Source organism: Microcaecilia unicolor, chromosome 5 (genome assembly GCF_901765095.1).
Source record: "Microcaecilia unicolor chromosome 5, aMicUni1.1, whole genome shotgun sequence".
Classification (NCBI taxonomy): domain Eukaryota; kingdom Metazoa; phylum Chordata; class Amphibia; order Gymnophiona; family Siphonopidae; genus Microcaecilia; species Microcaecilia unicolor.
The window spans coordinates 151,687,830-151,809,725 of record NC_044035.1 but is presented as its reverse complement, the minus strand read 5'-3'; the positions used below and the strand labels follow the sequence as shown (position 1 = coordinate 151,809,725).

The following is a 121,896-nucleotide window of genomic DNA, read 5'->3' as shown; positions in this document are numbered from 1 at the left end:
AGGATATGGACCTATAGGATTCAAATCATGCAAGGTCAAAAGTTCATTCACAAGATCCAGAAAGCATTAATAAAGGCCTGGGAATTGTTTGGTTCATGTTCATTTTCTTTCTTCAGAAAAAAATATTCTAGATTCCAAAAAGTACAAAATATGTATTTTGGACAATATCAATTGTTGAGCTGGTAAAATTATGCATTAACCATTATGAAGTAAATTATATAATTTTAGCTTAAGTATTTAGTACATGCCACTGGTAACAAGAAAATGCTTAATAAACGCAAAACATTTCTTTCAAAACTACATTTAAGAAATCCAATACTGGTACAAGTATGAGAAGGATGATAATAAAACAGAAGGAAAAAGGATACAGAAGAAAAGATAAGAAATAAAAGAGAAAGAGGACAAAGAAAAAGAGAGGCAGGTAAAGAGAACCACTGCTATACCTACTAGCAATTGCATTATTGTAAACAGACATGTCCCCAGCAGAAGACCATTAGTAATGATTCAGGGAACACAGCACAGGTGAGAGCCCTGTCACAGACTTCTAGAAAAGCTTTTTCAGTTTGAGGCAGATTGTGGAGTGGTTGTTGAGTTCGGTTTCTCTGGTTTTTCATTCTCAGTGGCATGGATCTGGAGCACCTCTGCTGTGCCAATGTGCTCTGAAAAACAACACAAAGCATTGTGAAAACAATGAAGTGGGGACAGTAGGAGTGTACCAAGTACTTAAGAACATTCATTCAGTACAGACAATATTAATGAACATTTTACTAAATAATAAAACAATAAAGAACAAAATCTGTCAGATTAGTGGACACCTATTGAAAATTCCATGGAGATGCTCAATACACTGTCTCACTAGAATGACCCAGTATACTCAAGCTCCCTCCCTACACCAACCTCAGAACTCTGCTCCATACAGCATGTTAATCTGGTCGTGAGCCCTTGAGCCCAGGCCAAGGCCTAGTATAGGGTTTTGGCCAAGGCCTAGGGTGGACCAAAAAGGCACTACACATCACCCCAGCCACCAAGCCCCGCACACACACAACAACCAACTAGCACCACCAGAAAAGGGAGATAGAGCATTCATGCGGGCCTCACGGCCTATCGGGAACCCACTCGCACAGAGTCCAAGCGTGCGGGCCTCACGGCCGAACAGCAACCGAGTCATACACAGGGAAGGGAGAAAGAACAATGAGGGGTCCCCAAAGGGACAGGAGTACCAGCAACGCACACAGCGCTAGCAAAGAATGCAAGGGAAAAGGAACTGACAGACATTCCTATAAGAAACACAAGGCTGTGCTACAGGCAGTCAAGGATAAAGGAAGCCACACAAGAGAACACTCTAGGCTGTACCATATAGCACACAAGGGAAAGGGAAAGCCACCTAAGAATACACAACGCTAACCTCACAACAACTAGGGATAAAGGGAGCTGCTATACAGCAATATACAAGGCTGTACCACACATCTCTCAAAGGTAAAGGGAATCCACACACAAGAATGCACAATGCTGGCCTCACAACATACAGGGATAAAGGGAACTGCTATATAGGAATACACAAAGCTGTGCCACACAGCACTCAAGGTAAAGGGAATCCACACACAAGAATGAACAAGGCTGGACTCACAACATAAAGGGATAAAGGGAACTGCTATATAGGAATACACAAGGCTGTGCCACACAGCACTCAAAGGGAAAGGGAAAGGTAAGCAAACAGAGAACGTTGCCTTAACACACACAGATCAGATAAGGAGCAGTGCTTACCAGAAACAGGAGACAGACACATCAAAGAAGGAATAAAAGCAGGCTAAAGGAAAAGACAGCTTCAAAACACAACCTGCCAGAAGCAGGGCTTACACTGCAGACAAAGGGTTAACACAGAGGAAAGGGTAACTTAAACAAACCAACAAACTGGAACGATACAAGGGACAAGCTTACCACAAACAATACAACACAAGCCAAGCAGAGAATAGACCCAGGTGCAGTGTAGTGAGGCAATCAAGCACACACTGGGAACACCCAGCACTCACACAGAATCTACAAGCTGCAAGCAGAGAAAGCAAATATCCAACGTGAACACAGTGTGTACTAGCACAAACAGAGAGAGAGGACAGCTGGCTTCAGCTGACAGCAATCAACGCTAAAGCAAGAGAGGTAAGGAGAAGTAGGCTTAAGTAGATTAGGCTTCTGGTCAGCTCAGCCCATGACAAGCCAATCAGAAGCGAATTCCAAACATTCCCCTGCCTATCTAGCAGAATCATAACAGCACCTTCCCCTTGTCCCCCTCCACTGCCTTAGGCTTCTTTCCTTCAGCCGTGTGGCTGTGCCCATGTTAGGCTCTGAATGATCCACCATCTCTGTTCAAGTGCACAAGCTTTTCTCCACTGAATACCACCAGTGGATAGGGATTCCCAAAGAAAGATATCAGTTTCCAAAACAGGGCTCTGTCAGACCTCTCTGCTTACAGTCGTTGCGCAGCTTTGATTGAGATATGTTCTTTTGATTTATACTGATATGATGATGTGGAAGCAATTTACACTGGACTGAGCTTTGATTTACTTTATAAAACTTTTTTGAGACCAGTACAGCCTTTACCACACTGCTATCTTTTGATATTTTCTTGATTTTCCCACTGATTCCTTAAAATCCAAATCTTGTACCCTTACAGTCCTGTTTATCTTCACTGTCCACTTGGCTTACCACTCATAAAATGGTTCTGAACCCTGGAAAAACTACTGCCATTATCTCCCCTACCACACAAAGAGTTTGATTTCACTATTACTCTTGTTCAATCTTTCCGCTGCCTTGGTGTGATTATTGATTCTACACTCTCCTTTAATTCTCAAGTCTCTGCTATTATTAAAAAGAGATTCTATTGGTTGTGTCGTCTCCGACACAACCAATTATCTATTAGATAATTTCTAGATCTTGCTTCTCTTCACACCCTTATTCACACTTTTGTTATTTCACGTCTAGACTACTGTAATTCAGTTTTCTGTGGAATTTCATCTTATCTTCTCTGTAGGTTACAAACTTTACATAACTCTGCAGCTCATTTTTTGTGTAAGGCTTGAAAATAGAACCACATCACTCTCTTCTTTCTCCAGTTACACTGGCTCCCAGTACAGTTCAGATGTATGTTTAAGGTTTTATGTCTGACTCACAAAGCACAAAGTCAAAAAACAGCCAGGCAGGCAGTGCGCCAAATCCAATATGGAAGATAAAACAAAAAGGCAGACCTTATAAGAAACAGTCTTTATTAATAGATTAAAAGCTCCCAGAATTTCAACATAAAATGCCTGACATGGCCACATTTCGCCAGTACAAATGGCTCTGTCAGGGGCAGTAGGTCACCAACTGATGTAAAATTCCAAAATCAACCTGGCTGGTGCAGTGGTTAAAACAAAGCAAGCGAGATTCTGGGATCAGTCTCTCATGAAAATGCGTATCCCTGTTATTCTATAATAATGTATATATATTTTAGAAACACCCTTGTTCCATCCATGACCCGCCCATTTCTGCGCTCACTTTTTCAAAATTGCATGTAATCTTTCAGACCGAGGGCTACATATCGCAGTCTTAGAACTGAGGGCTTCCACATTCACTTACGTATTTGATTTGATTCATTATTATGACTTTTGTTCATTTACTATTTTTCTGTGTATAGTGATATTTATACAAACTAGCTTTTTCTTGAGTATCTGGCTTTGGCCTGGCACCAAATATACAGGTAGAGATTTAAATGTTGTGCTCACCATTTCAATTCAGCACCGACTGCAGTGTTTAAATATTGGGGGGATAGATTATAAAATCCTGAAAGCCTCATTCTTTGCTTCAAGAAAGATACTAATGTTCTTTCTTAGGTGTTACATTAACAACTAGGTTGATTTGGACACTGCTTTTTCTGAGGATGCATATTCCTGCATTACTACAACGTGCTTGCAGACTGCTTTAAGAATCCTGATGCCAGAACCAGTGACAATCTAGTTATTATCAACACAGATGTATGAGACTGCTTCTGTTGAGGATGGGTATACTGGGGGACAAATACTTGTATCTATCAGTGAATGAAGTGGCCTAAATAGACACTGCACATTCAGCTAACCTTTGATTGTGGGCTCCTGAAACCTCCTCTTTGTCTCATCTATGCTTCATGATAACACTGTAAAGAGATTGTCTTTAGAAGGATCTATACAGCGCTGTATTCATCTTTTAGCTTATAAAAATGAAAACTAGTAGTGATGGCTTGAAATGATAAGTAGATAGTAGATAGATCACTACAATTATGAACAGCTGTCATTGCTTTCATTTACTTCATTTCCAGACTGCTCCCTGGTCACTTATTCCCAACTTTTCGGGAGAAATTGTGACCTAATAGTTGCAAAACAAAACCTGTGAATTAGTAGAATTTGGGCCTTGACTCTCTGTAACCATGGATAAGTCATCCTACCTCACAGTGTTATCTAAATGCAGTTGTGTAATATTAACATTCAGGTCAATTCATTCTAGTGATATTGGCTTCCAGGAGGAAAGTAACAGACAAATATTAGGTTTTCTCCAAATATCTGTTTCACAAACGGAGATATTTGTCCACTTATTCAGGCTATTTTTAAACTCTACAATACCACATTCAAAGCAAACATGAAGAAGATCCTGTCTGTACACTCCATTGTCAAGACTTTCCTACCCACAGTGTCCAATTCACATGGCACCCCATCAACCCTAGATATATGGATTTTATTCACCTCCTAAATTATTTGTATTTTAGCTGTCACAGGAGTAAGTTAAGTTCAAGAGTGTCCTGAACAGGAATCGCATCTTTTTGACACGACTCCTAGCATCCCTGGCCACCCACTGCACTGTGGCCACCACAGGGGAGATGAATAGGGAACGATTGTTGCATGACCATCTCCCTTTGCACCCTGTGAGATTGCTGCCCGCACAGCCCTGAGGACACCCTTGGTTATAGTTAATAACTTCCATCATTTGTTCAGAACAAGGTGATCCAGTCCTGGCCTTGTTGCAGAAAAGGCCCAGGAGACCTTTGTTGCTCAACTGCCTTACAGGAAAAGCTTTGATCAAATTAACAATGTAGAGACATAGGTGGTTGGTGACTCAACTGGGGAGGCTAAGGTGGGGTGGGGCAAGTTAAATCCTTAGGGTGGGGGAATAATATCTATGCCAGCAGTAAAGGGACAGCCCATCTGTTAGGCATGCCCCAGTCCCGCCTTCGCTACGCCTCCAACATGCCCCCGTGAACTTTGGTCGTCCCTGCGACGGGAAGCAGTTAGGGACACCCAAAATCGGCTTTCAATTATGCCGATTTGGGCAACCATGATAGAAGGACGCCCATCTCCCGATTTGTGTCGAAAGATGGGCGCCCTTCTCTTTCGAAAATAAGTCTGAAAGTCAACATGGATTTAGTGAAGGGAAATCTTGCCTCACCAATCTATTACATTTCTTTGAAGGGGTGAACAAACATGTGGATAAAGGTGAGCCAGTTGATATTGTGTATCTGGATTTTCGAAAGGCGTTTGACAAAGTACCTCATGAAAGACTCCAGAGGAAATTGGAGAGTCATGGGATAGGAGGTAGTGTTCTATTGTGGATTAAAAACTGGTTAAAAGATAGAAAACAGAGAGTAGGGTTAAATGATCAGTATTCTCAATGGAGAAGGGTAGTTAGTGGGGTTCCCCAGGGGTCTGTGCTGGGACCGCTGCTTTTTAACATATTTATAAATTACCTAGAGATGGGAGTAACTAGTGAGGTAATTAAATATGCTAACGATACAAAGTTATTCAAAGTCGTTAAATCACAGGAGGATTGTGAAAAATTACAAGAGGACCTTACGAGACTGGGAGACTGGGCGTCTAAATGGCAGATGATGTTTAATGTGAGCAAGTGCAAAGTGATGCACTTGGGAAAGAGGAACCCGAATTATAGCTATGTCGTGCAAGGTTCCACATTAGAAGTCACAGACCAAGAAAGGGATCTAGGTGTCGTCGTTGATGATATGGTGAAACCTTCTGCTCAGTGTGCAGCTGCGACTAAGAAAGCAAATAGAATGTTAGGTATTATTAGGAAAGGTATGGAAAACAAAAATGAGGACATTATAAGGCCTTTGTATCACTCCATGGTGTGACCGCACCTTGAATATTGTGTTCAATTCTGGTCGCCGCATCTCAAAAAAGATAAAGTGGAATTAGAAAAGGTGCAGAGAAGAGCGATGAAAATGATAAAGGGGATGGGACAACTTCCCTATGAGGAAAGGCTAAAGTGGCTAGGGCTCTTCAGCCTGGAGAAAAGGTGGCTGAGGTGAGATATGATAGAGGTCTATAAAATAATGAGTGGAGTTGAATGGATAGACGTGAAGCGTCTCTTTACGCTTTCCAAAAATACTAGGACTAGGGGGCATGCGATGAAGCTACAAAGTAGTAAATTTAATACGAATCAAAGAAAATATTTCTTCACTCAACATGTAATTAAACTCTGGAATTCATTGCCAGAGAATATGGTAAAGGCAGTTAGCTTAGCAGAGTTTAAAAAAGGTTTGGGCGGCTTTCTAAAGGAAAAGTCCATAGATCATTATTAAATTGGACTTGGGGAAAATTCAATATTTCTGGGATAAGCAGTATAAAATGTTTTGTACTTTTTTGGGATCTTGCCAGGTATTTGTGACCTGGATTGGCCACTGTTGGAAACAGGATGCTGGGCTTGATGGACCTTTGGTCTGTCCCAGTATGGCAATACTTATGTACTTATGACTGCACATTGCAGTCAGTGCATAGTAATTAATGCAAACCAACATTTTTAAAAAGTATTTTTTGGTTCAAACGGTAAATATAAATAAAATTCTAGATTAGTAGAAACAACATTCAGTTCCAGAGCTCCAAGTCTTCCAGATAGCAGCTAGGGTACACGTAATCACATTCTATAGAACTTGTTGGCATTTTCATGCCAGTGATGTCATTCAGTAGGGCTGTCCATGAGGCAAAATATCTTTGCATAGTGTTAACACCATGACAATGTGAAATAAAATTCAATACTTCATCTGCAACAAAACCATGTGATTTCCTCCAGTTCTGGGGTGGGATGGTTCCCTAAATAAAATTAATATAATTTGTCATTTATAGGTGTCCTCTGTTCAAGACATTATGGTTTCAACCCAAACAACCTAACCTATAAACTATAATCAACCAGCCTTACATAATTAAAGCAAAATGCCCCAAGTGCTCAGCATATAAACTTTGTCATCTGGCAGCAACTGTGTGCATCTAACATTGATTAGGACACTTATTTTAATGAGTAACGCAAGGCTGCAGAGCTGGACGTTGGACCTCTTGCTCTGTTGATTTTAAGATTTGAAAAATTTCTTAACATTCATTTCTTCCAGAGAGAGAGAGAAATAATTTTTAACCTTGGATTATTAGCCAATGACTATAGTTTGTGTGTATAATGTGTACACTGTCATCTGCTCTGTGCATTCAGATCATCTGCAAAACATTTTTATGAATTTCTCAAAATGATGGCATTGCAATTTGAAAATGAAAGTAACACTCCCATCTAGCCAGCTCAAAACTCAACTGCAATAATGAGCTTACAAAACGTCTGGCAACAAATAACACTATCAGGGCAATTCTATAGGCTGGCGCATAAAGATAAGACACCACTTACATCAAACGTGCCATTAATTGAGAGGCACCTATGGGCAATAGGCACATCTATAATGTAGCAGCTAACAGCAAGGGGACTGTACATGTGGGTGGATCATGGGTGGGATATGAGTGTGTTTCTCAGTTATATGGGTGTGCTAATGTTGAGTGGAGGAATGGCTTGAGTGGAGGAGTGGCCTAATGGTTTGTGCAGCAGGCTTTTGATCCTGGCAACCTGGGTCCAATTCCCACTGCAGCTCCTTGTGACCTTGAGCAAGTCGCTTAACCCTCCACTGCCCGAGGTAAAAAAAACTTAGATTGTGAGCCCTCTATGGACAGAGAAAGTACATGCATGTAATGTGTACAGTGCTGCATACATCTAGTAGCGCTATAGAAATGATTATTAGTAGTAATAGTATTCTATAATGGACTCTTGGCACTATGTCATTATAGAATTGTTGCTAAGTACATGGTATTGGGATGTTTAAACGTAGGCACCAATTTATAGAATTACCCCATATATATCTTTAACAAAAGAAAATCAGGTTGATATTGAGACCTGGTGGTTGCTATATTTTTTTAAACACTAGCTGCATCAAGATGCTTAATTGACAGCAGACAGTGGGAGCATGCTTGGCCCATTATCTGGCCTGAAGCCAGGAGGTGGACCTTGCCACCATATTAAGCCATCCAAAACAATAGCAAATGCTTATTAGAAATAAGGACTGCCTATGCGTGGCTTGGCATGGACCAATACAGGGCCATGCCAATACGGTAAGCAGGGTAAGCACCGCAGGGGGGCACCGACCTCTGGAGGGCGCCGCCACGGTGCTTACCCTCGCTGCTTACCTGAGCTCCGCGCCGCCAAGGCCTTTAAACCTTTTACCTCCGAGGCTCCGACGGTCGCAGCAACGTCAGTGAAAGCGCTGCCGACATCTCCCTTCCCTTTGCGCTCGTTGGTTCCCTCAGTGTCCCGCCTTCTTCTGACATCAGAAGAAGGTAGGACAGTGAGGGAACCAACAAGCGCGAAGGGAAGGGAGACGTCGGCAGCGCTTTCACTGACGCTGCTGTGACCGGAGGTAAAAGATTTAAAGGCCCCAGGGCGCGGAGCTGAGGTAAGGGAAGGGCAGAGAGGCATGGATGGGAGGGCAGGGCCCAGGGAGAGGAGAAATTGCTGGAAATGGAGGGGAGGGGAGAGAGAAGAATTGCTGGCTATGGATGGAGGAGGGAAGGGCAGAGAGGGACAAGGATGGACATGGATGGGAGGGCAGGGCCCAGGGAGAGGAGAAATTGCTGGAAATGGAGGGGAGGGGAGAGATGAGAATTGCTGGCTATGGATGGAGGAGGGAAGGGCAGAGAGGGACAAGGATGGACAGGGATGGACATGGATGGGAGGACAGGACCCAGGGAGAGAGGAGAAATTGCTAGAAATGGATATAGAGCAAGAAATGAAAAAGAAAGGAGGAAAGTAAAGAAATAAATAGAAAGGAAGACCTGGAAACGGAGTTAAGAGGACAGATAGCAGCAGAATCAGATACTGGGCCAGCATGATCAGAAAAAGAAAGTCACCAGACAACAAAGGTAGAAAAAAAATCATTTTATTTTCATTTTAGCGTTTGGAATATGTCCACTTTGAGAATTTACATCTGCTATCTTATTTTGCAATGTATAGCAATTTGTTTCTAAGAATATTGCTGACAATTCCTGTCAGTGTGACAAGTGGTGAGCGATCATTTTCACGGTTAAAAATCATAAAAAATTATTTGTGATCTATTTGTTGAGCAATCCCACAAAGATGCACTCCATCTTTCAGCTCCTATTTCCTTTGCATCTTGTGCCACACGGGGTGGGGGGGGGGGGCAACTGATAGTCTGCAGGGGGCGCCAGAGACCCTAGGCACAGCCCTGGACTGTTGCTTTGTTTTGAATGTATCTGGCAGCTACAGTTTCAGCCTTGTCACATGACGCTGTCTCCTGTCACTTAAACCTCCTTGAGCTACTGACGCTGAATACCAGTGATTAGTAATGCCCGAGAGCTACTTGTTTTAGTGTGCACACATCACCAGAGGAAATACAGAAAGAGCATTATTTGTGCTTAGTTGTGATTTAGCGTTTGCTGAGGCTTTCTCCATTGCAATGCGCTATCTGTGTGCACGTACATTCTGACAAGACTCCTGATGCAGGCTTAGAGGGACATAATCGAACGCAAACGCCCATGTGTAAGAACGTCCACCTCCGAGAATGGGTCCGTGAAGGGGTGGGCCGAATCGTATTTTCGAAAAAGATGGACGTTTATCTTTAGTGTCGAAAATACGGTTTGTGCCAGGCAAATGCATGGTATATGGGCGTTTTTGAGATGTGGGCATTTGTTTGAGCTGGGCGTTTTCGTTTTTCAGCGATAATCGAAACTGAAGCGTCCCAGCTCAAAAACGACCAAATCCAAGGCTTTGGGTCATGGGAGGGGCCAGGATTCATAGTGCACTGGTCCCCCTCACATGCCAGGACACCAACCGGGCACCCTAGGGGGCACTTTTAAAAATAGGAAAAAACATTAAATTACCTCCCAGGTGCATAGCTCCTTTACCTTGGGTGCTGAGACCCCCAAATCCCCCCCCCCCAAACCCACTCCCCACAACTCAACACCATTACCATAGCACTTAATGGTGAAGGGGGGCACCTACATGTGGGTACAGTGGGTTTGGGGGGGGGGGGTTAGAGGGCTCCCATTTACCACCACAAGTGGTACAGGTAGGGGGGGATGGGCCTGGGTCCGCCTACCTGAAGTGCACTGTATTACCCACTAAAACTGCTCCAGGGACAGGACTTGTTGCTGCTGCATAACCTTGGCACAGCAGTTCACACCGTAAGACTAATCTCGCTGAAAACGTCCTTTATTTCAATAACCGTGTTTACTCACAGTTAACTGCAGATCAGAGATTGTGGCCCACTGGCAACGAGTCTCTCTGGTACTAAGATTAGCAGTAGGTCAGAGCTGGCAGAATGGTATACAATGCCCTCTTTCAGCAACATTCAAGGTAAGAACTAAGTTCTGTAACGTGGCTAACACACGAAAGGGATCTAAAATGGACTTACAAAAATGGCCACTACCTCGTGGACTACCGGAAACAAAACAGGCACACTCTGACCCAGTAAGCAGCGGGAAAAGCACCATGGGAGAAGAGCCTACCAACTACCAACATCGTGAGACTGTAACACAAGCTAGTGAAATCACGGAGCCCAATACCCTACACCCACCACAATGCAATGCTGATGTGACCCTGCAGTGCACCCGAGAGCCACATCTGACCCAGGGAAAGGCTGTGAGAGGATCAAACACATTCTGCTGTCATGGAGGTGGGTACAGAATATGAGGGTGGCATAGAGGCTGGGAAATAAGGTTTTTGCAAGTGGGTTTTTTTTGGTGGGAGGGGGTTAGTGACCACTGGGGGAGTCAGGGGAGGTGATTCCCGATTCCCTCCGGTGGTCATCTGGTCATTTAGGGCACTTTTTTGGGACCTGTTCGTGAGAAAAAAGGGTCCAAAAAAAGGGTCCTAAATTCTCGCTAAAAACGCCTTTCTTTTTTCCATTATCGGCCGAGCATGCCCATCTCTGCTCGGCCGATAACCACGCCCCAGTCCCGCCTTCACCACGCCTCCAACACGCCCCCGTCAACTTTATTCGTTCCCGTGACGGAGTGCAGTTGAAGACAACCAAAATCGGCTTTCGATTATACCGATTTGGCCGCCCACGGGAAACGGACGCCCATCTCCCGAACATGGACGTTTTTCTCCTTTCGAAAATAAGCCTGTTATTAGCCAAAACACGGCCCATGTCAAGTCTTGGATGTCATTAAAAGATTCTTAACACATAGAGCGTTGTCTTGTGATATTTTTGTCTCCTTCGCTGTGTCTTCCATGTCTTCATGAACCACAGTAACATTAGAAAACTGCAATGACAGACAAAAATTCAGTCCTTGCTCCCCTTAGAAAAAGATGGACTGTGGAAATATAAATGTCTAAAGTCAGTGGGGTCTAAAGCAGGGATTCTCAACCCAGTCCTTGGAACACACTTAGTCAGACAGGATTTCAGGATAACCACACGAGACAATCTGCGTGCACTACTTCCACTGTATGCAAATATATCTCATACATATTCATTGTGGACACCCTGAAAACCTGACTGGCTGGGTGTATTCCAAGCACTGGGTTAAGAATCCCTGCTGTAGACCCCACTGACTTTAGACATTTATATTTGAGAGATTTAGAAAGCTTCTATATATTAGTCATTGAAGACAAGCAGTTCACCATAGTCACATGTTTGGATGTTGTCCTCACCACATAGTACCTTCAGAAGCGTTTACAGAGCTTTCTGGGAAATTCTTCAAAATCTCTCTGGGAATGAGAATCCCTGATCTGAGAATCCCTGATCTACGGTATAGCAACTAAAAAGAACACTAATGCAGACTAGTTGGAATTTCTTGCTGTGTGTTTCAGTTATTAAATGAATTAAATCGGAACAATATTTGACTTCTCAGCTTCTTTCAGACCTGATAAAAGGCAAACAATGCCATTTTGTTGCTTTGAGCTTTTTACCTGGTTTTTCTTCCTCTGGAATGGGTTCTTGTTTCTGTCTTTGGTGTAACTTGCTGTAAATACAAAAGGAAGAAGGTGAGGGGTTTCATTTTCAAAAACAGCTAAATCTAGATGGTTGCCAGTACAAAGGTCTCAATCCAAAGGAAAAGCAGTTGCTACAGATGGAAAATGTAATGCAATCCACTCTAGACCTGGGGCAGAGGGCTGATCTATGGACTCTTGTCACTTACTGCTCCTGGGTCCTATTTACAAATGAGAACCGGGACAATGAATGTTGCTGGGCTGGCTTTGTGGAACGCACTACCAGCTAAGTTACATCTTGAAGTTGATACGGCAAGCTTCCAGAAAAAAGATTAAACCATTTATCTTTCCTGAAGTCTTTCATGTTTAGTTGCCAAGTTGCATATGTCTGCCATTTTCATATATGATTTACTTTTCTGTCTGATTTGTGATGTTTGATCTAGTTGATTTATATATTTCATATGTTGGTTTTGTAATCTGCACAGAATAATGATGATGGGTGGAATATAAATTAGAAGAAATAAGGTAAAATTATGTATAATCATACCTGATAATTTTCTTTCCATTAATCATAGCTGATCAATCCATAGACTGGTGGGTTGTGTCCATCTACCAGCAGGTGGAGATAGAGAGCAAACTTTTGCCTCCCTATATGTGGTCATGTGCTGCCGGAAACTCCTCAGTATGTCGATATCAAAGCTCCATCCGCAGGACTCAGCACTTAGAGAATTACACCCACGAAGGGACACTCTGCCCAGCTCACCACCGCCGAAACGGGGGAGGGGAATTAACCCAGCTCATCCCCACACAAGTGGGGGAGGGGAATCCGTCCAGCTCATCCCCGCGGAGCGGGGGAGGGACACCACACCCGCCGATGCGGGGGGATCTGGCTTATCCTGCAACCGCAACCGCGGGAGGAGCTAACTGACCCTAACACCGCCGAAGCGGGAGGGGTACAAAGCTGCCCTACAGCCGCACGAAGCGGGAGGGAGTGCCGGCAGAATTTAAATCTCAATCCAGTCCCGTAAAACGGAGGGGAGAGGAATGCAGCAGCTCACTGTAACACAAACTCGTCTCAACTCTTGAAGAATCCAAGTGAAGGAAGAACTTGAACACGAAGTCTTTCTGAAGTAACTGAAGACTAAACTTGAACCTGAAATGCAACCAGAATAAAAACAGTACAGATATCTGGGAGGGGCTATGGATTGATCAGCTATGATTAATGGAAAGAAAATTATCAGGTATGATTATACATAATTTTACCTTCCATATCATCAAGCTGATCAATCCATAGACTGGTGGGATGTACCGAAGCAGTACTCACCCAGGGCGGGACATAGAAATCCCTGACCTCAACACTGAAGCTCCAAACCGGGCCTCCGCCCGTGCAGCCACAGTCAACCGGTAATGCTTGGAGAATGTATAAGCCGAAGCCCAAGTTGCCGCCTTGCATATCTCTTCCAAGGAGACGGATCCGGCCTCTGCCATCGAGGCCGCCTGAGCTCTCGTGGAGTGAGCCTTCAGCTGGATAGGCGGCACCTTCCCCGCGGCCACATAAGCCGCTGCAATGGCTTCCTTGACCCATCTTGCCACTGTAGGCTTAGCAGCCTGCAGACCCTTACGAGGACCTGCAAACAGGACAAACAGATGATCCGATTTCCGGAAATCATTGGTCACTTCCAAGTATCTGATGATGACTCGTCTCAAATCCAGATATTTAAGAGCAGAGTACTCCTCTGGGTAGTCCTCCCTACGAAAGGAAGGGAGACAGAGCTGCTGATTCACATGGAAGTGAGAAACAATCTTGGGCAGAAAGGAAGGCACTGTGCGAATAGTCACTCCTGCCTCAGTGAACTGCAGAAAAGGCTCTCGACATGAGAGCGCCTGGAGCTCGGAAACTCTTCTGGCTGAAGTGATAGCCACCAAAAAGACTGCTTTCAACGTCAGGTCTTTCAGAGATGCCCTCGACAAGGGTTCAAAAGGCGGCTTCTGCAATGCTCTTAGCACCAGGTTGAGATTCCACACAGGCACCACTGAGTGCAGAGGAGGGCGCAGGTGATTAACTCCCTTGAGAAAGCGCACCACATCTGGCTGTGAAGCCAGGGAAGCACCCTTCAGGCGGCCCCTGAAGCAAGCCAGAGCCGCTACCTGGACTTTAAGGGAACTGAGCGACAGGCCTTTCTCCAGACCTTCTTGCAGGAACGCCAACACTGAAGAAATTGGAGCAGTGAAGGGAGAAAGAGAGCCTGCTTCACATCACGCTGCAAAGATACGCCAAACCCTGGCGTAAGCAGTAGAAGTAGAGCGCTTCCTCGCTCTCAGCATAGTGGCGATGACCTTGTCTGAGAAGCCCTTCTTCCTCAGACGCTTCCGCTCAATAGCCAGGCCGTAAGACCAAAGGGGGAGGGATCCTCCATCACCACAGGACCCTGATGTAACAGGCCCTGTTCCACTGGCAGTCGCAGAGGATCGTCCACTGAGAGCCTGATCAAGTCCGCATACCAGGGACGCCGGGGCCAATCCGGACCCACCAGGATTACCCTGCCGGGATGCTTTGCCACCCGGTCTAGCACCCTGCCCAACATGGGCCAGGGCGGGAACACATAGAGGAGCTCTTGTGTCGGCCACTGTTGGAGAAGAGCATCTACTCCCAGGGATCGAGGGTCCCGTCCTCTGCTGAAGAAGCGCGGCACTTGGCAATTGGCCGATGACGCCATCAGATCTAGGCTCGGCTTCGTGATGTCCAAGAACGCCTGAGCAGATAGCTGCCACTCTCCGGGCTCCAAGGTATGGCGACTGAGAAAGTCCGCCTTGACATTCATGACTCCAGCAATGTGGGCCGCTGAAAGCTGCTCCAGGTTCGCTTCCGCCCACTGGCAAAGATACATAGCCTCCTTGGCTAGAGGGGCGCTCTTGGTACCTCCCTGGCGGTTGACATAGGCCACAGCCGTGGCATTGTCCGACAGGACCCGTACAGGCTTCCACACCAGTACCGGGATGAACTCCAAAAGTGCCAACCGAATGGCTCTGAGTTCCAGGAGGTTGATAGACCACTTTGCCTCTGCAGGAGACCAGAGCCCCTGCGCTGTCCTTCCCAAGCAGTGGGCTCCCCAGCCCGACAAAGAGGCGTCCGTCGTGACGACAATCCACTCTGGGGTCACCAGAGGCATTCCCGCAGACAATTTGTCTGTCTGCATCCACCAGCTCAGCGCCTTGCGCACTGCTGGGTCCAAGGGAAGTCGCACAGCATAATCCTCCGACATCGGAGTCCAGCGCTGCAGCAAGGAGTGTTGAAGTGGTCTCATATGAGCCCTGGCCCAGGGCACTACTTCCATCGTGGCCGTCATAGAGCCCAACAGCTGCACATAGTCCCAAGCCCGAAGAGGAGAGGCTCCCAGGAACTGGTCCACCTGAGCCTGAAGTTTGACAATCCGATTGTCTGGCAGGAACACTCTGCCCACTTGGGTGTCGAATCGAACTCCCAGGTACTCCAGGGACTGAGTCGGGCGCAGCTGGCTCTTCTCCCAGTTGATGATCCATCCCAGGGAGCTCAAAAGAGCAACTACCCGGTCCACAGCTTTGCCGCACTCTGCATAAGAGGGGGCTCGGATCAACCAGTCGTCCAGATAAGGATGGACTTGTATCCCTTCCTTTCGTAGGAAGGCCGCGATGACCACCATTATTTTGGAAAAGGTCCGCGGAGCAGTAGCCAACCCGAACGGGAGGGCTCTGAACTGGAAGTGTCGTCCCAGGACTGCAAAACGCAGGAAGCGTTGATGAGGAGGCCAGATGGGAATATGCAGGTACGCTTCCTTGATGTCCAAGGAAGCCAAGAACTCTCCTGCCTTCACTGCCGCTATAACAGAGCGGAGAGTCTCCATGCGAAAGTGCCGCACTTTCAAGGCCCGATTGACCCCTTTGAGGTCGAGGATAGGCCGGACAGAACCTCCTTTCTTTGGTACCACAAAGTAAATGGAGTAACGTCCCTTGCCAAGCTGACTTTCTGGCACAGGAACGACCGCGCCCAGGCGGATCAGATTGTCCAAGGTCTGCTGCACTGCCACAGCTTTGACCGGAGACTTGCAGGGAGAGAGTACAAACCCGTCTTTTAAGGGTCGGCAGAACTCTAGCTTGTAGCCGTCTCTGATGACTTCCAGCACCCACGCGTCTGAAGTTATTGTGGTCCACTCGCCCAGAAACGAGGACAGCCGTCCTCCAATCTGCACTGGGGCGTGGACCAAGGCCCCGTCATTGGGTACGAGACCCTGGGGGAGGACCGGAGGAAGCACCTCCGGGACGGCGGTCTCTGCGAAAGGAATGCTGCTTGGGGGAGAAATTCCTCTTGAAGGAAGAGGGGGCACAGGAACCCGACTTGCCCGGGCGGTACCGACGGGCTTCCTGCAACTGTCCTCTGGAGGTACCGGGACGAGTACTAGCCCGAGCCCTGACCTCTGGTAATTTCTTGCCCTTAGACGTGCCGAGATCGGTCACGATTTTGTCCAGCTCGACCCCAAAGAGCAGCTTGCCTTTAAAAGGCAATCTAGCCAGGCGGGATTTAGAGGCGTGGTCAGCAGACCAATGTTTCAGCCAAAGCCACCGCCGCGCAGAGATTGTCTGAGCCATGCCTTTAGCTGAGGCCCTCAAGACATCATACAGCAAGTCTGCCAAATAGGCTAAGCCCGATTCCAGGGCCGGCCAATCAGCCCTCAAGGAATGATCCGAGGGGGAAGCCCGCTGCACCATAGTCAGGCACGCCCTGGCCACATAGGAGCCGCAAACTGAGGCCTGCAAACTTAAAGCAGCCGCCTCAAAGGACGACCTTAAGGCCGCCTCCAATCTTCTGTCTTGGGCGTCCTTTAGGGCCGTGCCACCTTCCACCGGCAACGCCGTTTTCTTAGTCACCGCAGTGATTAAAGAATCCACGGTAGGCCACAGATAGGCCTCACGTTCACTCACAGCCAAAGGATAGAGGCGGGACATAGCCCTAGCCACTTTAAGGCTCGCTTCCGGGACATCCCATTGAGCCGAAATTAAGGTGTGCATGGCATCATGCACGTGGAAGGTTCTAGGCGGGCGCTTCGTCCCCAGCATAATGGCAGAGCCAACAGGGGCTGAGGGAGAGACGTCCTCCGGAGAGGAAATCTTCAAAGTGTCCATGGCCTGTAACAACAGGTTGGGCAAATCCTCTGGGCTAAAAAGCCGCGCTGCAGAGGGGTCATCCGCTCCATCCGAGCGGGGATCCGTCTCCTCCAAGGAATCCGCAAAGGACCGTTGGGAGACCTCAGACACGCTGCCCTCATCTACATCGGAGGAGACAAAGTCCTCCAAGGCCTGGGAATCAACCCGAGGGCGTTTACCTCTGGGAACCTCAACCTCTTTACCAGACGAGGGAGCAGGGGCAGCGTTTTGCATGAGGAAAGCCTGATGCAGCAGCAAAACAAACTCGGGGGAGAAACCCCCCAGACTGTGTACTTCCGCAGCCTGGGCAACAGCCCTAGACGCACCCTCAACCGGCGCTCGCAAGAGCGGGGGAGAGACATGCTGCGCATCCAAAATGGCGTCCGGCGCGACACTCCGCGAAGGAGCCGCGCGGGAAGAACGGCGCTTAACTTTAGCCGCTTTTGTGCCGTCGCCCAAATTAAGGGCGTTCATGGCATTAATGTCTCCAACCTCAAGGGCGGCCCACGAAGAAGCCATCCGAGCCGCGTGGCCGGCCAAGATGGCGGAGGCGAGGAGCGGGGGATGGGCGTTTATGGCGGGAAAAACCGCCACGCCGGAGGAAGGACCGGGACATTCATCGGTCACAAAACTGTCACCCAACAAGGGCGAATCAGGCTGTAAGACCCCCGCATCCCCTCTAGAAGCGCTCAAGCGATCCGGGAAGCGACCCTTTGCGCCCTCGCCCTCCGACGCCATATGCCACGAGGAGAAGAATCGGGGAACCCCCTGCCCGCTATAAAAAGGTAAAAATTACCTGCTGTCCGCTCCGAGCTGTAACGAACTGGTGTCCCAGTGAGTAGCTGCAATGAACGTTTAAATAAACGTCGAAATAAACGCCTTTAAGGACGTTTAAAAATTTTTTTTTTTTTTTTTTTAACGGAGCCAGCGGGAGGGGGGAGAAAAGGAGGGACCTGGCACCACCAGGTTTGCACTTGCTCAAAAGAGCCCTCAACCCCAGGCACTCAACAAAACCTAAAAATTAGGCTTGGAGGCCTAGCCAGAGCTGCTGCTGTGTGTGACCACCACCTGCTGAGATAGAGAACATACTGGGGAGTTTCCGGCAGCACATGACCACATATAGGGAGGCAAAAGTTTGCTCTCTATCTCCACCTGCTGGTAGATGGACACAACCCACCAGTCTATGGATTGATCAGCTTGATGATATGGAAATGCTATTTGGATTTTATTGCTTCATTTGGATATTCAGATTTGTTTTAAAACACCAGCTGTGGCGTTTATTTATTTGTTTATATTTGACTTTCTATGCTGCCTTTAACTGACAAGGCAGGGCAAAGCGGTTTACAATCTAAAATTACATAATGAAAAATAGAAAATGAACTGTAATTCATGAAAGGACAGAAATAATTCGTATTAGGTCAGCCAATAGTTTCCAGAGATAATATTCAAAACAGGATATAATAGACAGGGCTGCCGAGAGACAGAGCCAGGCCTGAGGCAGGGCCGCCGTGTCCCCTACCCCAATCGGGACGCAGCCACTGACTCCCCACTCAGAATGCAGCTGCGCCAATGCCACCCCTCGCTCACTCAGGCCGCCAATGTCCCCTGCTTGCTCAGGCCACCACTGCCCCAGCCCCTTACCTTCCTGAGTCAGTGCATCTGCTCCTCCCTGGCCGCCAAGGGAGGCCTGGCGCCAGGGTCTGGTTCTCTCCTGCTCCTGTGTGCTGGGACAGGATTATCGCATTAGTGCAATCACCCAAGTCCCAACAGGAGCTGGAGAGAGACAGACCCTGGTACTGGACCCCTCCCTCCAGAGGCCAGGCCCAGGGAATTCTGCCCCCTCTGCCTCTCCCACTCTTGGCTGCCCTGATAGTGGAATCCCTGGATACTCCCTTGCCCCAAACATGTTTCATAGGTAGGTTAAAAAGCCAGGTTTTTAAACATTGTCCCTGTATATTCAGCAGTACTATCCACAGAATTGGTGGTGCTTAAGATACATATTGAGTAGTGACCAACATCAGTTCAGCGGCGTAGCTACGGGTGGGCCTGGATGGGCCCAGGCCCACCCAATCACATCTCAGGTCCACCCCAATTTGTCCTGCTCCTCCAATCCGGTGCTGGTCTTCTAGGTGCTGGTTAGGCTGCAGTAAGAGTGCTGCACAGCCTTCTTTCAGTTCAGTGCATGGCGTAGGCGTAGCTAGGAGGGATGGAAAAAACGGCGCCTATGCGCATTCATCGCTAGTTTAGTTCCTGAAGTGCACGCGGTGCCACTTCCAAACACTGGCCGGATCGGATTCGGAGATGGTTGGCGGCGTCGCCTGCTTGCCGCTTGTCAGCCCACTCAGCCACCTGCTGTCCGCGCACTCCCAGTCTCCTGTCTCCCATCCCCTCACTGTGCTGCCTGTGAAGCCAAGAGAAGGCGCAGAACGCCGTCCAGAGAGCTCAGCTGCAGCGGCCTTGTATAGTAGTAAAGTAGCTTACCACACAAGGCCGCTGCAGCCGAGATGAGCTCTCTCAACAACGTTCTGCTCCTTCTCTTGGCAGTGCAGGCACCGGCAGCACAGGGGGGGAGGTCCGGTGTGTGTTGCAGCTGTTCGGCGGCAGCGGCGCTTCACCTTCGTTGGCTGTGCAAAGCTGACTCCTGTGACCTGTTCTTCTTTCTTCTTTGACTGCTGGGCTGGCGCCATGGCTGTAATAGAGGTAAGGTAAGGGACCGTTCCCACGGCACATGTTGTGTGTGCTCTGGCTCGCTGACTTTGTGGGCTGCTGGGTTCCACCTCCGCGGCACTTGCAGGAGCTATCACCCGACCCATCCCCAACACAGCACAGGACAGGACAAGGAGGTTGAAGAAAACAGGAGATGGGGTGTTCCTATCTAGTCCATTATGCGGACTTTAGCAAAAGAATTTTCAAAATAAATGTGTAGTCCATCTGTAAAAAGTCTAAAACAGTTCCAGTTGGATAGGCATTAGGCAGTTCCTTAAAAGGTGGAGGTGGGATTTTTTTTCTTTTTTACTTATTTAACAGCTTTTTAATTTATTTGAAACCTTCCTATTTCTAGATTTAAATATAAAATAAAAATTGAACATCAGTAAAACAGCTTAAAAATTATTATAGCTGGTAGAAATAGCAGTGAAAATCTTTGTATTTTGTGCTCATTTATCTACGCTGTTCTATACAATACAGATGGCAAAGTTTCAGTGAGAATATTCTATTTCTTGATCTTAACTGTTCATCTTAATTGTTTCTGTAATCTGCCTTTGGGAAGCCTGGTGTTATAAAATAACATAGTTAATGACCACAGATAAAGACTGGTAGGGTGACCCTAGTCACTAGAGTCCATCCAGTCTGCACAGCAAGATAAACTCATTTTACATGGTATGTGATACTTAACATGTATACCCGAGTTTGATTTGTCCCTGCCTTTCTCAGCCCAGCCCAGCCCAGCACTGCAGGTAATACAATTGTAAATGCTTTTTTTTAAATATCATAATGATGGGATGAGTAGGGGGTAGGACAGGGCTGACACTAGGCTACAGGGAGGGGTAGGGGGGTAGGGTGGGGCTGATGCCAGGTTATAGGGATAGATGGGGGGTAGTGTAGAGAAAGGAAGGGCTGATGCCAGGCTACGGGGATGGATGGATTGGGGGGGGGGGGGGGTTAGGAAAGGAAGGGTAGGGCTAATGCCAGGTTATAGGGAAGGATGAGGTGAGTAGGGAAGGGTAGGACTGATGTCGGGCTACAGGGAGGAATGGAGGGGTAGGGAAGGACAGAGTTGATGCTGGGCAATTGAGGGTTGGTCTGTGTTCTGCATGTGACCAAAGTGATTCTTCTGGCATGTGGTTTGTGTTGGGATCTATATCAGTCTGAGTAGTCTGACTTTTCCAGTGAGACGCGTATTGCTGTTATTCACTGCTGCCTTTTTAAAGGTACTGTCATTAGTATTTGTGTGTTCAGAATTGGTGTTGTTAAAGTTTGCTACATAGGCTTTGAGTATGTATGTGGTTTATATTGATGCTGGACAGCTGTTGGGCAGACTGTTTATTAGAAATCCTTCATCAAGTGCGCTTTAAGGCATTATTTAGGAGTATCTCAAGAAATGCTACTCTCACTTATATATATATATATATATATATATATATAGTGCCCACCCATATTAGCTCTGGGCCCACCCAAAATGTCAGGTCTGGCTACGCCACTGCATCAGTTACATGGATAGAAACGCAGATAAAATTAGGAGGGCCTTTTTCTTTCCTTACTTTATGTGCATAGCTAGCTGGATAGTGACTGACTATTGCTAACTATCCACAGAGTTAGGTAAAACAGCTGTGCTTTGCCCTTGCTTCACTCCAGCACTATCCAGGTAGTGCCAGAGCTGTCTATAAGAACTTTCAGCAGCACTACCTGGATGGTGCCACTGCGCATTCACAGATAGGACCCAGATACGGCACTTTTCCAAACAGCGGCATGCCTTTGAATATCCAGCCCTTTATTTTTATGTAGCTGTACTCTGTTGTGAGCATATATACTTCGAAACACCACATTATAAATATTTTAAATAAATACCAGCGTTGACCATCATGGCCGGTATGAAGTAGCTCTGGCTACAATTGTGCAACTCAAGATTATTAGATCCTGTTAAAGACAGTAAAGTATTAGAATAGCAATAGGCGACAAGACAGAGTACCTGTTTAGCATATTCTTCCCAAGAGGTTGATCTCTGTAAGACGGACTACATGCATTCTGGGACATCTGGGAGTAAAGCTTTTCCTCTATAGGGCGAGACTCAAATTGCATGTTGGCGACTGCAGTCTGGATCATACCCCTGACATAATCCTTCTCTGCGAACAGAGCCAAATAACGCAGTTATAATTGTAAATTATTCGTAAATATTCATCAATCAGCTCCTTCAGTTAGGTTTGGCTTCTAAACCTGTTTTCTTGTATTTTAGTGTCTCCTTCTCTGCAGTGTTCCATTTCAAAGCTGAAAGAGCAGGATTTATCTCCTGTTTGGGATCTTGCCAGGTACTTGTGACCTGCATTGATCATTGCTGGAAACAAGATGCTGGGCCTGAGGAACCTTTGGTCTGATCTAGTATAGAGCGAAGGTACTTACCTGTAGCAGGTGTTCTCCAAGGACAGCAGGCTTTATATTCTCACAAATGGGTGACACCGACCCACATCGTCCGGTTTGGAATTTACAAAAGTCTAATGAGAGATTTGTGGAGCATGAGACATGCTGCACCATGCATGAGTGGGTGCCTTCCTGCCCAACACGCAAATATGGTCAGTTTTATACTACAGCAAAAATAAAGTAAAAGTAACAAAGGAGCCAACTCCAAGGGGATATGGGAGGGATTGTGAGAATGTAAAGCCTGCTGTCCTCGGAGAACATCTACTACAGGTAAGTAACTTCACTTTCTCCGAGGACAAGCAGGCTTATTAATTCTCACAAGTGGGGAATCTCCAGCATCTAGGCTCACCAAAAACAACAAACATTGTTTAATTGGGCCTCGCAACGATGAAAACATAACACAGATTAATCTGAAACTATATACAATCCGAATGAGAGTGCAGCCTGGAACAGAATAAAACAGGCCTAGGAGGGTGGAGTTGGATTTTAGACTCCAAACAGATTATGCAACACTGTCTGCCCAAACAGACTGTCACGTTGGGTATCCTGCTCAAGGCAGTAGTGTGATGTGAATGTGTGGACTGAAGACCACGTCACAGTCTTGCGTATTTCTTCAATGGAGGCTGACCATAAGTGGGCAACCGACACAGCCATGGCTTTGACATTGTGAGCCTTGAAATGACCTTCCAGAGTCAGCCCAGTCTACGCATAAGTGAAGGAAATGCAATCTGCCAGCCAATTAGAAATGGCACGTTTCGCGATTGCTACCCCCAGCCTATTGGGAACAAAAGAAACAAACAGCTGGGCAGATTGTCTGTGGGGCCTTGTCCGCTCCATGTAGTAGGCCAATGCTCTCTTGGAATCCAAGGTGTGCAAGATGCTTTCGCAGGATGGGCATGAGGTTGTGGAAAGAATGTTGGGAAGACAATCAACTGGTTCAGATGGAACTTCGACACCACTTTCGGCAGGAACTTAGGGTTCGTGTGGAGGACTACTCTGTTGTGATGAAACTTAGTATAAGATGCATCCATTACTAAGGCCTGAAGCTCACTGACCCTACGAGCTGAAGTAATAGCCACCAAGAAAATTCAAACTGTCTTACTCTAAATCTTGTGCACTGCTTTATACTATCTTTAAAAAAAAAAACGTTAAATTTCTGATATTTGTTTACCAGTGGTCTTGGTAGAAAATAGATATTTACCTATGGCATTCCTACTTAACCCCACCCCCTAAAGCAGTTACCTGGTCTAGTAGGCAGGGTTTTGTTACAAAGCAAAGATGTAGTGAGGTGTTAATACAGCACTGGAGATTGGTGTCACAGCTAACACAGTCCACAGATCTTTGGTTGAACTCATTAAGTGACATCATTACCTATTAATAAAGACCAATTTTATCTCTGGGACTCTATTTAGTAAGATTAATCCCTTGAATTATGCCTACAAATGCACTACACTATACATTAGCTACATAAAATACAATTCTAAAGAACTACACCCACAGAGTGAATCTGAACAGGATCTTACATCTCACATTAAAATAACTACCCACTTCTTGTGACTTACAGAACAGGTGAAGGAAAAAACAGGGTTGGGACTTTGGTAGATCCTTTTCTTTCTATTCATATGTACAAAAAAACTCCTACATTTTGAAGTATAGTTAAGAAACATTGTGGCCCCACAGCTGCTGCTCTCAGTACAGCTTCTGCCTCTGTCCAAACTGAATGCTTAATCCAAGGTTAAAGACTGGTTTTGTGTGCTAAATGTTAACACATTGAATCCCTCATGCAAGAAGTATAAGAACTAAGGGAGGAGGTGGCAAGACTACGAAGCATCTATGACAACCAGAAATGCATCTTGAGGCATTGGGGATCTCCAGCAAAGGGAAAGGAGATGTTGTGCAGAAAGAGGACAGCTGGACACAGATCACCAGATCCTGCAAAACCAACCCCCTAATTCCATCTTTGGTTGAACTGAAGAATCGGTTTGCAGCCCTGGCAGTAGAACAGCTGAAAATACCTCAAGAACCAGAGGAAACAAAGCTCAAAGTTCCCAAAGCTGCTGGATCAGGGACCTATAAGAAGGTAGTAGTGGTTGGTGATTCTCTTCTGAGGGGTACAGATACACCCATCTGCTGACCAGAAATGATGTCCAGTGAGGTGTGTTGTGTGCCTGGTGCTAAGATTTGAGATGCAGCAGAAAGTTTGCTGAGACTCATCAAGTCTTCTGACTACTATCCTATGCTACTCCTCCATGTTGGCACAAATGATACTGCTAGGTATTTTACTGAACATATCAATGTGACTTCATGGCTCTGGGACAGAGGGTGAAGCAGTTAGGTGCACAGGCGGTATTCTCTCTGATCCTTCCTGTTGAAAGTAAAGGCCAAATGAGTGAAGCTCGCATCCTGGAGCTGAATGTGTGGCTGCGTGGATGGTGCCAACTTTGGTTTCCTAGACCATGGGATGATATTCCAAGAGCTACTGAGCAGATATGGTGTCCATCTATCGAAGAAGGGAGAAAGTGACTTCCGTAACAGACTGGCTAATGTACTAAAGAGGGCTTTAAACTAAATTCACTGGGGATGGGTGAGAAAAGCTCCAAAGTCATTAAAAACCCTCAGGAGTGTAAGACATCAAATACCTTTATAGAAATGGGGAAAAATAGAAATATCTGGAGAGCTTTGTATACCAATGCCCTTAGATCTAGAGGCTGTAATGATAGAAGCGGACTTGGATTTAGTGGTGGTCTAGGAGATGTGGTTCACAGAGAACCATAACTAGGATATAGTTACACCTGGCTATAATCTATTCAGGAAGGACAGGGTAGGAAAAAAGGGTAGAGAAGTGGCATTATACCTTAAAGAATAATATTAAAGCGACAGAATTGCAGGGCATAAGGGGTAAAGAAGAATGATGGATTAATCTGGAAAGAGGAAATAGAAAATGTATTTACATTGGTGTGATATACAGGCTTTAGTCACAGTCAGAAAAATGGACAGAGATTTAATTGAAGACATCCAGAAGATAGCTAGGAAAGGGGAAGTACTACAGGAAGACTTGTTCCAGCAGTTGATAATAGAACCCACACGAGATGAAGCTGTTCTAGATCTGGTGCTTACAAACAGGGAGAGTGTTTCTGATATTATGGTGGGAGACCATTTGGCATCTAGTGATCACTGAATGGTGCGGTTCAATGATATAACAGAGAAGGGGAGGGCTTATTTGAGACTGATGGTCACAGACTTTAAAAGAATATCTCCAGGAAGGGTTTGTTGGATGGGAACAGCTAAATGAAGTAGGACATCAATGGGCTAAACTGAAAAGAGCTATTTTAAAGGCAACAAACCTTTATGTTAGAAAAATACATAAAAAGGTCAGAGGAAAAGAAGGCCGCTTTGGTTCTCAAATGTAGTAGCTGAAAAGGTAAGGGAAAAAATTAGCCTTCATAAATTACAAGACAGCTCAGAAAGAGGAAGGCAGGCAAAAATACCTTAAAAAGCTAAGAGTAGCTGGAAAAGCTGTCAGGAAAGCAAAGATGCAAATGAAATAAAAGATAGTCAATATGGTAAAATTGGGGGACAAGATGTTTTTTAGATATGTAAGTGATAGGAGGAAGTTCCAAAATAGACTCAAGGGTGAAGGGGGGGAATGTGTAGAAGCTGATAAGGGTAAAGCTGAACTGCTTAACAATTATTTCTGTTCTGTGTTCAAAGATGAAAGGCCATGGGTAGGACTGCAGAAAACAAATGCTAATGGGAATAGATGTGTGGTAGACCAGGACTGATTCTCAGAAGGCTGTTTGGGAGGAGCTAGCTAAACTAAAAATAGACAAATCAATGGGGCTTGATGGGATACACCCAAGGGTACTCAAGGAACTCATAGATGTTCTGGCAGCTCTGTTGTCTAACCTCTTCAATGCTTCTTTAGAGTCTGGAGTGGTCCCAGAGGACTGGAGAAGGGTGGATGTGGTCCCTCTACACAAGAGTGGAAGTAAGGAGGAGGTTGGGAATTAAAGAGCTGTCAGCCTGACCTCAGTGGTAAGTAAACTAATGGAAACGCTTCTAAAGGACAGGATTGTGAGGTTTCTCGAATCAAATGGACTACAGTACCCGAGGCAGCATGGTTTCACTAGAGGCAGTTCTTGTCAGACAAATTCCATCTCCACGAATTACTCACATTACAGGTCATCATATGGATTTAATAGCTTCTACTAAATAAGAGGTGGGTTCAGACATATTTTTCCAGAGGGTGATTGGTTGGAGGTCCCATGTTCTGATCACTTTTTATATCAATTTAATATAGATTGGAAACAGCCAGGAAAGAAAATAAAAACACCTCAGAAATCAACATATTTATCTCACTGCCCACCCATGTCCTCTCCCATCTTGCTCACTACTGCAATACCCTACTCACCCCCGTCCCTCACCACCTCACCATCTCTCCTGTCCCCCTCCTCCTTCCTAGCTCTCAACCTTCAACACTTCCTTCCTGCCATTAACCCATCCCCATTCCTCCTAAGCGCATCCCGTCTTCGTCGCCTTCGTCGCCCTACCTCCCCCACCCTCCTCCGCACTCTCTTGCTCCTCCTCCTGCTATCCGCAGGAGACATCAATCCCAATCCAGGTCCCCACACCTGTCCTTCGTCCTATCCATGCAAACGTTTCCGGATGTCTCCAATCTCATATCTATTCCCCTCCTCCCCCCCTCTTCCCTCCCCTTCTCATGTGCACTGTGGAATGCCCACTCGGTCTGCAACAAACTTCCCTTCATCCACGATCTCTTCATCTCTCATTCCCTTCACCTGCTTGCCCTAACTGAAACCTGGCTCTCCCCTGACGACTCTGCCTCAGTTGCGGCTCTATGCCATGGAGGCTATCTCTTCTCCCATACTCCCCGCCTAGTTGGCCGTGGAGGAGGCGTCGGGTTACTACTCTCGCCCTCCTGTAGCTTCCAACCCCTCCTCCTACCACAGTCTCACTGCTTCTCATCCTTTGAAGTCCACTCCATCCGTCTATTCTACCCGTTGCCACTCAGAGTGGCAGTCATTTACCGCCCCCCTGATAAATCCCTCCCTTCCTTCCTCACCGACTTCGATGCCTGGCTTTCTGTTTTTCTTGAACCCTCATCTCCATCCCTCATTCTCGGAGACTTCAACATACACGTTGATGACCTGTCCAACTCTCACGCTTCTCAGTTCCTCACTCTAACATCCTCCTTCAACCTCCAGCTTTGTTCCACCACCCCTACTCACCGTGATGGCCATTGCCTTGACCTCGTCCTCTCCTCTTCCGGCTCACCCTCCAATTTCCACACCTCAGCTCTTCCTGTCTCTGATCATCACCTGATCACCTTCACACTTCTTCACCCTCCCCCTCAGCCCCGCCCAACATTAACCACTACTTCCAGGAATCTCCAGATTATTGACCCTCCCACCTTATCATCTAGTATTTCTAATCTCCTCCCCTCCATCATGTCCTCCGAGTCTGTTGACGAGGCTGTCTCCGCTTACAATGCCACTCTCTCCTCTGCTCTGGACACCCTTGCACCATCCACCTCCCGTCCCACAAGGCGTACTAATCCCCAGCCCTGGCTGACCCCTTGCATCCGTTACCTTCGCTCCTGCGCCCGATCTGCTGAACGCCTCTGGAGGAAATCTCGCACCCATTCAGATTTCCTTCACTACAAATTCATGCTATCCTCCTTCCAGTCCTCACTATTCCTTGCCAAACAGGACTATTACACCCAATTGACTAATTCTCTCAGCTCTAACCCTCGTCGTCTCTTCGCCACCCTTAACTCCCTCCTCAAAGTGCCCTCCGCTCCCACCCCCCCGTCACTCTCTCCTCAATCACTGGCTGACTACTTCCACGACAAGGTGCAAAAGATCAACCTTGAGTTCACTACCAAGCCACCTCCTCCTCTTCACCCTTCAACCCTCTCCCTCAACCAACCAACCCAGACCTCCTTCTCCTCCTTTCCTGATATCTCCGAGGAGGAAACCGCCCGCCTTCTTTCCTCCTCAAAATGCACCACTTGTTCCTCTGATCCCATCCCCACCAACTTACTTAACACCATCTCTCCTACTATCACCCCCTCCATCTGTCATATCCTCAACCTCTCTCTCTCCACTGCAACTGTCCCCGACACCTTCAAGCATGCTGTAGTCACGCCACTCCTCAAAAAAACCATCACTAGACCCTACCTGTCCCTCCAACTACCGCCCCATCTCCCTCCTACCCTTCCTCTCCAAGACACTTGAGCGCGCAGTCCACAGCCGCTGCCTTGATTTTCTCTCCTCTCATGCCATCCTTGATCCGCTTCAATCCGGTTTTCGCCCTCTTCACTCGACAGAAACAGCACTTTCTAAAGTCTGTAATGACCTGTTCCTTGCCAAATCCAGAGGCCACTACTCCATCCTCATCCTCCTGGATCTATCCGCCGCTTTTGACACTGTCAATCATGACTTACTTCTTGCCACACTGTCCTCATTTGGGTTCCAGGGCTCTGTCCTCTCCTGGTTCTCCTCCTATCTCTCCCACCGCACCTTCAAAGTTCACTCTCATGGATCTTCCTCCACCCCCATCCCCTTATCTGTTGGTGTTCCCCAGGGATCGGTCCTTGGACCCCTTCTCTTCTCAATCTACACCTCTTCCCTGGGCTCCCTGATCTCATCTCATGGTTTCCAGTATCATCTCTATGCTGATGACACCCAACTGTATCTCTCCACACCAGACATCACCGCGGAGACCCAGGCAAAGGTATCGGCCTGCTTATCCGACATTGCTGCCTGGATGTCCAACCGCCACCTGAAACTGAACATGTCCAAGACCGAGCTTATCGTCTTTCCACCAAAACCCACTTCTCCTCTTCCTCCACTTTCTATCTCAGTTGATAACACCCTCATCCTCCCCGTCTCATCTGCCCGCAACCTCGGAGTCATCTTTGACTCCTCTCTTTCCTTCTCTGCGCATATCCAGCAGATAGCCAAGACCTGTCGCTTCTTCCTCTTTAACATCAGCAAAATTCGCCCTTTCCTCTCTGAACACACCACCCGAACTCTCGTCCACGCTCTCATTACCTCTCGCCTGGACTACTGCAACTTACTCCTCACCGGCCTCCCACTTAGCCATCTATCCCCCCTTCAGTCTGTTCAGAACTCTGCTGCACGTCTCATATTCCGCCAGAACCGATATACTCATATCACCCCTCTCCTCAGGTCACTTCACTGGCTTCCGATCAGATACCGCATTCAATTCAAGCTTCTCCTTCTTACCTACAAATGCACTCAGTCTGCTGCCCCTCACTACCTCTCTACCCTCATCTCCCCTTACGTTCCCGCCCGTAACCTCCGTTCACAGGATAAATCCCTCCTCTCAGTACCCTTCTCCACCACCGCCAACTCCAGGCTCCGCTCATTCTGCCTCGCCTCACCCTATGCTTGGAACAACCTTCCTGAACCCTTACGCCAAGCCCCCTCCCTGCCCATCTTCAAGTCTTTGCTTAAAGCCCACCTCTTCAATGCTGCGTTCGGCACCTAACCCTTACCGTTCAGTGAATCCAGACTGCCCCAATTTGACTGCCCCTATCGGACCGACCGTTCACTTGTCTATTAGATTGTAAGCTCTTTGAGCAGGGACTGTCTCTCTTTGTTAAATTGTACAGCGCTGCGTAACCCTAGTAGCGCTCTAGAAATGTTAAGTAGTAGTAGTAGTAGTAGTATCTAGAGGTGCAATAGATCAGGCAGTATTCTGGTCCCAATTTGATGAGAAGAGTGATTCCTTAGAGCCTTTAAACTTTGCAGAAGACTGGTTCCATTTGAGTAAAGAGGTTTTAGATGATTTGGCCCGATAATGGTTGGACTCAGTTAATCAAATTACAACAGAAATGTGGAGTTCTAGAAAGATTATGGCATAAACAACCATCTTCTGAGAATAAAATGAACTGGAGGTCTGTGAATAAGGAATATAAAATACTGCTGAAGACAAAAATGGAGGTTTATTATTCTAAACTAGTAAAAAAGGCCCATTTCTGAAGGCAAGGAAATGGGCCCTAGGCAGGCAATTTCTCCCCCCCCCCCCTTGCACTACGGCCCCCTTGGTCCCCCCCCCCCCCCCCCCCCCGTGCTGGTGAAAACCGCCCCCCGCTGCCGTTGTGGACTACCTGTGCTGACAGGGGACCCAAACCCCCAACAGCTGAAGTGCTGTTGTGCCCTTCACGTTGCTTCCTCAATCATCTTCTCTACAAGTTTTTCTGTGTGCGTGGAATCAGCTGTCATGACGTCAGTGACATTAGTGCGTGTCTGCCTAGCAGACCACCTCCAGGGAGCCACGGTCCCAAGCACAGAACATTGGAGGTGAGAATTATTATACAGGATTAGTCAACAGTAATCCATTAAACTCAAAGTGGCTCTTTTAAAATACTCACTGACCTTACCAATAAAGAACCATGCATTAAAAACATTAAAAGACCTTCTGCTTCTTAAGTGGCTGAAGGGCTCATTTTCAAAGCCCTTCGACTTACAAAGATCTATAGGTTACTATGTAGCTTTGTAAGACTGAGGGGTCCTTTCACTAAGGTGTGCTGAAAATGGTCTGCAGTAATGTAGACGCGTGTTTTGGGCGCACACAGAATTATTTTTCAGCGCACCTACAAAAAATGCCTTTTTTGGCCAAAAGTGGACGTGCGGCAAAATGAAAATTGCCGCGCGTCCATTTTGGGTCTGAGACCTTACCGCAAGCCATTGACCTAGCAGTAAGGTCTCATGCGGTAACCGGGCGGTAATGGTCTACGCGCATCAAATGCCACTTGACGCGCATAGCTGCTGCGCACCAGAAAATAAAAAATATTTTTGGACGCACCAAAATTGAAATTACCGCAAGGGCCACATGATAGCTGGGCAATAACTCCAATTTGGTACATGTAGGCGCCTACGTGGCTTAGTAAAAGGGCTCCTAAGTGCTTTGAAAATACGTCTCTGAATATTTCAGCTCCATTAGGGAATCATTTAACAACAACAATCAAGAGCGGAACCTCCCCGGTGCTACTTTTGATTCTATCCCAGTTGATAAAATATGGAGAGAATTAAGGTACATTTCGGGGTCTACGGTGGAAATTTTATACAGAAAGTATTCAACTTCTTATTGTATTTTGGATACTTGCCCTCTATATGTTATGAAAAATGCTTCATGTCATTTCAAGATCGTATTGTTAAACTGGTTACAATCCATTTTAGATCTAGGGTACTTTCCTTCCAATCTGGGAGAAATTATTGTCATCCCCATCTTGAAGAATAATAGGAAGCCTTACCATCTTACTTCAAATTATAGACTGGTGGCCTCTATACATTTCTTTTGTAAACTCATGGAAGGAGTTGTGGCACTTCAATTGACGGAATACCTTGATATGTATAGTGTTTTGCATCCCATACGATCAGGATTTAGATCAAACTTTAGCACTGTGACAGTAACTGGGTCACTTATTGATAACATCCGCAAACTTCTTTGTAAAAGGAAGAAAGCCCTAGTGCTTCTGTTTGACCTATCTAGTGCTTCTGATTTGGTAGATCATGAGATTCTTCTTATATTGGGAGATCTGGGTGTCAATGGAAAGGTTTATAATTGGTTCTCTGGATTCCTAAAATATCGCACCTATAGAATAAAAATGGATGGTAAATTATCAGAGAGATGAAGTAATTCTACCGGAGTCTCACAAAGTTCACCATTATCTCTACTACTCTTTAATGTTTATATGTATTCAGTAGAACATGTTCTAGAAAAGTTGGGTATTTATTTTTATAGTTATGCAGATGACATAAGAGTATTAGTTCCAATTATTTCTCAAGTTTCATCTCATTCAGTTTTACTTCATAAGATTCTTAATACATTGGAATCACAGATTCTAATGCATAAACAAACTGAATTCAGAGAAAACTTTCTTTTAATTAGCCACTCTGCAGGTGAAGAGGAAAATAGTATAAGGATCAATCAGGTTTCATATCAATTTTCATCCACTATTAGAGTGTTGGGGGGTCTTACTGGATATTAGGTTATCTTTTGAACCTTAGATAAATAACCTCATTCAAATGGCATTTTTTATTATGTACAATCTCCCAAGGGTGTGCAAATACTTTGAGCAAGACTACTTTTGTCTTATAGTTCAATCTCTGTTATTTAGGGGTCCTTTTACTAAGGTGTGCTGAAAAATGGCCTGTGTAGACGCATGTTTTGGGCATGCGCAGAATTATTTTTTAACGCACCTACAAAAAATGCCTTTTTTTCCAAAAACGGATGTGTGGCAAAATTTAAATTGCCACGCATCCATTTTGGGTCTGAGACCTTACCGCAAGCCATTGACCTAGCGGCAAGGTCTCACGCAGTAACCCAGCGGTAATGGTCTATGTGCATCAAATGCCATTTCATGAACGTAGCTGCCGTGGATCAATATGAAAAGTATCCAAAGACAATTCTATATATGAGCTTTACTGATGTCTTGGGCATCTTTGGATACTTTTATGTTGTTCCATTGAAAGATATCACCGTGTTCTCCAACACAGCTAAGCGGGCAGCCCAAAATTATCCTCTAGGACTACAGATGTATTTTTCTTTCTTTTTTCAGTAATCAGTGGTAAGCTCTAGCAAAAGACTATCTGTCCCCTCCATGTTCTCTGTCCCAGGTTTCCTTTACCCCTTTGTCCTGCCAAGAGCAGCCATTTTTGGACCGCTGACAAAGAGTCTGTTTGTAGAATCTGGCACAGAAGTTCCAAAACCTATTGGCAGAAACACAAGAAGAGACAGTGTCAGGGTGACCGGGTCAGCAGGACACTGGCTGCACTTCACATGCATTGCATAAACATATGAGAGGTCGAGAGGTTGTAAACACTGACCACATATGCCCATTCGTCCTCACATTCACATAAGAATATTTTTTCATATACCATGCTTGCTCCCATGCACAAATACTCCCTGAATAATAAGTTGTCGTAAATCAATACCCAATGCTTGGTCATTGCTTACTATGGTAATTTACCATTGCTAATACAACTTTTACCTGAGATGCAGTGAAGGAACACTGCATTAGCACTCATATAAAGCAGTATATAACACTGGAAAAAAGAAGAATGTTAACCCATGGAAAGATGTGCTAATAGGTTTCTCCCATTTTGAGCTAAGGCAAAAACACTTAGTACTTCTGGTTCAAAGTCTACGCTGTTCTGGTAACTGGAAAATGCAGTGATTCGCTATATGACTATATCCTGTCACCAATAATTTACTACCTCTCTGGGATGGCACAGGTCACCAACTCAGGGTACCCTGTAAATGCCAAGTTGTGTTTCAGCAAGTAAAATATGCAATGACACAGGATTTGTGCCATCACCCCTAAAATTCATTAGATCTTTCAAATGCCTATGTTGCTTAACCCACTCCCAGGGTCAATGCAAAGTCTACTGTCGTCAACAAAACAACTGTAAGGAGGCACCAACTTAGTCCTAGTCTTCCTCTTTGACAGCAGCACTTGCTGTCCCCTGCAAGGTTGCCCCAGCTTCTAACTCCTGGGATACAAATAATGGCAAGAACACTGCAGGGCAGACCTAGGGAGGTCATACATTTCCAGAGTCAATACAGAAGCTTTTTTGATGCTTCTTAAATAGCCACCTGTCCCTCACATAAAAGAGAAAGACAGGTAGTCATGACCTTACCTTTAGAAGGCAATCCTATAACAAGATGCCTAGTAGGAATCTACTTTATAAGGGAATGTAGATGTCTAAATTCCTTTATAGAATTCTAGTCTAAGTGGGTATACACACACAACATTTAGGCACAAGTACTTACTTGAGCCTAAGTGTGGCAGATACATGCATAACTTAATTCTATAAACTCCACCCATGTGTACACCCTCTTTGCAAATCCAAGCACACAAGTCATGGGTACACCCTTGACCTACCCAAGCCCCTCTCCAGTCTATTAACAGACTTAAAGATCTCAATATGTATTCTATGGATGAATGATGAGAGAGGGGAGATATGATAGAGACATTTAAATACATATGTAGCATAAATGCACAGGAGGCAAGTCTCTTTCAACTGAAAGGAAGCTCTGGAATGGGGGGGCATAGGATGAAGATGAAAGGAGACAGACACAGAAATAACAACTGAGGTCAGTTGCGTGCATAACTGCTAATCAGTGCCAATTAACACTACTTCTAGTTTACATCAATTATCAGCTCATTATTATGTTAAGTTATACATGTATTTTATTTATTTATTTATTTATTTAATGGGATTTATTAACCACTTTTATGAAGAGATTCACCCAAGGCGGTGTACAGCAGGTACAGTTTAACATAAAACTTACAATTTGTTAACAGCATAACAAAAGTAAAATGACCAAGAATAAACTAAATACAATAAATGAGGTAAACTTGAAAACAGTAAATCGAAACCTAATAATAAAATTTTGTGAAACAGTATAAAAAATATATACATTTAACTGCACTGGAATTCAAATACCAGAGATGTAATACAATGTTAGCATAATACTAATGATACACCTAATATGCATGCATTGGAACATTCAACGAACATAGATATGATGCTATAAATTTTCTGCAATACGACTTACCATATAGCTGAGGGTCCAAAAGCAGATATGTGATGGGAACAAGATGTGTGGTACAGAGTCAGTTGGGATAATTTGATGGTTGGCCAAACTCAAGGCAAATTCTTTGTATAGTTAAGCAAAAGATAGGAACTGATCTAAGTTACAATGTGTGTAGCAAGCTAGTCCAGGTGCAAAATTAGTGTATAGTCAGTCACACTATGTATTAAAGGCTTGGGAGAAGAGCCAGGTTTTCACCTGCTTCCTGAAGTAGAGGTAGTCTTGAGTTACACGTAGCCCCTCTGGGAGTAAATTCCAGAGCATGGGGGCTACTCCTGAGAAGGCTCACTGGTGGGTATCATCGTACAATTTCTTTTGACGAGGATACAAATACTGATGTTCCTTGAGAGGACCTTAGAGGTCTCAAAGGTGTGTAAAGGGCTAGTTTATTCTTGAAGTACTCTGGCCCATTTTGTCTGAGGACATCGAAAATCAAACAGTTGTAACTGACCTTATTTGGCGTGCAAGTTTATAGAATTTTGGGGGGAATGAGAGCATTTTGCAAATGCCATATATTAAGGTAAATAGGCTCCTGGAAAACTGCCTGGACTCTCTGCAGATTTTAATTTGAGTTAATGTGGTGTCAGAGCAGGTTGTCTTGCTTTACTGCAGATGCTCTTTGCCACCCCATGGAAATTGCCATCCTAGGTGACTGCCTGGTGTGCCTGATGGTTAAGTGGACCTGGACACAGGATTGTAGATAGAGTGGGCTATACATTTTCTAAATAAATAAATAAACATGCATATTCTGAAAACAGAAACTCTGTCTTCTATGGCTCTTTCTGTGTCATGGTCCTATGCCTTGCCCTGAGAAGGCTGGCAGGTATCCTATTTCTCATATAGTTGATAATTTTACAAGGAATTTACCCCTTAATGATAGGGAAGTCCATGGGCAGATTTGGGAAGGAGCCACCAGTTATGTGGCCACTGGCCACATTCAGTACCAGTACTTGGATAGCTAAGTGGGCAGGTAGGATCACTCATGAGGCAGTGCTGGCGCAGAATATCAGCCAGTACCCGCATAAATTCTGGGTCGGTGACTGACCTGGATATTCAAAGCTGGAGCCCAGACATAGTCTGGCATTGAATATCAAGGCGACTAGGAAAGCGAATAGAATGTTGGGTGTTATTAAGAAGGGTATGGAGTCCAGGTGTGCGGATGTTATAATGCCGTTGTATCGCTCCATGGTGCGACCGCACCTGGAGTATTGTGTTCAGTACTGGTCTCCGTATCTCAAAAAAGATATAGTAGAATTGGAAAAGGTACAGCGAAGGGCGACGAAAATGATAGTGGGGATGGGACGACTTTCCTATGAAGAGAGGCTGAGAAGGCTAGGGCTTTTCAGCTTGGAGAAGAGACGGCTGAGGGGAGATATGATAGAAGTGTATAAAATAATGAGTGGAATGGATCGGGTGGATGTGAAGCGACTGTTCACGCTATCCAAAAATACTAGGACTAGAGGGCATGAGTTGAAGCTACAGTGTGGTAAATTTAAAACGAATCGGAGAAAATTTTTCTTCACCCAACGTGTAATTAGACTCTGGAATTCATTGCCGGAGAACGTGGTACGGGCGGTTAGCTTGACGGAGTTTAAAAAGGGGTTAGATAGATTCCTAAAGGACAAGTCCATAGACCGCTATTAAATGGACTGGAAAAATTCCTCATTTTTAGGTACAACTTGTCTGGAATGTTTTTACGTTTGGGGAGCGTGCCAGGTGCCCTTGACCTGGATTGGCCACTGTCGGTGACAGGATGCTGGGCTAGATGGACCTTTGGTCTTTCCCAGTATGGCACTACTTATGTACTTATGTACTTATAAGGCTTAATTCCATCAGTGGCTGTGAGCAGCTTAAAAACTGCTGATCACCAGGGGCTGTCTTCTGCTCTGTGTATATCTGACACATTTGAGGGTGAAGGACTTGCCCAAAATCACAGGTACAGTCAGTGGGAGAAGTAGGATCCGAACCCTAAACTTCACTGGTTTGCAGTCCTCTGTGAAGCTTGCAGTGCTTTCAATCAACAGCAGAGCATAGAGAACTTCTCTTTCTCTTGTTACCTACCACTAGCTCCTGGTCCTGGAAGAGTAGGTCAGTATTTTTGTCTTTATTCCTGGCATTGTTTCGGTGTGTCTTGCGGGAAGAGTGACGGGTCAGTGCACGAGAAGGTGGGGGGATGATACGCCCAGTCTCTGCTGAGTACTGAGTTGTTCTGCGGGGTTCCTCCACCTGCACAAATGAGATAGAAAAATGCATACAATCGTGGCATCAGAAAAAATTCCCTGATTGATCTGAGGTTCTTTAAGTAGTCAAGAAGATAGTGTAGTTGACCATAGGTGGAACATTACTCACTGCGAAAGACTACTTGTCTTGTGGCATTTTAAAACTTCTTTGTCAGATTATAAAATAACAGCAGCTCATGCTTCTTATGCTGCTTCTCAACTAATGATTCATTTACAAGGAAAATTTATGTAGAGGTTGCAATTCACAGGAACTAGTTAATCAACAGAGTGCTTAAATTTGTACAGAGCAGTGGACATAGCTGGTTTTAGGTCCAATAGGCCAAGGTCTGAATTTAGGCATGGGCAGCACACAGAGTGGCTTTTGGTGCCAAATTTTGATAGGCATTGGAGCATTGTCACTATCAGGCTCATTTTCGAAAGAGAAGGAGGCCCATCTTTCGACACAAATCGGATGATGGGGGTCCTTCTCCCAGGGTCGCCCAAATCGGTATAATGGAAAGCCGATTTTGGACGTCCCCAACTGCTTTCCGTCGCAGGGACAGCCAAAGTTCAAGGGGGCGTATCAGAGACTTAGCGAAGGCGGGACTTGGGCATGCATAACACATGGACGTCCTCGACCCATAATGGAAAAAAAAAGGGTGCCCCTGACGAGCACTTGGATGACTTTACCTGGTCCTGTTTTTTTTACAACCAAGGCACAAAAAGGTGGCCAAAATGACCAGATGACCACTGAAGAGAATCAGGGATGACCTCCCCTTATTCCCCCAGTGGTCAATAACCCCCTCCCACCCTCAAAAAACATCTTTCAAATATTTTGTGCCAACCTCAGATGTCATACTCAGATTCATCACAGCAGTATGCAGGTACCTGGAGCAGTTTTAGTGGGTGCAGTGCACGTCAGGCAGGTGGACCCAGGCCCATCTCCCTCCCTACCTGTTATGTTTGTGGAGGAAACAGCGAGCCCTCCAAAACCCACCAGAAACCCACTGTACCCACATCTAGGTGCCCTCCCTTCACCCATGAGGGCTATGGTAGTGGTGTACAGTTGTGGGTAGTGGGTTTTAGGGGGGGGTTGTGGGCTTAGCAGACAAGGTAAGGGAGCTAAGTTCCTGGGAGCATTTTATGAAGTCCACTGCAGTGCCCCCTAGGGTGCCCGGTTGGTGTCCTGGCATGTGAGGGGGACCAGTGCACTACAAATGCTGGCTCCTCCCACGAGCAAAGGGCTTGGATTTGGTCGTTTCTGAGATGAGCGTCCTTGGTTTCCATTATTGCCAAAAATCAGAAACGACCAAGTCTAGGGATGACCATCTCTAATGACAACCAAAATTTCAAGATTTGGGCGTCCCCGATCATATTATCGAAACGAAAGATGGACGTCCATCTTCATTCAATAATACGGGTTTCCCCGCCCCTCCATCGGGACGTTTTGCGAGGACGTCCTCAACAAAACTTGGGCATCCCTTTCGATTATGCCCCTCTATGCTTCCATCTGGGTCCACTTTTTGTTCTCCCGTGCCATTGGTCCTGCAGTACTGCCGGTGAGTTCAATGTGAAAATTCAGCCCCATGGCACCTTCCCTCTTGAGTGAGTTTCCACAGTAATGGGTAATCATCAATAGAAATAAAACAAAATTAAACATGGAAAAGAAAATAAGATGATACCTTTTTTATTGGACATAACTTAATACATTTCTTGATTAGCTTTCGAAGGTTGCCCTTCTTCGTCAGATCGGAAATAACCAAATGTTGGTAGATGACAGTATATATAAGTGAAACATCAAAGCATTCCAGTGACCGTCTAACAGGATGGGGGTGGATAGGTGAGAGACAGGAAGAGGGACAGGTGAGATATGCATGGAGACAGGAGGGTGTCAAAGCAGTCCAATTTTCAAAGCAGTCCAATTTTATGGTTTATAATGGGCTAGAAAACCCAGATCTTTGTTAAGTCCTGTCTGGTGGGTGTCAAAATATGTAATCATTCTAACTTCAAAGGTCTTACGTTCCTGTATTGTTTTAAAGTTCCCTTTTAAGATTCTTACCATGAAGTCACTGGTACAGTGTTCTGGTTCTGTAAAGTGCTGCCCCACAGGCGTGACATCTTTATTAGTACTGGCATTTTTCATAAGGTGTCTATGTAAATTAAATGTCTTCTTTAGCATCTGACTGGCTTCTCCAATGTAGCAGCCTTCATTGTATTTTTTACACTGAATGATATATACCACATTGGAAGATGAGCACGTGAAAGATTCCTTAATGTTGAATATTTTTCCTTTGTGAATGACCGTGGGGTCCTGCGAAATGTTTTGGCATAGTTTGCAGCTAGATATATTGCAAGGATGTGTGCCAATCTTTTCTTTTTGAGTCTGTGTTGGGAGCTTACTTCTAATTAGCTTGTGTTTTAAGTTGGGTGGCTGTCGGAAGGCCAGCACTGGTGGGGATGGGAATATCTCTTTCAGTAATTCATCCTCCTGGAGTAGAGGCTGCAGATCTTTTATGATTTTTCTTAATTTTTCCAGGCTTATGGGCTGTGAAGCAGGGGCAATGTTCCAGGTCAGGGCAGGGCTTTATGCATAAAACTTAACCATATGTACAGGGCCAGCTCTGAAAAGGAGGTCAAAAGGGAATATGAATTTTCTATGTATCAGGATATTCTACCTGTCCTAACTCCACCCTAATTACATTTCTTTCTCGACCTCTGATTTCTTCACATCAAACCTTCACATTCAAATAAATTCCACAAATACATCCAGTGCCTTCCTTTTATGTCCCCTCTTCTATTGCACTTTGCTGATAACCAGAGCCCAGGACACACAACTACAGCAGACCCACCTCCTTTTTTTCTGCTTCAACAGAAGGTGTGGCACAGACCTTCACAGCAAGTTCTCGCAGTTCCTCTCGCCAGGCTTCTGACAACATGCTTGCTAAGGAAGAAACAAACAAGGAACAGTAATAAAATGACAACATCAAAACTCCCCACAAACTGCCACTGTTTTAAAATAACAGCACTTCAGGATAACGCATTCCAAAATTGGTTATATTCACATAAATGCTCCCTCTGTACATAAGCAGACAGGACTAACCCCTTGATTTTACTCCAAACATGTTTACAAATATAAATGGACTCTGTGATGACTGTGTGCAGTGTAGTATAATCAAGGCCACAGCTTTACTCATACCATAGTACAAAAAGGGAGGGGCTCCCTGAGCTACCCGAGCCAATAACGTTTAGATTTGGCATCCAATCCACAACAATTGGGTCATTTTATAAAGACTTTTTCACATATATGTTCCTTTATACATGCATAAAAGGGCATCTTATAAAATTACTCTCTATATACAAGTAGAAATGTACTTGCATGGATGTACTTGTATGTGAGCAGGGTATAGGCATATTTGGGGGAGAAGTTTGGGTGGAACATGGGAAGAGTCACAAAGTATGTACATAGATTTTAAAATACGCATCTATGTACTTCAGCCATGTAGATTTACACTTGCTTCCATGCTGGTATAAATCTACACTTAATCCAATGCCTGTCAGTGTTGTAATTTGGAAGACCAGATGTTCTGCCCCTACGATGGCCAAATTTTACTTTCCATTTCAAGAAGTACTATGAGAAGGGTCTGCATTAGGAGTGGGGTAATGGGGCCCAGGGCAATTGTCCTGTTTGTACCCCACTCCTGAGCCGCCTGGACTAGCTAGCTACAGGCGGCTCAGAGACTACCATAAACTGGAAAAGACAAAGAGTCTCTCTTACTAAGCTGTGCTAAGAAGTGTCTGGTGTTATCCCCAGCGTGGGTATTTCCTGCATACTGAGACCACTTTTACCACAGCAGTAAAATGGCCTCATTTTCCCTATTAATGGCCACGTGCTAATTTCTTCATTAGCACGTGGTCATTAGTGCGTGAACACTTACTGACACCTATTTTCTAGGTGGTAAGGGCTCATGCACTAGCCATGCGCTAATCAGTTAGCATGAGGTGATGTAGTTGCGCTTACCAATTAGTAGTCTTTGAGGCCTCCTACCAAAGTTCTGCCCTGGGCCCCAACATGTCAAACACTAGCCCTTAACAGGGGTGCCGAGAGGGAGGGGGGGGGGGGGCGGGGGCAAAATTCCCTGGGCCTGGCCTCCAAGGGGGGGGGGGGGGGGTGGGCCAGGGCTCGGCACTGGCTTGTTCATGATATCTACTTCTGAGTATGTCTTCTCCTGCTCTTCCATGCCACCAAGGATCCGGATTATTGCATTAGCACAATATCACGTTAATATGCAATCAACCGGGTCCTGACTACCGGCACGAACAGGAGCTGGAGAGGACAGATCATGGGAGCAGACACGCAGGAAGCAGCTTGCCGGCACCAGGCCTCCCCCCCCCCCCCCTTGGAGGCAAAGGCAGAAAGATAAAGGGGCGGGCGGGCAGGAGCGGTGGTGCGAGTTGGGGGGCAACGTAGGGGGGCGGCATAAGTGGGGGGCGGCTTGCGGTGGTCCAGTTCTGCCTTGGGCATGGATACAGTGGGGGAAATAAGTATTTGATCCCTTGCTGATTTTGTAAGTTTGCCCACTGACAAAGACATGAGCAGCCCATAATTGAAGGGTAGGTTATTGGTAACAGTGAGAGATAGCACATCACAAATTAAATCCGGAAAATCACATTGTGGAAAGTATATGAATTTATTTGCATTCTGCAGAGGGAAATAAGTATTTGATCCCCCACCAACCAGTAAGAGATCTGGCCCCTACAGACCAGGTAGATGCTCCAAATCAACTCGTTACCTGCATGACAGACAGCTGTCGGCAATGGTCACCTGTATGAAAGACACCTGTCCACAGACTCAGTGAATCAGTCAGACTCTAACCTCTACAAAATGGCCAAGAGCAAGGAGCTGTCTAAGGATGTCAGGGACAAGATCATACACCTGCACAAGGCTGGAATGGGCTACAAAACCATCAGTAAGACGCTGGGCGAGAAGGAGACAACTGTTGGTGCCATAGTAAGAAAATGGAAGAAGTACAAAATGACTGTCAATCGACGAAGATCTGGGGCTCCACGCAAAATCTCACCTCGTGGGGTATCCTTGATCATGAGGAAGGTTAGAAATCAGCCTACAACTACAAGGGGGGAACTTGTCAATGATCTCAAGGCAGCTGGGACCACTGTCACCACGAAAACCATTGGTAACACATTACGACATAACGGATTGCAATCCTGCAGTGCCCGCAAGGTCCCCCTGCTCCGGAAGGCACATGTGACGGCCCGTCTGAAGTTTGCCAGTGAACACCTGGATGATGCCGAGAGTGATTGGGAGAAGGTGCTGTGGTCAGATGAGACAAAAATTGAGCTCTTTGGCATGAACTCAACTCGCCGTGTTTGGAGGAAGAAAAATGCTGCCTATGACCCAAAGAACACCGTCCCCACTGTCAAGCATGGAGGTGGAAATGTTATGTTTTGGGGGTGTTTCTCTGCTAAGGGCACAGGACTACTTCACCGCATCAATGGGAGAATGGATGGGGCCATGTACCGTACAATTCTGAGTGACAACCTCCTTCCCTCCGCCAGGGCCTTAAAAATGGGTCGTGGCTGGGTCTTCCAGCACGACAATGACCCAAAACATACAGCCAAGGCAACAAAGGAGTGGCTCAGGAAGAAGCACATTAGGGTCATGGAGTGGCCTAGCCAGTCACCAGACCTTAATCCCATTGAAAACTTATGGAGGGAGCTGAAGCTGCGAGTTGCCAAGCGACAGCCCAGAACTCTTAATGATTTAGAGATGATCTGCAAAGAGGAGTGGACCAAAATTCCTCCTGACATGTGTGCAAACCTCATCATCAACTACAGAAGACGTCTGACCGCTGTGCTTGCCAACAAGGGTTTTGCCACCAAGTATTAGGTCTTGTTTGCCAGAGGGATCAAATACTTATTTCCCTCTGCAGAATGCAAATAAATTCATATACTTTCCACAATGTGATTTTCCGGATTTAATTTGTGATGTGCTATCTCTCACTGTTACCAATAACCTACCCTTCAATTATGGGCTGCTCATGTCTTTGTCAGTGGGCAAACTTACAAAATCAGCAAGGGATCAAATACTTATTTCCCCCACTGTATCTCTCTCGACGGTCCTGGCCTTTAAGAGATCTGAACCTCCAGTAATGGATCTCCTTTCCTACTCATCAGGCAGGCCACACACTTGATCTCATTCTCTCCTCGCTGGATTCCCCTACACTTGTAGCACACTTGTCAACATTCCAGATGTGCTAAAAGCTAGAAACTATCAATCCTTTGAAGGCTTTATGCTTGTGAGGTTTTATTTTTGCCTTCTTTGAGTTTTCGTGCCATCAGATGCCGGCTTTGTTCACTTATTTTATTGTATTCTAGTATTTTGGGTTTTTAGCATACTAGATATAGGTTTGTTTGTTTTTTTTATATATATATAGCAACTTGTTGCTTTTAGTTTTCACATTGAATGGGAAGACTCACACAGGATTATGCCTTGTAGTGTACCCATATCTGACCTCTGACACAGGCTACTGCCGAAACACGGGCGTTGTCTGGTCCCCCAATAAAGTCAGCTTCCTTCAACTGGTTGGCTCAGTTGTTCCATCTGTGCCCTACAAAAAATCTTCACCTTCTAGGAACCACAATCACTCCGCTCAAGTCCTTCAATTACTAAGGGGTAACTCTTGACTCAGTTGATCTTTGCGTCGCATTATCTCATCACTCCTTAATTCTGTTTTTTTTTTTCGTACACAGTTGCGCTGTGTTCAGCAATATCTTGACCATTATTCGTTCTATGCCCTTATTGTTCTGTTGCTAATTTCAAAGCTTGACTACTGTAACATCATCTTTGCTGGTTTAACTCAAGCTGCTCTGAAAAAGCTATAAACACTTCAAAATAAAGCTATTCATCTTCTCTGCCACACCAAGAATTATGATCATGTTTCACCCCACGTCAAAGACCACCATTGGTTGCCTGTCCCTTTTCATGTATAATATAAGACTCTCTTGCTACCCTTTAAAACCTTTCAACTGGGACTCCCACCATATCTTTTGTCCCTTACTATACCCTATTCCCCCACCCGGTCACTTCGCTCCATTAATGACCAACATATGGTCTTGCCTGACCCTAGATTAGTTTAACATGGGCATACGAGACAGAGTGCTTTTTACTTCATGGTTCCTGCAACTTGGAACAATCTCCCCTTAGAGATTCAATGTGAGCAATCCCTTCCAAGATTTAAGGTAGCCATTAAAACCTGGCTCTTCAAGCAGGCTTTTGGAGCTCAGCAGTGATGGCGGAAATCCGTGTCAACATGTTTCCTCACCTCCCTGCTATCCATCCCTGGCCCATTCTTTTTTCCAACCTTTTCCCCTTTTGTTTGTCCCTCACCCCATTCTCTTTCCTTGTCATATGTATGGCTTTTGTTCTCCCTTTTATCCTAGCAGAAATTGTAATTCCTTTTTGTGTTAAATTCTTAGGGGCTGATATTCAGCTGGCGGGAGGCAGCCTGTATAAGTGTCGCAATCGGCACTGACCACGGATATTCAATGCCGGGCTGTTTCCAAAGACCGGCACTGAATATCCAGTTTCATATTTGGCTGCCGGAACAACAGGTGAAGCCAATATTCAACGCTAACTGGTTAAGTTACTAGCAGTTAAAGATAGGACTGCTATTTAACCCAGTGCTGAATATCGGTGCTAACTGGCTATATTGTGTGATATAGCTGGTTACCCACTATGCTCTAACCACAAATATTCAGTGGAGATAATCAGTTATCTTCCGCTGAATATTCATGGTTTGCCGGTTAAACACTATATAAGCGGTCTGCGGCCATTGCTGACAGGTTAGATAGTGCTGAATATTGGGGGGGGGGGGGGGGGAGGTTAGTCTGTAAACTGCTTACTACTGCTCACCAGTTAAATTGGTATAGAAACATGACGGCAGAAAAAGGCCATATGACCCATCCAGTTTGCCCATCCTCTGTAACCCCTAATTCCTCCTGTTCCTAAGCGATCACGCATGCTTATCCCATGCCTTTTTAAATTCTGGAACAGTCCTCGGCTCCACAACCTCCACCAGGAGGCCATTCCACGCCTCCACCACCCTTTCTGTGAAATAGCACTTCCTTAGATTACTCCTAAGCCTATTCCCTCTTAATTTTGTCATATGCCCCCTCATTCCAGAGCTCTCCTTCATTTGAAAAAGGCTCTCTTCCTGTACATAAATGCCCTTGAGATATTTAAACGTTTCTATCATGTCTTCACTCTCGCTCCTCTCTTCCAGCGTATACATGTAGGTTCATAAGCCTGTCCCTATAATGTTTGCATTCAAGACCACTTACTAATTTTGTAGCCGCACTCTAGACCGACTCCATCCTGTTTATATCTTTCCGTAGGTGCGGTCTCCAGAACTGCATGCAGTACTCCAAATGGGGCCTCACTAGAGACTTACACAACGGCATTATCACCTTCTTTTTCCTGCTGGTCATGCATCTCTTTATGTACCCTAACATCCTTCTGGCTTTGACCGTCGCTTTTTCTACCTGTTTGGAAGCTTTAAGGTCATCAGACACAATCACCCCCAAGTCCCGCTCTTCCTTCGTACACTGAAGCACTTCACCCCCTATACTGTACTGTTCCCTCAGATTCTTGCGACCCAAGTGCATGACCCTGCATTTTTTGGGATTAAACCTTAGTTGCCAAATATCGGTCCATTCCTCCAGCTTCATTAGGTCCTTCCTCATGTCATTCACACCCACCAGGGTGTCTACCCTGTTGCAGAGTTTAGTATCATCCGCAAAGAGACAGACCTTACCAGACAGCCCTTCTGCAATATCGCTCACAAAGACATTAAAAAGAGCCGTCCCTAGGACCGATCCCTGCGGTACTCCACTGACGACATCCTTTTCTTGAGAGCAAGCTCCATTTACCACTACCCTCTGTCTCCTACCATTCAACCAATTTTCAACCCAATCAGTAACTCTAGGCCCATACCGAGGGCACTCAATTTATTTATCAGTCGCCTGTGCGGAACCGTATCAAAGGCTTTGCTGAAATCCAAGTAAACCACATCAAGCGCCCCTCCCACATCCAACTGTTTGGTCACCCAGTCGAAGAAGATGGTCAGATTCATCTGACACGACCTGCCACTAGTGAAGCCATGCTGCCTCGGGTCCCGCATTCCATTTAGTTCAAGAAATCTCACAATCCTCCTCTTTAGAAGCGTTTCCATTAGCTTACTCACTACCGAGGTCAGACTGACAGGTCTGTAATTCCCAACCTCCTCCTTACTTCCACTCTTGTGCAAAGGAACTACATCCGCCCTTCTCCAGTGCACAGGTACCACTCCAATTTCTAAGGAAGCATTGAAGAGGTCCGTCAGCAGAGCAGACAGAACTTTTCCGAGTTCCTTAAGCACCCTCGGGTGTATCCCATCTGGCCCCATCGCTCGGTCTACTTTCAGTTTGGCAAGCTCCTCACGAACACAGTCATCCATAATTGGGTCTTGGTCTACCATACATCCATCCCCTTTAGCCTTTGTTTTCTGCAGCCCTACCCCCGGTCTTTCATTCATGAACACAGAGCTAAAATAATTGTTAAGCAGTTCAGCTTTATCCTTATCTTCCACATATTTCTCTCCCTCAGCTTTCAGCCTCACAATGCTATTATGGCACTTCCTCTTGTCACTTACGTATCTGAAAAAGGTCTTATCCCCCAATTTTACCGTATTAGCTATCTTTTCCTCCATTTGCCGCTTCACATTCCTGATAGCTTTTCCAGCTTCTCTTCGCTAATTCAGGTATTCTCTCCTGTCCATCTTTCTGAATCGTCTTATAACGTGCGAAGGCTAACCTCCCTACCCTTATCTTTTCAGCTACTACATTCGAGTACCAGAGAGGCCTTTTTTACCTCTTACTTTTATGTAATTTTCTAACATAAAGGTTAGTTGCCTTTAATATAGCTCGTTTCAGTCTTGTCCATTGCTGTTCTACATCCTTCAACTGTTCCCATCCCACTAACTGTTCCTTGAGAAATTCCCCCATCTCGGCAAAGTTAGTTCCTTTGAAATCCAGGACTTGCAATCTCGAATGAGTCCTCTCTTCTGTTTTAATATTGAACCATACCATATGATGATCACTAGATGCCAAATGGTCTGCCACCTTGACGTCAGAAACATACTCTCCATTCGTAAGCACAAGGACCAGAATAGCTCCATCCCACGTCAGTTCCGTTACCTACTGCTGGAACAATTCTTCCTGTAGGGAATCTAAGATCTCTTTGCTTCTAGACAACCCCGCAGCCGGGACACCCCAATCAACATCCGGCATATTGAAGTCACCTATCAGTAGTTCTTCCCCTTTCCTAGCTATCTTGCGGATGTCTTCAATTAAGTCCCTGTCCATTTCCTCTATGAGGGTGGTCTGTGTATCACTCAGATGTAGATACATTTTCCTTTCCCTCTTTCCAATTTAACCCACAGTGCTTCTGCCATACCCCACATGTCCTACAGTTCTGTCACTTGGATATCATTCTTAGAATATAATGCCACACCTCCACCCTTTTTTCCTACTCTGTCCTCCCTGAATAGATTATAGCCAGGTATAGCAACATCCCAGTCATGGTTCTCTGTGAACCACGTCTCCATGACCACCACTAAATCCAAGTCTGCTTCCATCATTGTAGCCTCAAGATCTAGAAGTTTGTCTCCCATATTACGGGCATTGGTATACAAGGCTCTCCAGATTTTACTCTTTATATTTTCTTCTATAGAGGCATTAGATGCCCTATCTTCCTTGGGGTTAATTATGGCTTCGTGGCTTTTTATACCCGTCCCCATCAATTTTAGTTTAAAGCCCTCTTTAGTACTTTAGCCAGCCTGTTGCTGAAGACACTCTTTCCCTTTCTTGACAGATGGACACCATCACCGCTCAGTACCTCTTGGAAAATCATCCCACGGTCTACGAAACCAAAGCACTCTCGTCGGCACCAACCACGCAGCCATGCATTAATCTCCAAGATGCGAGCTTCTCTCATTCAACCTTTACCTTCAACAGGGAGGTTCAATGAGAACACTACCTGCGCACCTAGATGCTTCACCCTCTGACCCAAAGCCACGAAGTCTCGTATGATATGTTCAGTAGGATATTTAGCGGTATCATTTGTACCAACATGGATGGTGTGTGGTCCATAGGCTTGATGCGTCTAGGCAATCTTTCCACAATATCGTGAATCTTGGCACCAGGCAGACAACACACCTCTCTGGACAACATATCTGACCGGCAGATGGACGCTTCAGTACCCCTGAGAAGTGAATCTCCAACCACCACTACCTTTCGCTTTCTTTGGGCCAGTTCTCCAGCTGTGATGGTATTTTTGGTCATTGTTTCCTCCTGTTTTTTTAGATGTTTCTAGCTCTTCTACCTCAAGGGCTGTGAACCGATTCTTTAGTTGAATAGAAGGTGGAGTTGGAGGATTGATCTTGTGAGACTTGGAGGGGCATAATCGAACGGGGTGCCCGAGTTTTCATGAGGGCATCCTCGCAGGACGGCCCCGTAAAGGGGCGGGGTAACCCGTATTATTAAAACAAGATGGGCGTCCATCTTTTCTTTCAATAATACGGTTGGGGACGCCCAAATCATGAAATTTAGGTCAACCTTAGAGATAGTTGTCCTTAGGTCATTTTTGAGATGGTCGTCCCCGGTTTTCAGTGATAATGGAAACCGAGGATGCCCATCTCAAAAACCAAATCCAAGCCATTTGGTTGTGGGAGGAACCAACATTCATAGTACACTGGTCCCCCTCACATGCCAGGACACCAACTGGGCACGCTAGGGGGCACTGCAGTGGACTTCAGAAAAAGGTCCCAGGTGCATAGCTCCCTTACCTTGGGTGCTGAGCCCTCCCAACCCCCCCAAAACCCACAACCGTACACCACTACCATAGCCCTTAGGGATGAAGGAGGGCACCTACATGTGGGTACAGTGGGTTTCTGGTGGGTTTTGGAGGGCTCACATTTACCACCACAAGTGTAACAGGTAGGGGGGATGGGCTTGGGTCCGCCTGCCTGAAGTACACTGCACCTACTAAAACTGCTCCAGGTACCTGCATACTGCTGCGATGGACCTGAGTATGGCATTTGAGGCTGGCATAAAGGCTGGCAAAAAAGTATTTTAAAGATTTTTTGAGGGTGGGAGTGGGTTAGTGACCACTGGGGGAGTAAGAGGAGGTTATCCCCGATTACCTCCGGTGGTCATCTGGTCAGTTCGAGCACCTTTTTGATGCTTGGTCGCGAAAAAAAATGGACCAAGTAAAGTCACCCAAGTGTTCGTCAGGGACGCTCTTCTTTTTTCCATTATCAGCCGAAGATGCCCATCTCCTAAGCATGCCCTAGTCGCGCCTTCACTACACTGCCGACACGTCCCCGTGAACTTTGGTCGTCCCATGACGGAAAGCAAGGCGCCCAAATTGGCTTTCGATTATGCCGATTTGGGCGACCTTGCGAGGACGCCTATCTCCCAATTTGTGTCGGAAGATGGGCACCCTTCTCTTTCAAAAATTCACCTGTTGGTGACCTGCTTCCAGCTGTGCTCTGTCTGCCCAAGATATTCTCTCCCTTTGCTGAAAGTCCTCAATGTTTTGACCTGCGTCTCTGAGTCAAATTTCTGGTTCTCCCAGATGTTTCTTAGTCTTGCCGCTTCATCTCTTAGTTCTTGTACTTGTTTCACAAGGGACTCAATGTATGTACATTTATCACATGAAACCAGAATCTTGTCTTCGTCCAAGGGTTTGGTCTTGACAGTGGTAGAAGCAGTGGTAGATGTTTTAGGGACTCTTTGTTTCTTTACCATAGTTCCAAATGTAAGGGGCTGTTGTACTTGTGATAATAAAATATGTAGCCTGTCACACAACTACCTGTTATTTCTCCTACTCCTGTTCTATGGGATATAGGGAGTAGGTAGGTAATGTGTAGTTTTAGGGTAAGAACTGAGAACCTGTTAAGATTTGCTGTGTGGGTGGAATTCAATGTACATATCTATTTGAAATTCAGTGATTGAGCTTTTTCCTTCAGGGTATTTGTTTTCTTTTTTTTTTTCCTTTTTTTCCCTCTCCTTTCCATGATGTACCAGTTGGTTGTAGACCTAATTCAATAGATTAAATTTACAAAGTAAAGACCTAGAATAAATCTGATCCTGATCTATGGGTATAGCTGGTTAACAATGATTTTTTTTTTATTATACTGCCAATAAGGTACTGCCAACAGTGAGAGAAGCCTGATGAACAAGTTTAAGGAAGAGAAGGTAAATTGGTATTCTATGTGATATATAATGAGAATAACAACCAATGGATATGTTAACAGAGGTCCTTTTTATCTAGAGCAGGAAGCCACTGATGCTGAGCAGAAGGCTGGGGATATACTGTGATAATGAACGGTTTATTTTTCAGAAACTGTTTTAATTTGGATGGAGTTAATTTGTGATAAGTATTGTATTTAGGAAAGCTATTTAGGAAGTGTCAGTCTTGGGGTGGGTGGGTTTAAACTTAAAACCTATGGAATGTATTTGCTGTAAAACCTATCTCTAAAGCTGTATTAAGCCACTTATCTACACAGCTGGTTGGGATTAGACAAGGTTAAAGACAAGGTTAAGAAATGAACCAGAAATGCCCCCAAACCACAGCTCTAAGGTAGGGATAACCAGAAATAATGCCAGAACAAGCCTTATCTGTGAGCTTTCAGCACTTCAGGCAGGAGACAAGAGACCTTGTGGTAGCCTTCTGCTCTCTCAAAGCAGAAGTTTTAGCTACACCTAAACTATACAAGCTGTCTACAAGAAACCAGGTGGGGGAGGGGGAGGGCTCAACACACTATAAGAAAAAAGAAAAAAAGATCTAATACAGAGTTATAGCAGTTTTTAAATCTAGTGCTCAGATTAACAGATATCAAATAAAAATAATCAATAAACAAGTTAGAAAACACAGCAAAGCAGAACAAATAAAACAAGGCTTTTTTCTTTTGTATAAATATAAATGCAGTGACAAGGACAGACAAGGATAGGGGGGAGAGATGCCCAAAACCACAGCTCTAAGGTAGGGATAACCAGAAATAATGCCAGAACAAGTCTTATCTGTGAGCTTTCAGCACTTCAGGCAGGAGACAAGAGACATGATAGTAAATGAGAATAAAGAATTATGAGACTGATTTTGTGCTGGTATTTTATGAAGACAGGTGTAGGCACCTATGTAGGCTTAAGGCATTCACCTACTGGCTGTCTGTGAAGAACAGTACAATTAGCATAAAGAATGGTAGATTATTTTCTGTCCATATGTGAAAGTTGTGAGATCCCTAACTTGACAGTGACTCATCTGTGGTCAGCACAAGTTGATACTGTGGCTGTCTGAAAAGCATCCTTTGCACAAAAGTTTAGGTAATCTTCTTTAATATTGACTGTTGATGCTGGTTCCATTCTAAATTTAGTTTCCATTGCAAGGGTCTCAAGTGCAACCTTGTAAATGGGACTGCATGGATTGTGACAGTCATGTGTTCAAGGAACTTTAATATGTGAGCATCTACAGTACAAGCAGTTGAGATGTGTGAACACATTTCTTTTATGGTAGAAATTGTTTCCTCAGGGTGCAATGCTCAGCCTTCCTGAGGGTTCAGGCGTGCACCTATGAAAATTATATTTTAACCTGGGGTCAATGTTGATTTTATTTTAACGATCAAAAAGCCTCTGAGTAGTTTCTGGAGACTGAGCTGTTAATCGTCGAATAATCCTTGTCTTTGAACTTGTGCCCCCCTCAACTGTTAGCCATTTCATGAAGATTCTTGGTGTACAGAAGTGAAAGGAAGCGCCTGGTACTGGTAGTTGACCTTAGAACAGTGAATCTTAGAAACTTTCAGTACTGATGGTGAACTGGTATATGAGCATACACATCCTTGAAATCTAAGGATGCTAGTCAACTGTTGTGACCCTTAGTGGGAGAACAGTTGCCAGGGTATTCATTTTAATTTTTCCTTTTTGATGTATATAGTGAGATTTCTGAGATCCAAATCAGATGAAATCCCCCTGATGTCTTCAGAATGAGGAAATAGTAAGGGGAAGAAAGAAGCAGGGCAGGCTAAGGTGGTGTAAGGTATGGAGCAGGAATAGAGCTACTGAATCTCCTACCCCAAAATATAAAATGTCAAACTATACCCATGCATGAGAGGAGGAATTAAAATGTGTAGAGGGAGTAAAGAATGGGGAAAGTGTGGTGGGGGGGGGGGGAGGGAGAGGATAAGGAGGAGAAAGGAGGAAGATTAAATCAGACAGAATATGAGAAAATAGGGTTTGAAAGAGAATGTCTGGTACAGGTGGGGGTGTGGAGTAAATGGGCAGAGGGGAGAGAGAAACTGACAAGGACTGGCTGAGAGGAAAATGGACGGGCTGGAAGACAGAAAGAGAATAAGATGTGGACAGGCTGCAGAGGATGAAAGAGAGGGCATGACTGGTGGGTATCATATGAGGCTGAAGATAGCTCCTCTATCACACTTGCCTTGTTTTCTCATGATGCAAACCACTCATGCACCCTCTTTTCTTCTTCAGCTATCATAGGATGTCTCTGCTGGACCCTCCATTACTACTGTTTTAGTAGTGCCAGCTGTGGGGGGTGTGGGCAGTACAAGCACATAGGTAAAGACATGGGTCCCAGCTCTGTGGGTGCAGTAGGTGCTGAGCACCTCCTAATACTGAGCAACTTTCTTCATTTTGCCCTGAGAGGGGAACTCCCAATTATTTTAAAAAGTTGGCACCCATGGGTAAGGTTATCACTTTATTCTAGGCCTGCAGAACAGTAGGTCTAAATTAAACAGATAGTCACTGGAAAAGGTGCTCGCTTCCACGTATATTCAGTGGCACTCCTTAAAATCAGGCCCATAGGTTTTAGGGATATACAACCCAATGAGTGTTCTAATAGACACAAACTTACTAGTTCATCCTTCCAGTGAAAAGTGGTCACAGGAAGTCAAAGGGCAAAACCAGAATGCTAAAACTTACATTAGTGACCAACTTGATCCTTATTTTCCAAATTTCTTTATTTTTTTCTAGCCTGCTTCCCTTTCTTATCTATTGTAACATCCTATAAATCAGTAAAGCCAAAGGCAATAAATTAAAGGTTTGCTCAAAGTAGAAATAAAACTCAACTGCCATCAGTGACAGCAAACATACAGCCACAACACTATGTAAATTAATTTTTATTACCTTGATCACTACCTGTTCTCAGAAGATTACAAAACCAACATATGGCATAATAACATTAAGCATAAAATAATCAGCTGTATTCCCCCCTCCCCAATGCTGGGTACGCCTGACACATAGAGCCATTTATATACTAGCCAGCCCTCAATTAAACCCCCTTCATCCAAACCACACAATCAAAATGAAAGGGTTTAATCTTTTTACATATTTTTTAAAACTATTATTGTTTCAAAATACTTTCTGCATCTACAATAATCACTTGTTAATGCATGACAACACAGATGTGCTCTCTGTTCTCTGCCCTGATTCTTTCCAAGTCTTTCAATCTATTTGGCCCCATTTCCTGATTCACAGCCTCCTATTTGCAATTAGGCAACAGCAGAGGCTGATGCAAGAGTAGAGGAGTAGCCTAATGGTTAGTGCAGTAGGATGAGATCCTGGAGACCCAGGTTCAATTCCCAATACAGCTCATTGTGACCCTGGGAATGTTACATAACCCTCCATTGCCCCAGGTGCAAACCTTACCCCCCTGTATACTAAGCCATGCTAGTGGGTGCCGCGCGGCAATGCCGACACAACCTATTCAAAATGAACGGGCTGTGTCAGCATTAGCACACCACCAGCCACTAGCGCGGCTTAGTAAACAGGGAGGTTAGACTGTGAGCCCACTAGGGACAGAGAAAGTACCTGCATATAGGACTAGATTCAGTAAATGGCACCCAAATTTGGGCACTTAAAAAATGAGCTCTATTCTATAAATGGTGATTCGAGTTGGGTGCCATTTATAGAATAGCACATAGCACTGGGATCTGTGCCCAATTTTGGGCATGAGGATTTATACCAACTGAAATCTCATGTAAATCCAATCCCCTGAAATCTATAATAGTGCTTGCATCTTTAGTGAAAGCCCATGCCCCTCCTATAGCCATGCACCCTTTTCAGTTGCATGCTAAAAACATTTACGTCTGCATCTTTATAGAATAGTGCCTACCAAGATGCAGGCCTAAAGCCAAATTGTTGCCAATTATTTGTGCTAATTGGCTCATTACTCAATTAAACTGCATGCACAAATTAGGCACGTGCCCAATTGTGCATGCAACTTTGAACGCCATATACAGAATCTTGGGGTTAATTTATACAGAGCAGCATATCTAGTAGTTCTATAGAAATGATAAGTAGTAGCAAGATCAGCTTTTGACACTGAAGATCAGTTGCCATTGAGTTTCAAAATGTGTTCTAGAAGGAATTTGATCACCTTATCCTCTTCCTAGTCTTTCATCTAATTACCTTTTGAGGTGATCTTCCTACCCGTCTCTCATAATTGCTGTCAGAAGTGATACAAACCTGCTTTGAAGTGTGGGATCAGGTTTCCATGTGGGTCTCCTATTGGTATTTGAGTACTAGGCACACCCAATATGTTAATGGGAAGTTGGCTTCTCATCATTGGATGAGGTGGAAACGTGCTTGAGATGTCCAATCCATCATTGACAATGCAAATAGGGATTCCATTCAATCCTGGATTGAAAATTTTTAAAAAAATGAAGCATCAAAGAGCAAAGCAACATATCAAGATTCTGGGTTTGCAATTTTGTCCTTTACAAGTTTTGAATCTAATATGTAAAAACTGTGGTCAACCAATACTACTCTGAAAAAGTTGTATCCTCTAACATTTAATTTCAGCAGTGAGTGGCAATAGTTGTCTTGGAGAAAGGCTCATTTTGACTTCCATACTATAATATAACCAAAACAGCATGAGGTGAGTTGGGTATAATAATCAACCAAATCATCATAACCTACCCAAAATGCTTATAAGAACACCTGATTTGTAAAATAGGAAAGAAAAAGCCTCAGAAAATGAAAATGACAACTAGAACAAGTGCTCAATATTTTCTATCATAGGCAAAAAAAAAACTTCTTATGGTCTAACTTGTAACTAACTTCAAATGATCCATCAAAAAAACAAAAAAATAGTTCATGAACTTTGATGAACCATGCTTTTTTAGATGGATCATTTGACGTTATTTACATTTTAAAGACTAAAGTTTTGCCTCTGATAGAAAATACTTGATCTAGATGCTGTTCTCACTTTCTCAGCTTTTTTTTTCTTTCCTGTTTTACAAATCAGGCATTGTTCTTACAATAATTTTGAGTTGACTATGTTGATTTGGTTGATTCACACTAATGGCATGTTCAAAACTGACTCTGCTTATTTTCTGATCTTTAAAAATTGGTAAATATGACATATAATCAGAAATGTCTGCAAAACCCAGACTGTAGGTAGTGTGCATGTTAGTAACTTCTGGCTTCCTTACCTCATTCAGTGATTTTATCCAATGACTGGTGTCATCAAGAACGTTTTAGGTACATAGGAGGATGGGGCAATACATGGAAAAACAAAAAAACTATACTGTAATGATGGGCTGCATTTCACTGTGGTAGAAAAAAGAATCCTTGTTGAGAAATTCAGACAATTTGTTTCTAGGCATTTAAACTAGAAAGCGAGGGTGACATATGGAAGCAGGTCACTTCAGATAGTCACCCAGAAAACATGTGACAGTAGTGAAAAAAAAACTATTTAAACAATAATCTTAGCAACACAGTAAAAGGTGAGACTAAAAAAATTATACAGAAGATGAGATTGCCATTGAAATGTAGCTGGAAAGCAATGACCACAAATGCTCGCAGTCTAAGCAACAAAGTTGATGATCTGCAAGCCCTGATGTTAGAGGCAGATTTAGATATTGTTGTTATCATAGAGATATGGTTCAATGAATGGGACACAAATATACCGGGCTATAATCTACTGTATATAGGAAGGATGGTTAAAAAGGTGGAGGAGCAGCTCTGTATATGAGAAACAATATTAAAGCAAAATGCAGAGGGCCTGGGGGAAGGAAGAAGCAATATGGATCACCTTGAAAAGAGAAGAAGGAACCTCTGTGTTGTCTACATACATTCAACACTGTCAGAACAGCATGACAAAGATCTGGTTATAGATATCCGAAAGTTGGGAAAGAAAGGGAGGTGCTGTTGCTGGGAGATTTCAACCTGTTGGACGTGGATTGGAAAGTTCCATCTGCAGAATCAGAAAGAAGTAGAGAGATCGTGGAAGCCTTTCAAAGTGCTCTGCTCAGACAAATGGTGATAGAACCCAAGGGAAGGAGAAACACTGGATCTGGTGCTCACAAATAGGGAAAGTGTGTCTAATGTCTGAGCGGGAGCTCACCCGGGCATTAATGATCATCGAACAGTTTGGTTTGATATAACAGCTAAAGCAGAAGCAGCCATACAAAACTCAAAGTTCTGCATTTCAAACATGCTGAGTTTAGTAAAATGAGGAAATACCTAAAGAAAGAGCTGACGGGATGGGAGGACATACGAGAAGTGGAAAGACAGTGGACCAGTCTGAAAGGAGCTATAAAAATGGCTACTGACCTTTACGCAAGGAGAGTAAATAAAAGCAACAGAAAAAGGAGACCAATATGGTTCTCCAAACAAGTGGCTGAGAAAATAAAGGCAAAAGCGTTGGGTTTCATGAAATACAGAAAAACTCAAGAAGAGGGACACAGAGAGGAATACCGGATGAAACTGAAAGAAGTGAAGAGAGATCTACAGCTAGTGAAGGCACAAACAGAAGAACAAATGGCTAGAAATGTGAGGAAGGGTGACAAGAATTTTTTCAGGTGTATTAGTGAAAGGAGGAAGGCTAAAAATGAAATTGTAAGACTGAAAGATGCTGTGAACTGCTTTGTAGAGAGTGATAAGGAAAAAGTGTACATGCTAAAGAAATACTTCTGTTCTGTGTTCATGGAAGAAAATCCTGGAGGACCATGATCAACTGACAAAGAGGGGCATAATTGAACAAAAACGTCTATCTCCATGGGCGTTTATCTCCGAGAACGAGTCCGTGAAGGGGCGGACCGAACCGTATTTTTGGAAAAAATAGACGTCCATGTTTTATTCGACAATTTGTGAGCTGGGCGTTTGTTTTTCAGTGATAATGGAAAATGAAAGCACCCAGCTCAAAAACGAATAAATCCAAGGCATTTCTTCGTGGGAGGGGCCAGGAGTGTTAGTGCACTGGTCCCCCTCACATGCCAGGACACCCTAGGGGGCACTTTTACAAAAACAAAAAAAAAAGATAAAACAGCTCCCAGGTGCATAGCACCCTTCCCTTGGGTGTTGAGCCCCCCAAATCCCCCTCAAAACCCACCGCCCACAAGTCTACACCATTACTATAGCCCTAAGGGGTGAAGGGGGGCACCTACATGTGGGTAAAGTGGGTTTGGGGGGGGGCGGTTTGGAGGGCTCCCATTTACCAGCAAAAGTGTAACAGGTGGGGGGGATGGGCCTGGGTCCACCTGCCTGAAGTCCACTGCACCCCCTAATAACTGCTCCAGTGACCTGCATATTGCTGCCAGGGAGGTGGGTATGACATTTGAGGGTGAACATAAAAAGTTGTGAAACGGCATATTTTGTGGTGGGAGGGGGTTTGTGACCACTGGGGGAGTCAGGGGAGGTCATCTCCGATTCCCTCCAGTGGTCATTTAGGGCACTTTTCGGGCCTTATTCGTGGAAAAACAGGGTCCAGGAAAAGTGCCCTAAATTCTCGCTAAAAACGCATATTTGTTTTCCATTATCGGCGAAAGGCGCCCGTCTCTGATCGCCCGATAACCACGCCCCAGTTCCGCCTTCGACACGCCCCATCAACTTTGTCCGCATCCGCGACGGACTGCAGTTGAAAACGTCCAAATTCGGCTTTCGATTATACCGCTTTATTCGTTTTTGTGAGATAAACGTCTATCTCCCGATTTGGGTTGCAATATAAGCGTTTTTCTTTTTCAATTATAAGCTGGAAAGCGACCTGCAAAAGTTAGAAGAATGGTCTCAAGTTAAAATTTAATGCAAAGAAGTGTAGAGTGATGCGCATGTGGAGTAGATCACCAAGAGAGCCATATGAGCTAGGAGGTGAGAGGCTGATATGTATAGGCAGGGAGAGGGACCTTGGGGTGAAAGTGTCTGATGATCTGAGAGTGATGAAACAGTGTGGCAAGGCAATGGCTGTAGCCAGGATGCCAGGCTGCACAAATAGAGGCCCAACCAGCAAAAGAAAGGAGGTGTTGATCCTCTGTACAAATACTTGGTGAGGCCCCATTTGAAGTATTGTGTTCAGTTCTGGAGGCCATATCATGCTAAGGATGTAAAAAGACTTCAAGTAGTTCAAAGGAAGGTGACAAAAATGGTATGAAGCTTGCACCAGAAGTTGTATGAAAAGAGACTGTAAGATCTGAATATGCACACCCTAGAGGAAAGGGGGGAAAGGGGAGATATGATACAGATGTTTAAATACGGGAAAGGTATTGATATAGAAACAAATTTTTTCCAGAGAAGAGGAAATGGTAAGAATAGAGGACATGAATTGAGATTGCAAGTTGGTAGACTTAAGAGTAATGTCCAGGAAATTCTTTTTTACGGAGAGGGTGGTTGATGCCTGGAATGCCCTTTCGAGGGAGTTGGTGGAGACAAAAACGGTGATGGAATTCAAAAAGGTGTGGGATGAACACAGAGGATCACTAATTAGAAAATGAATGGTATAAAAAAAACAAAACTTAATGATTGCATGTGTGTTGATGAGTCGAGTGGTGCTTAGATGGCATTTCTGGGTCTGAGGAACTAAAGCCAGCGCTGGGAGGACTTCTACAGTCTATGTCCCAGAAATGGCAAAGATAGTGCAGGATCAAGTATTTTATATCCCCTTCATTGTTGGTTTAATCATGAATTAATACTGAGTGTGATTGTTGGGCAGACTGGATGAACCATTCAGGTCTTTATCTCCTGTCATCTACTATGTTACTGTGGAACTCATTTGCAAAGCAAATAGTTGTCTCAAAATGACCAGAAAAAAATGTCCATCTGCCAAAAACGTCTAAATCATGATTTCTGAAATGCAGAATTGGGACGTTTTTCACTGAGTTAGTCCAAAACAGCAAGGAGGTGTGTTGGAGGCATGCTTTGGGCAGGACTAGGGCAGGCCCGAAATTAGCATGTCTTTCAGCGATAATAGAAGAGGAAGAAACATCCAGGGCACAAAAGAAGTTCATTTCAGTGGCTTAGCCACAGGTGGGCCTGGGTGGGCCGAGGCCCACCTAGTTAGGGCTCAGGCCCACCCAACAGTAGCACATGTTTAGCAGTAGCTCTTCGGGATCCCAAGCTCCGCAAGCTGAAGACTTCCCCGATGGTAACAAAAACGCTGCTCTCCACAACACTGGCACCTGCACATGCTCTGTTTTCAGTGCATGCCTGCTGCAGACTGCTAAGGTGGAGAGAAGCATTTTCCCACCAGCTGAGATATGTTTTTAGTGTGTGTAGGGGAGGGAGAACACTGCCCACCCACTTCTTGCCTAGGCCCACCCAAAATCTGCTGTCTGGCTACGCCCCTGGTTCATTTTTATCTACACCTATTTCAATCTGGTCTAATTTACAAAAATTGTGCTCTTTCTGGCTTGACCCCCCTATAATCTCCCAGTTGATGCTGTCCCCGTCCACTCCCAACCCCTTAAGAAGTGAAACTGAAAGGAGATACTACTACTACTACTATTTAGCATTTCTATAGCGCTACAAGGCATACGCAGCGCTGCACAAACATAGAAGAAAGACAGTCCCTGCTCAAAGAGCTTACAATCTAATAGACAAAAAATAAATAAAGTAAGCAAATCAAATCAATTAATGTGAACGGGAAGGAAGAGAGGAGGGTAGGTGGAGGCGAGTGGTTACGAGTCAAAAGCAATGTTAAAGAGGTGGGCTTTCAGTCTAGATTTAAAGGTGGCCAAGGATGGGGCAAGACGTAGGGGCTCAGGAAGTTTATTCCAGGCGTAGGGTGCAGCGAGACAGAAGGCGCTAAGTCTGGAGTTGGCAGTAGTGGAGAAGGGAACAGATAAGAAGGATTTATCCATGAAGCGGAGTGCACGGGAAGGGGTGTAGGGAAGCACGAGTGTGGAGAGATACTGGGGAGCAGCAGAGTGAGTACATTTATAGGTTAGTAGAAGAAGTTTGAACAGGATGCGAAAACGGATAGGGAGCCAGTGAAGGGTCTTGAGGAGAGGGGTAGTATGAGTAAAGCGACCCTGGCGGAAGACGAGACGGGCAGTAGAGTTTTGAACCGACTGGAGAGGGGAGAGGTGACTAAGTAGGAGGCCAGCAAGAAGCAGATTGCAGTAGTCTAAACGAGAGGTGACAAGGGTGTGGATGAGGGTTTTGGTAGAGTGCTCGGAAAGAAAGGGGCGGATTTTACGGATGTTGTAAAGAAAGAAACAACAGGTCTTGGCAATCTGCTGGATATGAGCAGAGAAGGAGAGAGAAGAGTCAAAGATGACCCCAAGGTTTCGAGCTGAGGAGACAGGGAGAATGAGAGAGCCATCAACACAAATAGAAAACGGGGGGAGCGGGGAGGTGGGTTTGGGGGGGAAAATGAGCTCGGTTTTGGTCATATTTAATTTCAGGTGGCGTTGAGACATCCAGACAGCAATGTCAGACAAGCACGCTGAAACTTTGGTTTGGATGCAAGGTGAGATATCAGGGGTAGAAAGGTAGATTTGGGAGTCATCAGCATAGAGATGGTAGGAAAAGCCATGGGATGAGATTAATGAACCAAGGGAAGAAGTGTAGATAGAAAAGAGGAGGGGACCAAGAACAGAACCCTGAGGTACGCCGACAGGCAGAGGGATAGAAGTAGAAGAGGATCCACCAGAGTGAACACTAAAGGTGCAGAGGGAGAGGTAGGAAGAGAACCAGGAAAGGACAGAGCCCTGGAATCCAAGTGAGGACAGGGTATCGAGAAGTATGCTGTGATCGACAGTGTCAAAAGCAGCGGAAAGATCAAGAAGAATGAGGATGGAATATTGACCTCTGGATTTAGCCAGTAATAGGCCATTGGAGACTTTAGTAAGCGCAGTTTCAGTTGAGTGGAGAGGGCGAAAACCAGATTGTAGTGGGTCAAGAATAGCATGTGAGGAGAGAAAATCAAGGCAGCGGCGGTGAACAGCACGCTCAAGTAATTTGGAGAGAAAAGGAAGGAGGGAGATGGGTCGGTAATTAGAGGGACAAGTAGGGTCGAGTGAAGGCTTCTTAAGGAGAGGTGTGACCACAGCATGTTTAAAGGCAGCAGGGACAGTTGCAGTGGAAAGTGAGAGGTTGAGAATGTGATAGATAAAAGGAATAAGAGCAGGAGAGATGTCATTAAGAAGGTGGGTGGGAATGGGATCAGAGGAACAGGTGGTACATTTTGAGGAAGAAAGGAGAAGTGTAGTTTCCTCAATAGTAACTTCAGGAAAGGAGGAAAGGGAATGAGGGGAAGGAGAGAGAGGGGAATGGACTAGTGGAGGGAGAGGTGGTGAGGTAGAGAAAGCAAGGTTTATCTTTTGAACCTTGTTGTGAAAGAATTCAGCAAGGGTCTGAGGAGATAATGCAGGGGGAGTTGGGGGAGGGGGCACCTTGAGGAGAGAGTTCAATGTGGTGAAGAGAAGTCGAGGATTAGAGCCAAGAGAGTTGGTCAGTTGGATATAATAATCCTGTTTGGCACGTAAAAGAGCAGATTGGAAGGAGGTCAGCATGAACTTAAAGTGTAAGAAATCAGCAAGGGCCAGAGATTTCCGCCAGAGGCGTTCGGCGGAGCGAGTACAGGAACGTAGGTAGCGGATATTAGAAGTCAGCCAAGGTTGGGGTTTTGTACGCCTTACAGGGCGGGTCATCAAAGGTGCAAGAGTGTCTAAGGCAGAGGATAGAGTATTGTTGTAAGAAGAAACAGCCTCGTTGACAGACGTGGATGGTGCCACAGTAGAGAGGAGGTTTGAAACATGGGAGGATAGAGATGAAGATACCAGGTGCTATGACAGAATCAGGTATTATGGCATACCCCAGAGAGCAGCAAGCAGCTCCCAGGAGCAACCTAGTGGTTAGTGCAGTAGACTGAACAAGGGGATCCAGGTTCAAATCCCATTCTACCTAGTACATTTGTAGTGGAAATTGTGAGCCCTCAAAACCACCAAATTACCTACTGTAACATATAGGAGACGCTTGCAGGGTGGAAGGCTATTGTAATGGTGTACAGTTAGGTACAGTAGGGTTTATTCTGCTCCTGGAGGGCTCACACTACAAAATAAAGGAGCTATGGTGGGAACTGCACCTGGGTGACACTGTTTAAGGTCCACTGCACTGACCACTGACTACTAGGCTGTCCCTCTCTCAAAAAGATACCAGACAGATGTTATTAAAAAAAAAAAAAAAACAGGCTCTAGAAGTTGGATGTTTCACTTTGAAAAATGGCTCTTTGTTTTAGACATCTTCAGTGCAAAAATGTCTATCTACGAGCCATTTTCAAAAGAGAAACCCAGATGATTTTCCTGTTCGAAAATGGCTCGTAATGAGCAAAACGTCCAAATTCTGCCATGGATATTTTTTGGAAAATTACCCTCCATGTTACTATGACTGCCAATGCTGTCTAGATGTCTAACTTTTACAGACTATTCCAAGAAGAATTTTGAGAAACAGGCAATAATCCCCTATTCCCATGCACTGGATTAGAAACATATTTTTAAAATAGGTTAAAAAAAAAAAAAGCTCAAAAGGTCATTTTCACCCAAAATGAAGCCCACTCTTATTAAGGCTAGGCTGTCTTTGCAACAACATAGGAAATGTCAACAACATACCCCATGTTTCTGCATGCCATTAATAAAAGAAGCTGAGCAGGAAAAAAAAACACATTTTGCATTTTTTGTTCTCTAATAATAGTGTGCACTCAGCAAACAGTGTGTATTTTCCCAATTATGCATACACAAACCATCAGCGCATATGCAAATCACTGCGACTGCATGCACTATCAGGAAGATGTGCACACTACCTCCCCCCCCCCCCCCCTTTGTAACTATGGGCAAGTCACTTAACCCTCCACTGCCCCAGGTACAAAGTACCTGTATATACTATGTAAACCACTTTGAATGTAGTCACAAAAACCACAGAAAGATGGTACATCAAGTTCCATTCCCTTCCCATTCCCTAAATCTATAGCGGTCAAAATTGCCCATGCAATTTGAAAATGGTAGACTCAGGAGTAACATCAGCACCTACCACCTTGGGTAAAATTTTTCAAAAAGGCAGTAAATAAATCCAAATATATAAACAAATAAATAAGAGAAAGGCCTTTTACGGGAAGTTGTAGAAGAAAAATAATGACAGAATTCAAGAAATCCATAGATAACCGGGGTCTGCGGAATACACCAGAAAATAATTTGGGCAGACTAGACGGGCCTTGTGATCTTCAGCTGTTGATATTTTCTGTTTTTATTTTTCTAGGATTGAAAACCAACTAGATCCCAATCTGGTCTTTGAGGCTCCTTCAATAGTAAGAGACCTAGAGGGGCATAATCGAAAGGGGCGTCCAAGCTTTCCTGAGGACGTCCTCGCAGGACATCCCGGCGAAGGGGAGGGGAAACCTGTATTATCGAAACAAGATGGGCGTCCATCTTTCGTTTCGATAATATGGTCGAGGACGCCCAAATCGCAAAATTTAGTTCGACCTTAGACATGGTTATCCTTAGAGATGGTCGTCCTCGATTTTTGCCGATAATGGAAACTGAGGACGCTCATCTCAGAAACGACCAAATCCAAGCCATTTGGTCGTGGGAGGAGCCAGCATTTTTAGTGCACTGGTCCCCCTTACATGCCAGGACACCAACCGGGCACCCTAGGGGGCACTGCAGTGGACTTCAGAAATTGCTCCCAGGTGCATAGCTCCCTTACCTTGGGTGCTGAGCCCCCCAAAAACCCACTCCCCACAACTGTACACCACTACCATAGCCCTAAGGGGTGAAGGGGGCACCTACATGTGGGTACAGTGGGTTTTGAAGGGCTCACATTTACCACCACAAGTGTAACAGGTGGGGGGGGGGGGGAAGGGCCTGGGTCCGCCTGCCTGAAGTGCACTGCACCCACTAAAACTGCTCCAAGGACCTGCATACTGCTGTCGTGGAGCTGGGTATGATATTTGAGGCTGGCATAGAGGCTGGCAAAAAATATTTTTAAAGCTTTTTTTAGGGTGGGAGGTGATTAGTGACCACTGGGGGAGTAAGAGGAGGTCATCCCCGATTCCCTCCGGTGGTCAACTGGTCAGTTTGGGCAACTTTTTGAGGCTTGGTAGTAAGAAAAAATGGACTAAGTCGCTCAAGTGCTCGTCAGGGACACCCTTCTTTTTTCCATTATCGGTCGAGGACACCCGTGTGTTAGGCACGCCCCAGTCCCACCTTCGCTACGCTTCCGACACACCCCCATGAACTTTGGTTGTCCCCGCGATGGCAAGCAGTTGAGGGCGCCCAAAATCGGCTTTCGATTATGCCGATTTGGGCAACCCTGAGAGAAGAACGCCCATGTCCCAATTTGTGTCGAAAGATGGGCGCCCTTCTCTTTCGAAAATAAGCCTGCTAGTATATGAGAACATATCTTATCGGTAGGGCAGACATACAGAGTAATAAAATCAGCCATGGTTATTTTAAAGGGCTTATCCTAAAACCTGATAAGTAATGTATGAAACGTATTGCATTACTTGTTCAATAACTGATAACTTCATGTCCTAAAGAAAAGGCTGAGCCAATCCTGGTTTTCTGCTATTGCCTGTTTGGATTTATAATACTGCTGTTTAAGAAGCCAGAACTGTAAAGCCATATGGCAAAATCTAGACTGGTTCAGAAAATTCAGACTTATTACTTTTAATTTTACTGCAGCTCTAGGCTTCCCAACCTTTAATGTGGGTCACTCGATGTGGGTGGGGGTTGTGCCGGGAGAAGAAAGAATGGTGGCTAAGGTTGCCAAAGCGAGAGCTGCTCTTGGACTGGGGTCTCGAGGCCTCAACAGCGAAGCGCAGCGGGGTGTTGTAGGCCACATTCTCAATATTCTTTGCCACAACTGGGATTTCTTTGCTTTTGAAAAGTCCAGAGACTGGGTTCTTCAGGTTCTCCATTTGTTTCTTGATACAAGTATGTTCATCTCTGAAATAAAAACGGAAATGTCACACATGAAAGAAGTTAGATTTAGAAATACCTTTATATAATCGGGCCCCAAAATCACACAGGTGAACTGAGCCAACGGGACCTTTTATTAGCTTTCCTAACTCAGTAAACCCTACTATTCAAAATCCAGGTCTTATCCCCAGTACTAATACTAGTCATAAAACACTTTCACAAGCTTTCTGACAAGTTCCCATTTCTCAAAAAATGTTTCATATTGTATTCCATTGTGGATCTTGTCCTCTGCGTTTTCCTTTTAAACAAAAGCAAGATCATACATTCCATCCTCAATATATTTATCTATATGGGTATTTATCCTGTCCTCCTGGAACCACCCAGGGTAGGTTACAATAAAAGCATAAACATTCCAAATCACATAACACACTACACCCATAAAAATATGTAACAATATCGTGCGATATAACCTGCTAGGCACTAACTGGCAATATTCAGCGAGGGATAGCTGCCTTATCTCCTGCTGAATACTGCCAGATAGCTGGCTAAGTGCAATTTAGCTGGACAAATACTTCTGAATATGGGGGGGGGGGGTATGCCTTTATATGATATGTGTATGTATGTTGATTCCATTCAGTACTTTAATACTAAAATGATAACAAGTTAAATGTGATCTTTCAATATACTTTTTCTGATAATTTTCCCAGGATGGCTTTGAAAGTGTCTTGGAAGTCAACCTTGAATTCCAGACTTCTGAATCCTCGAGACTTCACCACAAGTCAATGCATTGATCAAGTCAGTATTTTTCAAGTTACATCAATTTAGATATTCTGTTAAAAAACATTTTTCTACTTTAGTTAAGGTAATGGTGTATACTGTTTATTATCTCAGGCACTTTCCCGTTTACAAATATTGCAAAATACTGTTGCCAAGATGATTTTTGGTAAAAAAAAAGATCAGACCATTTTTATTTTATTGATTTATTAGGATTTATTTACCGGCTTTTTGAAGGAATTCACTCAAGGCTGTGTACAGTAAGAATAGATCAAACATGAGCAGGAGCCAATTAGAGCAGTAAAAATATTCGAACAACAATACAAAGTCACTCCTTGTTTGTTGAACTTGCATTGGCTGCCTATTAAGGCCCAAATATCCTTTAAATTAGCATGCTAGGTTTACAAACATTTTGAGGGATTCTGGCCAGATTATATAATGAAATTATTTACTTTTCCTGTGGCTCCATCAGTTTCTAGAGTGGAAAGCTCACGCCTTCTTTACTTTCCCTCTATATTAGGAATTAAATATAAAAAGCCTTTACAGTTCTCCTTATCTACCAAGCGATCCAGATTTGGAATTCACTACCTTTAGAAATCAAAACTATGCCTACATACCTGTGGTTTTGTAGAAATTTGAAAACCCAGCTTTTCACTGAAGTTTACTGATTTTTAATTTTTGTCTTACTGAGGTTTATTGATTTCTCTGTTGTGTAATCTGCTTTAAACCAACTTTGTTGGGAGTTGGTGGACTACAAATACTGTGTTATACCATATATCATACCATAAATGAGGGAAGAAGCAGCCAGAAATATGCAGAATAGAAAGCATGATAACCTTTTACTCCTTTTCTTTCTATTTCCCCTCTCAATCTGTTGTGCGTGTTCTACACTGAGTGAGTGACTGCTCTTTCCTATTAAACAACAGAGTTCATTTCCCTTTCTTATTTGTATTATAGTATGTTGTTATGACCAGTAGTAGTGAGCCCCTGTGGCCCGACTGAGCACAGCAGAGATGGAGTGACGCCGCACTCGGTCAGGCAGCCAGACAACTCCTAGCTTCACCTGGGAAGTGACCACTGTTCACCAAGAGTTGAGCTCCCAGCTGCAGGTGGCCACCAGGACTTCTGGAACTGGCGGGGTTGCACAGCCGCTGACCAGGATGGCAGGAAACAGACACAGTCCAGAACCAGTACTCCGACAGGCAAAGAATAGTCAAAATTAGTCCAGGGTCAAGGCAGGCAGCAAACAAGCGTAATCCAAGAAAACTAGCCAAGGTCCGGTGCACAGGTAACCAGGAACAGAAGAATAGTCAGAACAGCACTCCCACAGCAACTCCTCAGAACCATTGAGGCCAAAGCAATGAAGGCCTGGAGGCAGTGCTTTAAATAGTGAAGCAATCTGAGCAAACCAAACTCAGGTGAATCCAACATGGCTGCCCCCATAGGAGATCCTCCCAAGCCCAAATATGGAGTTCCTTCCTGTTCTCATTTATACAAGATGGCTGCCCCCTCCTGAGCTGGCCAAGATGGCTGCTGCCCTTGCTCCAAGCCGGATGACGGCTGCCAGACTTAGGAAACTGAAACAGACCCTCCTAAGACTGAACATTGTCCCTTTTGGACGGAGCTGAGGAATGACTTAGCCGGGAGGAGCGTCGAACAGGTGAGGGACATAACATATGTAAACCACTTTGCCCTGCCTTGTAAGTTCAAGGAGTATAAAAAGTACCAATAAACTATATTTCAGTGCATTTGGCTTTTCAGAGTCTTATTTTCTATGAAAATCCAGGCCCACACAATAAATTGAATGTTTGGATTATAGGTTTCAATCAATTTAATATCCCTAGTAGTCTAGATGCAGTTTGACTTCCAAGAGCTACTAACCTTTCTTGCTTTTTCAATTTAAAAGTCCAATTCAAGCAAAGAATGGGAGAACTATTTTGAAAATAAAACCCCAGGTTGATGTCAGCTGGGATAGCTGAAAGTGACACAGATGTCTTGTTACGGCTCAGAAAATATGCGTTGCTTGCAGCTTATCTATCAGCATCGAACTGTGCAGGCTGGAAAACTTGGTGACTCAGAGCTAGGGGTAGCTATCATTTTTTCTGTTTTCTTCAGAAACCTCCAACAGCATTATCCTCATAAATCTACTTCAGTTAAATACAGAAGCTTCACGCTTACAGGGACTGCTTGGTTACAAAATTCAGCTTCTCAAGCTTTCACATTACTCAAAGCAGTTAGTCAAACATTTATTCCTGGATCGTGACCAAAAGGGGGGGGGGGGGGGGGGGGGGGGGAAATGGAAGACAAATATGTGACCTAAGTACCAAAATAACCAAAATTGATTCTTTTGCCTCAGTGTAAACTCTATTGCTGATAGCATGGTGCATTATGCCTCAGGTGTAACAGCTTACCAGAGGGTTATGTAAAACTTCTTAACAGGGCAGACAGGAATACAGAAGAGATACCAGTTTATCCAGTTCCTGGAGGGCAACTCTTTAATCACTCCTGGTTTTGAACTTACATCCCTCCAATTGGAATTCAATTGGATTAATATTTTAGCAACTCATGTTAAGGGACACACACTCGACCTTATTACCTACAAATTCACCCCAGATCAAACCCTTATATTAACAGATACAAAATGGTCACATATACCATGGTCAGACCATTATAAATTAAATATATCATTAAAATGGAGGAAAAAAGTCTCATTCCAGAAACAAGAACGTAGAACAAATAACACAAGAGGCAAAATTGATCCAGTACTATTCTGGCAACAGTGCTACATGAATGAATGGACAGTACAGACAGAATCCGAACAATACCTCCTAAACTGGGACAATAGATGCAAGAGCATACTTGATACAATTGCGCCATTACAAACAAGAACCTCGGGAAGACACCACCCATCACCTTGGTTTAATGAAGAAATTAAAAAACTAAAAACTCAATTAAGGAGACTGGAACGAGCATGGAATAAAATGAAAGACGAAATCACATTCAATGCATGGAAACAAATGCAAAGAAAATATAAATATACAATCAGGCAAACCAAAAGATCTTATTACAAATCCAAAATAGGTCCAGATTACAAGGATACACATAAACTATTCCAATTTGTACATAAACTTCTTGATATTTCACCGGTTACCACAACTAATTCAGACTCCCCATCAGCAGATGATCTGGCCACCTTCTTTAACGAGAAAATTATAAAACTACGATCCACCTTGGCACTTTGCACCAATGAGTTCGAAAAATTCATAAACTGTTTGGACCCAGCCATATCTGGTTAAACTTCGATCTACTGGCGGAAGATACTGTCACCCAAATGATCAACAGATTCGCCAAATCCCACTGCAAACTGGACTTATGCCCTAGTTACCTAATAAAATCTGCCCCTCAACGATTCATAACAGATCTCACCTCCTATTTAAACTTCATGCTTCAACATGGACTCTTCCCTAGGGATAAAGGTAACATACTACGTACCCCAATACCTAAAGACCAAAAGAAAAAATTAAATGATATAACCAACTACCACCCGGTCACATCCATTCCGCTTATAGTTATGTTAATGGAAAGCTTAGTTACCAAACAACTCACCAATTACTTAAATAATTTCTCAATATTACATGAATCTCAATCAGGATTTCGAGCTTATCTTAGTACCGAAACAGTACTAATAACTCTCTTAACTTAATTTAAACAAATCATTGCAGCTGGTAATAATGTTCTCCTCTTACAATTTGACATGTCCAGTGTGTTCGACATGGTCAGCCATAATATCCTATTGAACATCCTAGAATATTTTGGTATCGGTGGAAATGTACTGAAATGGTTCAATGGCTTCCTTACCACAAGATCATACCAAGTGATATCAAAGTCGATTACATTATCACCATGGATACCAGAATGTGGAGTACCTCAAGGTTCACCACTGTCTCCAACCCTCTTTAACTTAATGATGACCCCACTGGCAAAATCACTATCCAACCAAGGTCTCAATCCTTACATTTATGCAGATGATGTCACGATCTACATCCCATTTCAAAAGGATTTATCAGAAATCACAAATAAAATCAATCATAGCTTCCAAATAATGAACTCATGGGTGGACGCATTCCAACTGAAGCTTAATGTACAGAAGATACACAATGCCTTATCCTTTCATTGCAATATAATAAGGTTAATCACCAATATTAATACATCGAACTATACTCTTCCTGTCTCAGACACCGTGAAACTTCTGGAAGTTACACTTGATCAAAATCTCACATTAGAAACTCACTTGAAGAATGTAACAAAGGAAATGTTCCATACAATGTGGAAACTCAAAAGAGTGAAACCTTGCTTCCCTAGGGAGGTATTCCGCAATCTGGTACAATCTATGGTGTTAAGTCATTTGGACTACTGCAATTCCATCTATGTTGGATGCAAAGCACAAATTATTAGGAAACTCCAAACAACCCAAAATACTGCAGCCAGACTTATATTTGGAAAAACGAAATATGAAAGAGCCAAACCCCTCAGAGAAAAACTGTTGGATTATTTGTAGTAAATAATTAGCAGATTTTAGTACACACAGCTTCAGCTTTAGAAATGTTAATTTCTTTCTTCATCTCTCTCTCATTCACCCCTGAATAATTCACTGCTGAGTCACTTTAAAGTTGAAGTAACAAAACATCTGTTTACTCACAGTTTGCAGTTAGATTATAATCAGACAGGCTTATATATACATATTACTATACATTTGTATTATCAGCTCCTTCCATGTGCTTAGATGGTAATGGATGCTCACACCACCATAGATCCTCTCAGGTTAGGAGAGATCATGAGCTCCATGTGCTCCATGTGCTTCATGTGCTGTGTCTATCCCCCACAGGAAGTTGCATAGCTGTGTGACCTCTCTAAGTAATTCACATCAGAGGTCACAGAGTAATCACAGAGAAATAATAGGTGACAGGCAATGCATGTAAAATACAATAAATTCCAACAAACCCCTTCTCATGCATAACTGTCATGTAATTATTTATTCATACAAAGTCCAAGCTTTATACGCAGATTCACAAAATGTTCTCTGGGTAACGGTTTGGTCATGATGTCAGCTGTCATCTCACTGGTGTGACAATAGTGTAGACTGATGACCCCTTCTTTTGCCAACTCTCGCACGTTGTGGTATTTCGTTGCGATGTGCTTGGTGCGTGACTGAACCTTGTCATTCTGTGACAGTCGGATGCAGCTCTGATTATCTTCCATTATCTGGATTGGTCTCTGTTCAGCTATACCAAAATCCAGCATAAGTTTTCAATCCACATCAGTTCTCTGCACGCTTCCGATACAGCCACATATTCAGCTTCTGTAGAAGACAGACTCACAATACTTTGTTTATGACTGGCCCATGAAATTTGTACATTTCCATACATAAACACATATCCACTTGTGGATTTATAATCAGAATGATCCCCTGCCCAATCTGAATCACAGTAACATATTAGTTTTGGATTACTATTGGCTGAAATCTTTAATTTACAATCAATGGTACCCTTTAAATACCTTACCATCCTTTTAACTGCAGTCCAATCTGATTTGGTAGGTGAGCTGACCCTTCTGCTCAAAATTCCTACTGCATTTGCTATATCAGCCCTGTATGTGGTAGCTAGATATAAAAGCTTACCTATGGCTGATCTATATTGGATGTTATCTGGTAAAGGTTCTCTTACTGTTTCATCCTTCAGAAAATCAGTGATCATGGGAGTGCTTACAACTTGGGCATCTTGCATACCTAAACTTTCAATAAGCTCATTTATTTTCTGCTTCTGGCTTAGAAGATAAGAACCATCATTTTGTTTCTCAATTTCTATACCAAGATAGTATGACACATTACCAAGTTCTTTTATCTCAACATTGAGGTTTAAACATTTTACAATGTCCTTGTACTCTTGCTCACTTTTGCTTGCAATGAGCAGATCATCAACAAAAGCTAAAATGTATGCATATTGTCCATTTGTGCACCTAGTGTACAAGCATTTATCTGCTTCACCTTGCTTAAATCCTAAATTTGTCAATATTTCATGCAATTTTTCATTCCAACATTTTGCACTTTGCTTTAATCCATAAAGACCTTTGTTTAATTTACACACTAGCTTTCTTTGTTTTGTATTTATGAAACCTGTTGGTTGTTCCATGTACAAGTCTTCAGTTATATCTCCGTGAAGAAACGCTGTTTTCACATCAATGTGTTTGACTTGCATGCCTTTTGAGACTGCAATGCTCAGAAGTGTTCTTATTGTCGTGTGTTTCACTACAGGTGCAAACACTTCATCAAAATTTTCTCCATATTTTTGAAGATATCCCTTTGCCACTAGTCTGGCTTTATACCTTTCCACTTTTCCTTGTGCATTCCTTTTAACTTGAATACCCATTTGCATCCTATAGCTTTCTTGCCAGGAGGTAATTTTGTAAGAATCCAAGTATTATTTTTATCCAATGCATCAATTTCTTCTTGTGCAGCTTTATGCCATTCAGCAGCTTCTTCTGCTGGCATTTTCTCAATCTCATCCCATGTTAAGGGCTCTTGAGCTTCTGCTGACTTTGTTAGGTAAGACAGTCTTGGGGGTGGAACACCTTTGTTTTCCCTGGATGAGCGTCTGACAACAGGTTGGTCTGACCTTTCTGCATCCTCTATATCTGAGAGTTCTTCTCCAATTGATTCCCCTTCTCCAACTGTACTGTCTTCTTCAATGATCCTTTCTGTGTCTGCTTCCTCTGCCTGTTCCTCATTAGATACAGGTGAGTTGCTTTCAGACATCTGCCTTGGTATGGCATTTATATACACTGGCATGTCTATTATGGTTCTAGTTTCATATTCTGGATGATAAGGCTCATCTGGGATAATCCAGCCTTTATCAACCCTTTTGTTTTCATCAAAATATGTAACATGTCTTATGCCAACAATGCCAGTTTTCAGATTCAAAATTCTATATCCTTTGTGTCCTGGAGCATAGCCAACTAAAATGCCCCTTTCTGTTGTGGAATCCAGCTTATGCCTTCTTTGCTTTGGTACATGAGCATATGCTGTACTTCCAAATGTTCTTATGTGTGACAGGTTTGGCTTCCTACCATGCCATGTCTCATGTGGTGTGCGCTCAGCGCCTTTAGTTGGCATTCTGTTTTGTAGGTACACTGCTGTGAGAATGGTTTCCCCCCATAGTCTTTTAGGGAGATTGCTATCTGACAGCATACATCTGGTCATTTCCACAAGTGACCTAAATTTTCTCTCTGCAACAGAATTTTGCTCTGGTGTATAAGCTACTGTTGTGATATGCTGAATGCCTTCTTGTTCTAGAAATGTGCGCATGCTTTGTGAAGTGAACTCACCACCATTGTCGGTCTGAAGAACCTTTGGTTTTCTTTCAAATTTATTGCTCACCATGGCTACGTATTTCTTCAGCATGTCTGTGACTTGACTTTTCTCTTTCAGCAAATAGGCCACACAATATCTAGAGAAATCATCCAAGAATATTAGCACAAATCTGTTATTTCCCAATGATGGGATATTAAACGGTCCACATAAGTCACTGTGTATTAAGTCCAGCACTTTATTACTCCTATTTCCTGTGTATGCAGGAAATGAGGGTCTCACACCTTTTTGAGTAACACAGTCTATGCATTTCTCCATATTACCAGCATCTGCACTTATCTGAATGCCGGTGGCCAGTTGCTTACTGTAAAGATCCTGGATCACCTTAGAATCACGATGTCCCAGGCGGCGGTGCCAGATTTCCAGACTACATTTACCATCATTCTTCCTTACTTGCGCCATATGTGAGGCTTCACCTGAAATGTTCAGCTTATAAACATCATTATGCATAAAAGCTTCAGCATACACTTCATCATTTTTAGAGATTGTGCACTTACTGTTTTCAAAATGAATCGCAAATCCCTTCTTATCTAATGTAGATACACTAAGCATATTGCAAACTGCTTGGGGAATATACAAGACATCATTTACAGGAATTTCTTTAACTTCATTAGACACTTTGCATTTTAAGAATCCAATACCTTTTGCTTGGATCTTAGCAGTCCCTGCGTTTGCAGTTTTAAGAATACCTTCCTCTGGACACATTTCCTGAAAGAAATCCTTACAATTGGTTAAATGGCATGTGCTCCCTGAATCCAAAATCCAAGTACTTTCATTTGAATTATTATTTACCATAGTCAAAGATTTTTCTGCCATTAGAAAGCCCTTGTGTTTATCTTTGTCCTTCATACATTTCCTGGTTTGAAAATTCTTTAGTTCCATTGGCTTAGGTGAGCTAGAGGGAGTGTTTTGTGTTTCCTTACACCATTTAGATACATGTCCCTCCTTTCCACATGAGTAGCAAATCAGCTTGCCCTTGGGTGGAGTTTTCCCATAGCTCCGCCTTCCTCTGTTCTTTGCCAAGAAATTTGTTTCATTTCTCTCTGACTTGCTTTGAGAACACATCTCCTCAGAATCATTTATTATGCATTCCTGCCTTAGTTTTGATGTTGTCTGTTCAAAAGATTGCCCTTCAATGGCCTCATTTACAGACCTAAAAACATCAAACTTCTTTGATAGTGAGGTAAAAAGAAATGCTCTTTTCAATGCATCACACATGGGAATTCCAGAAAGTTCTAGCTTTTGAAATGAAGACATAAGATACATAATGTGATCATTACATTTACTTTTATCCCTTAATTTGGTTTCATTCAACTCTGCCAGCCAAATTGGTTGCTGCTTTGCATATGTAGTTGCATACATAGTTCTCAGCTTATATAAAATGTCCTTTGGTGTATCTTTTCCCTCCACTAATATGGCTTGTTTCTCTGAGAGAGCTTCCAAAAGCATGCACTTCACATAATAGTTTGCATTGTCCCATTCAGCCATATTTTCAGCTGTTCTGTCTTGATCTAAGCATATATCTAATCTTTTTGCTCGAAGGAAACATATGAATCTTAATTCCCACTGCTGATAATTAAACTCAGTTAATTTAGGCACCTTGAGAGAATAGAAAAATGGTGAATTTCTTCCCTCAGCCATTTTCTTAGCCTTCTGTCTGCTGTGTGGGGGGAGAGAGAGACAGACTGAATCTTTCCTTTAAAACTTAAGAGAAAAATGTGGCCTTTTTTTTTTCTGCCTGGTAATATTTCTCTTCTTTTTCAATTCCTGGACCCTGGGCCCATAACCCTTTTTGTTGGATTATTTGTAGTAAATAATTAGCAGATTTTAGTACACACAGCTTCAGCTTTAGAAATGTTAATTTCTTTCTTCATCTCTCTCTCATTCACCCCTGAATAATTCACTGCTGAGTCACTTTAAAGTTGAAGTAACAAAACATCTGTTTACTCACAGTTTGCAGTTAGATTATAATCAGACAGGCTTATATATACATATTACTATACATTTGTATTATCAGCTCCTTCCATGTGCTTAGATGGTAATGGATGCTCACACCACCATAGATCCTCTCAGGTTAGGAGAGATCATGAGCTCCATGTGCTCCATGTGCTTCATGTGCTGTGTCTATCCCCCACAGGAAGTTGCATAGCTGTGTGACCTCTCTAAGTAATTCACATCAGAGGTCACAGAGTAATCACAGAGAAATAATAGGTGACAGGCAATGCATGTAAAATACAATAAATTCCAACAAAAACTGCATTGGCTCCTACTAAAAGATCGAATTACATTCAAGACCTGTACCCTGGTTCATAAAATTATTTATGGTAAGGCCCTGATATATATGTCAGACCTTATTGACCTTCCAGCAAGAAACACAAAAAGAGCATCACGTACATTCTTGAATCTCCACTATCCCAGCTGCAAAGGACTTAAATATAAATCTATATATGCATCAAGCTTCTACATCTGCATGCAACTACGGAATACATTACCAAGAGCCATAAAAATAACGCATGACTTGGCAGCCTTCCAGAAAGTACTAAAGACTAACTTGTTTAAGGATACCTATCATAAGGACCCTTCTCAAACGAACTGACATCAAAACTTTTACTAGAACAAGTTAACACTGAACTCTTTTTTTTAAATATTGGTTTCTTTATCATACTGTCATTATGGGACGTTATATACTGCCCTCATTCTTAAATAATTGAAATGAATTGTATATCTATTTTCTTCTAAATGGTATTATATTTTCTGTTCCTGAAATTTTACAACATTCTGTAATTCTCAGTCCGGAAATGGTGATCACCATTACGGCGTATTGTAAGGCACATTGAGCCTGCAAAAAGGTGGGAAAATGTGGGATACAAATGTAGCTAATAATAATAATAATAATCCCAAAGCTGTGTGGGATTTGTAGCTCCTGATTCTACCCAATGAAATCAGTGCTGTAGGTCCCATAATGCATCAGAATAGGGGCATCAGAAATCCAGGACTGGCTTCAAATCTCCCCTCTGCTTCTGGGTAGCATAGCAATTCTGAATGCAGGAAACACTGAAGAACTAGCCACCGACATGGGCTCCTCTGTCTTTAGCAGTCTTCAAGCCTTACAGAGTTTGGGTTCAGGTAGGCACCAAGACCTTCATGATCCAAGACTGGCTGACAGGAACAAGACCAAGAGACACATGCATTCCTCATTAGTGGAAGCAGCTAGAAATGATTCAAGGCTGTGTATGCCCAACGCACATACCTTACATCCAGACACTGTCTTCAGCTGCTTGGTCCACTATAGTGCAGAAGGAACAGGGTTTGATTCCCAGCAGAGCCTGTTGGCAGGAGCACCATTTGCCCAGGCAGCTGTACAATGTAATTACGCGGAAGTGAGTATGCAGATGGATTTCCCATGGATGGTGATTAGGTGATGTCATAGAGGAGTTTAAAAGCCTGAGTTCTAGAGCGAAATTTGTCTTTTTTTTTTCTGCCACACAGAGAGCAACAAACCACAGTCACAGGCCTTATGCAGGAGTGGGCTCTGACATACCAAACAGATCTTGGAGTCAAGGAAAAAGAGAGGGATTGTCTATCTTTGCTTCCTTTCTGCCACACAAAGAGAAATTGAGGGATTCAGGTCTTTTGCCTTCTTTTCACCAAAGAGGGGTGGCTGGAGTCCTATGAATGGTGGCGGTAGGAGTCCACTTGGGAAGAGAAAGTGGAATGCGTTCTTCCATCCTAGGCCGGACATGCCTAGAGGGAGAACCTAGAGGTGGTGGCCAGAGACATATCTTACAGCCAGAGGCAGAGTTTGTGAAGGTAAGAGAACTGCTGGGTGAGTGCCTATTTGCAACGTCTCTTTGGATTTAAGGGACCTCCTGCCCCTCCACCCTGCCCTATGAATACTCGGTTTTCATATATGTGCAAAATTGAGCTTACTGCGCCAGGTGCAAATTTGGCACAGAGGAGATCTTTGACTGGTGAGGCTTGGGGATCCCCACCAGCTCAGGTATTTTTTTTTTTAGTTTGGAGGGGGACCGCACTGGAAAGGGGGAGTGGCAGAGATAAAATTTAGGTATTTCTTTTAGTTTGGGGGGGGGGGGACACCAGGAGGGGAGATGGAGATAAAATTTGGGGCCTACCCTAAATTGACCGTCTGGCTCTGCCACTGACATAAAGCATCTGCAAGATTGGGCCTTTAAGCAAGGAAGACTTCCTCTCCCCCTCCCCCCTCTACCATTCAGGGCCCACAGAAGATAAGGCATGTGGCCTCCCCCTTAAATACATTCAGCGTAGATACGTGAGAGTTCTGCTTAAACCTGCTCCTGAACCACTGCGTACACTTTTCACATGGAAAAGACTGGCATACTGTTCATGTACTGGTAATCACAAGAATTTTCCAAGTAAATTGCAAGAACATAGAAGAGTGAGTTATAAATTGACGACTATGGGAACAGGCTGAACCAGATCTGTATCTGCCCCTTTTCATGCACAGTGATACTGTTCTAACTGCCTTATTGATTTCTCTAAGAGAGTACTGCATTTGTGCAATGAGGGTCAACCAGACCTAGCTTGCTCAGCTTTTACTCTTAAGACATGGAACCATATGGTCACCCTAGTTGCAAACCACTTTTCATTTTTGAATGTTTCAATTTGGTAGTGAAGGCCCATTTTACATAGAAGGTAGAGATTGAAATTCAGATGTCCAGATCAGGACAAACTCAATTCCAGTGGTAGTTTAGAAAAGGCTCTGCCAATGCAGCACTTTTTCTAAAATAGCTGCAGAAGTGCACAAGTATTTGCATAGTGAGAGCAGTCATTTTGCAAATATACATATGGAAAAAATGAAAGCCATGAACCAGTCAGCTTCCACATGGGAGTGTTGGCAATTTTAATTTAGTTTTATTTTGGAGGCAGAAATAAACAATGAGAGATTAAGCAGAATAACTCCTTTAGGGGCCCTTTTACTAAGCCACGGCATAAAGTGGCTTGTAGCAATGCAAGCACGTCTTTTGGGCGCGCACCAGGCCAGTTTTTACCGTGTCCTGGAAAAAGGGCCTTTTTTTAAGGGCCAGAAAATGGATGTGTGTCAAAATAAAAATCAGTGTGCGTCCATTTTCGGCCTGAAACCTTACTGCCACCCATTTACTTAGTGGTAAGGTCTCACATGCTACCTGGGCGATAGGCATGCAGCACACGCCCACTATCGTTTACTGCCGAGTAAGCGCCACATGGTAGAAAATAGAAAATATTTTCTACTATGTGTTTTTGGCGTGTGCCAAATTCAGAATTACCACACGGAGCACGTGGTAGCCAGACAGTAATGACGATTTGGTGCATGCTGGACATGCGTAGGCCCTTATGCGACTTTGTAAAAGGTCCCCTCAATTCCTTGTGTAAAGCTCTGGCTGAAATGAGCACTTGTTAAAAATTCGTGCTTGGCTAAACCTGATAGGGATACTTTTCCCTATAGACATGTATTCCTTTTCTAAAATGGGGAATACATGTGTAGATTTTTGCCCTGCCCAAATCACATCCCACCAGAACTGTTCCTTCTAAGATGGGCAGAAGTCCTCCAACTACATTGCTGCCAGTGGAGGGTGGTGTTTCAATATTGTGTTTTCAATCACTAGGCAGGGCCGCCAAGAGACTGGGCCGGGCCTGGGACAAGGCAGCCCCCGGGCCCGGGCCCCGCTGCCACCCCCCCCCCCCCCCAGTCCCACCCGCCTCCATCACCGGGCCAGGCCCCTTCCACCCGAACCCCCGCCAGCAGAAGTGCTGTCTTCTGACTCCGGCGTGCGCGGCCCACACAGACGCGCTCCTCTCAGCTGATCTTCGCTGTACTCTGCAGGGCTTCTGTGTGTCTGACATCCTGCACATTCAGGACGTCAGACGCACAGAAGCCCTGCAGAATACAGCAAAGATCAGCTGAGAGGAGCGCGTCTGTGTGGGCCGCGCACGCCGGAGTCAGAAGACAGCACTTCTGCTGGCGGGGGTTCGGGTGGAAGGGGCCTGGTGGAGGTGGCGGGTGGGACTGTGGCACCGGGCCTCGCTTGGAGGCCCAGGCCCCGGGAATTTTGTCCCCCTGTCCTCCCCTCTCGGAGGCCCTGTCACTAGGGACAGGCATGTTCCCTGGAATCCTGCAGAGCTTGCCTGTCCCTCACTACTGAAAATGCGATAGTGAAACAGCACCATCCACTGGCTGGACTATAGGTGGGGGGCACCCCACTCAGTTTACAGCAGGGTTCTCAAATCAGTCTCCGAGACACACCAAGCCAGTCTGGTTTCCAAGATACCCATAATGAATATGCATGAGATAAACTTGCATGCAACTGTCTCCATTGTATGAAAACCTATCTTATGCATATTCATTGTGGGTATCTTGAAAATCTGGCTGACTGTGTCCCAAGGACTGGGTTGAGAACCCCTGGTTTAGAGGGAACAGTGCCCACCATACCTCCTCAAAACCTCTGTGTGCTGTTGATCTCCAAGTGTAAACAGTGGCTTTTAAAAATTCCTATTTATATGTGTATGCAATCAACACATGTAAATACTGCTATATTTATAAGTGGACACACTTTTATAATAGAGGCCATAATCTAATCTGAGATTTTATATCCTGCAATTCTAGCCCAAGAAAAGAGCCACCCAGTGTGGCCTTCAGATATTTGGGTGCTATTTTAGACTCACGACTCTCATGCTCTGCACAGATTTCCGAATATGCAAGTCAGGTTTCTTTATTCTCCGACTCCAGTTGGTTAGAAACTATTTCAATCATGATACATTTCATTTACTTATCCTCGCCCTTTTGATGTTAAATTGACTACTGTAACATAATATACTTAGGATTCCCTCATTGTTCTCTAAACTGTCTCCAAACATTGCAAAATATTGCAATTAAACTTCTTTGCCATGCTAAAAGAACAGACTGTGTTTCACCTTTACTTCAGAAATATCACTGACTTTCTATAGAGCAACTAATCATTTACTTCTTAACCTTATTTTTAAGGCTTTCTGGTTGGGATTTCCAGATTACCTGGCTAATCTTACCATCCCATATTCATCCATTCATCTGTTACGATCAGTCAATGATTAGCCTTTAGTTTTGCCGAATCCCAAACAAGCCGGTTTAAAATCCACTAGACACTGTGCCGCCTTCTTCACAACCCCTGCTTACTGGAATTTTCTCCCTCAGGACATTCGCGCAGAACTGTCTTTCAAAAAGTTTAAGTCTGCGTTAAAGGCCTGGATATTCTGTCAGGATTTAATCTTCCAAGTTAGTTGCTTGTAGGTTACTGCTGCTGGTTCAAACCCACCCCCTCTCCTTCCTCCCTTCTATACCCATCCCCTTTCTTTGCTTCATCCCTGTATGGATATTTATTTATTTTAAAAACTTATACCCTGATAACTATTAAGCGGTTTAAAGCAGAACATTCACAATAAAATACAAATAAAACAACATAAAATACAAAAACAAACTTAGCCGAGAATGGGTGGCAGAGCCAGTGGTGGGAGGCGGGGCTGGTGGTTGGGAGGCGGGGATAGTGCTGGGCAGACTTATACGGTCTGTGCCAGAGCTGGTGGTTGGGAGGCAGGGATAGTGCTGGGCAGACTTATATGGTCTGTGCCCTGAAAATGACAGATACAAATCAAGGTAAGGTATACACAAAAAGTAGCACATATGAGTTTATCTTGTTTGGCAGACTGGATGGACCATGCAGGTCTTTTTCTGCCGTCATCTACTATGTTACTATGTTAAATGAATCGTAATACATTCCCTCCACTATTGAGACCTCAAAATTATCAGACATTAAAAGCCTGGAGAAAAAGATATGTTTTTAGATCTTTCTTAAACTGCCTCGAAGATGTACAAAATCTCAACAGACCTGAGAGAGAATTCCATAGTAATGGACCTGCCATAGAGAATGCACATTTTATTGTTTTTGCATAGTGAGTAAATCTCAAATCCGATACTTTTGCCTTCTTATCATTACATGCTCTCAGGGACCTAGCTGATGTCTGAAATGTTAGTACATCAGAAAAAGGGAAAGCTCCACTTAACCCTTGAAACATGAAAACCAGCACCTTAAACTATACTCAATATCTTACGGGTAACCAGTGCAAAACTTGCATTATTGATGATACATGATCAAACTTCCCCAAATGCCCAATCATGTGGGCAGCCGCATTCTGTATCGTTTGTAATGCATCAATTTTATTCTGTGAAATACCCAAGTAAAAGCTATTACAAAAATCAAGTCTAGACAGCACTAAACTCTGTACAATGATCCTAAAGTCATATGCTGCAAGCATTGGCCTCAACTTTGCGACTAAGCGCAAATAATAAAAATATATGTGAATGACTTTCGTCACTTGATTCTGAGAAGAAAGATCACAGTCTAACTGCATACCCAGATTCCTACTATAACAGGGATCCCACTTTTTTTTCCAAACTAGATGTCAAATCTTGCAGTAACTCTATTTTTCTTCCAGTAAGCAATACCTCCGTTTTCAGCAGGTTAAGCAACAATCTATTAGTTTTCATCCAAGAGTCAATGCACCTCATACAACGATTGACTTCTATAGCAGTGGCGTAGCCAGACCTGAGATTTTGGGTGGGCCCAGAGCCAGTGGCGTACCTAGGGTAGTTGACACCCGGGGCCGGTCATTTTTTAACACCCCACCCCCCCCCCAAATCCAGTACTAGGCATGCCGAGAATACAAAACACTCAGGACCTATAGAGCAATTCTACCATACCATAAGCAGTCATTTCTACGAGTCACACAAGGAAAAGGAAAGCATCTTAAACACTACAGTGAGCACTAGAACATCAATTCACCTATTGTAAAACGAAACCAGACAGAATAGTACAGATCGTAGATCCTGCACAGTCAATGCCAACTGAAAGCCATGTCTTTTTCACAAACACAGATACACCCTAATCCACTATAGAATAAGTAATCATAAACTTTCTATTTAGACAAAAATTAAACTGAACCCCCAATGCCAGACTCTGCATACAATGCAACACCACAGAAACAGAAACTGTCCCCTAGTACTGTGCAAAATATAAAGACAGCAGATGTAAATTTGAAAAAAACTAACAAGTACCAATCACCACTTTACAAATTAACAAATAGAAATAAAACAAATATAGAAAGTAAAATAATACCATTTTATTGGACTAATACATTTAGCTTTCAGAGGCCAAAACCTCCGTCCTCGGGTCAGTACAGTATAGTGCTGTTACAGTATCCTATCCTGACCTGAGGAAGGGGGTTTTGTTCTCCGAAAGTTAGTCAAACTGTATTAAAATTAGTCCAATAAAAAGATTACCTTATTTACATGTTCTATTATAAACATTTAACACATCTACAATACTTTATCCTAAAGCAAAAAAAATAAAAAAATATATTTTATTTACAGTTTGTTGTCTCTGGTTTCTGCTTTCCTCATCTTCTTTTCACCATCTTCCTTCTATCCAGCATCTGTCTTCACTCTCTCTCTCTCTCTGCCATCCAGTGTCTGCCCTCTCTGCCGTCCCTTCCATCCACTGCCTGCCCTTTCTCTCTGCCCCTTCAATCCACCATTTGCCCTCCCTCTCCCATCCATCCAGGGTCTGCCCTCCCTCTCGCTCCCCCTTCCATCTAGGATCTGTCCCCTCTCTCTCTCTCTGCCCCTTTTTTCAGCCCCCAGTTCCAGCCCCCTTCTCCCCTCTGAACACCCCCACCCCAGTCCCCTTCTCCCCTCCCCTTCTCCTGTCTGAGACCCCCACCACAGTCCCCTTCTCTCCTCTGAACACCCCCACCCCAGTCCCCTTCTCCCCTCTGAGATCCCCACCCCAGTCCCCTTCTCCCCTCCCCTGTCTGAGATCCCCACCCCAGTCCCCTTCTCCCCTCTGAACACCCCCACCCCAGTCCCCTTCTCCCCTCTGAGATCCCCACCCCAGTCCCCTTCTCCCCTCCCCTGTCTGAGATCCCCACCCCAGTCCCCTTCTCCCCTCTGAACACCCCCACCCCAGTCCCCTTCTCCCCTCTGAGATCCCCACCCCAGTCCCCTTCTCCCCTCCCCCTCCCCTGTCTGAGATCCCCACCCCAGTCCCCTTCTCCCCTCCCCTTTTCCCTTCTGAACACCCCCACCCCAGTCCCCTTCTCCCCTCCCCTTCCCTTCTCCCCTCTGAGATCCCCACCCCAGTCCCCTTCTCCCCTCCCCTAAGACCCCCACCCCAGTCCCCTTCTCCTCTCTGAACACCCCCACCCGAGTCCCTTTCACCCTTCCCCACCTCAGTCCCGTTAAAACCGGCGAAGCAGCGTCGCAGGCAGCGCCTCGTGCCCTGCTTGTAAAAAAAAAAATCAAATCTCCTTCCTTCTCCTCGTCTTGACGTCGACTCGGGCCTTCCATTCAAATTGATTGGAAGGCCCGAGTCGACGTCAAGACGAGGAGGAGAAGGAAGGAGATTTGATTTTTTACAAGCAGGGTGCGAGGCGCTGCCTGCGACGCTGCTTCGCCGTTTTTTTAAATGTGCGGCGCCGCGGGAACGGCCACGGGAGGCGGCGGGATTTGAGCACCCCCCACCCACTGGCACCCGGGGCGGACCGCCCCCACCCCCCTTGGTACGCCACTGCCCAGAGCTAATATGGGTGGACATGCACTGTCTATATAAGTATGAGTAGTGTCTCTTGGGATCCTACAAAATAATGCCTAAGAATTCACTTGATGATGGATTTCTAAGTAGTCTGCCCAACAGCTGCCCTGCATCAGTATAACCACATACATACTTAATGGAAAAATTGATATTTTTAAATATAATTACATTATCCCACAATCTCTCCACTGCAAAATGCTATACACAAACTTGTGCAAAAACACACTCATATCTTTAAAACCATAACAGCACTAATTCCAAGGACAGGATGAGCTACAACCTTATGCTTGAAAAGGCAGAACTGTAATTACACTAGGCTCTAAAACACCAATACACTACCTCGTGAAAAAAAGCAAAATAAAAAGGGCTGCGAATACTACATGCTAGCTGAATACTGCACCTTGATCACACTTGAAAAACACATGACACAACAGACATGACACAAGGAACTAGAAATCAAAAAATATGAAGGCAAAATACTGAACTGGAAAGTTAACTCAAGAAGTCAGACTCAGCATGCAGCAATACCAGAAAAATTTAAACTTACATGCAAAATATCACAGATGCACATTTCCAAAAGATGACATATTCAAATTAATAAATTCTGAATAAAATACTTTTTTCTACCTTTGTTGTCTGATCTATTCGCTTTGGTCCCAGTGTCTTCTGTTTTACGCAGTGTCTTCTGTTTTACGCAGTGTCTTCTTTCCATGTGATATTTTTTCACTCACCATGTCCACCATACTCCTGTGTCCTTATGCGTCCTGTCTACCATCTGTAGCCCTGCCCTATCCTTCCTCGAGTTTCAGTATCTGCCCTCAACGTGTTCCAAACCAGCCCTTAAACTCAGCAGTTTTCCCTCCATCCATATCCAGCATTTCTCCTCACTCCCCTCCATCCATGTGCATCTACTTCCACTGTCTTCCCTTCCCTCCATCCATGTCCAGCATTTCTCCTCTCTCCCTTCCCCTCCATCCATGTGCATCTCCTTCCTTTGTCTTTCCTTACCTCCATCCTTGTCCAACATTTCTCCTCTCTTCCCTGCCCTCCACTCCATCCATGTCCAGCATTTCTCCTCTCTTCCATCCCCTCTATCCATGTGCACCTCCTTCCTGACTTCTCTCCCCTCCCTCCATCCATTCGTCCAGCAACTCTCCATTCTCCCCTGCCCTCTCCTCCAGCCATCCATCTCCAGCAAATTTCCTCTCTCCCCTTTCCGCTCCATCCATTCATGTCCAGCAATCTTCTTCTTTCCCCTGCCCTCCGCTCCATGTCCAGCAACTCTCCATTCTCCCCTGCCCTCTCCTCTAGCCATCCATCTCCAGCAAATTTCCTCTCTCCCCTTTCCGCTCCATCCATTCATGTCCAGCAATTTTCTTCTTTCCCCTGCCCTCAGCTCCATGTCCAGCAATTCTCCATTCTCCCCTGCCCTCTCCTCTAGCCATCCATCTCCAGCAAATTTCCTCTCTCCCCTTTCCGCTCCATCCATTCATGTCCAGCAATTTTCTTCTTTCCCCTGCCCTCCGCTCCATGTCCAGCAACTCTCCATTCTCCCCTGCCCTCTCCTCTAGCCATCCATCTCCAGCAAATTTCCTCTCCCCTTTCCCCTCCATCCATCCCTGTTGTCCAGCAATTCTCCTCTCTCCCCTGCCCATCCTGTTTCTGTCCATCCCCCTCGCTCCCCCTTCTATCCAGCGTGTCCCCCCTCCCCCTTCACAGCATCTCCAAGCCAACTTCCGTTCCAGTCTACTCCCGAAGTCGCAGCAACGAACGGGCAGGCAGCGCTGCGGTAGTAAAAACAACAAGGAGACTGGTTCGACTCTCCATCCTTCACTTCCCTCCCTCTGCGTCCCGCCTTCCTCTGACGTCATTTCCTTTCGGGCGGGACGCAGAGGGAGGGAAGTGAAGGACGGAGAGTCGAACCAGTCTCCTTGTTGCTTTTACTACCGCAGTGCTGCCTGCCCGTTCGTCGTTGCGACTTCGGGTAAAAGTCGCCGTTCCAGTCGTCGTCGCTTGGGCGGGCCTGAGCTAAGATTGGGTGGGCCTGGGCCCACCCAGGCCCACCCGTAGCTACGCCCCTGTTCTATAGAGACCTCATCATCCACTGATACAGGGAAAAAAATTGTACATCATCAGCATATAATTTATAAATCACTTTAAGATCATCAAACACTTCCCCTATCAATGCCATATAAATATTGAAAAAAAGGAGCGATAAAGTCTAGACCTATTTCAATCATGCCAAAGTAAACAAAAAGTTGTCCTAAATAACAAGATGATCACTGGAGGGATAAAGGCATGATCCCCTCTCACCCCCCAAAGATGTGAAAGAAACGCTACATACCAGCCTCTATGACAGCTTCAGATGTTATGGCCAGTCTTATTAGAGCAGCAAGCATGTCCCTGATGTAGCCTAGTGGTTGGTGCAGTGCACTATAGAGAAGGGAACCCAGATCCATATCCCACTCTAACTGGTACACTTGTGGTAGAAAGTGTGAGCCATCCAAAAACCTACTGCTCCATATAGATGACACCTGCAGGCATAAGGGCTATTTTAGTGGTGTACAGTTGGGTACAATAGATTTTTTGGTGGGTTTTGGAGGGCTTCCCTTACAATATAAGGGGGTAATAGTGAGATGTGTACCTGAGACCATTTATGTGAAGTCCACTGCAGTGCCCAATAGGGTGCACCACTGCTCTGCTGGGATATCTAGAATGCCGACCCCCCCCCCCCCCCCCCCCCCCCCCATACATCCCAATGGTTTGTTTTTGTGTGTTTTTTCCTTTGATTTTTTTTTTTTTTCGAAAATGATCCTAAAAGATAAATATACTGAGCACAAAAACATCTAGCAAATGACCATTTTCAAAACAAAAAGTTGGATGTTTTTCTGCTTTGAAAATGGCTATGTTCGCAACTGGAGTTTTGGACTTTTTTTGGCAAAACATCCAAAATTGGATTTAGAAGTCATATCGAAAATGCCCCTCCATGTATTACAGTCTAGCTGTCAGGTTAAATCTTTTGGGTAATTTCTATGTGACCTACTGTCCATACACAATAAAAGCCTATTATTCTCACTACAAAACTTCTTATTGAGTCATTTAATTTGTTTACTTACTTCAGCTTCAGCTTCTGAAGAGCAAGTTGATTGCTGCTGATTGCTGCTGCCATTTTGAAATTTCTGTAATTACTACTCCTGTTCTAGTGAAGGTTTACAATAACCTAGAAGAAGAACAAAAATACAGCTTCAGGTTTTCACTCTGTCCTCATGCAAATCACTTGCCCCATGGATCACTTAAAAGAGGAACTGCAGGGAGTCCATTGAAATACATAGAGCTTCCTACAGATACCTACACTTATGCACTGGTTCAGAGTTGTCAGCACTGTGTCTTGAGGTTCTAACATTTGCTATGGATATAGATTTTCTTTTATGTTCATAAATATTTTACCAAATTAATTAGACTGACAAAATCAAAAACTCAGAATGGGGTCTAAATAAATTGTTTAGGGGTCCTTGTACTAAGGTGCTCTGACAGATTTAGCACATGCTAGTGATTAGCATGCGATAACAAATGCTATTTAAAAAAATAAGAGGAAAAATATCCCCAGGTAGCTGCAAATGACTGGGTAAGGCGATAGCAAATCATAGTCTGCCAAGAAACCGTCATGCAAGTGGTGACCCCGATAAGTTGTTTATAACTTGGTACTTGGGTGCAGGGGACTACTTTTAACTTTAGCTGCAAATGAAGGCACATGGTACCAAATCTGAACCCGAACTTTGAGTGAAGTAAAAGCCCAAAGCAGTAGGAAGAAACTTCAAGGATCAAAAATAATCTTTAGAGAAATCTTTTAAGTTATTTGACTTTGACCTGTGAGATGTGAATAGTTCTGTTTTTATAGTACAACAATAATATGACACAAAGACTGCACAATTTTATTTTAAACCCATGCCCCATAGTGTCCCAAAGATCAATCCAAAGACTTGTGGGTTATGTCCCTCTGCCAGCAGGTGGAGATACAAAGAACCTCAGAGGTTTACTATATGTGGTCATGTGCAGCCACCTTAACCTCAGTATTCCATATAGCAAGTGGATGGTCATAACCATGCCGCTCTGGATTGCTTAGCAGGTTCGGTAGAGCTTTTTGAGTTGAGGTGGCCCAGGCTTAGGGTATAGGTGTACACCTGGTGGCGCCAAGTCCCTCCCTTTCTCCCCCTATTGGTCCCTTCCTAGTCTGCCTTGAGGTACCTGACTGAGATTTGCTCCGGCTCCCTCTCCTGCCTCTTATTAAAAAAAAAAAAAAAAAGAGCATCTGACAGCCTGCTCACATTAGCGCAGCGGGATTGTGCCGTTTATAATCCCGGCTGTGGTTACAGTTAAGTCACTTATAGCCAGCCATTTCCCATCTACATAGTTCACACTGGATTACAGCAAGATTCTAGAACACAATAGTCTAGGAAGTTACATAATGTGTTCCAAAATATACTTAAACCTTAACAATATCACACAAAAGTAAAACATAAAAGTGACTATAATCAGATTATTCCTTAGTCACATAGGTCTGAAACAGCAGCATCTTCAAGCCTTTCTTAAACATGGTATAATTAGTGATATATCTGAAATTAACTAGTATAAATTTCCAATGTGTAACAGTTTGAAAGGCAAACAAACAGTTAAAAACCTTCTTTGAAGTAAGATCTCTAGGACTTGGGAAGTCCTAGAGGTGTGAGGGGATCAAACTTGCCTCTAGTAGCAGATTCCCAAAGGGGGATGAGTATTTTTATGATAGCAGCACCGGCAGGGTCTCATCAGTGTGGGAACCGGGGAGCAGCATCAGGCATTTGTTCCTACTGTTCCCGTGTAGGCTTGCTGACCGCTGTGCCATGGGATGCTGCTGGGTGGCCTGAAACCGGGGAGCGTAGTGTTCTCCCAGGCCATTCTTGTATGCGCGGATGACTGCAGGCAACATCTTTTCCTCCGTGCGAGGCGCCAGCGCTCCATTAAGAATCTGATTTGCTCTGAGTCCAGTTTGACTCTGATGCCGGCGATTTTGAATGCTGGCCTTTATGAAGCTGTGGCTGGGGGAGCGGGGGTAGATTTCCCCCCTTTTTGCTCCAGATGTGGTACCTTTGCGGAGTTCGGCCTTTCTGATGAAAAGGCCTGAGGGACACAGACCCCTTCCTGTCAGAAGACTCCAGTGGGAATCCTCGGGTCTCCTGCAGCTTCCCAAGTGGCCACAGCACTGGGGTTGGAGGTCCAGTGGGACCGTGAGACTGGTCTGTGGCTTCTCCAAGCTTGATGACTGCAGTTTGGCAGGTAATGATTATACTGTGAGTGTATTATTGAAAACAATGACTGTGCACCCTCTTACAGTTGAGCACTAATAATATTTCTGTCTTGATTTATCTTTGTTGGTACCCTCACCATGGCGGTTTATAGCTTGTGTGCACCATTTTGCAGCTGGGCACTAAGAATATTTCTGTATTGATTTACCTCTGCTTGGTACCCTCCTTGAGGTGGTTTATGGTGTGGATGCAACATAAAAGGAAGGGAGAAAGGGATTAGGATTAAGGAAGGTCTTACTCTAGGTTTTTCACTCTTTCTCAGAGCATGGTAGTATAGATGGTGTTTAGTTTAGAGTGAGGCAGTGCGCTGACTCCATGTTTCTGAGAGAAATGTTACATTTTGAGTTAATTTCTGAGGCTACTGCACTCCTCCCAGGTTTCACTTGATCTCCATGGTAATCCTGCACCCTCTGTGCTGACATGGTGGCATTTTCTCTGGGTCAGTGTTTACATTAACATAGTTTTATTCTGGAAGGTGGCCAGCTTTCAGCTTGAAGGTCACAGGTTCAAGGCTGGTTTATCCATCACATTTGAAGCTGTGGACTCAGCTCTGTTTCCAGTGGGGCATATTTTATTTAATTCTCTCTTACTGCCTGCTTTGCCAAGTAAATTCATTGCATGACTGGAACAGTTATCACTACACTACTGTACCAAAGATTAGCTCTCCTCTCTCATTTTGCATTCTGATACTAGCCAAACTACTGCACAGTGTCCACAGCATTACCAGTGGCTCTAATTGCTTCTATCATTGTATGGGACAGCTAGCGTTTATTACGAAGCTACTTCAGTGTAGAGGTAGCTTAATAGTTTAAGCAACCACCTGACAGTGAGCACAGAGATCTAGAGGTTGCTGGGTCACATCCTGCTGCAGCTTGCTATGTGCACTGCATAATGGTTCAAATAGCCAAATTCTGCTACACCATCTAGATCTAGTTCTCAGCCACACTTGTTAGCTCCAATGCGCAGCCAGTTCTAGTGCACAGCCACACCAGCCAATTTTTGACCCTCTCTGCAAGAAGTTAGCTGTGGCTTAGGCATCAGACGGCTGATGTGGCTTCCAAGTCACATTTAGCAAGCTTCCATTTAGAAGTAATCTTGTGCTTGGAGAAGATCTAGGGAAGTTGGGTAAAGACCTGAGGGACTCGCAAGTCTCAGACTTGCCAGAGGATGAGTCTAAAGCCCTATGTTTCTTCATTCAGGCACTGTCGAGTCTGTCCCCAGTTGCAACTGGGGGAATCAGAAGTTGTTTCCTTTGCTTTGTAGTTCCAGCCAGGGAGCTTCCTTCCAGCTGAGTTTGGACATCATAAGAGTCTCGAGTATTTAAGATTCAACTTTTCACAATGGGAACTTTGTAGTGTGTAATAGTTTCATTCTAGCGGAGAGAGTTTCTAACCTCCCTGGATCTCAAGGAAGCATACTTTCATATTCCCAGTTCACCTTCCCGCAGAAGAACATTATCAATTTATGACCATGTCTTTCAGCCTTTCCACATCACCAAGGACATTTTTTTCAAGGTCATGGTAGTACTGCCTGCTTTCCTTTATGAGGATGGATTGCAGGTTCATCTATACCTCATGGCTGGCTGATTTGTGGCTCTCTCTATCAAGAGACTCTGCAAATTTTATCCAAGATAGCTACTCTTCTTCAGTCCTTAGGACTGGTAATCAATTTCACCAAGAGTCAGTTGTTTCCAACACAAATGTTGGCGTATCTGGAAGTGATATTCCACATAGGCTTGGGAAGTATTTTCTTCCTTTTGCTCCTCAGCAACAAATGCCAACCCAAGTCAGTTTCTACTTTCCCTACCAGGTCCAGGGGTCTAGGGAATAGGTTCAAGTTTTGGGCACAATGGTCTCTTCTTCAACATTCTGCCATGGGCCAGATTCACATCAGACCACTTCTCAGCTTTGGACTCTCTCTCTCTCTCTCTCTCTCTCTCTCTCTCTCTCTCTCTCTCTCTTGTTCTCTTCAAACCAACTTACCCTCAATGGGTGAATTCTATATAGCCTTCCTCTGACAATTCAGAAGTTCTCTCTCTCTAGAGGTGGCTATTTGCAGCTCGTAAGCTGCTAGGGAGTGCCATAGCTGGCTGCAACAGATTTCGGATCCCTTCCAGAAGATAGACAGTCGACCTCCTCTTCAATTGCCAGATGTGGAGTCAAGGCTAGCTTATTTGACAGATTTCTTGTATGATTTGTTTCAGGTGTTGACTAAGCAGATATATTTGGCGGTCACATCCTGTCGTTTGATGTCGTTACACCACTGGGCAGCAGATGCAGCTTCAAACAGCGGCTGAATAAGCTCCCTTTTAAGGGCAAGATGCTGTTTGAGGACTCAGTGAAGTTGGTGAAAGATCTAGGTGACTCAAACTCATCTTCTTCCTGAGGACATGACTACACATTCTTTTCAGTCAAGACTGGCTTGCCCTCATTTAAAGAGACCAGGCATTATTGTCCTGGGCAGCCTAGTTTTCTTCAGCAATCCAAGTTCAGTCCTAGCAGAGTTTCAGAACTTCCAACTTTCTCCTTTCGAGATCCTCTGGAGTTCTCCTGAAGGGGTGAAGTGGTGCACAGTCCTGTCTTTTCTTCATAAAGGTGGTTTCTGCCTTTCATCCCAATCACCATGTCTCTTCCCGCGTCTTTGACGTTTGCAATGTACTCCTATACTATTTGGAAGGGATCAGTGAATTCCATTGGTCAAATCTTTGATTCATGCTTTGTTTGGGACCTCAGGAAGGTAATGCAGCTTTCATAGCCACGCTGACTCACCATTTTTAGATTAGCAGATGCAGGTGTAGTGGGACAATGTCTGGGGTGACCCACTGAGCAGAAATTACTTCCTGCATAGCCTCATGCACTGGAAAAGCCTGAAGATGTCTTCTAGTGCTCACCATTTTAAGATTAGCAGGTGTGGCTGTGGCAAGATCAGAAGACATATTCAGAACCTGGAGAGTCTTAGGTATACAGGAAGGCAACTCTTCCATACAAAACATCCACACTACAGTGGGATCATCAGATTCCTGACCCGCTGAGCAGAAGTGACTCCCAGCATAGCCTCATGCTGTCCTCTTACTGGTTGCAAGGAAGGGGATCTGGTTTTGAGAGCCACGGTGGCTGTTGGCTGAGGGAGGCAATTTCTTCGACCAGCCTCTGTATGGGACAGTCTCCGCCACTGCGGGTGGCAGCACTTTCTTCCACAGCACAGGTGACTTCCTTCTCCAAGTCCCGTATAGCTTCCGTGGCTGCCTTTTGCAGTTCGGCCACTTGGTCTTCCGTCTTGCTGTGGATGTTTTTGGTAGATCGCCCACTTGGTCTTCTGTCCTTCCCTTGCTAGGCATTGTAGGCTTGATGTGGCAATGCTAGGCATTCCAGGCTTGACATGGCAGCATGTGTAGATATGGCCTGTGGAGCATCGCTCCAGTCTGCTGAGGTAGCAGTGCCCCACCTGCTTTGGTACATCCCACAAGTATCTGGATTGATCTGTGGGATGCTATGGAAGGTAAAATTTACTCCTTACCTGATAATTTTCTTTCCATTAGTCCTAACAGATCAATCCAGAGGCCCGCCCTTTGTTGTTCTTGGTTGAGTGTTTTCTTCTAGTTGCTTCAGTTTCATCAGGTTCCTTTGCATGATTTTGGCTACAATCAACGACAAAAAAAATCAAAACAAAAAGGGAACCTTCTGTTGTTACCCTCCCACTGGAGCGGTGGAGCCTACATGGTCTTTATAGAGGCAGGAGAGGGCTTACTGTTGGATTTCCTCTTTCTTCTTTCTGCTTTGGTATCGACAATACTAAGGTTAAGGTGGCTGCACATGACCACATATAGCAAACCTCTGAAGTTCTCTCTATCTCCACCTGCTAGCAGAGGAACATAATCCACAAGTCTCTGGACTGATCTGTTGGACTAATGAAAAGAAATTATCAGGTGAGGACTAATTTTACCTTACTGAATTCACCTCAGTTTGCATGAAATACATGTACATTTTATTGGAAAATAAGGTCACAAAACAAGTCATCTTATTTGTAATCATTGGCGTCCTCTGTGTTTTCTCTCCATCACCACGTTCAGTTATCTACATTTGCTACTCTTGCCTCAGTTCTCATTTTTGTTAAATCACTTCTCCAACCCTGTACCAGCACCAGTAATTCTGATTTACGAGTGTGCAGTCAGGATAATGTAAGGGTACTGGGCACCCCACCTCAAGATTTTGGTAATTAAACTCAATTGTGATCTTTCCAACACCACCCCTCCCACAACAATCCTATAAAAATGTATAACTGGACATAACACAGTGCTTTTAATATTAAACTCTGCTTTGTATGTATACGTGTGCCTGCTCTTCCTGTAGATAAAAGAATGTACTGTTGATTCTTTGAGTTAGTCATGCCGTCAGGACCTATAGTTTTGTTTTGACTAGTGTTGCTTGCTGCTGTCCCTCAGATGTTGTCATCCTAGGGAACCACCTAGTCATGCCTAATGTTCGAGCTGGCCATATATGCAGTAAGCGAAGATACTTACCTGTAGTAGGTATTCTCCAAGGATTGCAGGCCATTAATTCTCACATGTGGGTGATGTCGTCCACATCACCCAGTGCAGAGCGCTTTAATAACGTATATAACTTTAACAGCATGCACCATCATCTCCACTGTTCATGCATGTGTGCCTTTCTACCCATTGCGAGAATGCAGGACCAGCAATACAGTAAAAAAGCATTTAAAACAATTTCAAGGGGAGGTGGGAGGATATGTGAGAATTAATGGCCTGATGTCTTCAGAGAGTATCTGCTACAGGTAAGTAGCTTCGTTTTTTCTGAGGACAAGCAAGCCATATACACATGTGAGAATCCCTAGCTACCAGTCTCACCAAAAACAATAATAGTAGGTCAACTGGAACTCACAATGGTGAGTTCTAGTATGGATTAACCTGAAACTATATACAAACTGTGGGACAGTGCAGCCTGGATCACAACAAAACAGGCCTAGGAGAATGGACTTGGATTCTAGATCCCAAATAAATTCTGCAGAACTGCCTGTTCAAACCAACTATTGCACTGGGTATCTTGCTCAAGGCAATAGTGAGATGAGAATGTGTGGACTGATGACCACATTGCAGTTTTATAGATCTCTTGTATGAAGACTGACCTCAAGTGGGCTACCGACACAGCCATGGCTCTGACATTATGAGCCTTGACATGACCTTCAAGGGTCAGCCCAGTCTGGGTATAAATGAAAAAAATTAAATCTGCCAACCAGTTGGAAATGGTGCATGCTGTTGGGATCAAAAGAAACAAAAAGCGGGGTGGACTGTCTGTAGGGCCTAGTCCTCTCCAAGTGAAAGGCCAATGCTCGCTCACAGTCCAAGGTGTGCAGTGCATTTTCGCCAAGATGGGCAAGAGGTTTGGGAATGAATGTTGGAATAATGATAGACTTGTTCAGATGGAACTCCGACACAACCTTAGGCAGGAACTTGAGGTGCATGTGGAGAACTATTCTGTTATGATGAAATTTTTTGTAAAGTGGATCCATAACTAGAGCCTGAAGCTCACTGACCCTTCCAGGGCAAGTACTTCAGATGACACAAATAAAGTGGCTCAAAAGGAGCTTTCATCAGCTGGGTGAGGACATTCAGGTCCCATGACACAGGAACAGGTTTCACCGGGGGCTTTGACAAACATTAAACCTCTCATGAAGTGAACTAGAGGCTGTCCAGAGATGGGCTTACCTTCTACATGGTGATGATAAGTACTAATTGCACTGAGGTGAACCTTTACTGAGTTGGTCTTAAGACCAGACACAGAGAGGTGTAGAAGGTACTCAAGTAGGATCTGTGTATAATAGGACAGAGGATCTAGGGCCAAACCCTCACACCAGGCAGCTGTCATGTGCCCTGACCCTGGAAAAGTACTGAGGGACTTTGTGATTGTATATAGTGGCAAAGAGATCCACTGAGGGGATGCCCCATACTCGGAAGATCTCTCAGGCAACACCCTTGCTGAGTGACCACTCATGCAGTTGCATTACCCTGCTCAGTCTGTTGGCCAGGGTGTTGGATTTGTGTATCAGGTAGGTGGCTTTGAGCACGATCCGATTCTGGACTGCCCAATGCCACATGTGGACGGCTTCCTGACACTGAGGGCATGATCTGGTACCCCCCCCCCCCCCCCCCCGCTTGTTGGTGTAATATATTGCAACCTGATTGTCCGTTCAAATGATCACAATTTGGTTCACCAGCCAATGTCTGAAAGCTAGAGCTTTCCAGATTGCCCATAGCTCCAGAATACTGATCTGAAGATCTGTTACCTGAGCTGACCAAGCACCTTGAGTGTGAAGCCCATCCAAATCAGTTCCCCAAGCCAGGTGGAATGCATCCATTGTCACCACTTTCTGGGACTGAGGAATTTGAAAGTGTAGTCCCACAGTCAAATTGAATTGTCCACCAGAGAACAGACTGAATCAACTCAGGTGTCACCTGAATGACATCCGTTAGGTTCCCTGAGGCCTGAGACCACTGAGAAGCTAGGGTTCACTGGGCAGTTCTCATGTGAAGACATTCCATGCACTGTGAAAGCCATGTGGCCTAGTAACCTCAACATCTGTTGAGCTGTGACCTGCTGGGAGGCTCAAACCCGAGAGGGGAGTGCAACTAGACTGTCCACCTTTGGCACAGGGAGAAATGCTTGTGTCTGCTGTGTGCCTAGCTGGGCTCCAATGAACTCCAATTGCTAGACCGGAAGTAGATGGAACTTGGGGTAGTTTAAAACAAACCCTAGTAGCTCCAGCACCCGAATGCTTCTCTGTATGGACTTCTGAGCATCGTCTTTTGACCTGCTCTTCACCAGCCAATCATCCAGGTAGGGAAACACATGGACTCCCAGTCTGCGTAGCAACACTGCGACTATCACTAGACACTTAGTGAAAACCCTGGGATCTGATGCAAGGCCAAAAGGCAACACGTGGTACAGGAAGTGATGTGTTCCCACACAAAATCTGAGCTATTGCCTGTGACCTGGAAGTATTAGGATGTGAGCATAGGCATCTTTTAAGTCCAGAGAGCATAGCCAACCTTGAGCCTGAATCATTGGGATTAGGGTACCCAGGAAAACCATCCTGAACTTTTCTTTGACCAGGAATTTGTTCACAGCCCTTAGGTCTAGGAAGAGACGCATCCCCCACCGCCCCCCTGTTTTCTTTGGTACAAGGAAGTACTTGGAATAGAATCCCTTTCCTTTCTTCCCCTGTTTGAATTGGCTTGATTGCATGGGCCTTCAGAAGACCAGAGAGTTCCTCTGCAAGTAGCTTCTTGTGATAAGAGGTGGGCAATTTGGAGGTCTTTGATGCCAATGAAGGGCATAACGAAGCTGGACTATTTGAAGAACCCACCAGTCGGAGGTTTCAGGGGACCACCTTTCTTGGAAAAAAACTCAGCCTCCCCCCCTACCGGTAGGTCATCCGGATCGGATACTGTGACTGTTGCTATGCTGTGCTGGAGCAAGTCAAAACCTCATCCTCTATTTTGACTGTGGAGCCAGCTGGGCCTTAGGCTCACGCTGTTGATAAGAATAAGTGCACTGGGACTGAGCATTATAAGAAGCACATCTGCAAGCAAGGGACCCCTCTTCTTCTTACTCAAAAACCTCCTGGATGAGGAGGGTGCAGAAGGCACCTATCAGGAAAGAGTATCGATGGTATCAGTATGCTTTTTGATGAGGCGATTTGGCCTGCTCTGGTGGGAGAGAATCTACCAAATCAGTCACACTGCGCACCAAGTTCCACAAGTAAAGGCTCGTGTAGAGCTGGTATGACTGGATACAGGAGATGAGCATCAGAGAATGACACGGGAGTGGGTAATCACCGTAAACTGCAGTATCCGCAGTAAAACCGCAGGAATCGGAAAAATTTTCAAAGTTTTACCGTGGGTGCAAAAAGAGGTTATTTCCCCGCCCCGCAGGAGCGGTAATAACCCCTGCACCTGCAGTACAACAGACACCTATCTTTTTCCCGTCCTCCTTCCCTCCCTTCCTTCCATGTCCGGTGTTGCTCGCTCGCTCTCCCTCCCCCTCCGCCACTGGGTCCTGTATCGCACTCTCCCTCCCCCCCTGCAAACTCCGGTGTCACTCCCCTACCTCTCTCCTTCCATTCCCACAAGATCCAGTGTTGCTCTCTCTCCTACCGCCCCCAGGTCCTGTGTCGCACTCTCCCTCCCACCTCTGCAAGCTCCGGTGTCACTCCTCCACCTCTCCACTATGCTTCCCTGCAGCCTTTCCATCTTCCGGGCTGCTGGCAGCATTAGCAATGTAAGCAGGTTGCCTTTGCGTGGCCCGGAAGCCTTCTCTCTATTGCGACTTCCTGTTTCTGCATAGGCAGGTCGCTCGCTGCAGAGAGAAGGCTTCCCGGCGTGGAAAGCCAGCGTGCTTACATTGCTAATGCTGCCAGCAGCTCGGAAGATGGAAAGGCTGCAGGGAAGCATAGCGGAGAGGTGGAGGAGTGACACCGGAGCTTGCAGAGGGGGGAGGGAGAGTGTGACACAGAACCCGGCAGTGGCAGAGGTGGGAGAGTGAGCAACACCGGACCTTGTGGGAATGGAGGGAGGGAGAGTGACACCAATCCTGTGGGGGGGAGGTAGGAAGATTGGGAGAGCGACATCAAACTTGGGAGTGGGAGGCAGGGAGGGAAAGCAACACAAGATGACCCTGTGTGTGTGGGGGGGGGGGGGGGGGGGGGGAAGCAACATCAGACTTTGTGGTGGGGTGGGGGCGGGGTGGTATGGAGGGAAAGCAACACCAGATTTTGTGAGGGGGACAGGGAGGGAAAACGACACCAGACCTTGGAGGGAAGGAAGAAGGGAGAGTGACAGGACCTTGCAAGGGGGAAGAGGAAGGAAGGGCATGGGGTATAGGGCCTTGGAAGCAAGGGAATGAAAGAGAGAAAAGGATGGCGCTGGGGACTGATAGGGTGATGAGATCCAGTGGAGGGTAGATGAGGGCTAATAGGATGGGAATGGGGGCTAAGGAAGTGAGTGAAAGATGGGGAAAAACAGGGGTTTAGGAGACTGGATATTGTGAGAGACAGAGGGAGCAATGGTAAAAGCTAGTAGGTAGATGAGAAGTGAAACAAAGTCTAAGGTGAGAGAAAGGGGGATAAACACAAATAAGGATGGGGGGATGGACATGATATGAAAAGTCACTGCCATACAGATGTAGAGAAGGAAAGGAAGAAGCCAAGAGGAGAGAGAAAAAATGGAAACGCCAACGTGGAAAAGAAATTAGAGAAAACTGACACGTGGAAAGTGGAAAAGAGACTGGGACCAGCCCTATTAGAAAAATAAAGTGCTCGGACAACAAAGGTAGAAAATAAATATTTTTATTTAATACTTTTTAGGGACTGAGAGGTGCCTGCTTTGTGAAATGTACGTCTTTTCTATTTTTGTATTTTGCAGAGTGCAGGAGAAAATACATTTCTGTTTCTCTTTTACCAGTGTTTGCCTGACTTTCTTGAGGGAGATCTCTATTTCAGTTTTTCTGTGGTACCCTGTTTTGTATAGTGAGAAAAGAATTAAATGTGATTGGAGTTGTAGAATGATTAGAAAAACTAGTGCTCATTATTGCTTGTTATGTGAATGAATATTCCATCACTGTTTCATTATTGCTTGCCAGACCAGTCCAGTATTATTACATTTTAAGGGCATTTGTTTTAATTCGTTTATGCAGTCCTTACATGTACATGATTTTGCTTTTTACACCCAAAGGTAAATCTTAAGGGTAGTTAAACAGTGAGGCTTCTGTGGATAGGGACAGAGTTCACGGGGACAGGGACAGAGACAGAGTTTGCAGGAACGGGACGTCCCCGCGTCATTCTCTAATGAGCATAGAGGCCTGATACATCTTCCACCCAAAAGACTCCAGGATTTGAGCTTCTCTACCCGGGGGCACCAAAGCAAAGTCTCTAGAACTCCTGACCCTTCTGAGCACAGATTCCACCACCAAGGAGTGATAAGGCAACTGGGGACTATCAAACCCAAGGGAACTCTGAATTCAATACATGGTGTCAATTTTCTGTAGGAGCACAGGGATCAACAGAGAGGACTCCCAGTTCTTCACTTGAATGTATCATAGGATGTTATGAAGTGGGACCGTCACAGGCTCTCTAGGAGGAGAATCGTAGTCCAGGACTTCGAACATCTCAATCCTGGGCTTGTCCTCCGTCTCCAACTGAACTGGAATAGCAGCCGCCATTTTCCTGACAAAAATGGGTAAGGAAAGGCTCTCAAGTGGAAATTTTCTCCTTTCCTCTGGAGGGGAGGGGTCAGATGGGATACCATAGGACTCCTTCTTCGACAGTTACCTAGGGTCCTCAGCAGATGTCCATGAGCACTCCTCAAGGGAGGACTGAGACTGAGCCTGCCTTGAAAGAGATGAACTATGTCCTTGTCTAGAAGGACTTGAGGTGCAGGCTCCACCTTCAACTCCAGTGAAGCTTCCTCCATCGATACCAAGGGGGTACCAGCACGAGCAGCTGTCAACACTGGTACCACACACAGCACTGGCATCAGAAATGTCACTGCAGGCTGAGGGCCTTGCGGGACAGCAGGAAGTGGCATGGCTGGTGCAAGCACCGCAGATACTAATGCAGTCTGTTGGATAATCCCCACCAGAAGCATTGCCCAGATGTGCTCATCGAGGGCCAGCATTGGGAAAAGTCGGGGCATCAGTTCAGAGGCAGCCTGCTGAACTGTTGTCATTAGAGCGGGTGCCTGGTCCTGGCTGCATGGAGACCTTTGCATTCACACCTCCACGATGGAGGAGGAGCACTCCTCCTAGTACTGATGCTTCTCGGGGACCAGATCTCTTGGTGCCCCAGTGCTCCCGGCACCATGCATCGAGGAAGATTGATGCTTGTGCTTCTTGGCCATCGCCTGATGCCAAGCATCGACACTCCTTGGTGCCAAAGAGGACAACGTCAAATCCTCAAGCATCCTCGGTGTTGGGTTCGATGCTTATCGGTTCTGGGGGCCCTGCATAGTGGTCTGCCTTGAAGCAGGTAGAGACCTGCTCATTGCACGTCCACTCCCAGTGCTGGACATGGGTCATGCACCCATAGGGACCAATGCACATGCAGACATCAATAAATCAGACCTGGCTCCAAACATTTCTTCTGTACCTCTCTGGATTTTTGTGTTCTTTTTTGCATACGCAAAGAATGCAATTAGTGGAATTATGGTCTGGCATCAAACACTGGATACACCTAGAATAGGTGTCAGCACCAGCACTGAGCACAGTGCTTGAAGCCACTGCGAACCTTTGATGACATGGAAAGAAAAATAGAAGTGGCCAAATCAAATGACTTAATGGTGACACCAAAGCACCAGAAAAAAAGAGAGGGAAAACTCCTGACCAAAGCTCAGGCCTAAGGGGGCCCACAGAGTGTGAAAAAAAAAATCAAGGAGACCTAAAAGTGGAGGAAAAACCTAAAATGATAAAATAAAACAAAATAAAGCAGGAGAAAAAAGTCCTCCAGGGAAGGCACTAAAAAATGCCTTAAAAAGTAGTTCACACACCAGACACTGTGAATAACCATAGACAGTGCATTCTCTCCTCACGGCGGATGAAGAGAGACCGTTGGTCCGACGCTCTCGCAGCGGGCACGAAGGCACTCGCACATGAACAGTGGGGATGCTAGCACATGCTCTTAAAGTTATACACGCTATTAAAACACGCCATTCTGGGTAACATGGATGAAGTCACCCACATGTGAGAATAATATGGCCTGCTTGGCCTCGGCGAAGTAACCCTACATGCAGCTACTGTAGTCTCTCTGTATTTACCATTTTTTCTAACTGTCTTGGTGCACATCAAAATGCCATGGCATCAGACAAACAAATGCGTGCCAGGAAAAGCAACAAGTTATACAATGTGCCACCCAAGATCTTTTATGACAATAGCTGCTGCATTATTTATATATGTATTTATTTCCTTCAATTTAATAGTCTGCCTTTAGTCCAAAGAAACCCATTCCCCACCCCTGCTTCTTATCCCACATAAGCCAATTCCAACATAATCCCTTCTAATATGTTAAAACAGATAACAATAGCAAACTCCGACACTTTCAATAACAAGCCAATTCCCCAACACAATCTTTTTAATTTATTAAAACAAATAACAAGAGCAAACCCAAACCTCACTCTTTGTCCCTGATGTCTGCATGTGCTGTGACACAAACCAGTTTTACTTCCTAATTTGGCGCAGGTCAGATTTCCCTGCACTAGATGAACCACTGATGGAGCAAAACAGCCATAAAAATGTTGATCAGTGCTGTCAAGAAAGACAAAGGGTTTTCTTGCAGGAAAATAAGCAGGTCTGTTATTTTAGGAGCTATTTTATAACAAGTGCCTATAAAGTTTTCAAAAAATGAAGCTAATTTAGGCAGCCTACATGATGAGTATGTACCTTTACAAAATAGGCTCCCAGAAACATCTCCAATAGCATACAAATACGCTTACACAAAATTACACCTGCTTTGAAGCAGAAGCAAATATGTGCATGTACTCTATTCATGTAGGTCCAAGAAAACAAACAGGCAATCGATCCAACAAGATCCACATGGAAAAAAAGAAGCAGTAGATCTAAAAAAAAACTCCAAGATGTGCAAAATGTACAAAATGTTCAATTTATTCACCACTACAGTAATAAATACATAAATAATTAAAAGCCCCACCTGGTCATGTTTTGCCCTCTCAAAGGGCTGCATCAGGAGCTTGAAACAGAACCCACTGGTGTTGATAGAACACTTCACCTACTGGTTTTAAACTACTGTCCCCTCAGAAGCAGAAGCAGCAATGGTGATGAATCTCAAGTATGTGCATGTACTTTATTCATGTAGGTACACATACCTCGCAGCTCCATCACAACTCTGCCCTAACACTGCCTCCAGGAATGTCCACATGTAGATTACCTAAAAGCATGTGTACACTTGTTGGCACACTCGGCACATGTACTTCCATGTGCACATATCCTCTGTACGTTTATAAGAGCCATGTTCCACCAGTAAAACAGGCCGAACCTCCTAATTCTATAAAAAGTACTAAAAACTGTGCATACAAATTTGGGCGTGTACCCAAATTGCGCACGCAATTTAATTGAGTAACAAGCTAATTAGCACAAATAATTGGCGATTTAATGAGCTATTATTGGTACTAAGGTAAAATTAGGTCTTACCTGATAACTTTCTTTCCATTAGTCCCAACAGATCAGTCCAGAGACTTGTGGGTTATGTCCCTCTGCCAGAAGTGGAGATAACTTCTGAGGTTCAATATATGTGGTCATGTGCAGCCACCTAAACCTCAGTATTGTCACTTCCAAAGCAGTGTGAACAAACAATCCATAAAGATATGAAAAACTCTCCTGCCTCCATACAACTCGCACATGTTCCTCAATCGCAACCACGGGAGTAAAGACATGCAGCTCATAGCAAAGAATGAGATCCCTCCATGTGGATCCGGCAATGCAACAGTAACCGAAAGCTGTAAACGAAACACAGTAATAGGTTAAAAAAAACAAAACACGCTGAGACACCAATACACAGGGCGGGCCTGACCCCCAGCGCCCCATGATTCGAGCAAACACCTGATTCGACAGCTCCTACTTCCCCAGATCCAACGCTTGGCAACTGAGAAAGTCCGCCTCGACGTTCAAGGATCCTGCAATGTGCACAGCCGAGAGGAGAGGCAAGCACTGCTCCACCCAAAGGCAGAACAGAGATGCTTCCTTAGCAAGCAGGGCACTTTTGGTGTCCCCCATCTGTCGACATACGCTACCACTGTAGCACTGTCTGAAAGAACACGTACTGGTTGTCCCTAAATCAACAGGTGAAACTCGCAAAGCACCTGTCAGATAGCTCTTAACGCCAACCGGTTGACTGACCAAGAGGCCTCCATCGGTGAACAAATCCCCTGCACCATCCGGCCCAGGAAATGAGACCCCCAGTCCAACAGACTGGCATCCGCAGTCACTACTACCCAGTCTGGAGTGGCCAGAGGCATACCCAAGCGAAGATTTCCTGGGCGCTGCCACCAACACATCGGACCCAATCATTGGGAACATGTGGCAGCTGCTGGCCGAGTGGAAGGGCCGCCTGAGCAATGGTCCCCCCCACCCCCGAAAGGGCTGCTGTTTTGGCTTGAAACAAGGCTTTGAAAAAGTGCCAGAATGGCCAGGGTGATAATGCTTTGCATCCCAGAACTGGCCAAAAGCTGGACTTAGGCTTATCCTTGGGCAAATGCCGCTCTTTAGCATCCCCAAGGTCTTTCACAATCTTCTTCAGGTCATTCCCAAACAGCAGCTTACCTCTGAACAGCAACCATGCCAGGCGAGACTTGGCCACCGTATCAGCCACCCAATGCCGCAGCCAAAGCCAACAATAGGCTGTAACCGCCAACAAAACCTCCTTAGCTGAAGCCCGACGCAGGTCCACTGAATATGTGAGACCAGCCTCTAGAGATGGTAAAGAGCTGACCAGATCCTCCGTTGAGGCCACCTTCTGATCCCAAGAAAGGCATGCCCGAGCCATATAAGACCTGCATACAGACACCAGAATGCACAGAGCCACCACCTCAAAGGACATTTTAAGTGAAGTCTCCAACTTCTGATCCTGAGGATCCTTCAGGGCCGTGCCGCCCTCCACCAGCAAGGTGGTCTTTTTTGTAACCATCGTAATTAAGGAATCCACGGTGGGTAACCATAAGAACTCCAATTTCACTGCCAGTAGTGGATAAAGGGGAGGCATAGCACTCGCCACAAGCAACCCAGAATCCAGTGTATCCCACTGCGTCGCAATGAGGACCTTCATAGCCTCATGAATGTGAAACTTCCTGGGTGGCCGCTTGTCCCCGACATAATACAGCAGTCGAAGCCACCTCTGAAGAATCCGGAGGGGGGATACCCCAGACTTCCAGAGCTCCTCCCTGCAAAACAGCCACCCCGCTGTGTGGTCATCACCCCCATCTGGGGCAACTATCCCTCTTCAAGAGAGTCTGACAGGGCCCAACGGGACCCACAAGAAAACTGGTCGTCCCCATCAGAGACCACGGAGGCATCCTCCAAGTGCTGTGGGACCTCCACCCCTGGCCGATTGAGCCACAGTGCAGCCAGAGGACCACGGCTCCCTGATAATCCAGAGCCCTAGTTGGAGTTTGGGGCCCTCTCGGTCGCTTCAACAAGAATGTCTTGTGCATCAATAAGACAAACTTCAGCGAGAATGGGGTATCCTCCAAGCCCATATCGCTGGCAGTACCCTGGAGAGTACTGGGGTCAGGAAGATCTGAAACGTGAATATTCCCAGCCTGTGCACTCTCTGTCTGTGCTGGTGCCAGTACTGCCATGTGCTGGGGAGGGGAAAACATGGCACCCAACAAAGGTCGAGAAACAGAAGAGCCAGAGGCAGCGGCCAAAACCGGTTGCTCAAGATTCCCCTCCATCGGCGCTTCTGTTTTTGCCGACACACACAGGGAAGCCAAAAAATGGCGCCTGCTGAAGGGCACGAAGATAAAAGGCCGGATGAGCTTGCCCGCTCCGATGCTAGCGCACACTCCCCCATGTCCATGTGTCCCCCACTGTCCGACAGCAGAACGTCTTTGCTGGAGTGCATGCAGCACAAGACCCTAACGCTGTTCTCTGGCTCGCACATTGGGAGCAAAGCTTCACAGTCTCGGATGGTGCCACCATGACACGTGGCACCTAGGCACCCCGAAGCTCCACTCACACATGCTCGCAGCAGCTTCTGGCACCAGTATCTCTCCCACATCTTCCAGATTAGAACAGATCGATTGTGCAGTCAATGCTAACAGAAAACTACATCTCTTTCACATATGCAGAACACAGACCTACACCCAGTATAGAATAAGTAACCAGAAAATAAAAATAGAAATAAAAATTAAACTGAACCCCCAAGAAGCCAGACTTTTCATACAGTGTGACACCTGAGAAAGAGAAAGCAGTGCATGCCCCCCTTACTGTGCAAAATATAAACACAGCAGATGTAAATTTCAAAAACTGACATATTCCAACCACTACACTGCAAATTAACAAATCCAAATAAAACAAAAAATGGAAAATGATACCATTTATTGGACTAAATATTTTTCAATTAGCTTTCAGAGACCAAAACCTGCTTCTTCACGTCAGGACAGTATACTGCTGTTTTGGTATCCTATCCTGACCTGAGGAAGAAGGTTTTTGGTCTCTGAAAGTTAGTCATAAGAATAGCCATACAGGGTCATACCAATGGTCCATCTAGCCCAGTATCCTGCTTCCAACAGTGGCCAATCCAGGTCACAAATACCTGGCAGAAACCCAAATAGTAGCAACATTCCATGCTACTGATCCCAGGGACAAGCAGTGGCTTCCCCCATGTCTATCTCTATAGCAGACTATGAACGTTTCCTCCAGGAACTTGTCCAAACCTTTTTTTAAACCTAGATAGGCTAACTGCTGTTACAACATCCTATGGCAATGAGTTCCAGAGCTTAACTATTCTTTGAGTGAAAAAATATTCCTTCTATTTGTTTTAAAACTATTTCCATGTTATTTCATTGAGTGTCCCCTGGTCTTTGTACTTTTTGAAAGAATGAAAAATCGATTCACTTTTACCTGTTCCAAACTACTCAGGATTTTCATACCCCCCCCCCCTCAGCAATCTCTTTTCCAAGCTGAAGAGCCCTAACCTCTTTAATTTTTCCACATGTGAGAGGAATTCCATCCCCTTTATCATTTTGGTTGCTCTTCTTTGAACCTTTTCTAATTCTGCTACAGTGGGGGAAATAAGTATTTGATCCCTTGCTGATTTTGTAAGTTTGCCCACTGACAAAGACATGAGCAGCCCATAATTGAAGGGTAGGTTATTGGTAACAGTGAGAGATAGCACATCACAAATTAAATCCGGAAAATCACATTGTGGAAAGTATATGAATTTATTTGCATTCTGCAGAGGGAAATAAGTATTTGATCCCCCACCAACCAGTAAGAGATCTGGCCCCTACAGACCAGGTAGATGCTCCAAATCAACTCGTTACCTGCATGACAGACAGCTGTCGGCAATGGTCACCTGTATGAAAGACACCTGTCCACAGACTCAGTGAATCAGTCAGACTCTAACCTCTACAAAATGGCCAAGAGCAAGGAGCTGTCTAAGGATGTCAGGGACAAGATCATACACCTGCACAAGGCTGGAATGGGCTACAAAACCATCAGTAAGACGCTGGGCGAGAAGGAGACAACTGTTGGTGCCATAGTAAGAAAATGGAAGAAGTACAAAATGACTGTCAATCGACAAAGATCTGGGGCTCCACGCAAAATCTCACCTCGTGGGGTATCCTTGATCATGAGGAAGGTTAGAAATCAGCCTACAACTACAAGGGGGGAACTTGTCAATGATCTCAAGGCAGCTGGGACCACTGTCACCACGAAAACCATTGGTAACACATTACGACATAACGGATTGCAATCCTGCAGTGCCCGCAAGGTCCCCCTGCTCCGGAAGGCACATGTGACGGCCCGTCTGAAGTTTGCCAGTGAACACCTGGATGATGCCGAGAGTGATTGGGAGAAGGTGCTGTGGTCAGATGAGACAAAATTGAGCTCTTTGGCATGAACTCAACTCGCCGTGTTTGGAGGAAGAGAAATGCTGCCTATGACCCAAAGAACACCGTCCCCACTGTCAAGCATGGAGGTGGAAATGTTATGTTTTGGGGGTGTTTCTCTGCTAAGGGCACAGGACTACTTCACCGCATCAATGGGAGAATGGATGGGGCCATGTACCGTACAATTCTGAGTGACAACCTCCTTCCCTCCGCCAGGGCCTTAAAAATGGGTCGTGGCTGGGTCTTCCAGCACGACAATGACCCAAAACATACAGCCAAGGCAACAAAGGAGTGGCTCAGGAAGAAGCACATTAGGGTCATGGAGTGGCCTAGCCAGTCACCAGACCTTAATCCCATTGAAAACTTATGGAGGGAGCTGAAGCTGCGAGTTGCCAAGCGACAGCCCAGAACTCTTAATGATTTAGAGATGATCTGCAAAGAGGAGTGGACCAAAATTCCTCCTGACATGTGTGCAAACCTCCTCATCAACTACAGAAGACGTCTGACCGCTGTGCTTGCCAACAAGGGTTTTGCCACCAAGTATTAGGTCTTGTTTGCCAGAGGGATTAAATACTTATTTCCCTCTGCAGAATGCAAATAAATTCATATACTTTCCACAATGTGATTTTCCGGATTTAATTTGTGATGTGCTATCTCTCACTGTTACCAATAACCTACCCTTCAATTATGGGCTGCTCATGTCTTTGTCAGTGGGCAAACTTACAAAATCAGCAAGGGATCAAATACTTATTTCCCCCACTGTATATCTTTTTTGATATAGGATGACCAGAATTGAATGCAATACTCAATGTGAGGTTGCACCATAGAGCGATACAGAGGCATCATAATATTCTTGGTCTTATTTACCATCCCTATCCTAATAATTCCTAGCATCCTATTTGCTTTTTTGGCCACCAATGCACACTGGGCAAATTTCAGCATATTGTCTACAATGACACCTATATCTTTTTATTGAGTGCTTACTCCTAAGGTAGACCCTAGTATTAAGTAAATACGATTCGGAATATTCTTCCCAATGTGTATCACTTTGCATTTGTCCACATTAAATTTCATGTCATTTGGATGCCCTTACATGGATTCCCTTACATGGTCTGTAGCCCCGCCCAGCGCATCCCAGGATGCAATGGGCAGGGCTGGGCGCAGCCATTTTGCAGCAGAGTCGCCTGGAAGAGGAGGGAGGCAGGCTGTGTCCCTCCTCCAATGAAAGGTAGGGGGGCCGGGCGGGGGGTTGTCACCATGAACCACCATGGATTGAAAGGAGAATGCTGGGGGGGGAGGAGTTGGGGTGGGCTGGAGGTCCACAGGACCTCCAGCCCCCACCCCCCACCCCCGTTGCTGGGTGGGAGAGCGTTTGGCCGGAGGCGGCCACTTCACAATTTCTGGGAGTTTGGGGGGGCTGGAGACCCACTGGATCTCCAGCCCTCCCTGAACATGGAGGGGGTGGGATCGTCGGGGGGACGTCCACCGGACCTCCAGCCCCCCCGTTGCTGGGTGGGAGGGTGGGAGAGGGTTTGGCCGGCAGCGGCCACGACATTTTCTGGGGGTTTTGGGGGGGCTGGAGACCCACTGGACCTCCAGCCCCCGTTGTTCGGGCCTCGGGGCAGGCTGTTTGACAGGTTTGGGCTTTTGACAGCCCAGACCTGTCAAACAAGTGCGGGAGGATTGTGCTGAGCGCATGCTCAGGCACAATTCTCCCGCACTTCTACATGATAATCAAAGATAATTGCGCTGCTTAGATTTGCATGCATTATCTTTGATTATCTATGCAGAAAAGCCCTGCGCTGTTCCAGCGCTATTTTTAAAGCGCTGTTTGGAACAGCGCTGGGCTTTGGATCATGAGGGCCTAAGTGAAAGGAAGGGATAATAGATGGTATGGATGGGCAGACTGGGTCACGTGGTCTTTATCTGCCTTAATTTTCCATGTCTCTATGATTCTTGGTTTTTAACCTATTGGTTAGGGAATATTTTTTAAAGAAATTTATGCATGTTACTCTGATATGCCTAACCTAAAGCATGTAAAGCAACCAAAAAAGAAAAAGTTCTAATTCTAAATGTGAGACTGGTACTCACTGTGATTCCATCCAAATAGTGAGCATGCATAAAGGTAACTTGCCTGGTTAAATGCTGAATATTGGCACTTAACTGGCCATGTGCTGATTCCGCCCCCAAAATAGTCGATTTCACTTAGGCACTAACCAGACGTTTTCAGCAGGACTAACTAATTAATTGCCGCCGAAAGTGACCTACACTGAACAAGCAATTTAGTGACCAGGAGCCATTACTGGCCTGCTAAATCACTTTGAAATTGACCCCTACATTTGAGTATTAGGAAAAGGACACCATTACAATTATAGGACAGAAAAGAAATAAGAGGGAGGGAAAGATGTAGTCTGGCTCCCATTGTTCACTCAGCTGTCTAGGTACTTGTAAGCTTTCTCAAACAGATGAGTTTTAAGGCTGCATGCAATTTCATAAAGGATTGTACCATATGTAGAGCCAGGAGAAATCTTGTAGTAAGAGCTGCAGAATCATGGAGTTCTTACTGCGAGACTGTCCTTTGGCACTAGGCAACAGGAGATGTGTTTAATCACTTTTCCTGGTGCTGGTCTAGTCTGGGGGAGGTGGGAAGGAAACACGTCTCTCTTCTTGTGCCGGCAGGCATTGAGAATCACTGCCAGGACAAAGTAACTTTGCTACCCTAGCAGCCACATACACTTGCTATGTGAGCATAGAGAGAGTGGGGAAGGGCATCAAAAAGCTGAAAGACAGTGGGTTTGGTGGGATGAAGAACGAGGTAACAGAAGAAGGGGAAAGGAAGGAAAGAGAGAGACTTGGGGACAGTAGGGATGAGAGAAAATGGTGTGGAGTGGAGAAGGGGAAAGAGTAAGCCTCAGATATCCCCTCCCCCAACATACACACCTACCCATGTGTCTGTGCCTCACATGCCCAATCACCCCCAGAGCAAGACTGCTCCTTAAGGCATCTCCTCCCACACACCTTCCCAGTGTTGCCAAGGCTGCGGGTTTCCTGCCCAATTGGGCTCCTTTCTGCGACCTGCTGCAGCTTTTTCACGCCACCTGCAGGTTGCGGGATTTGGGGTGACTTTTTCTTGCCCCGCTGGTGGTTTTTTTCGTCCGCCGCAGTTTTTCCCATGGCCGTCGTCCACGGGTTGGCTCAGTTTTCCTGCGGCCGCGACCAGTGGAGGCAGGCTTAATGATGTCATTTGTATGCAAATGGATTCATTAATATTTATTAATGTCGTTCATGTGCAAATTGACTCATTAATATTTATTAATGGTGTCGTTCATATGCAAATTGATTTAGTGCGGTTTTGGGCATGAACAATTTTTTCCATCTGGCAACACTGTATACACATTCCACCTTCAGCAGATATACATCTCCTCCACACAGATATCCCCAGACACATAAAAACACAACTTAACCCTCTCCATAGAAAGATTTACAAGGCATACCCCCAGCTAACTGATGGACACTGGCTTCAGCATGCTTCTCTTCACTAAGACCAGGACACAGCCTGACTATGCCAGTGAAAAAAGGGGAACATGTAACATAGTAAAATAGTAACATAGTAGATGACGGCAGAAAAAGACCTGCAAGGTCCATCCAGTCTGCCCAACAAGACAAACTCATATGTAAATGTGCAATTTCTAATTTGCTTTCAAATGGGATTGCCAGCAGTTCTTGAATCTCATATTAGAGATTCCTAAATCAGCCCTCAGTTAAGTCACCCTCATTTTAAGCCAAAACTAACCCACTTTAATTAAAAACAGAGCTAAAGGTAAACAATCCATTTTTAATTTAAAAGCAAACAGTACACAGCTTCCCCTGTATCAGTGAATGGGCAAAAGTGGATGCCCCTTAAAATCATCCCAACTCTCCTAGTCACATCAAGCCTAAACCATTGGAAAGGAAGTAAACAGCAGATAAGCGCTGTCAAAAATCCAGTTTTGCAATACTTCAGCAAACTACAAGGCAAAATCGTTCCTTCTTTTAAGGGGATCCACCTGTTATGATACGGGAAAGATGCGGGTTTTCTTGCCCTACAGCCGGTTGATGGAGAAGCAGAACTTAAACGGAACAGTGACCGATTGCCTTTCAGCCTTTCATGCTGCATCTTTTCCAGCAGCAGCCGGGCAGTTGATGAAGGTCTATTTGTGCCACAGAGTCTGTGGATTCTGCTGAAGGGGTCTGTGAGCTCTTTGAACACTAATCTGGCGGAACCTATAGATCAAACTCTAGTGAAGAGCAAGCGCAATAATTGCATCTATTAACGGTGCCAGCTCCACGATCAGCTGCCAGACCGCTGTTGCTTCCCTTTCAATAAACCAGTGCGCAAAGCGAGTACTAGTGCGCGTTAAAGAAAGCGCTGCGCTGTGACGATCTTACCGTGGCGGGCGCCCTGCTGCCTGGAGGAAGCACGCGGCACCTATTTTGCAGGATCCCCAAACGCAGAGCGTCTGGCAGGGACCAGCGAGAGACGCTTCTTTGAAAGTTTGTTTGCTTTCTGGCGGCCGTGTCTTTGCGTTGCGGTTGCTAGGCGACGCCGGTCCGGACACCACGTGACTGGAACGTTCGGCCCCTGCCCGCGCGCCCCGCGCTCGCGTTGTGAGTTCCCAAATAAACTCAGCTACTGGCACGAGACAGGTTCGGGACGGGAAGAACCTGTACGAGCCTTTATCAAGGGGCTGCGGTGCATGATGCTATTCCCACACTTGTCTGGGCTTTAAGCCATCATGTCTCTGCTTTGCAAGCAGATGGAGTACAGGGATGTGCATACACATCGGGGTAAATTTTGTGTGCTTTGCATAAAAATAGAATTTTCTTTGCCACTATCCTCCATATCCAGTATGTAAATTTGTGGCTGCCCCGCAAAACCGTGTGTGAATTCAAACGCAGGAGGTACTGCTATGCTAATAAATGCTTCGCAACAAAAGGCATTGTATCACAATTTATTAATCAATAAGTCCTGTTTTCCCTTGGAAGTATCAGTGAAGGTTTTAGGCATAGTGTTAGATTCCACCTTATTTGAAATTCGGATTGCTGCCTTATCAAAAAGATGTTTTTTAGGCATGAGAGACCCACAGAAGAGTAAGGAATTGTTTGGAAATTAATCAGTTTAAAGTGGTCATGAAGGCTTTAGTTATTAGTTAGATTACTGCAATATGCAGGATGTGCAGATCTGTTATTGAAGAGATTACAAACTTTGCAGAATACAGCACTGAGGGGTAGATGCATCAAGCAAACGTAAAAAAATCAGAAACGTTAAAACCTTTACCGAATTTCAAATAACGAAGCATGCTCCAAAAACACAGCCCCAAAAAGTTTGGTGCGGTATTGGAAAGAACGATGCACCAATCCCTGTCGGTAATCGGCTCGTAAAGCATGCGCAAAGCAGCCAAGCGTTATGCTGGCTGCTCTGCGCATGCCAGAAACGTTCAAAACACAGTCAAATCGCAAGCACATGGCTCCCAAATCAAAATAAAAATAAAAAAAGGATCGGGAGGGGGCAAGGGCGCTCATCAGGAGCGTCCTGTACGGACGGCCTTGCCCCCCCCCCCCCCGCTGCTCCCCACTTTCCGCCGCTCCCCCCACCCCGAAAAAGCAAACTTCTAGAAGCCCCTGCCCCCCTCCCTTCCTCACTACTCTCTCACCTAAGCTCCGCCTCCCGACATCCTCCGTCCGTGCCCCGCCCCCTTTTGGGGTCGTCGCCGCCATTCCCCTCCTCCATCGGGCCCCCCTTCCTCTTACCGGGCCCGTGCAGCGCCTCTCTCCTCTATCCGAAGGCGCTGCACGGGCAAGAAGAAAGCTGAATCAGCTGATGCCTGCCTTCGCCTAGCTTCGATAGAGCGTCTTTCTCCTCCTGGGCCCGCCCCTGTCTGACGTCAGTAACCTACGTAGGTTACTGACGTCAGACAGGGGCGGGCGCAGCAGGAGAAAGACGCGCCATCGCGAAGGCAGGCATCAGCTGATTCAGCTTTCTTCTTGCCCATGCAGCGCCTTCGGACAGAGGAGAGAGGCGCTGCACGGGCCCGGTAAGAGGAAGGGGGGCCCGATGGAGGAGGGGAATGGCGGCGACGACCCCAAAAGGGGGCGGGGCACGGACGGAGGATGTCGGGAGGCGGAGCTGAGGTGAGAGAGTAGTGAGGAAGGGAGGGGGGCAGGGGCTTCTAGAAGTTTGCTTTTTCGGGGTGGGGGAGCGGCGGAAAGTGGGGAGCAGCGGGGGGGGGGCAAGGCCGTCCGTACAGGACGCTCCTGATGAGCGCCCTTGCCCCCTCCCGATCCTTTTTTTATTTTTATTTTTTTATGTGTTTTCTGAGGTCCTTTGGACCAATCACAGCGCTTTTAGCTCTGCTAATGCGCTGGGATTGGCTCAAAGTTTGTTTATTTTTTCACTTAACACTTTTTCCTGGCACAGAGCTGTCCTAACGAGAGGTCCAGACCTCTCGTTAGTTTTCCTGCCTTTTTCCTGCGTAAAGGCAATCGGAAAAGGTTAGTGCATGTCGTTTCAATGGGGTTTTCACACTAATTGCTCATCTCCATTCCGTTTTCGTTAGCTGCTACTACCGTCGAAAAATAGGCTTTAGTGCATGGAAAGGATCGGAAATTCTTCCTTAAGGGCTCATTTAACGATGAAAAACGTTGTCAGTGGCGTAGCCAGACAGCCAATTTTGGGTGGCTTGAGCCCAAATTGAATGGGCACAGCATTTTTTCTGCTCCTGCCTTACTCCCACATTTCACCCCTCCCCCAGCACCTCACAACTCAAAATATAAATACTTTAGCTAACGAGGATCCCCAAACTCTCTCGGTGGCAGACTTCCTCTGAAGGGGGCCAAAATTCCATTTTACCAAGTTTGGAGGGCAGCAGCAACATCCCTGAGCCACCGATGTCTGCACCTTATGCATGCATAGTTGTCAGTGACTCAAGGATGGTGCTGCACTCTACAGAGCTTTGTAGAAGGGTGTTCTGGTTGCCTTTGGAGGAGGTCCTCAGCTGGCCATGTTTGGAGATCCCTGGTAGCTATAGCAAGAGGTGGTGATAGAAATGCTGGGGCCCAGGTCAGAAGGGACCCTCACGATCCCTGCTTCCCCTCCAGTCTCCCCACCTGCCATTACTATCATACCGATGTATACACAGAAGAAACAAATCTCTGCAGGAATATGCAGTATGCAGCAGAACTGCAAAGATGACTCAGGAATAAGTAGACGATGCTACAAATGATTTAACAGTTTATTGTAGAACAACAAGACTCGACACAGCTGTATTTTGACCAACAAGGGCATTAGGAATCTCTTGGATTTTATAAAATCATCCACTTGAGATGTTTATTGTGGTAAAACGGCAAAGCACTCCATGTGTCAAACCAATGGTGAGAAAGCTAGTAAAACGCTCTGTGCTTCTAACCAAATGCAAACTCATACAAGCTACTAAACTCCAAATGTAAACTCGTTGTCTGGAAGCAAAAAACTAGATTATGAGCTTTCACTCGGGGTTTAGTGGCCTGGGGGAGGAGGGATGTGAGAGGGATGCTGTAGCAGATTGTGGAGATTTTTACAGGGCAGAGAGATGGATGCAACCATGCAGAGACTGAGTGTATGTGTGTGTGTGTGTGGGGGGGGGGGGGGGGGGGGGGCGATGTTTTCTTTCTTCCTCATCCAGGGGAAGATGCATCAAACTTACCAGACCAGCAGTGTGCGTTCTTGACTGGTTCCAGATGGTTTAGCGAGCACGTTGTTCAGCAGCAGATAACGGGAATGGTATGCAAAGTTATTAAAATGAGCTGATTATCATTGAACTGTGCAGGCTGAGTAATGCACAGACTGTAACCCAGGTTTTTTTATGACAAAACTTTTACGGGAGGTCAGGAACTGTCATAGCAGCACAACAGTAAGCTGAAGAGTCAATTTCCCATGTGTTGGAAGGATGCTAGTGCTGCTGGAGAGGAGCTCAGCGGGTTGATGAGAGCTGTCTCGGCTAATGCTGGATTCTTACCCCCTGCTCTCTCGTCTTTGCCTTCTCTTGCAGGCAGCTTGATCCCAAGGCAGGTGGGAGGAGGGGGCATGGTAGGGGGCCACAAAATCAAAGGTTGGCTCAGGACACCACAACCTCTTGAGCTGACTCTGCCCTTATAATATGTATACATCCACTCCTGCTTTTCTTCCCAATCTGGCTTTTAGTTGCTGACAGGGATACGGTTTTGCTTCTTAATTAGATTTGCTCTGAGCGTGCTGTCCTGTTTGTACTGCTGGGACCGTCTCTAACTTCATTGCTTCCCAATGCTGCATTTTAGCCTACTGTTCCAGCAAAATTGTAGCTTCATCAGTAGACTAACTAGCTAGCCCTTCACCCTTCCTGTTACACATGAGAACTTTAAGAGCTTGTTGGGCTAACACACCATTAGTCAATGGGCTAGAGGAGGTGTGGGGATTTATTCTATTCTCCGAGGACAAGCAGGCTGCTTGTTCTCACGACTGGGTGACGTCCGCGGCAGCCCCCACCAACCGGAAAGAAGCTTCGCGGGACGGTCGGCACGCAGGGCACGCCCACCGCGCATGCGCGGCCGTCTTCCCGCCCGTGCGTGACCGCTCCCGCCAGTTCCTTTTTTTCCGCGCCTGGAGAGAGTCGTGCTTTGCCGCTCTCTCTACTTCAGCCGCCGGATTCTTGCGATCGCGTATACGCGGATCGCGCTTCGTTCATTTAATTAATTTCCTTTTATTATTTTTCTTTTACAAACAAAAAAAAAGAAAAGACTGCGCGTGTGGAGCACGCGCTCCCCTTTTCCCTCGCTTCCAGCGGGGACGCCTCGTTGCGGCCTAGTGGCCGCTCGGTCGGCTAGTTTTTTCGTGGTGTGATTTTAGCCACCATTGCCGACTTTGACTTCGCCGACGCGATTTTTCCGTCGATGTCCTCGAAGGTCCCGAGTGGATTTAAAAAGTGTGGTCGCTGCGGCCGGCCGATCTCGCAGACCGACACCCACGCTTGGTGCCTCCAGTGCCTCGGGCCGGAGCACAATCTCAAGTCGTGCGCGCTGTGTCTCGGTCTCCGGAAACGGACTCAGGTTGCGAGGCAAGTTCTGCGGGACCGTCTTTTTGGAACTTGCGCCGGCCCCTCGACGTCGACCTCGACGGCATCGGTATCGAAGGCCGGATCTTCGGTACCGGTATCGATGCCCGAGACATCGGCACCGATGGCAGCGACCCCAGGAGAACAGGTCCCGTCGGCCCGCCGGTCCGCCGGTGAGAGTGGGGTTGAGAGGCCGCGTGGGCTGTCGGCCCCGGTCACTCCCTCAGCTCGTGAGCCACGGGACCGAACCCTGTCGGACCCGGTACCTCGAGACCGAGGGGGATCGACCTCCTCCTCCTCCATGCCCTCCGGCGCCGGTGACGTGCACCGGAAAAAGGACAAGAAGCGCCGTCACCGGGAGCCCTCGGTGCACCCTGAAGGGGAGTCGACGCCGAAGCGTCATCGCAGAGAGGAGAGATCTCCGTCGGTGGTGGAGGTACCGACGCGTCGGGGTTCCGGCACCTCGGTGCCGTCTCCTGGCCCCCAGCAGCTTCTGGCACCGACACCCTTACCGGCCCCACCGCCTTTCCCGGCAGCGGGCCTGGACGAGTGCCTCAGAGCCATCCTTCCGGGGATCCTGGAAGGGCTGATGCGCCAGGCTGTGCCGGCGTCGGGGGTGCTTGCGCCCCCGGCGCCGATGACTGTGGCGCCGGCGAGCTCTAGCCCGGCGCCGGGGCTGTCGACACCGCCGCCGCTTGCGGTGCCGGTCTCGACCGCCACGCAGGTGGAGTCCCCGTCGACGTCGATGGAGGGAGCTCCGTCCCCGCCGGCGCGGGAGTCCACCGCTCGACGACACCGAGGCCTCGGTGCCTCGACGTCGAGCCGGGCCCGGTACCGGACTCAGCTACATGAGCTAATGTCCGATACCGAGGATGAGGACTCGTGGGGGGAAGAGGAAGACCCGAGATATTTCTCCTCAGAGGAGTCTACGGGCCTTCCCTCGGACCCCACGCCGTCACCGGAGAGGAAGCTCTCACCTCCTGAGAGTCTCTCCTTTGCCTCCTTTGTGCGGGATATGTCTATAAGCATTCCCTTTCCCGTGGTCTCTGTGGAAGAGCCGAGGGCCGAGATGCTCGAGGTCCTCGACTATCCATCACCACCTAGAGAGTCCTCCACGGTACCGCTGCACAATGTCCTGAAGGAGACGCTGCTTCGGAACTGGGTGCGACCACTAACTAACCCCACCATTCCCAAGAAAGCAGAGTCCCAGTACAGGATCCACTCTGACCCAGAGCTCATGCGGCCCCAGTTGCCCCATGACTCAGCGGTCGTGGATTCTGCTCTCAAGAGGGCACGGAGTTCGAGGGATACCGCCTCGGCGCCCCCGGGGCGGGAGTCTCGCACTCTGGACTCATTTGGGAGGAAGGCCTACCAATCCTCCATGCTCGTGACCCGCATCCAATCTTACCTGCTCTATATGAGCATCCACATGCGGACCAATGTGCAACAGCTGGCGGACCTGGTCGATAAGCTCCCGCCGGAGCAGTCCAGGCCTTATCAGGAGGTGGTCAGGCAGCTGAAGGCGTGCAGAAAGTTCCTGTCCAGGGGGATTTTTGACACCTGTGACGTGGCATCTCGTGCTGCGGCCCAAGGTATAGTGATGCGCAGGCTCTCATGGCTGCGTGCCTCTGACCTGGACAACCGCACCCAGCAGAGACTGGCTGACGTCCCTTGCCGGGGGGATAATATTTTTGGCGAGAAGGTCGAGCAGATGGTTGACCAACTGCATCAGCGGGAAACCGCTCTCGACAAGCTCTCCCACCGGGCGCCTTCAGCACCCGCCCCCGCGGGCGGGCGTTTTTTCCCGGGCTCGGCAGGCTGCACCCTATTCTTTTGCGAAGCGTAGGTACAACCAGCCGGCCCGAAGGCCTCGTCAGGCACAGGGACAGCCCCAGCGCGCTCGTTCCCGTCAACAGCGTGCGCCTAAGCAGCCCCCTGCGCCTCCACAGCAAAAGCCGGGGACGGGCTTTTGACTGGATCCATGGGAACATAGCCGCCCTACAAGTGTCCGTACCGGACGACCTGCCGGTCGGAGGGAGGTTAAAATTTTTTCACCAAAGGTGGCCTCTCATAACCTCCGACCAGTGGGTTCTCCAAATAGTGCGGTACGGATACGCCCTGAATTTGGCCTCCCTGCCTCCAAATTGTCCTCCGGGAGCTCAGTCTTTCAGCTCCCATCACAAGCAGGTACTTGCAGAGGAACTCTCCGCCCTTCTCAGCGCCAATGCGGTCGAGCCCGTACCACCCGGGCAGGAAGGGCAGGGATTCTATTCCAGGTACTTCCTTGTGGAAAAGAAAACAGGGGGGATGCGTCCCATCCTAGACCTGAGAGGCCTGAACAAATTCCTGGTCAAAGAAAAGTTCAGGATGCTTTCCTTGGGCACCCTTCTGCCAATGATTCAGAAAAACGATTGGCTATGTTCCCTGGATTTAAAGGACGCATACACTCACATCCCGATACTGCCAGCTCACAGACAGTATCTCAGATTCCGCCTGGGCGCACGGCACTTTCAGTATTGTGTGCTGCCCTTTGGGCTCGCCTCTGCCCCACGAGTGTTTACAAAGTGCCTCGTGGTGGTAGCGGCCTACCTACGCAAGCTGGGAGTGCACGTGTTCCCGTATCTCGACGATTGGCTGGTCAAGAACACCTCGGAGGCAGGAGCCCTCCGGTCCATGCAGTGCACTATTCAACTTCTGGAGCTGCTGGGGTTTGTGATAAATTACCCAAAGTCCCATCTCCAGCCAACTCAGTCTCTGGAATTCATAGGAGCGCTGCTGAATTCCCAGATGGCTCAGGCCTACCTTCCCGAAGCGAGGGCCACCAATCTCTTGGCCCTGGCTTCGCAGACCAGAGCGTCTCAGCAGATCACAGCTCGGCAGATGTTGAGACTTCTGGGTCATATGGCCTCCACAGTTCATGTGACTCCCATGGCTCGTCTTCATATGAGATCTGCTCAATGGACCCTAGCTTCCCAGTGGTTCCAAGCCACCGGGAATCTAGAGGATGTCATCCGCCTCTCCACCAGTTGCCGCACTTCACTGCTCTGGTGGACCATACGGACCAATTTGACCCTGGGACGTCCATTCCAAATTCCGCAGCCCACGAAAGTGCTGACGACGGATGCATCTCGCCTGGGGTGGGGAGCCCATGTCGATGGGCTTCACACCCAGGGTCTGTGGTCCCTCCAGGAAAAGGATCTGCAGATCAACCTCCTGGAGCTCCGAGCGATCTGGAACGCACTGAAGGCTTTCAGAGATCGGCTGTCCTGCCAAATTATCCAAATTCGGACAGACAATCAGGTTGCAATGTATTACGTCAACAAGCAGGGGGGCACCGGATCTCGCCCCCTGTGTCAGGAAGCCGTCGGTATGTGGCGTTGGGCGTGTCGGTTCGGCATGCTTCTCCAAGCCACGTACCTGGCAGGCGTAAACAACAGTCTGGCCGACAGACTGAGCAGAGTCATGCAACCGCACGAGTGGTCGCTCCATTCCAGAGTGGTACGCAAGATCTTCCGAGAGTGGGGCACCCCCTCGGTGGATCTTTTCGCCTCTCAGACCAACCACAAGCTGCCTCTGTTCTGTTCCAGACTTCAGACACACGGCAGGCTAGCGTCAGATGCCTTTCTCCTTCATTGGGGGACCGGCCTCCTGTATGCTTATCCTCCCATACCTTTGGTGGGGAAGACCTTACTGAAGCTCAAGCAAGACCGCGGCACCATGATTCTGATAGCGCCCTTTTGGCCCCGTCAGATCTGGTTCCCTCTTCTTCTGGAGTTGTCCTCCAAAGAACCGTGGAGATTGGAGTGTTTTCCGACTCTCATTTCGCAGAACGACGGAGCGTTGCTGCACCCCAACCTTCAATCCCTGGCTCTCACGGCCTGGATGTTGAGGGCGTAGACTTCGCTGCGTTGGGTCTGTCTGAGGGTGTCTCCCGGGTCTTGCTTGCCTCTAGGAAGGATTCCACTAAAAAGAGTTACTTTTTCAAGTGGAGGAGGTTTGTCGTCTGGTGTGAGAGCAAGGCCCTAGAACCTCGTTCTTGCCCTGCACAGGACCTGCTTGAATACCTTCTGCACTTATCAGAGTCTGGCCTCAAGACCAACTCAGTAAGGAATCACCTTAGTGCGATTAGTGCTTACCATTATCGTGTGGAAGGTAAAGCCATCTCTGGAGAGCCTTTAGTCGTTCGATTCATGAGAGGCTTGCTTTTGTCAAAGCCCCCTATCAAGCCTCCTACTGTGTCATGGGATCTCAACGTCGTCCTCACCCAGCTGATGAAACCTCCTTTTGAGCCACTGAATACCTGCCATCTGAAGTACTTGACCTGGAAGGTCATTTTCTTGGTGGCAGTTACTTCAGCTCGTAGGGTCAGTGAGCTTCAAGCCCTAGTAGCTCATGCTCCATATACTAAATTTCATCACAACAGAGTAGTGCTCCGCACTCACCCAAAGTTCCTGCCGAAGGTGGTGTCGGAGTTCCATCTTAACCAGTCAATTGTCTTGCCAACATTCTTCCCCAGGCCGCATACCCGCCCTGCTGAACGTCAGTTGCACACATTGGACTGCAAGAGAGCATTGGCCTTCTACTTGGAGCGGACGCAGCCCAACAGACAGTCCGCCCAATTGTTTATTTCTTTCGACCCTAACAGGCTAGGGGTCGCTGTCGGGAAACGCACCATCTCCAATTGGCTAGCAGATTGCATTTCCTTCACTTACGCCCAGGCTGGGCTGACTCTTGAGGGTCATGTCACGGCTCATAGTGTCAGAGCCATGGCAGCGTCGGTGGCCCACTTGAAGTCAGCCACTATTGAAGAGATCTGCAAGGCTGCGACGTGGTCATCTGTCCACACATTCACATCTCATTACTGCCTCCAGCAGGATACCCGACGCGACAGTCGGTTCGGGCAGTCGGTGTTGCAGAATCTGTTTGGGGTGTAAATCCAACTCCACCCTCCAGGACCCGAATTTATTCTGGTCAGGCTGCACTCTCAGTTAGTTGTTCTTCGTAGGTCAATTCCTGTTGTTTCCTCGCCGTTGCGAGGTTCCATTGACCTGGGTTCTTGTTTTGAGTGAGCCTGAGAGCTAGGGATACCCCAGTCGTGAGAACAAGCAGCCTGCTTGTCCTCGGAGAAAGGGTATGATACATACCTGTAGCAGTTGTTCTCCGAGGACAGCAGGCTGATTGTTCTCACCTACCCTCCCTCCTCCCCTTTGGAGTTGTGTGTTTCATCTTTTGCTAGTCATTCAACTGGCGGGAGCGGTCGCGCACGGGCGGGAAGACGGCCGC

General features: G+C 45.7%; 1 protein-coding gene across 1 annotated transcript; it reads right to left on the bottom strand.

The window, feature by feature from the left end:
• Positions 1-375: 375 nt before the first annotated feature.
• On the bottom strand, positions 376-112,011 carry TBATA (thymus, brain and testes associated). Its single transcript, XM_030204891.1, has 10 exons — positions 111,938-112,011; positions 87,655-87,758; positions 65,484-65,731; positions 55,041-55,211; positions 40,295-40,386; positions 37,288-37,452; positions 33,257-33,338; positions 22,130-22,283; positions 12,244-12,296; positions 376-659 (listed from the first exon to the last, which is right to left on the bottom strand). Exons 2-10 carry the CDS (start codon positions 87,705-87,707, stop codon positions 559-561), a joined length of 1,119 nt encoding a protein of 372 aa, XP_030060751.1. The 5' UTR covers positions 87,708-87,758; positions 111,938-112,011; the 3' UTR covers positions 376-558.
• Positions 112,012-121,896: the final 9,885 nt, after the last annotated feature.

Excerpts from the sequence above, each read along its gene's own strand:
- TBATA (XM_030204891.1), bottom strand. The coding sequence starts at position 87,707 with ATGGCAGCAGCAATCAGCAGCAATCAACTTGCTCTTCAGAAGCTGAAG. Across the intron at positions 65,732-87,654 it reads CTTCAGAAGCTGAAGCTGAA|AGATGAACATACTTGTATCA; the intron begins GTAAGTAAACAA and ends TTTTTATTTCAG. Across the intron at positions 55,212-65,483 it reads TCGAGTGACCCACATTAAAG|GATTGAATGGAATCCCTATT; the intron begins GTTGGGAAGCCT and ends TTTTCAATCCAG.